At 35.4% G+C, this 143,881-nt stretch overlaps 10 protein-coding genes, 1 non-coding gene and 1 pseudogene across 21 annotated transcripts; 5 read left to right on the forward strand and 7 right to left on the reverse strand.

Annotated features, from left to right (window-relative positions):
- Window positions 1-5,886: 5,886 nt before the first annotated feature.
- On the reverse strand, window positions 5,887-14,543 carry LOC145640349 (cyclin-dependent kinase G-2-like). Of its 7 annotated transcripts, none has more exons than XR_014114953.1 (9): window positions 12,096-14,536; window positions 11,494-11,629; window positions 11,242-11,330; window positions 10,941-11,052; window positions 10,745-10,851; window positions 10,465-10,643; window positions 10,271-10,390; window positions 10,007-10,078; window positions 5,887-9,093 (listed from the first exon to the last, which is right to left on the reverse strand). XR_014114953.1 is itself a non-coding variant. In XM_081691644.1 (7 exons), exons 2-7 carry the CDS (start codon window positions 13,856-13,858, stop codon window positions 10,544-10,546), a joined length of 2,307 nt encoding a protein of 768 aa, XP_081547770.1. In that variant the 5' UTR covers window positions 13,859-13,936; window positions 14,162-14,536; the 3' UTR covers window positions 10,080-10,543. The 7 variants fall into 7 exon arrangements, 2 of the variants coding, with proteins under 2 accessions (XP_081547770.1, XP_081547788.1); XR_014114951.1 differs by having other exon boundaries at window positions 5,917-6,242; window positions 9,010-9,093; window positions 10,271-10,643; XR_014114950.1 differs by having other exon boundaries at window positions 5,890-9,135; window positions 10,271-10,643.
- A 2,153-nt stretch (window positions 14,544-16,696) lies between these two features.
- Window positions 16,697-19,798, reverse strand: LOC145634181 (uncharacterized). Its single transcript, XM_081685633.1, has 3 exons — window positions 18,246-19,798; window positions 18,064-18,145; window positions 16,697-17,326 (listed from the first exon to the last, which is right to left on the reverse strand). Exons 1-3 carry the CDS (start codon window positions 18,983-18,985, stop codon window positions 17,114-17,116), a joined length of 1,035 nt encoding a protein of 344 aa, XP_081541759.1. The 5' UTR covers window positions 18,986-19,798; the 3' UTR covers window positions 16,697-17,113.
- Window positions 19,799-25,028: 5,230 nt separating this feature from the next.
- Window positions 25,029-29,857, forward strand: LOC145634273 (uncharacterized). Its single transcript, XM_081685726.1, has 11 exons — window positions 25,029-25,547; window positions 26,575-26,657; window positions 26,760-26,895; window positions 27,164-27,636; window positions 27,719-27,766; window positions 27,968-28,139; window positions 28,256-28,368; window positions 28,469-28,565; window positions 28,668-28,887; window positions 29,000-29,153; window positions 29,363-29,857. The coding sequence occupies exons 1-11, from the start codon at window positions 25,322-25,324 to the stop codon at window positions 29,783-29,785; spliced, it is 2,145 nt and encodes a 714-aa protein (XP_081541852.1). The 5' UTR covers window positions 25,029-25,321; the 3' UTR covers window positions 29,786-29,857.
- A 1,229-nt stretch (window positions 29,858-31,086) lies between these two features.
- On the reverse strand, window positions 31,087-35,747 carry LOC145634370 (uncharacterized). Its single transcript, XM_081685820.1, has 5 exons — window positions 35,390-35,747; window positions 33,251-33,407; window positions 32,548-32,598; window positions 32,358-32,450; window positions 31,087-31,572 (listed from the first exon to the last, which is right to left on the reverse strand). Exons 1-5 carry the CDS (start codon window positions 35,584-35,586, stop codon window positions 31,489-31,491), a joined length of 582 nt encoding a protein of 193 aa, XP_081541946.1. The 5' UTR covers window positions 35,587-35,747; the 3' UTR covers window positions 31,087-31,488.
- An 8,417-nt stretch (window positions 35,748-44,164) lies between these two features.
- LOC145640376 (actin-11) lies at window positions 44,165-47,501 on the forward strand. The gene is made up of 5 exons (XM_081691669.1): window positions 44,165-44,332; window positions 45,285-45,354; window positions 45,679-46,072; window positions 46,492-47,105; window positions 47,199-47,501. The coding sequence occupies exons 2-5, from the start codon at window positions 45,295-45,297 to the stop codon at window positions 47,262-47,264; spliced, it is 1,134 nt and encodes a 377-aa protein (XP_081547795.1). The 5' UTR covers window positions 44,165-44,332; window positions 45,285-45,294; the 3' UTR covers window positions 47,265-47,501.
- A 268-nt stretch (window positions 47,502-47,769) lies between these two features.
- On the reverse strand, window positions 47,770-56,596 carry LOC145634463 (ATP-dependent DNA helicase Q-like 5). Its single transcript, XM_081685917.1, has 19 exons — window positions 55,375-56,596; window positions 55,232-55,285; window positions 54,930-55,042; window positions 54,626-54,841; window positions 54,456-54,534; window positions 54,114-54,167; window positions 53,940-54,014; window positions 53,794-53,847; window positions 53,425-53,469; window positions 53,242-53,336; window positions 53,021-53,150; window positions 52,731-52,829; window positions 52,452-52,507; window positions 52,265-52,367; window positions 51,182-51,310; window positions 50,343-50,512; window positions 49,412-49,436; window positions 49,204-49,316; window positions 47,770-48,562 (listed from the first exon to the last, which is right to left on the reverse strand). Exons 1-19 carry the CDS (start codon window positions 56,473-56,475, stop codon window positions 48,475-48,477), a joined length of 2,799 nt encoding a protein of 932 aa, XP_081542043.1. The 5' UTR covers window positions 56,476-56,596; the 3' UTR covers window positions 47,770-48,474.
- Window positions 56,597-57,855: 1,259 nt separating this feature from the next.
- On the reverse strand, window positions 57,856-64,921 carry LOC145640383 (uncharacterized). 2 transcript variants are annotated; one of them, XM_081691675.1, is made up of 7 exons: window positions 64,369-64,921; window positions 63,525-63,946; window positions 63,278-63,386; window positions 62,951-63,071; window positions 62,116-62,841; window positions 59,366-61,172; window positions 57,856-58,629 (listed from the first exon to the last, which is right to left on the reverse strand). In XM_081691675.1, the coding sequence occupies exons 2-7, from the start codon at window positions 63,718-63,720 to the stop codon at window positions 58,202-58,204; spliced, it is 3,387 nt and encodes a 1,128-aa protein (XP_081547801.1). In that variant the 5' UTR covers window positions 63,721-63,946; window positions 64,369-64,921; the 3' UTR covers window positions 57,856-58,201. The 2 variants fall into 2 exon arrangements, with proteins under 2 accessions (XP_081547801.1, XP_081547800.1); XM_081691674.1 differs by having other exon boundaries at window positions 63,278-63,389.
- A 14,174-nt stretch (window positions 64,922-79,095) lies between these two features.
- LOC145565261 (small nucleolar RNA R71) lies at window positions 79,096-79,202 on the reverse strand. The gene has a single exon (XR_014094999.1). It is a non-coding gene; the product is annotated as a small nucleolar RNA R71 (small nucleolar RNA).
- Window positions 79,203-89,752: 10,550 nt separating this feature from the next.
- On the forward strand, window positions 89,753-93,991 carry LOC145640391 (protein Iojap-related, mitochondrial-like). Of its 2 annotated transcripts, XM_081691681.1 has the most exons (4): window positions 89,755-90,091; window positions 91,354-91,441; window positions 93,156-93,253; window positions 93,780-93,991. In XM_081691681.1, exons 1-4 carry the CDS (start codon window positions 89,798-89,800, stop codon window positions 93,849-93,851), a joined length of 552 nt encoding a protein of 183 aa, XP_081547807.1. In that variant the 5' UTR covers window positions 89,755-89,797; the 3' UTR covers window positions 93,852-93,991. The 2 variants fall into 2 exon arrangements, with proteins under 2 accessions (XP_081547809.1, XP_081547807.1); XM_081691683.1 differs by lacking the exon at window positions 91,354-91,441 and having other exon boundaries at window positions 89,753-90,095.
- Window positions 93,992-102,020: 8,029 nt separating this feature from the next.
- LOC145634559 (3-oxoacyl-[acyl-carrier-protein] reductase 4-like) lies at window positions 102,021-106,952 on the forward strand. 3 transcript variants are annotated; one of them, XM_081686057.1, is made up of 12 exons: window positions 102,021-102,315; window positions 102,556-102,701; window positions 102,788-102,841; window positions 103,342-103,422; window positions 103,547-103,592; window positions 103,677-103,771; window positions 103,858-103,890; window positions 103,979-104,113; window positions 104,217-104,310; window positions 106,213-106,295; window positions 106,479-106,543; window positions 106,637-106,952. In XM_081686057.1, the coding sequence occupies exons 1-11, from the start codon at window positions 102,150-102,152 to the stop codon at window positions 106,509-106,511; spliced, it is 966 nt and encodes a 321-aa protein (XP_081542183.1). In that variant the 5' UTR covers window positions 102,021-102,149; the 3' UTR covers window positions 106,512-106,543; window positions 106,637-106,952. The 3 variants fall into 3 exon arrangements, with proteins under 3 accessions (XP_081542183.1, XP_081542133.1, XP_081542238.1); XM_081686007.1 differs by having other exon boundaries at window positions 102,022-102,315; window positions 106,479-106,952; XM_081686112.1 differs by having other exon boundaries at window positions 102,023-102,315; window positions 102,559-102,701; window positions 106,479-106,952.
- Window positions 106,953-107,136: 184 nt separating this feature from the next.
- LOC145634779 (TLC domain-containing protein At5g14285 pseudogene) lies at window positions 107,137-108,774 on the forward strand (annotated as a pseudogene).
- A 326-nt stretch (window positions 108,775-109,100) lies between these two features.
- LOC145634875 (uncharacterized) lies at window positions 109,101-115,795 on the reverse strand. The gene is made up of 17 exons (XM_081686242.1): window positions 115,618-115,795; window positions 115,438-115,513; window positions 114,298-114,429; window positions 113,345-113,705; window positions 113,163-113,258; window positions 112,978-113,057; window positions 112,714-112,789; window positions 112,459-112,635; window positions 111,609-111,713; window positions 111,402-111,497; window positions 111,206-111,298; window positions 111,084-111,119; window positions 110,953-110,994; window positions 110,528-110,649; window positions 110,288-110,414; window positions 109,974-110,055; window positions 109,101-109,427 (listed from the first exon to the last, which is right to left on the reverse strand). Exons 1-17 carry the CDS (start codon window positions 115,691-115,693, stop codon window positions 109,351-109,353), a joined length of 1,854 nt encoding a protein of 617 aa, XP_081542368.1. The 5' UTR covers window positions 115,694-115,795; the 3' UTR covers window positions 109,101-109,350.
- Between the last annotated feature and the right edge of the window lie 28,086 nt (window positions 115,796-143,881).

Here is a 143,881-nt window from a genome sequence, read left to right on the forward strand (position 1 = left end):
ATAAATCGATACATTTTTGTTACGCAAAACGAGACACTAAGTTATTTTTTTTCTAATTCCGAGCTCAATTCGGACCCCTAACAGTTAATTGGCCCCTAAAACCTTTACCGAAAATTTTTCGACATGTAAACTGATGAAAAAGTTGAATCGGGCTGCAATTTACAATTTATACGAACTTTTGGGCTGCAATTTCCATTTTTTTTTTTAAATGGCTGCAATTTGCAAAATACGAACTTTAAATGGCTGCAGTTTGCAAATTTTCCTTCAATTTAAAGTAAAATACATTCAGAATTCAGCGAAAAATCAAAATATTCGAAGATTATTAAAATTTTCAGAATTATATACCGTGAAATCGAAAGATTCATCGTCGATACGATGAATGCTAACGCCATTGTCGTGATCTCTGATCTCGCCAGCACTCAAAGGCCTAAATCGAGCGCAAACTATAACCTTGGACATCTTCAATCACACCTATAAATCAAAAATTAAAAAAATGAATCAAACCTAAAATCGAACAATAGCAATTCATCCTGAAATTTAAAACATCGACTAGTTGTAGTTTATATTACGAATTGATCAGACGAAGAAACAGGAAATTTAAGTAGAATGAGAAAATTATTTACACAGTAGAATTAGACTGGATGATGAACTTGCAAAATCTTTGAAGGTTTTGATTGAGACTTGAAAGATAGGGAGAAAGGAGAGTGTGGAAAAAGGAAGACAATTTGAATTGATATGTCTAATGAATGAAGATTGAAAGGTTGTGTAGTGTTGGCGGGAAATTTGAGATGGCAAAAAAATTGGAGAATTCAATAGTTATAGACTTTTGAGAGCGAGGAATAGATCAAGTGGTTAGAGCTCCCTCCCGGATTCAGGAGATCCTGGATCGATTCTCACCCCCGCACTTGTGGCTCTATAAACACCAAAAAAAAAAAAAAAAAGACTTATTGCCAACGGCCAACACCAATAGTTTATTGTTAATAGAGGATCGAATCATGTTGTTAATAGGGGGTTAGGGCCGCCGATGGTAGGGAGGAAGGGTTTTCATGAAAGGGAGGTGGTTTAAGGGTGGGCGGGCGGTTGTTTTAGAGTGGGGACCGAGAGATGGGTGAGCTCATGGTGGGGAAGCTAGAGGGGGTAGGTTCAGCGGCGGGTGGTGGGTGGCCGGAGGTGGTGCAATGATGGTGTAGAGGTGGTTCTAGGGTTTAATTAGTTAATTAAGGTTTAAAGCAACTAATTAAAATTTGGTCGGATAACGATATCGTTAATAAAAGCTTGGTAGGGGTAGTAATCACTAGAATTAATCAGTGTTAGGGGTAGCAATTAACAACCTTTGTCTGGGTAATAATTTGCAAAACACAATTTTTAGGATAGTAATTGACAAATTTTCCAAATAAACTATACAGTATGTTTTATATGCATTAGGCCTTGTTCTGTTCGTCTTATTTTCACTAATTCCAGGTATAATAAGTTCAGATAATTTCAAATAAGAGTTAAAAAGTTCAGATAAGTTCATATAATTTCAAATCAGAGTTAATAAGTTCAGATAAGGGTTAATCAAGACTAACCACAAGTTCAATTCATAACTAAAATAAGTTCTGATAAATTAAGATAAGATCAAATAAGTTCAATAAGATCAGATAAGTTAAAATCAGGTAAACGGAAGCCCTAAAACCTATTAGCTCAGTTGGTAGAGCATTGGCAAATGCACAAAATATGTGGGTTTAAATCCCACCTAAGAAAATTAATTTAGAAGATAGCAAAAATTTAGAACATAAGGAACCAAAAACGTTAGAACATAAGAAAAATAATTTAGAACATAAGTTGAAAAAATAATTTATACCATAAATAAAAATTTATAACTTAAGTTGAAAAAATAAGTAGAAATAAGTAGAAAAAATTTAGAATATAGGAAAAACTTTAGAACATAAGCTGAAAAAAAAATTTAGAACATAAAAAAAAAATTTAGAACATAAGCTGAAAAAAAAAATTAGAACATAGGAACAAATTTAGAACATAATCTAAAAAAAACAAATTAGAACATTGGAAAAAATTTAGAATATACGAAAAACTTTAGAACATAAGCAGAAAAAAGTTTAAAACATAAGGTGTTCTTACATAAGAAAGGGTTCTTACATACATACATACATATATATATATATATATATATATATATATATATATATAAACTTTTAGCCAGGCGACGAGGCAGTGACACTTGGCGTTCCAACTTTTCGCCAAGTGTCGTGCCACGTATAATAGAGTTATATAGAAATATTCAATTTGTAGGAGATAACTAATATATAAAGCTAAACTTTTAGCCAGACGACGAGGCAGCGACACTTGGCGTTCCAACTTTTCGCCAAGTGTCGTGCCACGTATAATAGAGTTATATAGAATATTCAATTTGTAGGATAATTGAGTTAGTTTAGAATTTTATTTTCAATCAAATTTGGATAAATTTTAGGATAAAATTGTTAATTTAGAATTTTATTTTTTATAAAGTATCAATATTTCATACGTACAAATTGAATTATAATTTTATATTCAAAAAATAATTAGACTCTCATAAATTATCATATAAATTTATTTTTTGTATCATAATATTTTTTTTTCGGGCGAAGGAATTAGTTCAAAATGTACCACATCCATTGTTTATAATATATTCTAATCAATTAAAATAGTATACTTCACAATCTAATATAATTTTATTACTGTGTGTAGACCTGTCAATCAGTCAGGTCACGAGTCATTTCAAACAGGGTCATTATTTCAGGTTACGGGTCAAGAAATGTTTTTCACCAATATTATTATTATTAGTCATTACATGTCTACAAGTTTAAATCGTCTCAAAAACACATCAATTCCTAACTAATTTTGTATCAATGATATGTTTTAAAATTTGACATATAGATTAAAAATATATCTTAAAATTCAATAAACAACTCGGGCATCGCACGGGGTACAAAACAAGTATATATATATATATATATATATATATATATATATATGTATAGTTTTTGTTTGTAATACTTAGCACTGGTTTGATTTGTTTTTTAGTTTTATTTTTATATACTTTGGAGTTACTATGATTTATTTTTGAGTTATACATCTTAATTTATTTTTTGCTTTATTTTTGTAGAGATAACCCTATAGTATGTGATACATTCTATACATTGGATTTTTTAAACGACATTGCGGAATGAGGTGTCATCAATCTCCAAGCATCAACTGGAGTGAAAGTTGGCATTATTGACAAGGGGCGTTCCATAAAACAACCATTGTCTGATGTATTCAACAATGCATTTTCAAAGTAAGCTAAACTTGGGTGGCCACTTTAGTTAATGAATTTACTAAATACCACTAAGAGATGCATGATATGACTATATCACTAAAACTTAAACCGGAAATTGACTATATTTATCTTATCTTTATGTAGAATGCTACGTTTGAAGATCATAAATAAATGTAGCGGCCATGTAACATGAACGAACACGGGTATTATTGTGCATCGATTCTAATTCTAGCGGGGAAAATAAGAAACGCTGACTTCTTTGGTCAAGGGGATGGAAAACAAATCAGGGGTGTAATACCTTCTGCAAATCTACACCTCTATGATTTTAGTTGTAGCATCTGTGCCAGCAACAACATATTAACTATTCAGACCTTGTTTGAAGTTTTGAATGAAGTTATCAAGAATAAAAATCTCATTCTTTCTGCATTTGATATGAAATCCCCGTATTTTGACAAGAAGATCCTTGGGCTATTCAAATCAACAACCTTGTTGCTAATAGCATGGGTAACAATGGCTTAAAAGAAGCAACAATGGCATATAAGATGCCTTAGTGTTTAACAGTTGGGGCACGCAATTCCGTGAATGACTCCAAAAACAGTAGTAGAAATTGATTAAACTACAACAGTTGAAAACTATGTCAGATGAGGTGAGAGAGATCAAGATCTTAAGTTAGTTTAAGGTAAAGTTATATATATTTTGATCTTTATAACTCTACCTCAAACTGACTTAAGATCTTGATCACTAAAACTGACTTAAGGATCATGTGGAGAGTTTATTAATGTTTCCAAAGTCATTAGAGTTCATACAAATTTTACGCAATTTGTTAATTCACAAATAAGTTTTACATAAATTTTTAATGATAACCAAATGACCAGGGTTCAATATCTATTGGAATCTTTTTTTGCTTTTTACTCTTTTACCTAAAAATTGAGGCCCAATTTATGAAACTTGAACATGGCCCCAAAATGGTAGTCATTTCTAGCACCACCCCTACATATGCAATGGAGTGTTGATTTCTAATTGAACGACTAAACTTAAAATGTAAATTTTCACAATCCTGATACTCCTTTCATAACATGCCAAAATTAATTTACTTCCTCCGTTTCAAATTATCTACTATACTTTCAATTTTTGGATGTTTCAAAATACCTATGACACTTTTATTTTTACGCGTTTCCATCAATAAAATGCATTGGGACCCACCCACACCTACCCTTACTCTCACTTAGACTTGGCAAAGTTGGTCCGAATCCGAAATACCCTGATCTGTGGTCCGATCTGGATCCGAAAAGGGATGGTCCGAATTTGAACAATCCGAAAATGGTCCAATCCAATATTAAACCGATCCGAAAAAATCCGATCCAACGACAACCAAATCCCGAAATCATGGGTTTCGATACGATCCGAACTATAACAGTGACCCGATTTTCCCTTGAAATAAAATTGTTAGCTTTACACTTTTAAAAAAAAAAAAAGGTGTTTCTACATAGTTTCCCTTAGGTTTTGCGTTTTCTATGTTGTACCCTCCTAGATCTAAAATTGTAATTTCCCTTAGGTTTTGCGTTTTCTATGTTGTACCCTCCTAGATCTAAAATTGTAATCAATGCCTCGACATTTTCTAGAAGGTAAGCACTTCTCCACTTATACAAAATCCAACCTCCTAGTGTTTCCCATATCGATGCTCATTTTCTTTCCAATATTGCAAAATGTCAAGCTTTGCTGTGCGCTCTAGTTTAGCATCCTCTAAGTAACACCCAACTTTGACTTCAAAGTGAAAGAAGTTGTAACTACTTGATCATCAAAATTCTAGGAAAATAATTGATGAAAGTATAAGTACAAAATGCAGCTAAATTTTTCTATACAAGGTCGAATCAAGTCAATCAACTAAGCTAAACATGTTAATAATAGCATGTGTATGCAATTACCTCAGTGGAAGACTAACAGAAAGAATCAAAAAAATAAATAACAGAAGCAGAACTCACAGCAAAGTAATTTCGAAATGATGTGCTTGTAGTGTTGCTGGCTGTTGGTATCGATGTATCATAATCTTTGTAAAATCTCTCAAACTTGAATAGGATATCAGAAATTCTCTAAGAACAGGTAACTTGCAGCGCGGATCAGGGATTACAGCAAATGCAAATAACATGCCATAGTTATCGACTCATCGTCTTCTGAATTGAACTAATACTTTTCAATTTGTACATTTCTAGTTATTTGGCTTATATTAATTAAACCTATTGGCCCAATGGATTCTTGATAGATTTATCCTTCATTTCATGGATCTTACGCGGAGTATGAAAAATAATACCAAAAACTAATGAATATCATTTTATGTAAAAATTAAATTAGTGATAACAATGTGTGAAATTGTAAACTAATGAATATTATTTTATGTAAAAATTAAATTAGTGATAACATGTACTAGCATGGACAATCATTGTTTAACTATTTTGAAGTATTATACTCGTACTTCGTAGTATTTTTTTTTTTACCCAAGTACTAATAAATCAATGATAAAATTGTTGATAACTAATTACATATGCATTATATATATATACTACGTATATATAGAATTGGTGAATAATAGGAACTGAGAACTTATCTTGGCTCTCTTCTACAGTTTCTCTATTTTCCTTTCAAATGCTCTCTCATGCGATTTCATCTTTTCAATTTCGCACATTTAAATAATAATTGCATGATCAGTAATACAATAATTACGCATGTAACACCTCAGCTAAAATGTTGAGAAAACTTAAACGCTTAAACTTCACTTAAATGTACAATCGATCACATTCATGCAATTTCCATTCAATCTATGACACTTCATGATTCTGACACACCAATTAACATCCTTCTCTAAATGCTTCTAGTACATCCAACAAGGGTAATTTTCCTAGTCTTCCAGGTAGTTTCGCAAGATCATCAAGTCTGCATTGACATTAGAATTCTGATATATTGGGTTAACGAGAAAACTAGACATGTAAAGCATACTTTCACTCTCCGATGAGAGCGTGCGAATGATGAAAATCGACTCAACTGTAAAATACACTTCCTGTTGACACAAATTGAAATCCTTGCCAAATAATTTGTTCCCCACTTCACTGATGTAGGCCTTAATCTATGACGCACAATTTGAAATCCTTGCCATTTGATCGTCACCTGCCCGTCTTCCATCATTTATTTATACAGAAAATATCTAATGAACCTGGGCTCTTAAACCAATTGTGCAAGGAGTGTGGCAACCAAATTACACAAACAAGCCACCATAAAATACGACGATTAAAAAAAAAATCAATACCATAACAAATTAACAGCACACGAAAGCTTCACATGAAAACAAAATCAAGGCACCAAGAACCCATCCCTTGGCTCACTTCAACTAAAACCTCTTCAAACCGACTAAAAAAATTACATTCTGGAATGAAAACAATAACTAGACATAGTTGATATTGCTTAACAAAAAACAATTCAGCTGATGATGCATGGTGGTTTATTACCCTTTCTATATGTTCCACCATGGTCTGTAGCATATAACTGCTAAGTACCCAGATCATAAAGCACTACTATTTTCAACGAATAATATTTAATCTAGCAAAAAAAAACACAATGAATATCAATAGACACCAGGGAATTTACCCTTGTGTATATGTTAAGCTTAACAACACAGCCAAGCATTGAGGAGCAAACAACAAACAAAAACACCCGTTCCGTATAGTTCATAAAAAATATTGAAAAAATTGTACAACCATAGCAACAAACAAAATGGTATAAAGATTCCATCAGATAAAGAATGACGATCCATACCAGTAAAAACTCACAGATAAGATACCTATTGAGAAGAAACAAACCGCACAATAACGAAAGCCAGCCAGTAGAAAATCATCACATATGAGGAGGGAAATAACCCACCGACCAATTTAAGCATTGTGAATAGATGTAAGGATGATTTATAAATAAACAAGCAGGTGAAAGTGTGAAACGATAACAAAATCACAAACATAACTTTGCTAGATATTTTATTTGCTGAACTCATGAAGCAAGACAGCATAGCCCATGCAATTATGCAGCAACCAAAGAACAGAGGAATCACAGGTCACATTTTCACCTTCTCACTATCAGAGATGGATAGAAGACTTACATTGACCAACTAAGCCAAAGGATACCATAGCACAATCCACTAATTAATGCTGGGCGAAGAGAAACAGTGGCAGGGTTCTTATATATTTTTATTAAATTTTATTTTTTTTTTTGAGAGAGAGGACGGGCAGTCGGGCAATTATTATAGCATACTAATCTCCGCTAAGTCTAAGATACTATACCGAAACGTACCAATATAATCGAGTTCTGAACTACTACCGGTATCCCATCTAATATTACACGCCCTTCTAACATGCAAAATTATAAAGAAAACGAAACATAGCCATCATATCTAATAAAAGAACCCTGTTGTCCATCACAGGGTTCCTATATACAGCAAGAAAGATGGGCTAATTTCAAGGAGACCATACTGCTTCACAGTTAATGACACTATAACTGAAGAACAATCCTGGATGAAACAGAATATAAATGGACAATGACAAATGCAGACCAAATAAAATACACCCAACTCCATTGAGTTGAAATAAAAGCAAGTAGACAAGTCTAGGGTTTATACATCTTAGCAAACACAGAAAACTCATTGTGAGCTAGGCAATTTCAGATAAGTAATTTGGATCAGGGGGTCTTTGACTTGTATTGGTTTTTATTTCTCTGTAGAATAGTATCTCCCTTTAGATTTCTCAAGGCTTTCCATGCTACATACACCGAAAGGGCAAAGTAGCATGGAGATGGGGGACAAAAATACCACTAACCAACTGAAATAATGTAAATAACCTGTAACAATCTTCCAAATCCTAGTCCAAAAATAGCTCCACCAATGGTTTAATAAATACCAGTACATACTTGCACCATCAATATATAGTTGTATACAGAAGACTCCTCATATCAACTCACCAGAGCTGTCTTACTACATTTAAACAAAGAAGACTTACAAGGACAGCAGCCCAGATTCCAATATCAAGTCGGTATTAACAAGACACAAAAATTTCACACAGAGGTGAGGTGCCATATCACATAAATCAACCACATACAGCTAACAGTGGAGGGCTACATCTCACACAGGAATTTAGCTTTAATGCTTAAGGCGACAACTGACTCACAGTAGTTTTTCAATAGTCCTCGAAAGTACTAGCAACTAATTAGGCTTTGTATCTACAACTGAAATAAGGTGTACATTTCTGAATCATTCTGACTTGATCTGGTCTAGTCTAATCTCCTAATCTGACTGACCTTTGAATGTACTTTGCCACCGGATTAAAGGAAAAATATCTCAAGTGAGGTCTTGTTAGAAACTCCTCAAAGTGCATTTTCTGAATATCTAATTTTCATAATTTTTACAAATATGCAATAAAAGACCTTTTGTAAGAAAAAAGTAAAAATATTTGGTCAGGCCTAGTCTTGATTTTTCTGGTAAGGTGTGATCTAGCTTGATATTAACAAGATTAGGTAATAACCTCTTGTAATAAGGTTGGAGGGCAGAACATTAATTAGCATTTTCTCAAGAAATCTCATAACCTTAGCAGAATTAATACTTCTTAAATATTATCTCCAAAGATGTTAAACAAAAGTTACCCAAGAGAGAAATTATAAATGGAAACATGAGAGTTGTAAGGTACCTCTAAATGGTCTCGAGCTATACATTTTGTGATGAACCAAAATACAATTGGGATTTCTACCTCCTCAACCTGCTGGCTTTAGTACTGCAGTGACATTCGCAGAGAAAAGTCATCAAAGTTCAGGAGCTGTCATGAATTTATTATGCAACAAGTTAATGGAAAAGCATATCAAGACTTCCACTAGAATTGACAGCAAAAGACAAACAAAGAAGAAAATTAGCAGCACAGGTAAAAAGAAACTTTGGCAATTTGAGGCATACAGGCACTTGGACAAATAAGAAACTTGCAAGGCAATCTCTTCTGATCACATATAGTACTTATGCAAAACAAATCCCAAACTTTGGAACACCAACTGACTTCTGCTGCAAAGGACCGCATGAACCAACTTCTTGCATTTTCAAGGAACAAAATGCCAACAAACATTGGCATTGGAGGAAAGAGCCTGATCAATATATATATTTATCCTACAGCTAGAATTTCATTCATGACATGAACTAGGTCAGCTTCGGTTGACAAGTTACAGCAGATTTGATATGCTCTTTATCCTCAAAATTTATAACAATTTAGTCAATAATTCCAACAAAACAATAACACTATGAATTTCTAAATCAACCACTACAGAGCTGAAAAAGAAGTGTCAAGTTCTCATTCATCTGTGAAGGGGGCCGGCTAAGCTTTGTACAGGGCCAGAAAATGGCTTATCCAGACTAAAGAATTTACATAAGAACATACTACAGAGTTACAAAAGGCCCATGGCACCCTCAAAATACATATGATTGCTCCCCTGAAATATTCACTGCCATACAGCACAAACATAATTGCATAATAAATATGTCCACACAACACAAGAGAACAGGACCAGACCCCCAGAAATACAGATGAATTAATCCCCAAATAAGGTACACCAGTATGCACGTTTACAAACAAATGTGCTTTAGCAAGAAGTATCCACACAAGCACCTTTTCTCTATTTTAGATATACTAGATAGCACATTACCTTTTTTCTAATTTGTAAAACGCTCGTCAATGAAAAGCAAAGAACGTTCCCTCCGCTTTACACCAACCACCTCTTGCAAACACAATTCCAATATTAAATTATGCAGAAAAAGAAATTTGTGACAAATCCATAGTAGTTTGGTCATTAAAACCAAAATCTAAAAGAAATGTTTACAATGTTCCAAATCAAAAATTCAAATTACTTTACATATACATGATTCAGCTGAATTTCATCTTTCTAAAAAGTAAAGCCATTATGCCACACCTTATGATGCAAGCACTGCTGTGATGCATCCTATCACCAAAGCTGGAAGATAACATGACTGCTACAGATCTTGTGGCATAGGCAAAAAATATATCCCTCCAGTCGTTTCATCAAACATGCCTGCTAAAAAACAGCATGAATGACAATCTGACAAGCCTTTCTTTAGCAAGTTGTGTTGAATCCATCTCCCTCACCTCATGCATGTCCCATTTGTTGGCATTGGCAAAAATCATGGAGCATAAAAATCTCAGGTCTACAGTAGGGCCTATGTTACTACCCAAACAAACCGCCAGTTCCCAATTCTGCTTGCTGCAATTCCTTCCTGCGCTGCTCTTCCAAGGGATCAGGACTCTTCAGAACCCTGCGCACTCGCCTGCCAGTCCCATAACATAGATATTAAAAATAGAAAAACACCAAAATAACAGCCAATAAATGAGCAAAAGGGAAGAAATGCAATTCCAAAAATCATGATACCTGTCTTGCGCATGTTGAGCAGGAAACGTAGGCATAAATTCCTTTGACTTGGGAAGAGGAACTTCATGAAACCATTCATGGTTTAGAGCAGCATCCGCTGTGATACGCTGCAGCCAATAGAGAAGTGCAGTCAGATATTGTTACGACACACCAAGCAAGAGAGTAATGTTTTATTACTTCCTATAATGACAAATACCTTTTCAGGATCATAAGTTAAAAGTCTGTTCAACAAATCAAATCCAGCATCAGAGAGGACAGGAGATCCGGTAAATGACGTGGCTGGAAATTTCTTGCGCAACTGGTTATACCTGAAAAGGACAGTTGAATAGTTATTCATTACAAAAGTATGTGCCCTTGTCACTACAAGTGTACCAATGAGGCCAGATAGCCAGACCAGAATCACCCAAAGCTGGAAGCCTGGGAAAAGAGCGCAAAGAATAAGAAAACCTTGAAGCAAAGGTAAACACGTCTTAAGTGATAGTTTACGAAGAACTTACTGGTGCTTCACGAAATTGACCTTCACTCCAGGCAACTTGGAAAAACCACGCCAGATTGTCTCATTTGGTGTGCCAAGGATCCTGAATATCTGCCAATAGAAAAGAGGAATATCAATAACTAGATAAGTGTCAAAAAGAAAAATAAAGCAGTAATTCCTATTTCCTAGGCATCCTAGCTATACAAATTCTACACTCATCTGAATCAAAAGCAGACCAAATTCTGAAGTACATACATTCAACAAATGGATGTACCTTGTCAAGTTGATCGAATTCCGATTTTCCATTAAAAAGAGGCTCCTTTGACAAGAGCTCAGCCATAATGCAACCGAGTGACCACATATCAATGGCTGTTGAATACTCCTTTGCACCCAACAGAAGCTCCGGTGACCTACCAACGAAAAGAGAGGAACAAATGAGATTTTAACCCCCACCATAAGCACATTATCAATGGCCATGGAAGATCTAAACCTTACAAACTTTACAAAACTACTAACTGAGAATGATCAAACAGCACATAAGTTAATTAGACAGAAACTCAGAGTAACAACTAAAAGCAACGATGCTCTGAACAGCAGCTACCAGATAACAAAAAATGAGATACTCGTATGTAAGTCATACACAAGAATCCAGAAGCAGAACAACCGAGAAGCATTACTGCATAAGCCATAATATATGTTCTTGAAATATAATAGTTTACTAAATTTGAAATCGTAGAAGAGAGAGGGATATAGAGGATAAGTCCACCAAAACAATATAGAAAGAACAAGCATAGAAAAGAGATTCTCCACTATAATTAAATAAAAAGGAAAAGAATCAACAGTCTTACATACAAGAATTAGAATTTTGCTGCTCACCTGTACCAAAGTGTGACAACCAAATGAGTATATGGCTTCAATGGACTCCCATATTGACGAGCCAATCCAAAGTCACATATCTTCAACTCACCCTGGTTGTTCATAAGCAAATTTGATGTCTTTAAATCACGATGAAGGACCCAATTATCATGAAGATACTTTATACCATCTAATAACTGAAGCATGAGGCATTTAACTTCACTCTGACTAAATGGCTGTTTCATGGTCTCCATAAGCGCTTTAAGATCATGCTCCATGTATTCCATAACCATAAAGATACTATCAAGGTTGCTTCCAACAACTACTTCCTTGACATCAACAATGGACGGGTGGTGCAGTGACAAAAGAATGTTAATTTCCCTCAGAGAAGTCAATGGAAAGCCCTCCCTTTCCTTCTCCATCTTTACCTTTTTCAAAGCTACAATTTCTCCAGTCTTCTTATCTTTAGCTCTGTAAACTACACCATAAGTTCCTTCGTCTATCTTATTCAGTCTTTCAAACTCATCCACACTCCTACAACCCTGAAGCATATTCACTGTTCTTTTAGGAGCAACTGGAGGTTCAGGTGTTTCACGAGAATAATCTTCATCATCGGAGTCAGCTCTTATGGGGCTTAGGCTAGAGTCAGTGTCATTGTATCTATCATCTACCTCAATATTATCCTCCCTATCTTTATTATTTTGAAGATCACGATCTCCAGTGGAAGGTCTACTTTGCATGCTTCCATCAGAATCTGATAATCTTCCCTTAGCTACGTCAGAAACCTCTCTTGCACCATCTCCAGCATCTGGACTAGATGACTTCCTGCTCTTCCTAGTATCTAGATACTCAGAGGAAGGCATCTTCTTCCTCTTTTTCCGCATTATATCATCATCTGAAATCTCACCTTCATCGGCCGGAGAATTAGCATTACCTGCCCACCTAGAGGCTGATATGTGCCTGGTGGGAATGTAATCCTCATCATCTACCTGCTCAGCCCCTTTGCCATTCCCCCACTGTGTCTCCTGATATGGTGAAGAACGATGATTTGCAGGAGACTCAGATACATTATCATCATACAAACGATCCTGTTCCACAGAGGGATCAACAAGAGAAACTTCAACGTCTTCATGTGGTTCATCACTTTTAACAGGAGATACCTCCTTACTCTCTACACGCATCGTGGCAGGAGACTGCTGGTATGATTTCCGAACAGGCTGAGGAGGAAGGGAAGCAGTAGTGGATACAGATCTACTTCTTGATGCATCTGTAGCACCCTTGTCATCTCTATCCCATACAATAGGAGAAAACTTTCTTTTCTTAGTAGCCAGAGGAGAGGAATGAGCCCCATTATCCATCTTCGACACTTCATTATCCTTTCCAAACCGTGATTCTGAATCGACAGCACTCTCAGACCCATCCTCACTAGACAATTCACCAGGCTCACGATCCGTAATCCTCGCTGAATTCCCACATCTCCTAGGCCCTCCTCCCCCTCCCCCTCCACCACCACCACCAACCCCACTTCCCCCTGAATCACTTTTACTCGAAGACGAGCGATAATCACCGCCGTTAGCAAAGTCCCTTTCCCTAATATCTCTCTGTCTAACCCTAGCTCTACTGTCTCTACCCCTTATTATCTCCCGATCCCTAACCTGATTACCATTCCTAATTTTATCATATTCACTTTTTGAATAAGCTATATCTCGCCTCGCGGTATCATAATCCGAGCTGCGTTCCTTATATTCAGTTTCGTGGTACCCCCCATTCCTTCCAGCAGCCATAAATTCAAGCAAAGAAACCCCTTTACTCGGAAAACAATTTCAATTACACCCTAATCCTCAATAACCCTAATTATATACCTTCAGCCGACCAGCAATTCAAAGGCGAATACACAAAGAAACAATTTTTTAATTTTTTTTGTGTTTTAGATGAACATAACCAAATTGAACTTCCTAAAACAAAAACCCTAGAAATCAAAATTTACACCAACTTGCACTCACACAGATCTGAGAAAATAAATCGAAACTCAACACAGAAAACAAAGAAACACAAAAAAAAAGGAGCAATTAATAGCAAAGGCGGACCTTTATCAGCAAAATCGCCAGCTCCGAAGCTTGAAAACTCGTTCGTCGAGCAATGAATTCAAATGAATACCAAAAAGTGCGAAATTTCTGTTTAACAAAAACAAAACCCTAGAAATCGAAATTGAGGAAATAGAAACCCTAGGAAAAATTCATCAAAATACGGAAATCGAAGAAGAGAGAGAGAGTGGAAGAGTGACGAAGAAATTAAGGGTTTGCCGGAGGAGGAGAGAGAAAAAGGGGGAAGATAGAATGATGTAGAGAGAGAAGGAGATAATTGGGGGAGAAGAAAAGCGAAGGAAGTCACCGTAAAGTGTGAGACGACGCTTCTTCGGTGAAAGTGTGATTGGCTTTGCCAATTGCCACCCAACCTTACCTTATTCAAAAGGAATATGGATCGATGGATGAATCCTCCAATTATTGCTACCGTTCTATTTTCTTAAGTTTTATTTTGCGGGTTTTCTATAATAATCCCAACTATTGTACTCGTACTCATATTAAACTATTGATATTATTAACTATTTTTCGGGTTTTGACACTATTACAAGTGAGGACGTTGATATTTGGAGGTGGGGATTGCTTACCTAGCACGATTAGCCGTATTTTGAGCACCTGACATACTAAATTGAAAAAAAAAAAAAAAAAAAAAAAAAAAAAAGGTTAAAGTTAAGGTCTGGTCAAGACAAAACTCCCTACCTAAGATTATAATACCTTTGTTTCTTATTTTGTGCAATTATTGTCAAAAATGAATGTTACAAATTATGTACAACAAACAAAAAAGTTTCCTATTCCTCAAACAAAAAAAAAAGTTTCCTTTTATAGTAACTTTTCTTGAGTAAATTTATTAATAAACTCTTATTCCAATTCTATTAACACATTAAATCACACGTTATTAACTTATTGACCTAACTAAATCACCCTCAATAAAACCTTGATTGTTTCCTCATCAAATCGGGTCAATGCTACTTCCTTCTCCCCTATAAAGTCGTCATCGCACACCCCTCCTCATTAAGGAGTCACCCCGTAACAATTGGAGGCTCACATGTCATCGCCAGCTAGCGCTCTCTCTCTCTCTCTTAACACTATTAAAACTTAAGGTTGATGTTTTTATGATCAAATTGGACCAAAAAAATCTTTTCTTTTTCATATTCTTAGGCATGTAGTGGTGGTTCAAGGAAAGGGAGGGCAGGTGGTGGTGGTTGACTATGTGGACATTAGTGGGGGTGGGGTGGGTGTTGTTTGTGGTTGCATGGGATGGATGTTCATAGTGACAACTAGGTGTTGGTGGTTGTTGACTGAATGGGGTGGGTCTTTGTGGTGGTAGGAGACGAAAAAAAATGGAAAAAAAAAAATCATGTGACATGATAAAGACTAAGAGAATTTATTAGTTAAAAAGAAATGTGATGCATTTAAAATAAAATTATATTAAAAAAAAAAAAAGTAAAGTACATATAGACATAAAGTTTGTTTAAATATTGTTAGCAAGATCAAGATTTATAAACAAGCCTTATAACCTTTACATGTTTTGAAATTCAACAAAAGTCTTTTAGAACCCTAATCATGCTCAAGTATGAGTAGCATGCTTCTAGTTCACATAGCGACAAACACTCCCTTTTCTCCCCTTGTCTTTACACGTTCCCTAGCCAGCTTCCTATATTCACACATCCACACACTATCTCTTTCCTCTGACTATCTAACAAGTAACAACATATAAGTCATACCAATGTTCAAGTTCCACTATTGGACTCAAATACAAACCAATATTATGCATTTATATTAACCAACTAAACCAGCTAATGCAACCTTCCATCAACTAGTACAAAAAGTCTACAAACAAAGCATACAACCAACTAGTCATACCATTTAATGCTTTATGTATTATTAGAATATACTCTGTAGTACAATTGCAAGAAAGGGAGCTAATTTTAGTAGCTTTTGGACAAAGGCCCAATTCCAAGTTTTTAGAAACTAGAGGATTAAGCATATAGCAACAAGCTTAATGAATACTAGTAACTCTTTATCAAACAGCCAAATTAGCATTTTTAAGGAGCCAAATGTCATGTGCTAACAGTTTCCCCAAGGTCGTGGCACAACAAGTCCTATACGAGGCAATCTCCCATGCTTCTGTACCTTACTAATGCATGTGTTTGTGATACATGGTTAGTGTCATTGCGTGTTGTTTCCTCTAGTAATTACTCCGTAGCTTATTGTGACTTGGATCAAGCCTCGGGAATTCAGGCACCAACGCGTGATTAGCATTTGTCCAATGACACAACCGATGGATAGTCTAAAAGACTAAGAACAACTAATCCACTTATTAGGATTTCACTTGATAAATATGGTACTCTGGAACAAACTTTGTTTGAGTTGTCCATCTTTAAAAAGTCCAAGTGAAGCGAAATCTTAATCTAACTTCCCCCAATTTGCACTAACATGTCAAAATCAATGCATATATGATACACCCCAAGAGTACTCAAAACAGTGCAATATGGCACACATGCATAAAAAACCTCCAGTCCAAATGTATGTAATGCTGTCTATTATTTGGTCAAAACCTGAAACTAGTTTTAATAATAGAGGAACTCATTTTACTCATACAGGCCAAGCTTAAACTATATGTGGGTTCGGAACAAATTGGCGCATATTGCTGCAACAACCAAAGGGGGTGGGGAATAATCCTAGACTCCTAGTTACATTCAAGCACCAGTTCATAGTTCTACATTTCGTCACCATGGCATCTGCAAATCTGCAATGTTAAAATCTGATATTCTGATCCATGGATAAGGTTGTTGCCTTGCATGCAAAACTCATCTTCCTTTACTTTCAGGATTGATCAACATTTCAAGGGTGTCACTGTCACATGAAAAAACTGAAACGAAAAAGGTGCAAAAGCTTAATAATAATGCAACAAACGTTAAGACCGGTATCTAGATACAATTATGTTGAGGAAGTTTACTACTGCCAGCACAAAGAAGGCAACTTAAAGGAGAATGTAGACGGCAAATGACCCATTCTTCTGATATAATCTGCTTTCTCTGATGTCTTGACGGCTTTCTCATTCAATTTAGCCTCTGCATTAGCACGCTTCTCTTCAGCGATTCTTCGAGCTGCAGCAAGTTTATTGGCATACTTCTCCTGTGCTCTAGCTTTCAATCTCTCTGCTTTCACCTATGACAGCAATATAAAATTCAGTGATCCTCTTAGTGCCAAAGTAATTCATATGCACAAACATGTGGAAGAAAATTGCTTCTTAAGCTGTCTACTTATTTCATAAGCCATAAGCCTTATCTTTTATAGATATAGGAGCATATTCCAATTTCAGTTGATCAATCAATCTGATACTATTCATCACAAATGATGCAGAAAATTGAATTAGGATATATAACATTGAAGCAGCTATATGCCTTTATGTATCACAGTATCAGGTAATAAACCAGTAGAACAACAATACATAACGTGAGGGGCTTCTCAGTTTTGGCCTGTAAGCTACTATAAGCTGTGATGCCAGAGTTTTGCGTGTGAGGACAAATGAAGTAAAGGCACACAGTGCATATAATTTAGGCTAGCAACTCCACTAGATGCCACTATTACAAGCTCGTTGAATCAATTTTAGTCTTATTCACCGTGAAGACTAATCAGCTGTGAAGAGTTGAAGATCAACAACAGCAGAAGCACTAAGATGTATTCCCGGTGTCAGCAGTTCACAATTTCACATTATTCTGACCTCTCCCAGTCAATGATGTAACATGATGTATCTGATTACCCTCTATGGTAGTTGCTCTATATCCATTATCACCCTCGTCATCACTCTTGTAACTTGCAAGTACACAACTTTGGACAGATGGACTATACAAGTACTACTATTTGATATAAGAAGTTCAAAGCATCTTAGATGAGTAGATTACCTCTAATTTCTTCATCTCCATTTCGGCTTTTCTCTTCTCGTGATTTTCCCAAGCTTGTATCTTCACTTCTTCACGTTTATACCTATAAACCAATCAATATGATAACAGTTAAACCCTTCTGTTTTTATCAGTGAATCAAATATCATAATGTAGTTCAAGGAAGATGTATTTAGAATGTTCACCTGGCCATATATTTGGCACGCTCTGCTTCATCCCAAGCCAATGCTCGAGTTTCTAAAGGACTAATCTTCTTAACAAGTTCCAAACCATTACTCTCCCCCATCTTATGACCATTATCTTCTTCCTCGCCATTAGACATTCTATAAGCACCATTATGTCTCCCAAGAGGAGATTGATAACTCTCGGTACCTAGAGCACCATGCTGGCACCTCATTGGGGTTGAACCCCCCGAAGAAATTGGACTGCGCGCAGCTGGTGTGGTAGCTCGTATAGGGGTGGCTGTCCTAGAAGGTTCTTGACTAGCTATTGGAGTCATCTCAGTCCCCATATCCCTCACACAAACTGATCTAACACCTAAACTAGCATTTCCCACCCCCTCATTAACTCTCCAAAAACCCTCTTCACAATCAACATTCTTGGTATGAACATTCTTCTCATTCTCTGCCTTCTCCACCTCTTCATCACCATCAACCGAATAACGGTGCTCTTGATGGGGAATGGGGGCAATCAACCTCGTATCATCGGCATTCGAGTTTCGAGGCCTATTAGCCTTGGAGGAATTCCTTTCTCCTCCCCTTGACAACCCAACTAACCATTTTTGTGCATCATCCCACTTTGAAGGTGTTGGTTTTCCTAAGGCGGTTCGAGACGGGTGGGAGGCTCTAGTAACCCCATTCCCTTTATGAAACTCAAATGTAATGCTTCCATTAGAGATCTCCTTATCCTCCATAGATCTCACCATCTCAATTTTTACCCTCAATCTAATGAAAAATCTTCACTCAAAAATAGCTAGTAGCCTAGTACTATAGTACTAGTACTCATACAACTGTACTATACTTTAATCAAACACCTTCCTTGCATATACTGTCAATTTATTACTAAGATCCACAGATTTCCAGTGCTGTTACTGAGTTTATTTGTCAGAAATTACACTTAATTTGTCACTCAGTACTCATTTAAAACTACTACAAAAATACCTAAACACCCTAAATAATGCAATAAAATCTGGGGAAAAAAAAAAAACATAAATCAACCCATGAACACCATAAAATTTTTCACAAAAACAAACAACCCCAAATCATCTGAATGACTAAAACATCATGTTTTCAACTCTTTTTTTTGTTTTAACCAAATATTTTTAAAAATGAACTTACCTCAAAAATTCATCTGGGTAGTTTACTTTCACTCTGAAAAAATCACAAAACCAACATTATAAACAATGAAGAAAATAAATTAATTAAAGAATGTAAAAATCATGAGAGGGGAAAATAAAAATATCAAGAAAAGATGAAATCTTGACAGAACAAATGAGTAAATGAAACAGTAGTATGACAGCAACCCATAAGTACAATCATAAAATTCCAACTGGGTTTTGAAAAGGAGAGCATAAATTTTTGGGAAATGCTATTTAGTTTTTTTTTTTTTTTTTCTTACAATTTTTCACAAAATAAAAAAATGGAAGTTGAGGTCATTCAGATCCAAAGAAATAAATTTAAAAAAAAAAATAAACTTGACAAAAATTTACAGGTACTTGCACGTTTGAGGGAAGGATTAAGCAACAGAGATAGTGTAAGTGTAAGTGTGTAACGGTTAAAAAACCATAGTATAAAAATATAAATGTAATTAATTATACTATAATATGGTTTTGTAGTACATAGAATATGGGCAGAAAATGACATGGGAAAGTGTGTAAATTTGTGATTATCGAGTAAACTGAGGAAGGGAGAGGGGGGCAAGTTAGCTTCCCTCACTTCGGAATCTAGGGAAGAGTTATTTGTTGTTACATCCACGTTAATTAACTTTTGATTTTACTATTGTTAGTATGTTTAGTGTGAATTGCTGTTATATGTGGGAGTCATGCATCTGAGTCAAATCTCAAGTTTGAAGGATGGTTGGTGACGATGGTTGTGGGTCGTGTTAGATCGGGTCTTGTGCTTTGGGGATAGCTAGACCTAATTTTTAGTCTGGCGATAAGCAATGTTTCATATAAGAGTTTTCAAAAAGGTCAGCTAGTTTACGACTTAAACCCACGTATCAGTACAATGAGCCATGTCATGTCTGCATGTCTAAATTAATTTTCATTGATTTAAAGCTTTAAAAGTGATTTAGCGTGTCGAATCATGTTGTACCTGCTTTTCCCAAATAAATGAGATAAACTACTCTTGACAGATAATGTTTATGTTGTGTATTTTTTCATGCCCACACGACATGGTTCAGTACCATCGTTAAAGTGTTTATGACTCAATGTCATCGTTAAAGTGTTTACTCGTAGTCTCGTAGGTAACACGTTGGTTGATGGTTATCTAATTTCATTGGAAAATTTGCAAATTGCAGTCATTTAAAGTTAGGAGCGCTGATATGATTGACTGAATTAAACTGAATGAAGTGAACTTATTGGAGCTGAACTAAACTGACCTGAACTGAATATTTTATGAGAGAATGAAATTAAGATAAGAACTGGACTGAACTGAGCTTATTGGAGCTGATTGAACTGAACTAAACTGGACTGAAAATAAGCCGAAGATAATTAATATTTTGCAAATTGCAGCCAAAAGTTGTTATAAATTGTAAGTTGCAACCTAATTTAATTTTTTATCGTTTTGCGTGTCGAAAATGGTTCGATTAAGGTTTTAACAACCATTTTATCACTTAAGGATCTAAATTGAGTTGGAAATTGGCAAAAAATTAACGTAAGTGCCTCATTTTTACAGCAAAAATAGTTGTCCACAAATCAATACATTTTTGTTACGCAAAACGAGGCACTTACGTTTTTTTTTTTTTTTTTTGTTGATTCCGAGCTCAATTCGGATCCTTAAGAACTAAAATGGCCCCAACAGCTTTAACCGAATAATTTTCTACACGCAACCGATGAAAAAGTTAATTGGGTTGCAATATTTATAAGAATTTTTGGGTTGCAATTTACATTTTTTATTAAAAATAACTGCAATTTACAAAATACAAGAGGCTGCACTTGACCAATTTCCCAATGTTGTTTGAATTCATATAAGTACAAGTATTATATAATTTATCAAAACATACAATTACAATGTTTTGAATAGTATAAATGTCAATTCATTATGAGTAATAAGAAAGAAATGTTTATAAAGTGATGTATTTCTTCCAGTTTTTTTTTAGTTGCAACCAATTAATTGGAGTGCATCTCAGCGCATATTTGCTATGCGTTTATAATGCATATAGGATGACAAAAATGTAAATTTGGCAAATTTTAGAATTAAAAATGAAAAAAAATGACTTTACAGTGGTACATTATAATGTGCCATTATGCCTGTATAATGTATCATTAAAGGATAAGTTGTCTTAAATCTTAATATTACTTTATATATACTATTATGTATGTAGTGGTATTTTTTACCATTCAATAGGTTAAATATTTTCCCTCAAAATACTTGTCACCTGTTACCTATTAAGCATGTAATAATACATTTTTTCATCCTATTTATTTGTTAACAAATAGCAGCTATGCGCTAAGGGTTAACCCATTAATTAAAGCATAACTTTAAAAATAATAAATTTAGGAGAGAATCGAAAAAAAAAAAAAAAAAAAAAAAAAACTCCATTTTAGCCACCAATGACTATCATGATATATATACTCTATAACATTGTAAATGTAATTACGAGTAAATTAAACCATGTAAATGTAAAAGTTACAGAAAAATGTTAGGTAGAAATTTTTTAATTTGTCATTACTCATTCAAAATAGGGAAGAAAAAAGGACAAAAATGGAGATGGGGCATATATAAATAAGGACAGAAAAGGATAATGATGGTAATAAGTCTGAGCCTTTTCACGTGAGTTATTAACACTTGGAATGGGCACTGAATGGATCATGGATGATTACTAGTCTAGCTGGTAGCTACTTAGCTACCCTACCAGAGTAGCAATACTAGTATTTGATGGTGATAGTTGGGTATAGATGGCTAGATGCTCATACTTTGACTTAATGCTTCCTTCAAACATATGGTCATATAGTCATACTCATATGGAGTAGACACTAAGGGCCGTTGAAATTCAGTTCAGTTCAGTTCAGCTCAGTTCAGTTCAGTTCAGCTCTTAATTTACGTCTAATGATATTGCTAATGATATAAAGCCAAATTTCATTCTTTTAAGCTCTTATTACAACGACGACGACAACAACAACAACAACAACAACAACAACAACAACAACAACAATAATAATAATAATAATAATAATCAATAAATAATAATAATAATAATAATAATAATAATAATAATAATAACAATAACAATAATAATTGAAATAATAATACTAATAATAATAATCAATAAATAATAATAATAATCACCAATAAATAATAATAATAATAATAATAATAATAATAATCAATAAATAATAATAATAATAATCATCAATAATTATTAATAATAATAATAGTAATAATAATATTATTATTATTAATAATAATATGTACATTTGTATATACACATATGTATAGTAATAAATAATCAAAGATCACTAATCCGTAGTTAAAAATCACTAATTAATAAGTTCAGTTCAGTTCAGCTGAGTTCAGTCAATCGGAACAGGCCCTAATTTAATAGTAGAAACTAGTTTGAAGGATATTATGAAATATGAAGTGAGCTGAACTGAATAGAGCTGAAATGATTTACTTGTATTAATGAGAGAAGGAATTAAACTAAAATGAAATTAAGCTGAAGAGAATGCCATAAGTGCCTAACTCAATACTACGTATATATTTGGGAACAAATTAATCAGTGAGATATTTTTAAATGATAAAGCAATTTTTCTATTTTTTTTTTTTTGAAAAAAAAAAAAATTACAAGTATTTCGTAAACTAAAGTATTCTCAGGTGACACAAAGGGATTGTTTGGCAATCGGCGGTTGGCTGTTGACTCGTTTGACTAGCTGGAAGTATTAAATGTATGAATTGATTTTTTTAACTTAGTAGTTTAAGCCACTTGTTTACAAAAGTGTTTGGTAAAATTATCAATGGTTGCTAGCTGTTTACTAGTATAAAGTGGGCCAACAAGCCAAAAGTCAATAGGGAAAAAGTCAATAGAAAAAGTTACCCCTATTAACTTTTGGCGGAAAAACCAGCTTAAAAGCCAACTACCAAACATATTTTTTGACCGTTTGACCAAACAAAAAAGCCAAAATCTAGGTAAAAAGCCAATTGCCAAACACCCACAAATTTATACTGTAAACCGTTTCATGTTCTCAATGTACATGTCATTATTAAATAACGGAGTAACGTTATTTATTCTAAACTATCCATAGATCACATCCATGATTTAGCATGTACTTTTATGATTTTTATTTTTATTTTTTCGGTTTTATCTCGAATAATTTGCACAAGATTGTTCATTTGACTAGGTAATCAAACCAGTTAATATAACCAGCTATATCAATTAGCTACCATCTAATCACCAAACAAGACCTAAATAAACTATAAGGAGTCTTTTCATTAGCTCATCTAACATCTTAAGGTAAAAATACCAATAGGTTGATAGTGGATTGAGATTGCACTCAATAGGGAGGACTGTGTGTTTGATCCCGCACAACAATAGGGGAGGTGGAACTAGGGATGGAAATTTAATCCGAGTTCGATTCGAATCCGATCCGATTCGAATCCGTTTAAAATTAGTCCGAATCCGATAAAATAGATCCGAATTCGAATAGGAGGTGGATCGAACTAAGACCTCACGCAAAGTCCGACGGAGTCCGATCTGAGTCCGAATCCGAAAGTATAAGCATATGCTCTATAACTTGGGACAATTATTTGCTTGTTTTGTAGCAAAATTTTGTTATGTAACTTAGTTTATAATTTAAATATATTATGTTTATACTTAATTGGTATGACAATACAAGCAATTATAGGTATATGACATTACACAAAAAAAAAAAAAAATCGGATCATTTCGGAGGTCCGTTCGAATTTAGCCACATCCGACCCGAATCCGATCCGTTGCCATTCCTAAGTGGAACCTAACCACCAAGAACTGATCCTTAAATCCAAATTAGCCAAAAAGGTGAATCGGGTAGAAAACACACACACACACACACACACACACAAAAAACCCTCTTAAGGTGAAAATTGTATTTATAACCTAGCTTAATCTAAAACTCTAATTCAACTATCGACTCTCAAAGCTTATTTTTCATTTCGCAAACTCAAACAACTTTTAACAAGTAGCTAATTTGATTTACCAAATACTTTTATACAATCACTTAGTAAAATTTTCGTCTAAAAAATCATTTAGTAAATTAGTTAATACAATCATTTGGTCAAATTTAGCTAACACATTTAGTTTGCGTGTTCGGTAAATTATAGCTGTGAAAGCTAGGTAGCTGTAACTGTGGAGGTAGTTGTTAGCTGTGTAGGTGGCTGTTAGCTGTCAACAAGCTGTTAGATGTGAAGATAAATAATTTAGATATAAGTGTTCGGTAAAGTAGCGGTTGACTAACTGTTACATATAAAAATCAATATTTTATTTTTAAAACTATAGATTAAATTTCCAACAGCTACCTCAAAAGTTACCTCTAATTTCAAAAGCTAATCTTTCTAGCTTTTTATAAAAGCTACCTTCACCACTAAAAACTACCCTAACCACTACTTTGCCAAACACTCACATTTTTTGTTAAGTAGTGATTTGACCAAGTCAAACCACTAAAAACTACTCAAAAGCTAGCGCCGAACACTTTAACTTTTCACCCAAAGCCAAAAACTAATCGCTACTCCAATTAGTTAAAAGATAAATACATGGAGTATTTATTTACCATTTACCATTTACCATTTACCATTTGAGAGAGTTTCTCGGGTAGAGAAACTTGAATTTTTTCAAAGATTAGCAATACAAATGATTCATTAATGGTTAAAAAAAAAATAAAAAATGATGATTGATTAATGTGAAAATCATACAGCAAACGTGGTGGCCGGAGCACCATAGCACCAATGCACCATAGTTAGAATACTACGTAGTCTAACAATCTTTTCTCCTGCCAAAACCCAACTCCAATCAAATCCCATTTTCTCTAGCTTTGTTGCTAATCTGGGTTTTATCTACCAAATTATCAAAAATGAGGATTCTTCAATTTATGAAGAGAAATCTCAACCCTGTTTTTCACATTACAAGAAACAATTTTGAACCAAAAATTGAAGAATTTGGTCTAAGATTTCTTCACAAAAGAGGGGTTTCCGCATTATCATCAAGTAAATTTAAGGAAGATGACTCCATTTTGCCAGTTTTGATTGTGGGTGCTGGTCCTGTTGGTTTATCTCTATCTATACTCCTCACCAAATTAGGTAAAACCCCTCTTAAACCCTTTTCTTTCTTTCTTCTATTAATTATTTGGGTGATTTGAATTAAATTGTGGTTTTTTAGTGAAAAATGATTGTATTGTATGCTTATTTTGTGTTTGGATTGGAAGTGATGAAATGGGTAATGCTAATTTGAGTGCCCATTTGGTAGTTTGGCTGTTAAATTTTTTTTTTTTTTGTTGTGTGATTGAAGTTGTTTGATGATTTGGATTGTGGATTGAATGTTAATTTGATCACTGTTTATGCTGATGAGTTTGAATGATGATTTTGAAATGATGATTTTGAAATGCCCCTTTGTTAGTTTTTTAGGAAAGGTGAGAGTGAGATATTGTGGAAAATATTGAATTTGTGGCTCGGAGTTAGCTGTATTTCAAACTTCTGTCGCTATAATGGGATCGTTTGTGCTGTTTGGGTGGGGTTTAGATTGAAATTTTATTATTGTCAGCTGTGTTTGAGAAAACCATTGGCTGCAGCAATTATGTTCAGAAATGTGGAGGGTTTAATTGATGACAGCCTCTAAATTCACCATCAAGAAGATGTATCAGAAGATTCCACTGTAATGTAATTCCATATTCCCCTGCAAACCGAATAGGGCAAATCAATACGTTAAAGTGGTACATTTTGGCCTAATTTAACAATATTAAGAGTAAAATGTGTACTCGTACCAAATCTCGTGCTGGTCTAATTAGAGAACATTGTTTATCCGTTCCTTAGAAAAGGATCATCTGGAACATTCGCTCCAAAATCTTATTTGTGACCAGATGAGCTATTCTAGAATTCAGCCAGTGCACAGGCTCCATGGAATGCAATTTGCTATTTGGATTAAGCCTAGTTTCCTATTCTTCTGCACCTTAGATATTTTAAACTTAATTGTACTTCTAAGATTTTATAATTGCCAGTTGCATTGACCTTCTCTCTCAAAGCTAGTTATACTATAACGGTTGACAATTATGCTAAAATTGTGCTTTTTTTGTCAAATTATTGGGATTGTGATGCATTCTTCTTCCTACAGGTGTCAGATGTGCAGTCTTAGAGAAGAACACAGCTTTTTCTAGACATCCTCAAGCTCATTTTATCAACAACAGATCCATGGAGGTAGGTTCATGGTTCATAGCATTTGGCAATATGCTTGATGTAACTCCAGATTTATAGCATCCTGAAATGGTAGTGCTGTTTTCATTTAGATTTCCTTGCCAGGTCTTCCGCAAACTGGATTGTCTAGCTGAGGAGATCCAGCAGTTTCAACCACCTGTAGATTTGTGGAGAAAATTCATTTATTGTACATCACTATCTGGTTCTGTCCTTGGTTCAGTTGATCATATGCAACCTCAAGGTATGCTTATTTTGATGTCATAATGTAACCAAAAAATCTTATGAATGATACAAATAAAGATTGAACCAAAGACCCCATGTCTTTTCTTTTTCTAAAGAAGATGTTTCCACTATGTCTACATTATCAGCATTAGTCTATATTTTTGGCCTAGATATGCTACTTTACTAATCTTTCTGCTTTTAGTATTGTAGGCAACATGATTTACTTGCATGGCTGTTCTAATATGCATAAAGCATCAAGCAGCTTATCATCGTGCCCTCTTTTACAGATTTGGAGCGAGTTGCTAGCCCAGTTTCCGTTGCTCATTTTTCTCAATACAAGCTAATCAGGTTACTGCTGAAGAAACTAGAAAATCTTGACTTTAAAATTCATGAAGGCGATAGAGATATTAAAGAGAGGGAGATTTTGATGGGCCACGAGTGCTTGTCCTTTGCTGTGACTGATAATTGTGTTAATGTTACTTCTTCTTTTCACAAGGATGGACGGACATTAAAGAAAGATATCCAGTGTGGTTTTCTTATTGGCACAGATGGTGCGGGAAGTACAGTGAGGAAGCTTGCTGGAATAGAGATGGAAGGTGAAAGAGACTTGCAAAAGTTGGTGAGTGTGCATTTTACAAGCCAAACCCTGGGAAGATATCTACTCAAGGAAAGACCAGGCATGCTTTTCTTTATATTCAACACTGAAGCAATTGGAGTTCTTGTTGCTCATGATCTTCAGCAAGGGGAATTTGTATTGCAGGTATTCTTGACATCATTTTCTAATTTATAGTGATTGGATGTGTGCCATCTCTTTGTTAACAACTTCTTGTATAAGCTGGCAGGTACCATATTATCCTCCACAGCAGAATCTTGAAGATTTTAGTCCCAAGGTATATTATATATACATACTTGACAAATCCTATAGATAATAGTTATAAATGGTTAAGTTGGCAATATGTGGTGTAATCATACATCCGAAGTCTAGGAACCATGACTAGATACAACCTACAAAGAGTCGTGGAGATATTATATGCTGTAGGAGACTTCTGAATCCACTATTTTAATAGATGTTTTGGTTTTTGTGTTCCTAGATGTGTGAGGATTTAATTTTTAAATTGGTCGGTCATGAGCTTGAAGATATAGCTGTTCTCGATATTAAGCCTTGGGTAATGCATGCTGAAGTTGCTGAGAAGTTCGACTTTAATAACCAAGTCTTTCTAGCTGGTGATGCTGCTCATCGTTTTCCTCCAGCTGGTGGTTTCGGTATGAGCTTATCTTCCCATTTATGCGTTTCTTGAATATCCAGTTGAAGATTCAAGGCACACTTCTGGGCCCAACTTTGCCTTGTAGTTATTTATCACTTTTCATGCTTTCTGTAGGCATGAATACTGGGATTCAGGATGCTCAAAATCTTGCTTGGAAGCTGGCAGCAGTTGTCAATGGTATTTCCCCAACCACACTTCTCAGCACATATGAAACAGAACGGAGGCCGGTATTGGCATATTTGCTTTGGTCTGCTATCTTATTTTATTACTTCTTGAGTTTCTATAGTCTTCATTTCTCATTTTTTAACCATTTTTGTCACTTGGTAGATTGCCAAATTCAACACTGCACTCAGTGTTCAGAACTTTAGAGCAGCCATGGAAGTCCCTGCTGCCCTTGGACTTGACCCTACTGTTGCAAACTCAGGTTCTCAGACTTCACAACCTTGGCAATTTTAACTTCTTTATTCATTATGTTTCTCTTAATAATGAGTCACTCTTCATGAGTTGTTTATTCTTACTTTGGTAGTTCATCGTGTAATTAATGATGGTCTCGGCTCAATTCTACCATCTGGAGCTCAGAGAGTGATTTTGGATGGGCTATTCAGTATAGGCCGAGCACAACTTTCACAAGCCATTTTGAATGATAAAAACCCAGTTGGCCTGTCAAGGCTGGCCAGATTAAAGCGTATTTTCGAAGAAGGAAAGAGCCTTCAACTCCAGTTCCCTGCTGAGGATCTTGGTTACAGGTGTTACTTCTGTTTTCAATTAGATTCTATCTTTTGTTCTGCATTCCTTGCCTCCTTCCGCATACTACAGAGGAGTTTCCAATGATTATATGTTTGAATCTGTTATCTCCAGATACAAGGAGGGTGCTCTTGTATTGGATAAAAATGTCATACATGATGCTGAAAATGTCCCCACTGGTCGTCGAAGGGATTATGTTCCATCATCAGAGCCAGGCTCACGGCTTCCCCATATGGAAGTGAAATCATTATCAAGTGTTTCTGATGAGGTATACTGGATCATTGCAGCTGATCCATTGCTTATATTTGAATTTCTTTGGTTGGTAAATAATAGTTATTCTTTATATAACCAATAGAAGTTAACTCGTTTTCACATGAAATGTGTGTTTATTTTCAACATATTGTTTGAACCTTCTTTGTATTTATACATACTGCATGTTTTGTTGCTCGTTCTCACACTTCTGCTATCCTTTTGAAGGATAACTTCTCTACATTGGACCTTGTATCGGGAGATAAAGTCGAATTTGTTCTCATAATAGCACCAGTGGAGTCTTCCTACAATCTTGCTCATGCAACACTGAAGGTAGCTGAGAAACTCAAAGTTCTTGTCAAGGTATGCGTGATATGGCCATACAACCGTGCCAATAATGCCGCACCATGCTCAGTGGGGAATTACATTAACATTGTAGAAGTGAAAAAGTCCCCAAACTTGCCATCCTGGTGGGATTTGTGTGGGATGAATGATAGAGGAGCCATTCTTGTCAGGCCAGATGAGCATATTGCTTGGCGCGCAATGTCAGAGATCCGTTACCCCAGTTATGAAATGGACAAGGTTTTTTCTGTTGTTTTGGGACATGCTTATAAGAAGCCTGAAAATATTTTTGATGCACAGGTAGATTAAAGTCATTTAACAATGTTAGGGACATTATTATAAAAGATTTGATAATAAGATTACGAAAGTTGGTATTGTCAACATATCGTACATTCCCATACCCCAAAACCCCGGTGCCAGTGTGCTAAACTTGATCTGTACTAGCATTTCTGAAAATGTTGTTGCTGCACTGGCTGTTTAAACAATGTATTATCATAGAAAATACGAAGTATTGTTTATGAACCAGGTTGTTCCAAGGGTGATTCTAATTTGGACTAGTATTTGCTAATAAAATTCGATGCTAACCTATGATCACATGATCCATATCTTGGATGGGTAGTTATTGAGGCCTAAAGTATATGTTTGTTTCATGAAGTGCTCAAAAGTCATCCCAATGATATTTGGTATGCTAGCATGAAGCTCTGTGACAATCATGGTAAAAATTTATTACGCATGCTATACTCCCATAACTCATTATACATAGTAATGTACTTGTATACTAATAACCCCCATAACATGACTATGAAACTTCAGGTGAATGCGACAAGAAATAACTTTTTTTTTGGTATGTCACCGGTAACAATATAACAAGAACATTGATCATGTGATAAGAAAAGAGGCGAGCATTGATTTTGGGACTCTTTAACATTCCATCATAATATCAAGTGTCATCCAACATCGAGCTTAGCTCACCGGTAATATTTTTGATGATAGAACCCTAGATAGGTAATAGAGCTAAAAAGGATGCAGAACAAGTTTTTTTTTTTTTTTTTTTGACAATAGCAGATGCAGAACAAGTTGAGATTATGTTTATCTTATGCTTTGACTGAGCATAATTTTAATCTGCAAAGTTGAATGGAACCTGATTATCTAAACCAAATTGTAAGACCCAACTTATTCCTAAAAATCTAAATGATTCAATACCCAAAATATTGACGGGGACTAATATTAATTGATTGACATTCAAAACATCAAATAATCAACAAATCTACATAAGCCTAACCAAAAAAATTTTCACCCAAGTGAAACTAAAAAAAAATATAAAAAATGGTAATGCAAAGTATGAGATATTGAACACAAGATGACACTCAGTATGAGGGAAAAAAAAGGAATAATAATACAATAATACCATAACATCCAACACCACAGTTTAACGCTGTCAAAAAAAAAAAAACAATTTAAGATTCATCTTTCTGCAACAAATGCTAGATTTACAACCAATGAGAAAAGTCAAATGTATATGTTTTAGATTTTTCCAAAAAAAAAAAAAGAAAGAAAAAAGAAAATAATGATAAAGCAGAATTGCAGAGTATGAGATATTGAACAGAAGATGACACAAAATATGAGAATTTTTTTTTAAAAGAGAACTACAGCTTTGTCAAAGACAGTGTCCTTGATGCAGTACATCTATTTTCCATCTAGGTAGTACAATAATACCCTTACATCCAACTTCACAGCTTAGATGCATCTTTCTGCAACAAATGCTAGTTTTACTACAAATGACAAAGGTTATATGTATATCTTTTAGTTGTCTGGAAAGCTACCTTGTAGAGACTTGCAGTAGCAGACCTCGAATCTCTGACAAAACTAGTCCTCTAATGAATATGAATAAGTTAAATGTTTCTAACGAGAACAATATCAGAAATCCTTGTTTGATGCTATCAATTTTACGGACATATATGCAGGTTACAACTGGTGATGGCTTGAATTGTGATGAATGGCAATGATATCTTCTACAGTGTAATCCGAGTAGCAATGCTGATGATCATATAAATCATACTAGCTGTTATGATACCCAACAATCCACCAGCAATGACCTGTGATCATTTAGAGAATGAAACAAAAAATATTCAGCATCCTTCCATCAAGAAAATAAATGATGAGGAAATTTGATGTGATTTATATGATGTGCATCAGAACCTATGCCAATCAACTCTTCATATCACCTCTACAATTTGAACACATCCTTGACACTTTTGACACAAGTATGGACACTTGATGAAACACTTGGTAGAAAATCCTATGTTTGGAGTAATTATTTGTATGTGAATAACACAGACTAGAATTACACCTCAGAATTATGTTTGAAGTAAAAAGGAGACTTTTTCTTGCTTGTTCGAACATAAAAACCAGAGGCATTTTTGAACAGGTGAACCCTCTTTTATTTGCGAGGGGGTGGTGTTGGGTTGGGGGGGAGAAGGGTGATTCAAAAAGTGAAGCCAATCCCCAGAAATTAGCATATTCAATTTCCCTTTTGCAGCTTAGTCTACTTTCTGCAAATCTTAGTCTGATATAAAATCTCAAGTCAGAAAATTGATGTGAGATTTATCTGGCATACAAATTAGATCCTATTATACTCAAATCTTCATACCATCTCTAGTATTTATATTGCATCCTTGACACTTTGACTTGAGTCCACTTGAAACTTCATTTGGACAAGAAAACCCTTTGTTTGGACACAATTATTCGAATCTGAGTAACGAAGATTAAATTATAGCTCAGAAGTATCTTTCATATTAAAAGGAGATTATTTTTTCTTGCTCGTTCAAACATACAAATCATTAATCTTTAGTCTGCAATTATATAAATGCTTTTGACCAACCTGAGGAGGAGTATGGCCAAGAAGCTCCCGCAATGGTCTACTTTCTGCAAGAGGATGTTCAGCAGGTAGTCCATACACTATCTGGTTTAGCACCTGCAGAATAAGAGTGATCAGAATGTGGTGAGAGATAAATGCTATACAAGCAAATAAATTTGTCACAATGAGAACTAGCAGGACGTGTAAAAGCAACCTCTGCTTGCCGCCCAGCATGTAATCTCACACCAGTTGCATCATACATGACCTGCGAAGAGACTAGCTTGAGTATATACGAGAATAAAAAATCTTTTTTCAACAATAATTCAGTTTCATGATTACATAGTATAGCAACTAATTTAAAATCACCAAATATGTATAATGTACAAAATGTTGATAGATTTTACACACAGGGATAACCCAAGGTATCTAAGAAAGCAAAGACAAAATATTCAGTGTATATTAGCCTCTCAGATAACTAAAAAAGGCAAATTATTCTAATCATAAAAATTAGTTAATTGAGCCAACAGCTCACGATTATCAACACCAAAAGGTTATTCCAACAGGAGTGTTTTGGAGAAGGTAAAGATAGTTTTTCTATGGTTACTGCACCATTATAGATGAGAGGCCAGCAAAGGTAAAAAAGACAGCAGCAAAAGAAATTTATAAGAAACAAGAGGTGCAAATCGTGCAATACATAGTTCTCAGAACAGGACACAATAACATTTAAACCTTGAAGCCAGCCATAAATTCATACAACATGCACATAGACCCTTATAAAGCTCCCCCAGCCCCCCTTTTCCCTGAATCCACCAAAAAAATATATAAAAGAAAAACAGGGGGAAAATCACCCGACTTTTCATAAGTGCCTGTTTACGCAATCATCCATTCAGAAGAAGAGAGGACAGGGCAGAGCATACCACACAGGCTAAGATCAATGCAGCGGCAAAAACTGAACCTCCAAAACCATCTTGAAGCCCAATGGCAGCAGCTAGAGCTGTGACTGTGGCAGAATGGGATGACGGCATACCACCAGAACCAATGAGCTGTTTAAGATCCCATCTTCTTTCCTTGTACCTGAAAATCTATCAAACCTTAAGCCTCTTAGGATAAAATAATATACAGGTATTCTTATCAGCAAATGAAAGATAGAGTTACTGAATTAGAATAGTTCTAATCATGGAATACCTAACTATCTAACCAAAAATTGATGAAGAAAACCATGATATAAAAAAACCCCACAAAATCAATTACAAAGTATAAATAGCAATATAACATTTTGGTTGCCAGGATTGAAACCAAAATACAATATTGTAACTTCATATCTCTATCTTATGGATTGATGATGCAACTCATCAAGAGTATTTTTCTTCAAACCCTATCTATTATGCTCGTTTTATTGCTTCCTAACGAATGTGATGAAGTAACTAGTCAAAACTGGCTTCTATGTGTCTATGGAGAAGACTCGTGACTCGACACACCACTTGTTCTTTAGCTGTGGTTTGTTAAGAAAGTCTATGGCAACCATAGATATTTGAGGTCTGATGGAAAATGCTAAGGACAGGGACATTCTGCTAAAACTGAGGTGGACGGTCACTACTCTGAAAGTCTGAAGCAGAGATATAGTAGAAGAGGACTGAAAGGGTCTTTTAGTAAGAGGTAGAGATCACATGTAGCATTACAATAAGATGTTAGGCTATATATAAAAGAACAATTTAAGCCTATACAGTCAAACGAAGAGATACATTAAGCAATTGGAAATCTATTCCGTCAGGATCCTGACAGATTTCTGCTAAATTTTAGTGCCTTATTTCCAGGGCTGCGAGAAAATTGCACCAATGTGGCATGTGCTTTGGCAACATTGAACTAAACAATGGTTGGGCAAGGAATTTGATGCATATTTCACTTGGCTTATAGCCTTCATAGATTCCAGTTCTTTGACAGGGAGCGGAGGCCTTCTGTCCAGGAATGTGGATATACAATGAATCTATTTGGGAAGTGTGAAGTAATTTTAATGGAAACCTTCAATTCTTCAAATAAGATGAATTAGACATGATTGAAATGAAGGTTTGCAAAAAAAGTTTGTGTTCTTTAAACACAGATGAAGGCTCAGGTTCTAATTTTTCTCATTGTGATTTCCATGAAGTGGATTCATCTGAAATTATCGAAAGCTATACAAACATCTTTAGACCATGGAAAGCAAGCGCTCAGGTTGATATTCAAAGAGGTTAGTGAGCTATACATTGTAATTGAAATCATTCTATCCTCAACTCATAATCTTGATAACATTTAAATTTCATCCAAACTCCTACCATTTCAATACATGTGTATTTTGAACTCCTACCATTATGTTACATGTACATTTCGATGACCAATCGAAACCACAATCACATATTCGCCTCCAGTGTCAACATTTAATCCAAAATCCCAGTAACAACCCCATATATCAGCCACAGTATCTTGAGTGATCTACGAGTGATATACTATATGACCATATCACTAAAAAATGGCAAAGAATCTGAAATCATCCTTTTTCTCAACGTATATTATATGATCATTACCAACCTCGTAACTAAATTGATTCTTGATTGTAACCAACAAGCCCTCTCACGTAATTACACAGATTTCGAGCGAATGCCACGAATTGGCCCCAAATGATAAAGTCTTCTAAATCTCAGCACGATTATTAGACCCGACTAATCCAATATTAGACCACTCAACAACTATCTAGGCCTATCATTCGCAACTATCATGCCAATTTCACACAAAAACACATTCTTTTCACCCATTTTAATTCAAGCATCAAGATAATCAAGAATGCATCAAACATCAGCTACAAATCATCAAGATAAACTCAAATTCAAATTCAAGCAGAAAAATAATCAAGAACACCAACAATTTCCATAAAAAAACCTTAAAAAATCCAATTTTGCGCATCGATAAAATAATTAAAAATCAAGGTCAACCCTAAATCACAAAAAACAATAACAACAAATTACAGATCCAAAATTAGCAAAAACCAAACAAAATTCAGCTAAAAAAAAGGTTAGAAAATGTACCAGGTAGTCAAGACTTTGATCGATTGAGCTAGAATAAAAGCAATAAACGCAGAAATCAGAGGAACATTGGTGAAGATTGAAGATGAATTCGAAGACGCATCAAATGAAGAAGACGAAGAAGTAGAAGGTGAAACTGGAATGTTCGACATCGTAGCCGCCATTAATGATCGAGAAAACCTCGACCCGCCATTTTCCATTGAAGGTTATGGTGATTCAATCGAAACGTTTCTGAAAATTAAGGGTTTTATTTTTTGGCTTTCTTTTTTCTTTTTACTTAGTTTGTTTGTTTTTTTTTTTTTTTTTTTTTTTGGTTTAATCGTTAGTTAGGATTTATTATGGGAAGAGAAAGAGGGAGAGTAACAAACCAGAAGTCTCCTCAATCCTCAATTCCTCATAGCATAATATTGGTGGAATATTCTTTACATGCCTTGGTAGTGTAAATCAACAAATCTATTGGTATCGGACTATTGACAAATAAGGAACCTTGCCACGATTATTATGAGGTTTTTTTATTCGTCAAAAAAGAATTTGAGTTGTGGATAGAGTTATGTTTAAAATTAGACAAAATTTAAGTAGTTTTAAGCTAAATATTTGAATACTCTTTTATATTTGGAAGCATTGGTTCAATAATAAGATATTCAAAAACTTAAATATAAGTAAAATTATAACAAATTTTAGGTATTGCATAATTGCATGTGGTTTATAGTTCTATTAATAAGAAAATTTTGCAAGTCGTCCGAGATTGATAATATCCTAAAAGGCCCCTAATATGAGCGCGCTTGTGTCAAATCTCTTTCAATTTATAGTACTTGATGATCTGAACTCTAAATTTGATGGAAAACTTCTTGTAGAATATAAGCTTTTGATATATTGAAAAGTGCAAAAACAACTCAATCCAAGATACATCATCGCACAACATTTTGTTATTGAACTTTCTTTCGATACAAGTAGAAGCTAATTAAACATTTGACTAAACATTTGAACTACTTATATATTTTTAGAACAAGCAATATGCCATCATTTTCTCTATGGAGTATTATACTCTCTCTCTCCATACGAAGGTCTCAAATTGGCAAAGAAACAATAATTGATTTTTTGAATATTAAAGAAGATTATCAATAACAAGCTAAACAACACTTAGAGTAAAAAAAAAATAATAATAAAAAATAAAAAATAAAAATCTATTTGTAAGATTTCAAAACAAATTTCAACTTCTATACAATTAATGTCTTTGCTTTTGCTCCACTACTATTTGGCAAAATCTTTATTATGTTTTTTTTACGGATTTTTCACCAAATGTCCATGAGTTATTTTTTTATTCACCACATATCCATGAAATTTTTCAAATTCACCATACACACTTGAGTTTTACAAAAAATCATGACATGTCCTTAATGATTAACGACAGCTAATTCCGTTTGTCATTAGGGTGAATTATGTCATGTGGCAACATGTTATTGGTTATTATTTAAATTGATTAATTATTATAAAAAAAAACTTAAAAAAAACCCACTTGCCACCAACGAGCCACCTTAGCCCAACCACCTCCCCACAACCGCCACCCAACCAGGTTCCTCACTCCCGGTGCCTAGACCCCTTCCTCACCGCACTGGTGCTGCCCATCCCCTAAGCCATGCTCCAGAACCACTATACCCCCTCCCTCCTCTTCAACTCTAAAACCCCTCTCCGATTTCCCACCTTAGCCAAACATTATAAACCACCCAAAACCCGTTCGCCAGCAGCCCAAGTCCCCTCCCCGACATCGACGCCGCCTACTTGAGCCAAAACTAGCATCCTAAAACCGTTAAACCCCAAAATCAAAACCTTATAAATCAAAAACTAGGGTTTCGATTTAGGGTTTTTATTTTTTATTTTGGGGTTCCGTTGAGGTGGTTCAGGGGAAGCGACAGTTTAGGTTCGCCAGCGCAGGGCCGGTGGTGGGGAGGGGGTTTCAAAGGAGAGAGAAGGGGGCGGTTTTAGGTTTGAGGAAAGGGTGGTTCAAGGGTTCCAGCAAGTGGGGTGTCAGATTGGCGGTGGCGCCGGCGCGGGGGTTTAGGCGAAATCCTCACCAGTAGGGACAAGTTGGCGGGCGGGAGTGGCGGGACTGGGCTGGTGGTTGGTGGGTTTTTATTTTTTATTTGTTTTATTTTTTTAATAATTAATTAAATATTTATTTTAAAATTAATTAAAATAATATAAATGACAACCTATCATAAGCTGCCACGTGGCAAATTAAGGCCCCGTTTTTTAGAGTTGTTCTGCTCTACTTTGCTCTCTACTCTATTTTCAAATAATAATTTATAATAACAATAATAATAATTACTAATATTAAAAATAATTATAATAATTATTAATTTAATAATAATAATTATTATTATTTTCAATAATAATAATTAATAATTCAAAATATTAAGAATTGATATTTAATAATATTATTAAGTAATAATTTCTAATAATTATAAAAAAAAATTCAAAAAAAAAATATAATAATAATAATAAATAATAATAATTTTTTTTGAAATAAAAATAATAACAATTTCTACTATTTACCTAGAATAATAATAACAACAGTTAATATTTTTTTTAGGGAATTGTAATAATAAATATTTTTTTTTTTTTTTTGTGGAAAAGCAATACTTAATATTTTATAATAATACTAAATAAATAATTTTATTTAATAATAATAACCAATATGATATAAAAAGAATAAAAAAAACTGCAAAAAAGTTGTGTGCTTTAAAATATGTGATAACAACGAAGATCAAAGCAACAATGAAGATGATAACAACGAAGATTAAAGCGACAATGAAGATGATAACAACGAAGATCAAAGCGACAATGAAGATGATGAAAATGACGATCATATGGAAGTAGATGGTTAATTCACCACGATGTTAAACTCTTATCTAATTATGTTTCTATTTTGATATGCGGTTGTAATAATTTGAAGATGTTAAACTATTATCTTTTATCTTTCTACTATTAACATATGTTAAATATGGTACACATTTATTTATGTTTTCACTAACCTAAATCAATTGTATATGCACTTAATAATAGTAATAATAATCATAATAAAATTAATAATGATAATAAATATAATAATAACAATAACAATAATATAATAATAATTTCTTGTAAATTGATTGACTTTGTAGGTTTTTTGATATTTATATAATAATAATAATAATAATAATAATAATAATAATAATAATAATAATAATAATAATAATAATAATAATAATAATAATAATAATAATAAATTAATAATAATAACAACAACAACAATAATAATGATGTCGAAATCTGCTATGCTCGGCTCGGCTTTGCTCTTTATCCTGAAATCTGCTCTGCTGAAATCTAATATGCTCTGCTGACCCCTGCTTTGCTCTGCCCAGGCCAGAAGCTCAAAAGAACAGGGCCTAAGCCTATTTTTTTTTGTAAAATTAGGGGCATATGGTGAATATGAAAATTTTCATGGGTATATGGTCAATAAAAAATAACTCAGGGCCATTTGGTGAAAAATCCATTTTCTTTTAATCATGGGTGTAAAAAACACATGTTTCAATGAAAATCTACAATACAATCAATATATAAAAGATAAAAACAAGGGAATATATATTTCCAAATTGTCAATTTTGTAAACCGATAAACAAGGATCTAAAGGGAGTACGTAGCTAAATCCATATCAATGACAGGAGAACAAACTATCAAATTTCGTTGGCATCATTAGCCAGTGTAGCTCCTTTTATATATAATAAAATAATACAGTAATTAAAAAAAGTGGTACTTATTACCATATTAAACTATGAAAGCCCTAATAAACCCATTGATGGACGACGCTAGGGTTTTGAAACATAGATATATAGTAACATTGAAAGTTCACTAATTCAATTAAAAAAAAAAAAATCATTACGTAGGATTCAAAATTATGTTAATAATATGTAATGAGTATCTTTATTTTTTTGTGAAATAATGCTATACTTATACTTGTATGTATATAGTGAAAAAACTTAAATGAACAAAGTAGACTTTGTTCACTTCATCTTATTTTTGTTAAACTAATTTACTTATTTTTAAATTAAATGAACTGTTATGATAATATCTAAATATGGATGACTATTATCCCATGTACATTATATATATCCAGTACTAGATGGAATATGAAATACAACGTAACAATCTTCCCTCATCTCTCTTTATTTTCTCTTCCATATTTAACACGTTATCAGCACCAATGCTAGTCAACTGAGTAGGATTACCAAACATTTTTCTAGAATCCCATATTATTATTATTATCATGTAAGTATGATCGTAGCCCATAACAATTATAATTTAACATTTATCTAATTTTGCATGCTTATTTATTGGAATATCAACATATATAATGAATACAGAGCATGATAAATAATTTAAGGTTCCATTCTTATTTTTCTCCATGCTAACGTTCTCATCTTCTATTTCGTTCTTATTTATGCATGACTTGTATCAGGATTATTTATGCATGATTATAACGTTTAGTACATATTTTGGATACTATTTATATATACTTATCTTTTAATATTATTTTGTATAGTGAAAAATGTCGAACCTTGCCAAGCTCGAATTTGTGGCCCTTGATATTACCGGAAAGAATTATTTATCATGGGTGTTAGATGCTGAAATACACCTAGATGCTAAAGGGCTTGGTGAAACAATAAAAGAGGCTAATAAGGCAACACCTCAAGATAAGGCTAAAGCCATGATTTTTCTTCGCCATCACCTCCATGAAGGGCTCAAAAATGAATATTTAACTGTGAAAGACCCACAAATCCTTTGGAGTAATCTAAAAGAAAGGTATGACCACCAAAAAACAGTGATACTCCCTAGAGCTCGTTATGAATGGGTGAATTTGAGATTGCAAGATTTTAAATCTGTTAGTGAATATAACTCAGATATGTTTAAAATAACTTTTCAATTGAAATTATGTGGAGAAAATATTACTGATGCAGAAATGCTTGAAAAGACATACTCCACTTTGCATGCTAATAATATTGTCCTGCAGACACAATATAGAGAAAAAGGTTTTAAAAAATATTCTGTATTAATATCTTGTCTTCTTGTGGCTGAGCAAAATAACGAGCTGTTAATAAAAAATCATGGATCACGTCCTACTGGCTCTACTCCATTCCCTGAAGCGAATGTGACAACCCATAACGGGAAAGAAACTAAAAACAGAGACCATTCCAGCAGTAGTGGCCGAGGTAGAGGTCGTGGTCGTGGCCAATGGCGCGGCCGGGGTCGTGGACGTGGATATGGTAGAGGTCGTGGAGGTCATTTCACAAACTCACATTCCCACCAGAAGTGGGAACGTAGGGATGAAGGTCATTGGTCTCGGGTTTGTAGAACTCCAAAGCATCTTATTGAACTTTACCAAGAATCATTGAAGAAAGGAAAGAAAGTTGAGGCAAACCTTGTTCTTGAAGATGGTGAAGGTGATTTTGATTTTGGCAATGCCAATCAATTTGATGTTGGTGATTTCCTTACTTCCCCGAAAGGGAATAATTTTGATTTTGGCAGTACAACTCATTTAGAAGTTGCCGATTTCTTCACTGCCCCAGAAGGGAATAATTAAAATTATATTGTTTTATGTTAGTTTTAAGTATTAGACTTATTTTTGCTTATTCTAGTGATTTATTTAAGTTTATTTCTTTCGTTGTAATAAGGATTTTTGCTTTATAAATTTATGAACTATTTAAGTGTTTTTATTGATTTATTTGTTTTATCATCTTTATTTTTATGCTTAATATTTTGACATGTATTTTATTTCATGAAGAACATGGATATTACTCAAGTTCAATTTGCTATGAATGGTGAAGAATTATGTCTTGCTGACAGTGCAACTACACATACAATACTTAAAAATAAAAATATTTCTCTCATTTGATGATGAAAAGGATTAATGTAAGTACCATATCGGGTAGTACAAATATCATTGAGGGCTCCGGAAGAGCCACTATAAAGTTGCCTTGGGGAACTGAAATTAAAATAATTGATGCTTTATACTCCCCATTGTCTCAGAGAAATTTATTAAGTTTTAAGGATATTCGCAACAATGGTTATCATATTGAGACAATCAATGAAGAAAATAACGAATTCCTTCAAATCACAAATATAAATCAAGGCTCAAAACATGTTTTGGAGAAACTACCAACATTCTCTAGTGGTTTGTACTACACAAAAATCAATGCTATTGAAGCTCATGCTATAGTAAACCAGAAGTTTACCGATGATTTTGTTGTTTGGCATGACCGGTTAGGCCATCCCGGTTCAATAATGATGCGAAAAATAATTACGAATTCATGTGGACATTCTTTGAAGAGCCAGCAGATTCTTCATAATAATTTTTCATGTGTTGCACCATCACCAGCAGATTCTTCGGAAGGCAAGTTGATTATTCGCCCATCACCAGCTAAAATTAATTTTGAATCAATTAGTTTTCTGGAACGTATACAAGGAGATATTTGTAGGCCCATACATCCCCCATGTGGACCATTTAGATATTTTATGGTTTTAATTGATGCATCAACTAGATGGTCACATGTGTCTTTGTTATCAACTCGTAACCTGGCGTTTGCGAGATTACTTGCCCAATTGATTAAGTTACGGGCACATTTTCCAGATACTCCCATTAAGACTATTCGGCTTGACAATGCTGGTGAATTTACATCTCAAGCTTTTAATGATTATTGCATGTCCATTGGGATAAATGTTGAACATCCTGTAGCACATGTTCATACACAAAACGGTCTGGCAGAGACATTAATAAAACGTATTCAGTTAATTGCTAGACCATTGCTTATGAAATCCAATCTCCCAATTTCTGCTTGGGGACATGCTATATTACATGCAACAACACTAATTCGCATTAGGCCAACAAGTTATCACAAGTTCTCCTCATTACAATTGGTTTATGGTCAGGAACCAAATATTTCCCATCTAAGAATTTTTGGATGTGCGGTTTATGTTCCAATAGCTCCACCACAACGCACTAAGATGGGTCCTCAAAGGAGGTTGGGGATATATGTTGGGATATATGTTGGGTTTGAATCCCCGTCAATAATTAAATATCTTGAGCCTACAACAGGGGGTTTATTTACGGCTCGTTTTGCAGATTGTCATTTTAACGAGTCACATTTCCCAACATTAGGGGGAGAAAAGAGAGAGCTGGAAAATGAAATTAAATGGAATGAATTATCATTATCCTATCTTGATCCTCGAACTAAACAATGTGAACTGGAAGTTCAAAAGATAATTCATTTACAAAGTTTAGCGAATCAATTGCCAGACTCGTTTGCTGACCCAAAAAGAGTGACCAAGTCACATATTTCAGCTGTTAATGCTCCATTTAAAATAGATGTCCCGGAAGTAATGAAGTAAAGAAGGCTAATAATAACAATAATGATAATAATAATAATAGTTTTTCTTGAAAACAATAATTTTTTTTTTTTTTTTTTTTGAGGCCACAATAATTTGAAAATTACAATAATTGTACTATGTTTCAAAATAAAATCTTGATAATGATTACTATGTAATTAGTAGTAAAATAAGTTATCTAATCTTGTCCAGTTTACTCGAAATGTGATATAAGTTGATGTGATTTGATCATATATTATATACTTGTATAAGACTTTATATGAAATTATGTTTTCCAATGAAATGTACTCCTAATAATTTTCATACTCATGTATTCTAATTTTTATGATTTGAATCGATGATCCAAATACTTTATAATAAAAAAAGGGAGGTGTTAAATACCGCCATTCAAAATGATCAAAACCGCCAACATTTAGTGTGAATTGACAACCATACCCTTAGTATTTCACCACCATCTTCCCTCTTGCCACCAATCACGAACACCTTGACACCACCTCCCCAATTGACGACTAACACCACCACCACACTGACCGGCGATGACGACCACCACCACACCACCTTGCCGGCGACCCACCACATCCCCCTCAAAGATGACCCACCACTTTCCCTCTTTGGCGGAGAGGTGGTGGTTTTTTTTTCTAGCAACCGTACCAACCGGAGCTCAAAACCGGTTACCGGGCACGATAACCGATTTTGGGACTCCGGTTACCATGGAATCGGTTAAGGTGCACGATACCAAAGCCCAAAACCAGTTACCGTGCGCGGTAACCGGAGCCCAAAATCGGTTACCGTGGACGATAACCGGAGCCCAAAACCGGTTAGCGTGCACGATAATCGGTTTTGGGCTCCGGTTATCGCTCACGGTAACCGATTTTGGGCTCCGGTTACCGCGGTTGCCTGAAATAAAAAAAATATATTAAACCACCACCTTCCCGCTGGCGAGGGAAGGTGGTGGGTCATCATAGAGGAGGGTATGGTGGGTAGCCGATCAGGGTGGTGGTGGTCATCGCCGATCAGAAGGGGTTGTGGGTCGCCGGGAGGATAAGGGGTGGTGAAGTAATAAGGGTACGATTGTCCATTCACACCGAATGTTGGCGGTGGTGATCATTTTTATTGGCGGTGTTTAGCAATTCACTAAAAGAATTTATATAATAAGGTGAAGTAATGATTTTTTTTTTAAAAAATTTTTATAAAAAATTATTGGGTCTTTAGTAGTTATTACCATATCCATAAACACATTTTTTTTCAAATGGCCTAAATTGCATATTATTATTAGAAAGATATTGTCGAAATTTTATTAATATCAAAAATTTTTAAAAAATGTTTATTTATTTAAATTTGTATTATTAGTATAGTTGGGTCGACGTGCTTGGCCACTCGTGAAATTTGCAAATTCAAAGGTTCTCCGGTTCTCTCTCTCTCCCTCACACTCCCACATTCCATCATTCTTCTCTCTCCAATTTTTAGGGTTTTTTCTTCATCAATCTTCTCATTCTTTTTCACATTTTCTCTTGTTCTTTATCTCTGGTAATCCCCTTTTCCTTTTAAGCTTCATTTCTCTAATTTCTGCACCATTTTCCGGTTTGAATTCTGGGTTTTTATAGATTGTTTATTAGAGTTTTAATCATTATGGGATTGCATTTTGTGTTTAGTTTCATAAATGTGGTATCTTTTTGCTTGATTACGTCACATTGAATATATAATTTGTTTATAATTTGTGTGGTGTGGTTGAATTTGGTGCAAAATTGCTTTAACTGGGTTGAATGTTTGATCTAATTTGGATTTCAGTTTGTATGTAAATGAATTTTGATGTAGGATTTAATCTATGATTGTGATATTAAAACCCAACTAACCCAAATGCTGGTCTGAAAGTCCTTAAGATCTTTAAAATTTCTCTATGATATGCATTTTAAGCATGTTGTGGTGTTAATTTTCAATTTAATTCTCCCATAATATGATCCACATTTGGGTGGTTTGTTTTATTGCGACAGTATTTCACTATTTTGATATCAATTTTATTAATGAACCCGGATCCTGGATCGTTTAACGCAATGACTTGTGAATTATTGTTTTGGTCACTACTCTTCCTTTCCTCTTTAAAAGGGCACATTTGGTTTGAGCTTGTTAGAGGTTATTTTTAAAGGAATATCAATTACCCTTGATAGTTTTTACAAATGTTGAGGAGAAGCATCTTTTCATGATACTAGTTGTCTGATTCTAAAATTGAAGGAGTAATATGGTAAAATTTATAATTAAACATATGAGATATGAAGAGTGATCTATAAAACTTAGATGTAGGTAGTATTCTTATTAGTATATTGTGGACAATTCTTGTTGTTGAGAACTTAAATACATTTGGATTGTTAACATTATTGTTTGTAAAACAGAATTGGATATGTTTTAAAATTCTGATTTTTTGTTAGAAAACTTAAATTTGCCATCGAGGATATTTATTAGACCTTTATATGTCTTTGATCAGATAATTGAAGATGGCAGATGGTGAGGATATTCAGCCCCTTGTTTGTGACAATGGAACTGGAATGGTTAAGGTAAATTCTTTTCTATGAATGAGCTACACCTGTGCTTTCATGAACGGAGGCTCTTAGTGTGCTATTTATTTATTTATGACGACAACTATTTCATGGCATGGTTAAGTATGAGGGGTGGACTGTGGACTTTGCCATGTTAAAAGATTTTATTGGCTTGATTGGATATGTTAGTTTTAGGATAGGAAATTAAGCAGTACACCCTGTCATCCGTGTACTTTGGTCAGGGACTTGCAGCGGTGGTTCTTTGGTATAAATGTCTTTAACTGTGCCGTCCATTTGTATTTCTATTCATTTGCAATTCATTCATCTAAATACTCAATGTAGGCTGGATTTGCTGGGGATGATGCTCCAAGAGCTGTGTTCCCTAGCATTGTTGGCCGCCCCCGTCACACTGGTGTGATGGTTGGCATGGGCCAAAAAGATGCATATGTGGGGGACGAAGCTCAATCAAAGCGTGGAATTTTGACCCTGAAATATCCAATTGAGCATGGTATAGTCAGCAACTGGGATGACATGGAAAAGATATGGCATCATACCTTCTATAACGAGCTCCGTGTTGCTCCAGAAGAGCACCCTGTTCTCCTCACTGAAGCCCCTCTCAATCCTAAGGCTAATCGTGAAAAGATGACTCAAATCATGTTCGAGACTTTCAATGCTCCTGCTATGTATGTTGCAATTCAGGCTGTTCTTTCACTGTATGCTAGTGGTCGTACAACTGGTAAGAACCCTGTATGATCTAAGCTTTACTTTTAAATTAGCTTCAGTCTTTTGAAAGGTTACCTTTTATTTGTGTTGCTTCTAATAGATGATGCTTTTTTGGGGTATCAGGCCATTTATCTGGATAAGTTGATAGTTGGATTAGGAAGCCACTATGGATAGATTCTGATTGATATTGTAGTTTGTATGTAGAAAGGTCCTCTAAAAAAAGTATGTTCTGTTGGACCATTTTTTCCAATTTTGGCCCTTTGCTGCCAGCCGCCGATATAGGCCTAGGAGTATCATGTATTTTCCTCCCCTTCCCATCAAAATGAAAAACTTTGTTCTTAATGACTTGGTCATTGATTAAGTTTACTCTTTATGCTCTTTTCTATAGATATTGATTTGATGCCAAATTATTTACTGTGTATGTTATTGCAGGTATTGTGCTGGATTCTGGAGATGGTGTCAGCCACACAGTGCCCATCTATGAAGGGTATGCTCTCCCGCATGCCATTCTTCGTCTTGACCTTGCTGGCCGAGATCTGACAGACTACATGATGAAGATTCTGACTGAACGTGGTTACTCTTTCACCACCTCAGCTGAGCGAGAAATTGTGAGGGACATGAAAGAAAAGCTTGCTTATATTGCCCTTGACTATGAGCAGGAGATGGAGACTGCAAAAACTAGCTCTGCTGTTGAGAAGAGTTATGAGCTTCCTGATGGGCAGGTGATTACTATTGGTGGTGAGAGATTCAGATGTCCTGAGGTCCTTTTCCAACCATCTTTCATTGGAATGGAAGCAGCTGGTATCCATGAAACCACCTATAATTCGATCATGAAATGTGATGTGGATATCAGGAAAGACTTGTATGGAAACATTGTACTCAGTGGTGGTACCACCATGTTCCCTGGTATTGCCGATAGAATGAGCAAGGAAATCACTGCACTAGCTCCAAGCAGCATGAAAATCAAGGTTGTGGCACCACCTGAGAGAAAATACAGTGTTTGGATCGGTGGGTCTATCTTGGCATCTCTGAGCACCTTCCAGCAGGTTTTTTTCTTTGTTTTGATCTTTTCAATCATTGTGAAATCTGAATCTTGCTTTTGGAATTTTGACATTTGCCTGTTTTTCCTGCAACTACAGATGTGGATTGCAAAGGCCGAGTATGATGAATCTGGTCCATCAATCGTGCATAGGAAGTGCTTCTAACTTCACCGTCAAAGATAAAGGTTGAAGTGAGAAACCATTGCCGTTTGTTTGGAAGAGGGGGTGTGCCTTGCACCTGATTTTGATTGGCGAGCCAAATTAGTTTGATTATTTAGTTGTTATTCTATTGTTTAGTTATCTTTTGGGACAAGTATCTTGAACGTGCAAGAAAAGTAATTTATATAAATTCATTTTCTAAACCTCTTGCTTTTCTGGTTTAATTTTACACCATCAGATAGTGTATTATGAGTATTCCTTGAAGCCGATTTTGCTATTCCACATTGACTTAGGCTTTGAAACAGACTCTTTTGCTGCCCTAATGAACTTATAACAAATCGCACGAACGGTAATCATGCTGATCTTAAAATTTGAAATAAATTTGTTTGAAAAGTTAAAGTACTCGGCGAAATTTTAAAACTCAAATCATATACTGCTGCAAATCAAGTTCCCTAAACTACTTGAAATTGGACAAGGTAACAACACCAAACAATTTAATCAAACAAAAACGAGAATAAAAGTATTTAATGTAGATAAAATCTCCTGGTTAAGGTGCGAAAAACATAACTGTTTCAATATCAACAAGTGTGTTACATAAGCCTAGTTAAACACCAATAACTCATACTCCGTATAATACTTTTAATCTATTACTATTGAGCATCACCATGGTAATAGACACAAGCTAAAAACATTTTACTTGTGGATTGCATTATCCATCATAGGAGGATACACTACAAGATGAACTCCCATCTTCCCTGGCTTGAGGTGCACCCCAATTATTCTTCGTCATAGAGGTTTTGGAAGTTCAAATCCTACTTCTGCTAGGTGACTACGAAAGTTTAACTTACCAAAAACTGACACTATTTTACTAATACAAACTATGGGGTGTAAAACAAGGCTCTCTGCTGCTGTATTTGTCAGAAGCTTTGAATCCTGCTGCCTTCTGTAATGCTAATGTACAGGGGGACTGACGTCGTACCTCTATTAAAGTATTGATCGATCATACTGCTGCACACTTATCATGGAACTGATCACTGACATGGTTCCTGCCCCTACACTTCATTTGTAGTCTTGATCTCAATGGATGGACAGTATAAAACTGTACATGACAATTTCGGAATAAGATTATGTGCAATCATGCCACAAGAGTCCAGATGTTTGATCTTGTACCAGCAGAATCATCCAGATCTATTTTGTCAAACCTATGTGACAACATCTATGTTCCGTCCTTCCCTACAAAATTAATGAGCTCCAGTTTTGCTGCTTCCATTACTGCATTAAAGTCTACATTTGTATATCTTCCCCTGCAACCCAAAAATGATAAGCAGCTTAAGATTTATAATAAATTATTATGCGGCTCTTTAAGGCACCATTGCTAGCATAGCCAACCAACTCTTCCCCCCCCCCCCCCCCCCCCCCCCAAGTTGCTTCGTATTTTTAAATCAAAAGTAATGGTCTATATTATTCTATTCAGTCTAGATGGGAGCACAATATGAAACTTATGAAAAAAACGAACAAAGTAAAAATTATCGTAAATTGACCTATTAGGTGTATAAAAGAGGGCAGTGTTCTCCAAGTTTACAGAATATAAAGAGTTGCTAGAGTCAGAGTGTGAGGCTTCAGGGTAAAAGTTCACAGGAATCAGACAGAGAGAAAAGGAACAAAAAAATAGTAACAAATTAGCTAATAACCTAATGCTCAGCCACCTTATGAACATTTTAAGGCCACATTGTTGGTTTACTGACTCAGGGTAATAGCTACATTGTCGTCAGAGGGTTCTTACTTGGAGTAACATATCTTTTCTAATAAAACCATGATTCCACTTAATGATAATTGAACCCATGCAATTACATTCTTAGCTCCGCCACTGGAAAATGGAGACCAGTAAGACTGAGGGAAATTCCTAGATTTTTTGAGGCATGGATTTGCAAACAGTAATGCTTACCAGAAATGAGTCTTTGACCAGTTTGAAGAAGGATAAGCTGGGCTAGCAATGCCATGCATTATTCTAGCAACTGCACGTGGGGTGAATTTGGTTCCTGAGCCTTGTAGAAAGACCTATTTTGCCAATTTACCAAAGGTAGAATAAAGTTCAAAAGACAGATAGTTGCCTTAAACACCAAAAAAATTTAAAGTACCAAACTGATTGTTACCTTAATATCTGCTCGAAGAAATGGGCTGCACAAATTTACATTGCTGATCAGTATATATATCAAAAAGTACTAAAATAACAAGACTTTCTGTGCTTTCGGGGAAGTTTCTAGTTTTAGGCAAAGCAACTAGGCATTTAAACATCTTACTTGAAGATTTGTATTACAAAATCTGATTTGCAAGGATCAATTATACTAATTTAAGTCTGACAATTCAGCTAAAATTAAATCTGCCGACAATAGTTACAAGTTTCAAATCACATTTAATTTGATTAGACAAAATCTTGAACCAGCACAGGTGAATAAATGCAAGTTTAAAAAAGCAGAATATTTAGCTGTTAGGCAGATTATCTCCATACAGAATAACCTGGATTAAAATACATTTAGGTTAAAAATAAGTTGGAAGCAATCCAGCTGTATATTCATGTACGTATAATATGCTCACAACATACATAAAATTTCGAGTCTTCAGCAATTTAATTAAGAAAAAATAGCACTGGAAGACTGAGTAAGATATAAATCTGATAGGGACTCAAGATAACTAGATGATGAAAGGAGGGAATATCTTATACATAGTGGATGCCAAATATCAAGTGATGCTGCATTGCTGCAACCAGCTATTTGGCTCTTATTCCAAGTTATTGAAACATCAATTATCCTGACTACTAGTCCATCAACATATACCAAAGGCATATTCAGCTATACCAAGATTCGGCAAAAAGTTATTAAGTGGTCTTCTAGCAGAGTAAAGTGAATCAGAGGAGGATTAAGACTTAACAAAGATGATAATCATTATATACAGCTCTTATAAAAGCTAATTCTGTGGCTTCTACATACAAAAAAGATGACACAATCATTAATCATACACTATGTTATTTTCCATCTTTGGCTTAACTATTAATGGTAGGATATACTACAATAAAATCGTATATACCTGTTTTGCTTGATCTTTGTGGGATATACACTGAGATTTTCTTCAGTAAAGTATTCTAAAATCATCCTCTGCAAACATGTTGTGTGCTGGACGACATCACAGCCATGTGCCCTTTCACATGAATTTACAGCAAAGGTTGCAGAATTGAACATCACATCTAATTTGCGGACCTATTTATCAGAAAAATGCAAATTATATGTAAAACATATATTAATAACTGGAAATTTTAATATTTTTCAATGGATTGATCACTGATGCAGGAACAATTATTTTTACCAAGGAGTTAAGCTGCACGGGGAATAGTATTAAACCTCCACATTCCCCACCCCCACCCCCCATCCTTCTAAAGAGAAGGAAACTATTAATCAAGTAAACACTTTCCTGTACGGTTTCATTTTACAACTCTGTTGGTGTATGCCATCATGTAGCACTTTTAAGAGCAGTTTTTTGTCCTAAAAAGTAAAAACTAGTGGAATTTAAAATATACAAGTCACAAAAATGTAAAATATAACCAGAGCAAGTCTGTCTTTACCGTGTAGGCAGGGATGTAAAAAAGCTGCAGCTTTAAAGATTGATAACTAGGTAAGTAGGTATATAGTATATACTTGCAAGAAAGAAGAAATCAAACAGCAAGTTTAATGATGCAAGTTTCCAAGCTCAAAACAAACCATTAGCATCTTGAGTTATCCCTGTAGGTTAAAGAGATGGGACTACTCTCTCTCTCTCCCTCTCTTTTTTTGGAAGGAGGGGGGGGGGGGGGGGGGGGGGGGAATGAAAAACCTTAGATATAATAAAAAATAACATAAAAAGAAGAGTACAACAGATAGTATTGCAAATACCTTACAACATTCAATTTCTGACAGCCATTTGGTCATCTGGGTTGCCAGAGAGCACAAGTCCTCAGGAACATGCATAATGATGTAGCAGTACCCAGGATCCTTCAATTCATATGTTATTTCTCCCATAGACTGAAATGCAACAAAGACTAACTTATTACCTCAGACAATAATTTGTGTTTTGGAATTTGAATACAACTTTAGTCACATAGTTTTTGATAAAAACTGTAATAACCCATTGCAATCCACCGTGGATGGTTTTAATAGTTAGCTAAACCCCACCCAATCAATCGGAAATGATTGTAATAGTCAACTGACAGCTAGTGTGACTTAGTAAAATCTCTACACATGCCTGTTTTGCTGCTTTGGGATGACTTTAAATCTTTGTTTCCAATCCAAGTAATGACTGAAGGCTTGGTGATTCTTGCATACATATTTGTGTCATGGTCTCCGTAAATTGAAAGTTTAAAAAAGCTAAAAGCTTATTTAACTCTGCAGCTTTATAATTTCTGAACTATACTTTTCTTAATTAATTGGCTTTTCACTTGATTTATGACATTCAGATTCGATAACCAAGTATCAGATATGGACATGTATCCAAGAACTAATATCTACACTTAATAAAGTTTTTGAATCCTTTCCACTCAAAATAAAATGTTTACATTGATATTGCAAAATAAAGAGACTAAGTAACACAGCTTTCACTGTAAGTTGTTCTAAAGGTTCTATGTTCATAACTTCACATACACTTCAATTAATGAGCCAAAAAATATATGACTATCACCCAAATAAAACCATTAGCCTGGCACAAAACACAAAGCTTCTCCCAGTAACAAGACTAATAACAAATTCAAGCAGCTACCCTTGCTATTGCAGAAAGTTATTTGTGTTGGCCCCCAGATAGAAATCTATTAGTTGTTGCTGCTTCTTAATAAAAAGGAATGAAGTAGAGATAAGTTAAAAACTATGCAGTTCAGTACAAACCAAAGATAAAATATTCCCAGTTGACTATCTACATTTGCTTAAAATAGACTGTCAACAGCATATTTACCATTAAAAATAAAAATAGGGAAATTGCATCCAGACCTTGAGATTTTGCAGCTGATTCAGAAATTCCACTGCTGTATGACCAATAGCATTTGCCACAGTGGGAATGTCAAACACATGTAGCCCATGCTTAGTGTCAGACCTGAAAATATTACAGCATTGAGTACAAATTCACGAGCAAAAAAATGAAATAAGCCATTTTTTTTTTCTAGTAAATAGAGCATACTTGTTCAAAATTCCTCCAATTAGAGGGTATTTGGCAGCTAATTCCATAGGAGGAGTCTGCATTGACACAAGCACACAATATACAGATGTCAATTGTCAAGAAAATATATAATATACAGATGCTAATTCCATAGGAAGAGTCTGTATGAACTATGACAAGATTGATCACCAGTATGGTGCTCTTGTTACTCAAACTAACATGTCATGATTTCTTTTCACTGGACACAAATCCGGGTAAGCGAACTAAGGCAACACTACAAGCTAAGAGACTAGAATCAACCTTATGAAAATTCAAGCTGCAAGTAACATTCATTTGTGGTAGAAGAAGCAAGTACTGAACTTCACCTAATTCCAATTGCGTTAAAATTGTTAGAATCACCTGAAATATTCAGCAGCAAACCACTCAAATCATCTGTCAAATAGTACTAAACAAAGGACAATGGTTTTTACATTTATAGCCCTCATAAGCAAACCCACAACTCTAGCAAGATGGTCAAATTGAACAGTCAGATGGGTTTCCTTTTGTGTATTATAAAATAAATTAAAATGAGGTAGAAGGAAGGAACATACATCTTCTTTGATGTCAAATCTACGAGATGCAGATTCTTTGACCAGTGAATGAATTTTTCCGTTCGGTCTTGTATCATGGTTAAAAATTTCACAAAGAAGTTTATTTACAGCATATTCATCCACACCATCACTGCCATATGAAGAATATTATCAAATAAATAACACTTCCTCTTATAATTTGGAAGAATTAATAATGATCACCTATAGCATAATGACAACACCTGTACATAAGACTGCGCAGCCTAAAATAACTGGAGTCATCAAAGAGGAGATGACAATATGATAACCTCCCATCACGTCCAGCACGTCCGATCTCCTAAATAAGCAATATGAGTATCATCAGTATTTGCAAGTTGCATTGACACTTTTGACAGTAGCACTACTGGTAGAGCAAAAGAAAACACCTGAACATACTCTTCCAAGCTTTCTGGCAGACTGTAATGAATGACCTGAAACAGAAACGAACCTCTAAAAGTCATCCTGATGAACACAAAGGGGTTCCCAAAATAAGACTTTCTTTGTTTCAGGATTGTTTTTCCAATGCTCTGTTTCTCTCCAGAAAACACTTCATGTCATCGTGTTATGTTAACTAGAATACACAGGACTCTCTTATAAAATTATAATCACAATACTAATAGGTCAGCCTAATGAACACAATACACTTGCATGACCATAACACTATCATTTGAATTACTCCCTTGTATTTTGTTCTGGATACAGTACTGAAACATTAGGTAAATAAATAGAGTAGTTCATAAGTGAGACTTTCTTACAGCTCCAACATCACTTTTGTCAAGCCCCATCCCAAATGCCACAGTTGCAACAACCTAGCATTAAAATAAAACAGATAATATAAGCCTAGATGAACTAAATGACAAGACTACAACCATTGAAATAATGTCGGCAAATGATATGTTACCACTCTGAGCTTGTTGGAACAAAATAATGCTTGGACACGACTACGATCTTTTGCCAGCATGCCACTGTGATAACTCTAAAAAGTTATCAAATATGTACTAGTCACTTATTAGTTTTTACAAAAAAGAATCCAGTATAAGTTGAAGTGAATGGACTAACCGATTTTTCTACTCACCATTGCACGAATATTGTAATCACTTAAGTATTTACTGATCATGTCCGTCTCCAACTGCACCAGGAGAGAGAGAGAGAGAGAGGGGGGGGGGGGGGGGGCGGGAGACAGAATGTCAAGATACATGTTTTCTAAAGAACAAGGAACACATGCTTGTCTATTTAATGAATACCCATTATAAATGCAGGCATGCAGCAGAATTTGCTATGATAAGACAGATACATTTCATGAAGTAAGCTAAAACTTCAAGCCATTTTAACACACTAGGAGATGCTCTTTAGTAGTCAGTAGTATCTGGTATAAGCTTTATCATCATCAAAAATATGAGATAGCGTTACCAAGTACCTGAAATTTGCAGTAAATTATGATGCTCTTGAGTTCAGAATATGGCGATGACTTGATTATTGCAATCAAATCTTTAATCCTGCCCAGCCAGCACAATGACACATGTTACACATTATACAACTGTTGATCAGGTAAAGTACGCAATATTAGAGGCATTGCGATATACATACTTGCTATTTCCACATAGAGACACAGACAACTGCAAATTGTTCCTAAGCTGATGAGTCTTCACCAGATTACATGAGGAAATGTCCAAAGCATGCATTACTGCATCCAGTGTTTTCTTCGTTGCTGTTGCGGTCATTGCCAGTATGCATCCAGCTTTCAGTTGATCACAGAGTACAGACGCCCTTAGCCTCATGTATGAAGGCCGAAAATTGTGGGACCTGAGGTAGCACATGTCAGAGAAATGAGCTGCAAATTTATTAAGTAAATATCAAACAACAAAGAATAAGGAATCCTTAAGCCACTGACCATTCAGATACACAATGAGCTTCATCAATCACTATAAGTGATATCAATGAGCAAGAGGAAATGATTGACATGAACTCTTCATTCAGAAACCTCTCTGGTGAAACAAAAAGCACCTGAATTATACCAAAGAACAGCTTTAGCTGCTACTCATATCATAATAGAGTGAACATACTAAGCTGACTTATTAACTCTAGCCATCTTTACACACTCCATCAGTTCGAAATAAGATGAATCCAAAGTTTTAGACAACAGTCTCAAAACACATCAAATGAAAGTCTTTTACTGCAATTTGAAATATTTACCTTTATGCTTCCTTCTTTTAACAGGTTTAGAGTCTCGGAAGCCTCCTCCCACGACTAAAACATACAAGTATAATACATCAACCAATTAGCAAAACATCGAACAATATACAAACAAATTACCAAAATAAGGGAGAGATAACTACCTGACTACTACTTAAGAAAGCACCATTCACAACATTAGGAAGCTGTCTTAATTGATCAATCATCAAAGCCACTAAGGGGCTTATCACAAGTGTAATCCCGGGAAAAACAATTGCTGGCAGCTGATAACACAGTGATTTACCAGCACCAGTAGGCAAAACCAACATAGTGGATTGCCCTGAAAGCACCATCTTAATAGCTTCCAACTGCCCATCTCGAAACGAATCATAACCATGTGTAAGCTTCAATAAGCTCACCAAATTCTCATCGGTCGCCTCGTTTCTAACATCTAAAACAGCTTTCTTAATCAATTCAGCTTCAGTACTTGACATTTCACTCTCCCCCTTTACCTGCTTCCCATTTTCCAACCCCAAACCTTCTTCATCATTATTTTCAACACCATTTTTCGCCCCGAATCCTCTCTTACTCCTTTTATAATAATTACTTCTTCTTGTTGAGCTAAAATTCCTATTTCTCCCCTTAAATTTGAACTTCTTATTACCATACCCATTAATATTTAACCTCACAAAATTCCCTTCACCACCACTTTTAGGCTTTTTTGCAGGCAATATACTAGAACTAGACTCACTCCTAGACCCACATCCAATCAAATTCGACGGTTTCCTAACTACCCTTTTCTTCAAACTACCTAAACTAATACCATCATCTTCACAATTAACCTCAAAATCGGGTTTCGGACCCACCCCAGATGGCAAAATTGGATCCTTTTCACTACTATCATCAAAATTAAGAGAATTCTTCTGAAATTTTGTGAAAGAATTAGACTTAGAAAAGGAACAAAAACCAGCCCTAATTGAATTGGGCCCAGAAATTTCGGGATTATTGAAAGTGGGTTTTTTAATTGGGAGAGAGAAAGATGGGAGGAGGGTGGAATCGGAAGATTGGCGAACTGAGTGTTGGATTTGAGTAGGTTTTTGCGGGAATTTTGAGGAATTTGAAGAGGGTTTTTGCTGGGTTTTTGGGGGCTTTTGCTTGACATTTGAGATGGGTTTATTGGGAAATTTCTGAGGAGGAGAAGGTGTTAAATTTCTGGGTGGAGTTGCAGAAATGTGAGAGCCATCAGAATCGCTATCTGAATCCATGAAAGTTGAAGATTTGAGTGAGGAAGAAGATGAATAAACTGTTTATTTTGCAGATAGTTGGGATTTTTCTATGGAGTTAGCAACGCCATTCTTCTATATTGCATTTTCCCGCCAAAAATGTTTACATCTTTTTTTTTGAGTCGGTAAGGAGAAGTGTTACACTTGTTTTGGGTCCAAATTTTTCACAAGTCAATTTATCTAAGTTAAACCCCGTGAAAGCAGAGAAAAAGGGCAAAATCAATGTGGATTATATTGCTAAACACCGCCAACAAAAACGATACCATTGCCAACAATTGGTGTGAAATTGTGAATGGATAATCGTACCCTTACCACTTCACCACCCCTTATCCTCCCGGCGACCCACAACCCCTTCCAATCGGTGATGACCACCACCACCCTTACCGGCGACCCACCACACCCTCCTCTATGACTATCCACCACCTCCCCTTGCCGGCGGGAAGATAGTGGTTTAACATTTTTTTTTTTTATTTCAGACAACCCCGATAACCGGAGCCCAAAATCGGTAACTGGTTACTGTGCACCTTAACCGATTTTATGGTAACCGGAGCCCAAAACTGCTCATCGTGCCCGGTAACTGGTTTTGGGCTCCGGTTGGTACGATTGCCAAAAAAAAAAAAAAAAAAAAAAAACCTCGTCTTTGAGGGGGAGGTGGTGGGTCGCCGGTCAGGGTGGTGGTGGTGGTGGTGATAGTCGTCAATTGGGGTGGTGGTGTCAAGGTGTTAGTGATTGGTGGCAAGAGGGAATATAGTGGTGAAATACTAAGGGTATGGTTGTCCATTCACACTAAATCTTGGTTTTTTATCATTTTGGATGGCGATATTTAACACCCCCCATACTAAGGAACATTTTGTTTCAAGGTGTCATTATCGCGGTGTTGTTACTTGTAATTACACGATGATAATTTTTGTTACACAATACAGTGAAAAGTTAGAAATCAACTTTTTTTTTTTTTTTTTTTTTTTTTTTTTGTGAAGCATTAAAATGCATTTATATGATGACTAAGCAACACAATGAGTAACTTATTCATAATTGAGCCCGGTGCATTAATATTATTCTTTGCACCAAGTGCACATGAGATTTGGTGGTCAGTAATTATTATTTGTACTTCTATAATAAATCTAGGATGTACAATAATGAGGTGTTGCAAGTTAGTTAATGAGTAAAAAGTAAGTTTAAAACTAAATCAACTAAAAGATCATGTCTGTTATGTGTGGAGAAAGCCACAAAAGGCAAATTATGTTATCAAGAATTGATCACACGTCATAATTCCACCCCCAAAACTTTAATTAGGTAATTATCATCAATAGAAAATTCTATATTAGAAAAATATACATATAATGATTAATGACACTAAGTGACAATTGACAAGCCAAGAAAAACCTAAAATATTTATTCCAGCTCTTTGCTGATGAATCAAATGAAACAAATATGTCAAACATCTTCTAATCAAACCTGAAAAGTAATTGAATCTGACTAAAGCAATCATGTGGTAAATGGAGCAAGAACATACATTAATTACCTCTCTAATAACATCAGCCTAATTTGACAAGAAACTTTACAAGATTATGCACCCCCCACACAAGCGTGGTACTCTGTTACAAATAATTTGGAAGCGAAAATTTTGCAATTATCTAACAAGCCCCCCCAACAAAAAACAAAACGTAACTAAAAGTTTCCGAAAAATCCTATACGATGAACATCAATCTCACATTATCGTGCAGTTGCACTTGGATTCCAATTTAGGAGGTTTCATGCTATCGGCATTGTTAGGAAGCCCAACATTCCGAACCACAGGTTCATTTGACCTCTCTTCATTTTCGGTGAGAGGAGGTTTTACCTCCGCTTCTGATGCCCGCCCCTTTTTGGCTTTCTGAGTTTTAGGTGTTCTACCACTGGTAAATCCGCGATGATCCTTTTTGTCAGAGCTACGTCTTTCTGGGATAGTGACCATTGGTCTAGAACCTTCCAATGGCTCTAGATTCTCTTTTTCTTTCTCAATCGCAATACTTGCAGCTTTATAAGCCAGATCGTGAATGATGGAGCTGCAAAAGAGAATTGTATCTGTCGCTTCTTCTAGTGTCAGACTTCTTGTCCTCCTCCCTCCCTGTTCTTCCACCGTCACAGTTGATTCCTCTGAAAGCACCAGCAAATTATCAGCCCAACTAGTTAGTCATAATATATAACATTTAATATTTTAGGATCCTTTTAAATAAGATAGCTAGCATGGGAAACTTCATGCTACAAACAAAAGAAGGTGGACTATGTAGAACATCCTAAACAAACTATATGCAAGCATAAGCAAGAATTTCTTATAAAAACCATCCAAAAGATATCACAAGTGTCAGATACAATAAACTAACTGTAAATCCGTGATGGCTGGATGTATTATGCAGCTTCTCCATAATCAGGAAGTCCATTTGGGAAGGGAGGCAGTAAAAAGTGGAGAAATCCACCAATTGTAACCACCCCTGCAAGAAACATAATTTCTTGGGTGCTTGGCTGCTCGCCAAGTTACCATATATCACTCCACACCAACACGTAAGCAGAAAACAGTTTTTTCAAATTGTGTGTGTGTTGTAGAGCCAAGGTCATAAACGAAGATAAGACTGCTCTAATTAAAGTCCAATCCGTACTTCTACTCGGTCAAGAGGATCACTAATGGATCAATCATTTTAGGTTGATTTAGCACTTATATTGCTGTTCATTTAGGCATCAAGATTTCTTTATAGAGCCTTTGATAAAAGAGAAAGTGTAATTTCACAAGGAAAAGGTTACTCAACACAACAATAATAAATTACTGTAAAGCACAATTCAGAAACAATTACATTAGACAGAAGCTCTGAATTGTCAAGATAAAAAGATATCATACCTGCAATCCCCTCAGCATGATTTGATTCCTTGGACTTTAGAGACGAAACCTTAGCATCTTCATTGTGATGTGCTGTAGATGAATGATCTTCCAACTCTTCCTTGGAGACCATATCAATTTGCGACTTTGGGGAACTAGGATGAGAATCATTGATTTCTATTTCTGACATTGTAGATGTAACACATTGAACACGATCTTCTGCGGCTTCCACGTTATCTACCCTGTTGTCTTGCACTGTATTTTCATTTTCTATAGAAGATTCAACAAATGTTGTCTCCCCGAAATTTCGGCCACTTCCTATACTTTTCAATGGGTCTTCTTCAAATTCATGGACAATATTCCCTTCATCAATACCTGCAGAAACTCGAGATTTGCCCTCGAACTCAGAGTTTACCGTTTGGTCAGCCTCAAGATCAGTTTCTCCAGAAATTGTACAGATGCCACTGTTGTCTTCACCAGATACCGCTGCCCTACAAACAGATGGAACTGCATCATGCATTTCCATAATATCTAAAGCTAGTACTTGATCAGGAGGTGATCCAGGTGTATCTCCTGCAGCAATATGCCTCATGTTGCTGACAGATCCTTCACAACTTCCATCACGAGAGCTTGTTGAATGTCCTAAACTTTGATAAACTGGAAAGGAAGTCCCTGAAAGTGAAGACCCTGTGCTCTGATGTTTTGAGCTTGCATCAGATCTCTTGCCACTGAACTGCCTCTGGACAATATCTCCATGTCTAACTGCGGTCAGATCAATGGAAGATGTAGCAGATATACTACCATGACCAATAGAGCTCCTCATTGAACTAGTCAAGTCTCTAGCATAAGATAGATCATCATAAGATATAGCACTGCTGTTGAAGTTCCTGCCATGAATCAGAGGCCCTTTATAGCTACTGGATCTATTCATTAGAAGAACTGAAATCCCAGCACCTTCAGCCACATTGATATTCCGGTTAGATTTCTCACAACAATTTTGCACCTCCTGAAAGCTGTTAGCCGTCTGAGATGAATCATTAACAGTTGTATGCTCTCCCTTTATTTGCTGCTCAGGATGCATCTGCGCACTTTCCTCCCCGGCTGACATTGAAAGAGAACTGTCCAGACAGTTTCCTCTAGGTTGATTGAACTGATCTTGTGAAATATCCCTTGAATCAGCATTACCTAGAGCAAGGGTAGAATGTGTTACATGAGATTTCTCAAAGACATCCATCAAAGGAGCTGTGGCATTCTCTGTGGTCTCTAATCTGAAAACCAAGGAAGGGTTGTTCAACAATTCTTCTTTCTGTCTGCAATCAGGACACATATTATCTTCCTTTTCTGTAAGCTCAACAGGATGATACTGGGTGCCACATCGACAACAGAGCAACACATTTTCAAGGTTATAAATTTTCATGGAATTATATATCTCATCTACTGCAACAGCTTCCACAGCACTACCATGAAGACCCGATTGATTGGAATCTCCAGCATTAGGTGCAAATGAGCTTTTTCCCGGTTCTCCAGGTTCAGCTAATGTGCCATTTCCTTCATGCCCAGTGTCCTCATTTCCAGCATCCATCTTTTCTAAGGCAAATACTTCATCTTGAATATCAGAGAAAGGGGCCCTAGCATATTCACTTGCTCCGTCATCTTCAGTATCATGTGCGCCACTTATTGCTAGGTCAGAACTAGCATTACTACTGGTGGTAACTGAAGAGTTGGACATCATAGTGCGATGGGCAGCATTGGCTTTTTCAGCATAGAAGGTAGTGCTGGGGACGCTGGATAGAAGTGGCCTGAACATATTCTGAGGACTTTTTCGGTCCTAGAAACAATAGACATTACACTATCATGAGATGTTCTATATAGCTATAATATAGAAACTAATAATATTTTATACTAATTAGGTATCTGTATAAGTCATCTGAAAAAATTGGATTCAGAAGACTTCAATGAACCAAACAACGCTTGTTCATAAAATAAAATAAAAATACTCCGCCTGTCTCATAATATATTGCATTCATTCCCTTTGGATTGTCTCAAAATATATATTACACCTCACACTCTATATTTGGTATGGGACCACTATCTCCTATCACATTTAAATTTTATTTTTTTCATCTATATACAAATCTACCCACTATCTCAAATCACATATACTTCTCTCTCCTCAATACAACTCTATTTACTACCTCCAAGGCTCCAAACACACCTACTTCTCTTTCCTTCACCTCGGGATAATATTACCCACTATCTCTAATCACATCGTTCACTCCCTCAATATAAAATTACCAACAAACTCCAATCACTGATTCTTTTTTTAACTCAATATAAAACCACTCGCTATCATTTATCACTTCTACATGTTCACTTAAATGGCCCACGATAATAAAAACATTATGGATGTAGTAGTAAAACATATGGGCAATAGGGAGAAGGGGCCAACAAACATTTTTCTTTCCCAAATTCAATTAACTTTTGTGTATGGACATCGAGAATAAGGACGTTGGTTGGGTGACTATCTAAAACCTCGAGAATCTTTAGATGATGCAGTAGATATAAGCCTAGTATTCCAGCTTTTTTGAATAACTAATAGAATCAAAAACTTTAATTCTAGGCCACTTCAATAAAAACCAATGCCATCATTACTAAACGTACAATAGCAAAAGCAGCATAAAATAATGTATAAGGGCTCAAGTGATTCACCAAAGCGACAAGACCTTATCAGTGTAATAAGTAAAACAAAAGGATTTAATATAGTATAGTACCATTTGCCGCATTGCTGAATCAAATGATCTCTTTGGAGCAGAACTTGGGGACATTGTCTTTGTGGGTTTCTTAGAGTAAGCCAATGGTCTGCCACTAGAAATGCCACTGATTCCCTTTCTTGACATAGGGCGCTCAGGTACACTCAGAGGAGCTGACTGCAAAGAATCTGTGTCATCATCACCAGAGGATGCCATAGAACCTTTACTGTGTGAGCTCAGTCTGTCTCGTTCTTGACTATGGGAAGAGCCAATGCTTCTGGAAGCAGTTGGAGACCTTGATTGCCTACCTCTGCTTGACTTAGATGCTGGCGAAGATCCCCTAACATATGATGCAGGTCGATCAGCCAAAGAAGTTCGGAGATTAGGAGGAGCCTCCAAGGAAAAACCAGGAATGTTCGACTGCCATGCCCTAATTTTTGGTGATGCAGAATTCCCACGGCTTTTACTTACAGGGGATGAACCCCTTGCCCCTGATGCAGCCACAGATCCAGAAGGTCCAGCAGTTGGCCTCCGTGACGTTGGTGTTAAAGATCTTGGAGGAGGTGTTGAAGGCTTGACTGGAGGAGGTGAGGGTCTTCTTGATGGAGTGTTGGCCCGTACAGGAACAGGACTTGTATGAGGAGCTGAAGACGGCCTTCCCCTAATTGTACTGGTGCTAGACCTAGGAGAAAGGCTCAAACGCTGCGGACTAGGACTACCTCTACTGCTTCTCTGACTTCTATCCATCTGAAAAATATAGTAATATGAGTATAGAGTAACGAATATCAAGTTATAATATAGAAGCTGCTTTTAAAAATAATCAAACGTCAAAAATTCATTGAATTTTTTTACTCACAGTAGATGATCTTGAAATGGAGATGGGCCTACTTCGAGCTCTACCACAATGTACAAGGTTATCAGGGGCAGGATCCTCATCCAATGATGGAAATAGAGGAGTGTCTGGAGGAGTTAATAACCTTCCAAATTAAGACATAGGAGATGATTTTAGAACTCTTAATTGCAATCTAATAACAGGTGCAAAATAAAAGAACAAGAAATCGTGAGGCAAATAATCTGCTTTTCATTCAAGAAATTCCAATGATACCAACCAAATAAATGACCAACCATCATAGCATATAAGCACGCCAATATTATCAAGGAGACAGCTAAAAAATAAACTAACCATTCATAATCATTCTTATCACCATCCGCATTGAGGAGATCACTGCTCTCTCCTCGAACAGGTATATTGATTCCGAGCTTTAAATCTGGGAAAGACTTCACTTTTGAAGCTGCTAATTTACAACAAATAGACAACAAAATGAAAAACAATGGTAAGGGCGTAAGGCATTAAATAACAAAGAAACCAGGGTAATCAACTAATATCAATTAAGTAATTCAAGGTAAGAGACTAGAGTCATTGGAATTACATAATAAATCTTCAAAATCATCCGTTGATTGAAGAAGAAAACTCTCGTTTTCTCTGTTCTGCAATTCACTGAATAGAGCAAGATCATCATCTCTTTCTTTAAATGATAGCCCACTCCCAAGACTGCGTCCCCTCTTATGGCTATCACCACGAGGATCCCCAACAGGCGAACGCCTTAATGATGGAGAAGGAGGCATCCCAAGTGCCTTAATCGCCCTTTTAGCTGTATGTCACACAATCCAATCCATACAACCCTAGAGCAACCGCCAACAAAGCAAACTTCAAACTCCACTCCACAGCAACAACTTGCCCCGTATAACAATTAGTCAGTTAGAACTGAGCCAGTCTAGCGTGAGCAATGATACAATTCCATTTCAGTTCGGGCCATGCCGGCTACTCAATATGCCAATTTAGATATTCTTCCTAAAATCATCGTAAACATAATCATATTAATACGAGCTTCAAATCCTTGTCCGGTCAAGCAAGATTAATGTCCAATTAATTCAATGTAGGTACACTAAAATCAATCCATAATCATATATCCTCAAATATTCCAAAAAAGTGAAACCCCTTCAAATTGCAAAACCCACAAAAACCCATATCACAAAATCTCAATAAATAACCACCCAAATAACAATTATATATATAGATTTAAGATCGTTGCTCAACACAAACCCTAGTTCATCACAAAAATCAGCATCACTTACTTAACAAAAACAACACAAAATGGCACTAAAATTAAACTATATTTCAACTTAATCATCATCAATTACCCCCCAAAACCCCAATTGACAACAAATTAAACCAACCCAATTCCTAATTCATAATTTGGGTGCTGAACTTACCAGAAATACTTCAAGTCAAAAACTATTCAGCCCCTTCAGAATTTTGATAAAGTTGCAAACTTAATCAAATCAAGAACACTTGGATCTGCTTCAAACCCAGAAAACACAAAATGTAACTTTAGATCAGACGAAGCTTCAAACACCCCAAAATTCTCACTTTCTCTCTCTACAACCTTGAAGAATTGTGCTCGAATTTTTTAGAGAGAGAAAATTGGGGACAAAATTAACAAAAACCCAATTCTTATTATTTGATTTTTTTTTGGAATTTCTGTTGGTTTCCTCCTTAACACGCCTTCATTCTCTTTCAGGTTTTGTTCTGCTCTACTACTACACAACACAACACTTCTTCTGTAAATTTTGTGCCTTTTTTTAGGGGGGATTTTTTTTTTTTTTTTTTTTTTTTTTTTTTTTTGGGTTTATCGTTTGTTGTTGTTGTTGTGTGATTATTACAGTTTTGTGCTACTGTGAATCCAGTTCAGCTGTGCCTTTCTATCTTTTTCTTTCTTTTTTCCACACTTTTTTTGTCTGCTTTATTTTTATTTCATTTTTTTTTTGGTGGGATTCTCTTCTTTGTGTGTATTTCCTCATATACGTAGTATTAAACAAGAAATTGAGATGGGTATTTTTACACAATTTATTGAATATTTGGATGTATTTGTCTATTTGAATGTGATGCTAAACAAAGACAATGCAAAGACAAATGAGTTGTTTGGTTTTAATCTCAAAGAAGAACAAAGAGAATTTTGTTTCTGATTTTCTTGTCATATATCAGTGAGTATGAAGATTGTATAATAGAGGATTGGTGTAGACGGATAGACAGAAACATTAAAGGTAATTTGCCGCTCTTTTACTTGATTAACTAATAAATAATTAATGTTTTGTTACACATGTATATATTTCATTATTTTGTGCCTGTATAAAGAGTTTTAAAAGAAACTTGATGTCTTGAGTTGTGATTATTAGCTCAATCCCGGCTTAGTATGGGGTAATAAAAATCGATTTTTCAAATATTAGATAATTTATATTATGGCGACACAAGCAAATAAAGTATCGACGTTTCGTATCATATGCAATACGTGTCATGGAAAGTTGCAATGCTTTAATGAAATCTCACTCTTATAGTTTAGCTTGTTAAGTTGATCAAATATGCTAGACATGGATAATATAACCATAAGAGAATAAAAATTTGAACCCTTAAGGACCTATTCTCTTTAGCTTGAGTTAAGTTCCTAATTTCCTTCTCTCATAAACAATTCAGTTCAATTTAGTAAACCAGAACGGCCCCTAAGATGTCATAAATGTGTACGTATATTAGTGATAGTATGGAGTTAAATATGAAACACTAGTATGGCTGCTAATCAATATTGATCATAAGAGACTAAAATTGCTCAAAATGAATATATTGTAGTTTATTTAGTAACTCCATTTGATGTACGTGAGAGTGATGGATATATCAAGTGTACGCCAAAATTAATGATTATCACTAAATCATATTTGAAAATATGAGTTAATGGTAAAGATATTATCTTGAAGATCGCATAAAATGCAGAATTAAGAAATTTCATAAAATAGAGAGAATATTAATCTGCATATCAATGGCGGATCTAGGTGATGGGTGTCGTCTGGCCTGGGTAGCACGGGCCCCTTTAAATATTTCAATTTTCTTGTTTTGGTAAATTCAGTTATATTGATGATAAAAAAGACTATATTTGTATAATGATTGACTAAGTGCCCCTCAAGACTTGCATTCTAGATTCGCCTCTATTGCGTATATATAATAAAGGGCACTTTAGCAACCACATATGCTAAAGAGTTTCACAAGATGATACCCTTTATGATATAATACTCATATTATTTACCCATCTATTTTATCTTGCTGAGAATCCTATACAATTCATTTTAATTATTTTCTAAATAAAAATTGAAGTTTTAACTTTAAAGCATCAACAAAGCGTAGTACTAAAGAATAAACAGCCACTTGGAACAGTTAGCAAAGCCTAAAAAATAAAAATGCCTTAAGAATCTGGCACAAGAATAGTGTGAGTTGAGCAATTTGTAATGTACTTAAGGGACCACTTTTCTAAAGTGAAAATAAGATTAATACTTAATTACTCAAAGATGATCCATTTGATAATGACACATGCAGGTAGTTGGAACTATTAGTTGACGGCTAATTCATCATAATTCAATAATAATATTATTGTTAATCATTAATTAACCTATAGTTAGCTACATATAATTGCCTTCGCTGACCATATTACTGATAATGCATGCTAATCAGTAGCATATACTAATGTTTGTCAAATTATGCAATAATTAATTGTAGCCACACATCATTTTCATTTGTTAATTGTTAGTCTGATGTTTTCTCCCTAACTAACTTAATTATTCTCTTTTCCTCGACTTGGAAAGAATTATTGTACTTCCCTTGTCTGCCTTTGAACATAATATTGACTACGTATACTATTTTAAGATGTTCGAAAAAGTTAATATTGATATGTGTGATTGTGTACTGTTGAATTATTTTAAATTATGTATCATCATTATTAATTAGATTTCGTGATGTGGTGAATCTGGCCATTATGTATAAGAATGGATCAAAGATTAAAGGATTTTTAAGATGTGTTCTCTTCTTCTTAGAAAAACATAAGTTTTGCGTCAAATAAATTTGAATAAGTTTCAATTTCGCAATTTGGTCTAATAAATTAGCAATTACTTTGTATATACTACTTTGTACTTATTTTGTCCATAATAGTCATTGTATTAATTCCGTTTCATAATGTTAGTCCCATATACTATTTTGAGCGTTTCAAAAAGATCTACCCATATTGAATATATTTCATTTATAACTTGATTTTTTTTGGAATTAATTGACTGTGGAATTATGACATGACTTTAAGTAAGGAAGTTTTTATCTTAAATTATGCAATTATGACTAGTGCTTTCCTAATAAAAAAATCAAAAAAGTTAAATAAGGTAAACTAATTATGAATTATGTTGTACTTTAATGTTAGATTCCAAATATATTTGTTTTCTTATTTTATGTAATTGATTCTATATGGGACTAACATTGTGAAACGGGGGGAGTATTATTTTTCTATTATGTATATTGTGTATCATTTTATTAGTATTAAGTTATTAATTATTAAAAAATGTACAACTAATAATTAACAATAAAATTAGTGATTAGTTGGTATTTGTTGTAAATTATATCAATATGGATTAAGAGATTAGTAAAAAGAAACATTATAGTATTGTTTTTTAATGGTGTTAAGGGAGTCACAAGGACGAGTGATGAGAATCGATCCTAGCTAGGATCACTTGGAATTGGGAGAGAAACTCTAACCACTTGAGCTATCCCTCACTCTTAAAAAAAAGTATTATAATAAACAATAATACGTACAAAGATATTAATCGACATAAATGTTATAGATATTAATGGAGTAGTTTTTGCAATTATTGTAATAATGATAAAATTTTTAATGGCTAAAAGATTTTTAATAAGTTTTAAACAAGTTCAATAAGTTTAGATAAATTTAATTGAATTGTTTAAAAGTATATTATATGTCATATTTCTTATATACAAACACATATATATCCCTATTCCTGTAAAAAAAAATCCTTATTAAATTATGATCTAATTTGAATATTTTGCTGACTTTTTTTTCAATGTAAAGAGAAGGACATACACTAACCGTACATGCCTCAACCCTTACAGTTTTTTTGCTTCGGTATTTACAGGTCAGACATTTTGAAAGTGAGGGGGGAAAGAGTAAGAGACCCCTCACTTTCATAGTGTCATTAGTGGGGATTGAACCCCAGTCTTTACCACTAGACCAAGCTTAACTTGGTATACTTTGCAGACAACAATATAATAAATATGAAGTATATAATTTATGTACCTGATTGATACTCCATATACTATACTTCGTATTTCTATGTGATCAACACTAATGTATAGGAAAAGTGTAGTACCACACTAATGTAGACTTTCATTAATCTATTGTAAGAAGTCGAGAAGGGTTAAAGATACCCTAAAGGCTTAAAGTTATCCTTCGCTTATGTATCATAAAAGCTTCATTTTTTTCACATTAACTTTACCTCATATACTAATAATATATTAGATGATTTATATTAGCCTATATAACATGTACTCCGTATCAGTTAGATTATATACATTAAAATAAAATCACTCTTACAAATTAAAAGTTATCATTAATTAGGTTAAAGTGGCCATAAAAATTGTAGAAATTATCCTCAAATTTACTGTCTTTTAATAAAATAAATGAAAGATCGCTATAATTTAATTTATTGGTTTAACATTGATTAAGGGCTTAATCTGATTTATTGAAATGAGTTGAACTGAACTGAACTGAATTGAATTGAATTGAATATATTATGAGATAAAGAAATTAAGAATTAAGTTTAACTAAGGCCCTGTTCTTTTGAGCTTCTGTGTAGAGCAGAGCAGGGGTCAGCAAAGCAGATTAAATTTCAGCAGAGCAGAGTAGATTTCAGGATAGCAGAGCAGAGTCGAGCCGAGCCGAGCAAATTTCAACATTATTATTAATACTATTATTATTATTATTATTATTATTATTATTATTATTATTATTATTATTATTATTATTATTATTATTATTATTATTATTATTATTATTATTATTATCATTATTATTATTATTATTATCATTATTATTATTATTATTATCATTATTATTATTATTATTATTATTATTATTATTATTATTATTATTATTATTATTATTATTATTATTATTATTATATGTGTACCATATTTAACATAAGTTAATAGTAGAAAGAAAAAAGACAATGGTTTACTTATATTTATTTCACAAAAATTTTAAAATAAAATGATTTTACTTATAAATTTGTCTTAATCATATATTTTTAACACTAAAAATAATAATGATATACAAAGTACTACTTGAAAACAACCTCTTTTTTTTTTTAATTCCTAAATTGTATGGAAAGATTTGAAAAATAATTCAACTCAATTAACTAACCATCAATACCCACATAAAATGTTTCTACGTACACATTGTGATTCTAATATCAAATATTTATAAAAGAAATTGTTATTATTATTTATTTATTTTGAAAGAATTGTTATAATTATTAGAAATTATTAATTAATAATATTATTAAATATTAATTCTTAATAGTTTGAATTATTAAATATTATTATTGATAATTATTATTATGATTATTAAATATTAATTATTATTAATATTAGTAATTATTAAAATTATTTTTAATATTAATAATTATTATAATTATTCAGAATAATAAATTATTATCATCAATACAATATTAATTATTATTATTGAATATTAATTATTAATATTGTTATTATTAATTATTATTTGAAAATAGAGCAGAGCATATTTCTTTTGAGCAGAGCAGAGCAGAGCAGATTTAATTTGAGCAAAGCAAGGCTCAGCAGAGCAGAGCAGAGCAGCTCTAAAGAATGGGGCCTAAACTTATTGGAGCTGAACTGAACAGAACTGAAAATAAGTTGAAGAGAACAAACCCTAATTATTTGCCACCATAATTATCCAATTTAATAATATTCCAAAATCGCCATATATATATATTGTTTGTTGGAAGAATATCATCTAATCAATCCAAATATTGCAGAAGCATCCATGATTGTATAAAGAGGAAAAAATATATATATCTAAATATACTCAATTCCTACAAGTAGCTATAATTAATTGAGTAATTCGTACGATTTCTATATTCAACTAAATACAATAAGTCAATAATTCTATAATTTGAATAAGATTATAAAAGATAATATCCAGAGTTGAATAATATCAAGCAATAATTGTACGGTCTGATTATCATTATTATTGTAAAGCAAATTATATACTTGTAATTTACGTACATTGTGTAAAGAGAGCACAAAAGTAAATTGAGAATGATGTAAATGATAATTGATCTTATACTTTGAATATCATTTCTCAAGGTTTTATTTAAATCCACACCTAGTGTACGTTTTCAATAGTGATTATAATCGTGCATGTAAGTATGCTTCATCTTATTTCAGACAAGAAACGAAATTGACAAATGTATTTTAGCGATCACATAATTAATTTTTTAATTTTTTAATTTTTAATTTTTTTTTAACATGAGCTTAATTATCTGAATAAAGGATTACAAACTATAGAATAAGTCTATCAAGCTACTCAAAGAAGCTTTATGAGCTCCTATGTTGCAAACAACTCAATTAAAACTAAAGTACATCATCCTTGAAATAAAATATCGTCTTGAAAACTCAAGTGTCTTAATTAGATTGTAATTTATTTATTTATTTATTTATTGACAACAACAGAAAACAACAAGGAAAAAGTATTAAAAAACATCAAAAGGAATGGAGGTAGCAAAACATGAACCCGTTTGTCGACATTGGTTTGCAAGCTTGTAAGGTCGATGAACATGTTCTCTCCCGACTTTTAGGAATACACAATGTTGAAAAGATTTACCTATCCTTCGGATTTCCTTAACTATCCAGAAGAGGTCCATTGATAAAGCCCCTTCTTTGCATAGTGATCGCGAGTTGATCATCATAGTAGAATCTGTAAATAGCTGTACGGATATATATCTATTTTCTCGGGCCCAGACCAAAGCTGAAAGGCAATCAAGACCCTCGGCATGAAGGGCCGAGGAAGCAATACCAGATTTACCCCCCGCATCTCTCTCCCTTTGGTCAGATAGAGTGATCGTCCAGCCTGTTCCATACATTTTTGACGATTTGTGCCAAGATCCATCAACTCGAATAGTAAAGGGCTTAGGAGCGCCTTCGAAATAGAGGAGGCGGGAAACCATGCCTAGATTAATCTGAAGAAAACCTGGGGGATGGTGAGAATCTTGAAATTTTGTTATTGAACTCCCCACGGTCCTAATATCGATTTTATTAAAATCTTAGACAAGCGTAAGAGCTAGATTTAAATTAATGAAGAAAGATCTTAGATAGCCATTGTCTCCCTCAAAAATTTGCTTGTTCCTTGTAGTCCACAACGACCAGAGATTTGCCACAAAATGTTGTATCCGCCAACTTTCAGTTCCATCCTGACTATAAAACAGCAGGATATTGCTTTGGATCCAATCCACACAGGAATTTGATCCAGTAAGATTTTGATAGCCTGGTATTTGGCAGTTAGTCCAAACATACCTTCCTATAGAACAATTATGAAAAAGGTGTAAAGTATCTTCCTCTTCCGTTGCACAGTACTCACAACAACCATGAGGGGATAAACCACGAATTGCAAGATTCTTCCTGACTGATATCCCATTATTGACTAATTTCCACAAAAAAAGGATCCATTTTGGTGGGATTTTCAGCCTCCAGATAATTTTATAAAAATTAAATGCCTCTTTCCTATGAGCCGGTTATGTGCTCCCAGTGAGGCCAGCAAGGAAAGCATAACCAGTTTTGACAGTGTAAGAGCCCAAAGCATGCCATGGCCAATATAAGAAGTCCTCTTCTTCTTCATGCGGTAGCTCAACTGACAAAATATTCCTAGCACTTTCCCATTCAAACTGCTGTCTGATCAAATCAACTTTCCATGAACGAGACTGCTGGTTGATAAATTCATGAACTCTGTATCTTGAGCTGTCCCTCAAGTTTTGGTTGGAGTTAACAATCGGGATAGAGCTATGAACCCAATTAGAGTTGGTAGCTAGAATATCCTTCCCAGAGCCAACTTTCCATGCAAAACCTTTTTTCATTTTTAGAGAAAGGTGATGCATAGCTTTCCTAGCCCAGGAAAAGGAGACTAGGGTAGGATCGGAGGTAGCCTTCGGGCAGAGAACACATTTATAACTAGCATTATAGACTTTTGCTGCCAGAAGAGAGTGGTTGGAGTGCATTCTTTGGACTTGCTTGAAGAGGAGAGCATCATTATAGGTGGAAATGGCTCGAATACCCAGGCCTCCCATTCCTTTTGGTAATTGAATGATCTTCTTTTTAACCCAATGGATGCCTTTGTCCTCAGTTTTAGCCCACCAGAACCTAGTGATCAGAAAGTCTATTCTATTTGCGGTTGCCAGAGGAATTTTGAAGGACTTCATAACATGAGCTGTGATCCCCAATAATACCGAATTAATAAGAATTAATTTGGCATTTTCAGAAAGCCTGCAGTACGCCCAAGACATGATTTTCTCCTTCACCAATTCAATCAAGTTAGCAAAAAAAGGCCCCTTTTTCCCCTGTAAGTCCACAGGGGCCCCAAGGTGCTTCCCAAAGTTGGAGACCATCAGGATTCGTAAAATGTTCTTAAAAGTATCAGCCAAAACAGGAGTGACGGAAGGACTGAACTTAACAAAAGACTTACTAAAGTTAATTTGTTGGCCAGAAGCTTGGCCAAAAGTTGCTATGATTTCTGCAAAAGTGGAGCAAAAATCCTCATTTGCTTTGAAAAAGAAGAGAGCATCATCTGCAAAAAAAAGATGAGATATTGACGGAGCACGTCTTGAAATTTTCACCCCTTTGAGGAGCTTAATATCCTATGCCAAAGTTAGCATCCTGGAGAGAACGTCCATACAAAAGAGAAAGAGGTAAGGGGATAACGGGTCTCCCTGCCGTAAACCACAAGTTGGCTTAAAGGGTTCTGAAGTTCTTCCATTTATAAGAACTTTGAAAGAAACTGTCGAAATACATTGAGAAATCCATTGTATCCACTTCGGAGGAAAACCATAGGCTTGAAGAGTCTTTAATAAAAAGGGCCAATTAACCCTATCATAAGCTTTTGACATATCCACTTTAACCGCGGCTAGAAGCGTAGAATTACGCCGGGAGTTTATAAAATGCATAATTTCTTGAGACATGAAAATATTATCCTCCATATGTCGTCCAGGAATAAAAGCATGTTGGTAATCAGAGATTAGAGACGGGAGAACACTCTTCAGACGAGAAACCAGACATTTCGCAATACATTTATAAATTGTATTGCATAAACTGATCAGACGGAATTGAGAGGCTAGTTCCGGGGTGTCAAGCTTTGGAATCATGACTAAAAGAGTTGAATTCAGCTCATGAAGAAGGTAGCCTGTATCAAAAAAGTGTTGGACACTTTTAGATGCCAGATCTCCAACCACTTCCCAATTTGAGTGAAAAAATTCGGCAATACAACCATCCGGCCCCGGAGATTTCGAACCTTTCATATCAAAAAAAGCCACTTTGATTTCATCTAAGCCAAAAGGCTTACAAAGATCCTCACAATCATTTGGAGAAATAGACGGAAAAGAAAGTTGTCTCAAAAGGATATCAATATGTTGCTCCTGTAGACTATCCACTTCAGGGATAAAGATATCTTTTAAGGAGTCAACAATTAGGTTGGAAACACTAGTCTGACCCTCCACCCACGTACCATCATCAATCCGTAGAGTAAGTATTTCATTCTTTTCTTTCCTAATTTTAACTTTGTTGAAAAGCCTTTTAGTAGGAGCATCTCCATCTTTGATCCACTCGCACTTAAGCCTTTGTCGCCAAAATTGAAATTCAATCTTACATTTTGGAATAATATAGTCTAGTCGATGGATGTAAGCATGAGCCCTTTCCATAGATGAGCATTGATTACCAAGAGTTGATAAATCCTTTGTAAGACATCTCCAATTTATACCCCAAAGTTTCTTGTTATCCAAACACCATTTCTGTAATTTATCACGAATATGACGAAGCTTCCTCATCAAACAGAAAGGAAAGGAACCATAACAAGAGAAAGACCATTCCGAACGTATAATATTTTGCACCTCTGGAAAACCAAGGCACCATAGTTCAAGTTGATACGGCCTGTTAGAACGTTGAGCAAGATGTTCCGAATCATAGGTGATCGCCGCATGATCCGAGACTGTAATAGGTTCATGGAGTATACGTCCATTAGGATAGGCTTCAAACCATAGAGGAGTAACATAACCCCTATCCAACCTTTCCAAGATCAAATCCGTGGCATGCCTTTTATTTGTCCAAGTAAATCTAGGACCCGAAAAAGGAACTTCAATAACTTCATTTAGTAATCTCCAATCAATAAAATCATCAACACCCCGTATTCTAACATTCCCACCCATCTTATCTTCAAAAAATTCTATTTGATTAAAATCCCCCAAAAAAAGGCATTTAGGGTAATTTTGGATAATAAAGGAGTACTCTTGCCAAACTAAAAGTCTATCCTCAAAAGAAGGCGCACCATAAACAAAAGCAATATAATAAAAAACGTCATTAGATTCCACTATCTTACATAAAATGACATTAGGAGAAGAGAAAATACAAGTTACTAAAGAACTTGTCCAAGCAAAAAGCATAAGCATCCACCTTAGAACCTACTGCATCTACTCCAAAAGAGGTTGAAGGGGTAAAAACATCTAATAAAGGCTTAGCAACATCAACGACAACTTTAGTTTCCGATAAAAATAAAAACATAGGATTTTTAGTACTAACTAGCCACATTAAATAGGAACGAGTAGGGGCTGTTGGGTCGTTTAAACCCCTACAATTCCAAGCAACACATTTCATATAACACTCGGGTGCTGAATCGATGCAGCGACCTCATCATACATATCCTCCTCCGGATAAACAAGTTGTTGATTGCTTTCCCAATCCATTCCAGTCATAGTAGCATTCATTCTGAGTGAAGTTGCAGAAATAATTTTTTTCTTCTTAAAATTACTCGAGCCAGAAGAATCAAGAGAAGATGAGCGAGATTTCCTTTTGCGAGCAAGGAGCAGAAGGTCTTTATCCACTGTGACGCCCCAAAGCCGAGCCATATTATCATCAGAAATGGCTTTTGAAGAGAGGCGTCGCTGACCAGCAGCGTTGGATTTCCAGAGAGCAAAACCACCCTTGTCAGCCCACCTATTTAGAGTAGTTTTCCGATTTTCCTCAACCCACCCAATGTCTGTGGAGCAATTACGAACAGAGAAACCCCCTTCTGAAAAAGTAGAACGAGCAACTCGCCCCTTCCCTTTTTGAACTGGAGACAAGGAGCGAGAGCGAGAATTAAAAAGATCATCCACATTAATTGCAGCAACAGGGGTCGCCGGAGAATTTGGAGGATCAAATTCCGTTAATGGCAGATTCGGAAGTCCTCCACCAAAGATAGAAGGTGAGTATGGAAGAAAAGAAGGGTATGATGGCCTTGGTTCGGGGTGAACCTTTAAACCAGAGAGTCTGAGAGAATGCGCAAGTTTCCTTGCCGCTTGAATTAAACAGTTAGCAGTGTTTGTAATTTCAGTCTCAGTTGGGGAGAGGAGCACCACTGTAGGTTCAGATCTTGCCATAGAGTTTTCTGGCAGTAGATTGAGAAGTCGAACAGAAGGTTGAGGTACTTCCAGAGGAGAGGGAGCTGTAAAAGGCCAAGAAGCATTATTAGTAGGATTAGTAGCACGCCTTCGATAGAATAGAGTAGGAGCAGCAGAGGATTCTCCAACTTCAAAAGTTGGATGATGAGAGATAACAATCGCTTTCCCTCTGTCAATAGTAGAAGAATGAATAGGAGAAGAGACCCTTGCGCCTTGCAAACCTGCATCTTGGTTAAATATTGGAGCAGAAGTGAAAAGAGAAGAGATGTCATGAGTACGGCCCACTGAAGGGATATTCACCCCTGTTGATTGAAAACCAGCAGTAGAAATATTGTTAGTCCCATGAGAAATATAAGAACTAGGGATAGGGTTTACCACATGAACTCGTTCAATAGAGGCTTCTGGAGAAAAAAAGCCTTAAGCTTCTTCTAGCAGAAGGCATGAATTCAGCATAAGGATCAGGCCCAAGGCCTAATCGTGTTCCTGGTGGGCTATGAACATGAAGAGTATGAGCACGAGAAGGACCAGGGTTGTCATTTGAAGAATCAGAGTTATGTTCTGAACCAGTAAAGAAAGCATCAGAACCTCTACTCCCTCCACTGCCGCCATCATTATGAGAGAGGTCGGAGTCGGAGTCACCATCACCTGCTCTGTTCCGATCTTCCAGAGGGATATCCTCAGGTTCCTCGAGCCTGACTAGATTGAGTTCCGGGTCTCTGTACCTGGTGATGTTAGGTAAACCTTTGACAAGATTAGAGTAATAAGAGTATTCACGAGGGCCATAAAGGACCCTCATACCATGAGTTTCCAGAGCAGCAACGCGACACTTAAGCCTGCGTTTAGCTACTTCCTTGTCCACTTTGCATCGTGTCTCAGAGTGACCTACAAAACCACAATTCTTACAAAAAAGAAAGACACCTTCATAACGAAAGTGCACCCAGACAATACGATCCCCTTCTAAAGGGACAAAACAGCCAGGAATCAAAGGTTGGCTTAAATTGATGTATCCATTTTATATAGTATTTTACCCCCGTCCCTTGGTCATAATTAGTAGTGTTTTTGGCTCTTTAGAGCCACTTTTATTACTAATTGGTGTTTTCTAGTGTTTTCGTAGATTTGGTTGACTTTTGCAGGGATTTATGCTTTTGGAGTATTTTCCCGAGATATTTAGGAGCAATCACAAGCACTGGAGAAGCACGACCAGATTTTATAGCCCAGGGCCGGTTGGAGCCATCGAACCGGTGATTAAGGGCTCGGTAGAGGTGATACCGGGGCGTTTGGACCGAGTATTCAAGACCCAAAGAGGAAACCCAGATTGGCCCGAAGAATTGGAGCCCAATCGAAGTCCAAATATTGGCCCAAATGATCCGCCCGGCCAAAAAGGCTGGCGCCCGGAGGCGCGCCCGGCCGGGCGGGAGGAGCGCCCGGTGACGCGCCCGGCCGGGCGCGAGATTGCTATTAGAGATAAAAAAAAGGCGCGCCCGATCGGGCGGTGCCTCGCCCGATCGGGCGCGTGTTTTTTTAGGGGACGATTAGCGTCGTTTTAATTTGTTTTAGTTTAGGATTTTTGTACGGAGTATAAATACTCCTCCGTAATACGTTTTTAGGTCGTCTCTTCTTTTGGGGGAGATCTTCTTCTCTCTTCTTCACGACTTCTTCTTCTCTTAATCCTTTCTCCTAGACTTTCTCTCTCTACTTAGTTTTCTCTCTCTTAATCTCTCTCTAAACTTTTGTTATTATTTCTTTAATTAATTCCAGATTTATTTTGGTGACGATTTCTCTTCCCTTAATCTTAGTTATTTATTTTATTCCTTTGATCATGATTTATTTTATTGCTTTGCTTAGTCTATATTTAATTATGTGTGAGTAGTTTAATTTCTAAGGTTTATGGGGATCTAATAAATAATATGAAGGGGTAAATTATTGTTGTCGATTATCAATGCTAGATTAATTTCCTATTGATTGATTTAATGCTCTGTGACTAGATTAGGCCTGTCTTTTATGCATGAGTTTGACAATATTGATTCAAGAATCGAGAGATGAGAATTAATGTTTAGGTCTAGTTTCAATAGGCAAGTTAATTTATAAATGGTTAAGTCAAGATTCGAGAGATGAGATTTAATACCGGTAATTTAATTGTGTGATTGTAATAAGTAGCGAGCCCTTTACAATCTGGTTAATTGATGCATTGATGATTGACTATTATTGATTGTTGGTATTGCATGATGATTTCTTATTGGATTGTTTTAATGTTTTACAATTGCGGCTTGTAAAAGTATAACAATATTAAATTGATGAATCGAGCAGATGTTAATTTGATATTAAAGGCTATTTTCAATAAGAACTTAGATCTAGTGAATTGCGAAAGCCTGTTAGATCTATGTTGATTAATAAATTGCGAGAGCCTGTTAATCATGTTATTTATGCAATGTCAATGATTGATTACCCTATTTTACTCCGGAGTATTATTTATTGGTGAACCTATACCCTAGATCCTTTTATATATTATTTTCTCCCTTTTCCTACTCTTTTTAGTTTAGTTTCATATTCAACTTTTAATATTGGTTACTTAAATAATTTAGATTATAATATTTAATTAGGAGTAAAAAGACTTGTTTCCCTGTGGAGATCGACCCTACTTCCCTATCTACTTTAGTTAGTGAATTAGGTAATTATTTTTGATTAGGGGATACGACTTTACCCTGTCAAAATTTGGCGCCGTTGCCGGGGAGACGGTTTTATTTTTATTTCTGATTATTTTTGTAGTCTAGATTATTTCCCTTTTTGTCTCAGAGAGCGTTAGTTCTCTGAGACAAATCTCATATTTGCTTCTAGTTTTTGTTTATGCCCAGGTGTTCCAGATCAGGTTACATCCCATTCGATCCTGAGATCGAACGTTCCTTCCATAGACAGAAAAACTTCTACAAGCAAATCCTGGCGGATTCTGGTGATAATAACAATAATCACCGAGATTCTCCAACTGGTTCTAGCAATTCAGAGGCATCATCAGACACAGAATCAGAGATGGCGGTTCCAAAGAAACTTAGTGATTATTCACAACCAAAGCTTACGGATTTTCCACATCTCACTCCCACTCCGGCTCTTGATGGGGTTCAATTTGAAATTAAGCCTCAATTTATAACGATGATAGAGAGGAAGCAATTCAGTGGAGCCAAGGGTGAAGACCCGAATCTTCACATTGCCGACTATTGTCAATATTGCAACACCATAAGGCAAGCCGGGGTCACTCAAGACCAAATCAGGGAGATTCTCTTTCCCTTTTCTTTAACTGGAAAAGCTAAATTGTGGTTTAATGGTCTAAATAGAACTACGCTTGGTATAACTGACTGGGAGACTCTTGTTTTGAATTTTTATAACAAATATTATCCTGCAGAGAGAACAGCAGTACTATGGAGTGCGATTCAGAATTTCGCCCAAGAAGCCGATGAGTCTTTATATGAGGCTTGGGAGAGGTTCAAGGACTTACAAAGAGAATGCCCTCACCACAATTTAGCACAATGGCAGTTAATCCAAGCCTTTTATAACGGCATTGGAAATTCTTCTAGAATAATTTTAGACTCTGCAGCTAGTGGGAGATTTATGAATCTTAATGTTGATGACGCAGGTCAGGTTATTGAAGACATGGCGATACACAATTCCCAATATGGGAATCCAAGAGGATTTGCTAACAAGGGGAAACATAGCGTCGACTCTGTATCCTTTTTGCAAGCTCAACTGACCTCTATTTGTCAAAAATTAGATAATCTGAGCACTGCTAACGTAGCCAATGTTTCTGCGATTAATAATAATTCTAATGAGGCTTTCTGTGAAAATTGTGGTATTGTAGGTCATTGGGAGCAAGATTGCAGGAGTTCCGTGGAGCAAGTTAATGCCTTCCAAGCTTATAGGCAGAATAACCCATACTCCAACACTTACAATCCTGGGTATCGGAATCATCCATACCTTTCCTACCGGAGCACTAATGTTCAAAATCCACCACCACAAGAACCACAGGTGCCACAGCAACAGCAGCAGAAATACTATCATCCCAATGCTGGCCAAAAGAATCAACCACAACAACCCCCCTCATCTTCAGACCCTTCTTTAGGGGAAATTAGAGCAATGTTGGTTAATATGCAAAAGCACATGGAGAGCAGAGATGCGACAATTGATCAAATTCTAGCGCATAACAAAATTGTAGATAATCAAATTGCGCAACTTTCCGCTACTCTACAAGCACGCCAACAGGGAGCCCTGCCGGCACAGCCGACTAGGCCTACGGATCAAGCATTTGCGATTACTCTAAGGAGTGGTTCAAACTATGAAGGGCCCTCTATGCCCAGAGTTGATGAACCTATTTTATTAAATAATGCTAATCTTGATTCCATTAAACCAAACAATGTAGTTGCTAGCCCTGCATGGCTAGAAGATAATACTAACACATCTAATCCTACATTGCAGGGTAAAACTCCGGAGAAGGTGGCTACTCCAGACAAAGAGAAAAATGCTCAAAAGCCAATTATCAAACTTCCTTTCCCCAATCGTCAATTGAAGACAAACTTGGATAAGCAGTTTGGTAAGTTCCTGGAGGTGGTTAAGGATTTGAAGGTAACAGTTCCCTTTACTGAATTGATCACACAAATCCCCTCATATGCAAAATTTATGAAAGAAATTTTGACGAGAAAAAGGTCTATTAGTGAGGTAGAGACAGTAGCTTTCACTGCAGAGTGTAGTGCCGTACTTCAAAATAAGTCTCCACCTAAATTGAAAGATCCGGGTAGTTTTTCTATCCCTTGTCATATTGGTAATCTTCTGATTGATAATGCATTATGTGATTTGGGTGCTAGTGTTAGCGTTATGCCATTATCTGTGTGTTCTAAGTTAAATATGGGTACATTAAAAGCTACCAATATAACTCTGCAAATGGCCGACCGTTCTTTCAAATACCCCCTAGGCGTTTTAGAGGACGTCCCCGTTAGAGTAGGTAAATTTTATATACCTGTAGACTTTGTTGTTCTTGATATGGCTGAGGATATGCAAACCCCAATTATTTTGGGTAGACCATTCCTTAACACTGCAGGAGCAGTCATAGATGTTAGAAGTGGTAAGCTAACACTATCTGTAGGGGATGATAAAGTGGTTTTTAATCTGAATAACACCCTCAAAAGCTCCATGACTGAGGAGAAATGTTTCAGTGTTAATGTGGTTGTAAATTATTCTAATAAGCCCCAAGCTCTTGAAAAAGATCCCTTGGAGGCGGTATCTTGTGTTGCATCCTTTTCAGATGAGATAGACAAATGGCAGAAGGAAGTCGACGCAATAGAAAGAGCACTCTACAATGTTGGTTTTGGTTTCGAGGATGAACAAGTGGAACCGATAGAGCAAGTTGTGCGAATCGAGCCTACGGTAAGTGTTCCGCCAGATCGAGTTGCAAGTGTTGAACACAATGACAATTTGAAGCAACATTCGATCGAAGAAGGGTTTTTAGTGCGTAGCATTGAAGATCCCCCTGTCCAAGTCGTGGAGGATCCACCAGATAAGGCGACTTGGCGTCCCACAGGACATGTCAGGAAGCCACATCGCAGCTTAAACATCGCTAGACCGGGTGAGAAACCACCCGATCAAGCGTTGGGCCAAGGGTCTTAGGAATTGTACTTGGTAAGAAGGTCGTGCGGGACCTAGATAAACCAGCGCTTTGCGGGAGGCAACCCGTATTTTTAATGTTTTTTTTTTAGACCAGTTTTTATTTTCGTTTTCTTAGGTGAGGAGAGCTGAGGGAATTTAATTAGTTTTATGAGTATTTGTACAGGTTTGAAGGAAAAGAGTTAGACAACTTTTTGAGAACAGAGGGAAATTAGCTCTCCCCGAATTAGTCTCGGGCCCGACCGGGCGAACCTCGCTCGATCGGGCGCGAGAGCAGTGTTTTAAAAATAGGAAATGTCGCCCGACCGGGCGAGAGCCGCCCGACCGGGCGCGAATTTTGACGTTTACGGACTAATTTGTCCGCCCGATCGGGCAAGCCTCGCCCGATCGGGCGCGAGAGCAAGGTGGAAATCAGGGAGTTAGATCGCCCGATCGGGCGAATGGCGCCCGACCGGGCGCGAGCGACTACAGAATTTTGCATAGTCAGATCGCCCGACCGGGCGACTGGCGCCCGACCGGGCGCGAGAAACAGTTTGAGTTTAGATCAGATCGCCCGATCGGGCGAGCCACCGCCCGACCGGGCGCGAGCCAAGTTCCGCGGTTTTCTTCTTCTTTCCTTCTCCATTTCTTCTTTCCTCCATTACTTTCTCTCTCTAAAACTCAAATTTTCTCTGACTTCTCTCTAAGATTTCTCCTCCATTACCAATCCAAATTCAAAACTTTTTACATATTTGTAATCCTCTCTTCATCCTCTTCACTCTCATACAAAAATTTTTCAGTTTTAATTCCAAAAAAAATTTCGACCCATTTCTCTACATGGCTTCAAAGAGAGCAAGATCAATTTTTGGTAGGAGCTCCAGCTCGAGGGAGGAGTACGACCCAGACTTACAGCTCCCGTATTGGCCGACGATCCGGATCGTGAGCCGGGAACAGAAAGAACGGTTGGAGCATTTGGTCGGTCGTGAGGTAATCCCTTCTCGGTGGTTACACCGCCCTACCTTAGAGTCATATGGTTTGTTTGATTATGTTAAACGATTTTTGAATGATATTGGCATGAGAAAATTCGTTGACATGCATTATCCTACATACCGAGAACTTACATGTGAATTTTTGTCCACTTTTCATGTTGTTAGTAGTAGAAATGGACCTAATTTATTTTTCAGGTTAAATAATAGAAATATTAGTTTAACTTTTGTTGAATTTTGTAAAATTTTTGAATTAAATTCTGAATTATCTCATCAGTGGCATGAAGATTATAAAATGGGTGATTTATATTTTGCTTTGACTGGTTTACCTGCCCCCGACCCCCAACATGCTAGTACCAAACCCATTCACCACCCTGTCCCGAAAATCTGGCAAAGGTTTGCGGGATTGTGTTTCTTGGGTAGGGCCGAGCCTCATAACGCTCAAACCAACGAACTAGCTATAATTGGACATTATGTATACGGGTTCGGGAAATTGAACATAGGCAGGTTCATAGTTCATCACCTGAGTCGGCATGCCACAGCCAGCACCACTTCCAAGTCCCCTATCCGTTTAGGTGGCCTTATCACTCGAATAGCGGTGAAAAAGGCCGGTTTTGTAGTAGACGGACCCCACCAGCTGACTAACTGTGGACCAGATACCTACATGACTGCTAGGTATTTTGAGGATGTGGGGTGGGTTAGGCCGGATAGCGAGCAGACACCCTTTTGGTGTATTCGGACTGGGAACGAGCAACCTTTGCCTATTTTTCCCCTTCCCAGTCCAGACTTGACCGCCTTTCCCCCAGGGCAACTTTCCTATACCTATGATGCTTTAGTCGCCAACGCTAGGGGACAGGCACCACCACCACCAGTTCCACCACCTCAGCCCCAGCCCGAGGTGGCTTTCTCTCCACCTCGTATGTCTCATTCCGTCTCTCATGTTGACTCTGACCCAGTTTGGGATTTTCAGAGTATAGGTCAGGCCCTAGGACGTATTGAGCATGCACAGACTGACCTTAGGAGGATGGTGGGCTCTATTGACCACAGGTTAGGGTACCTAGAGAGGAACCAGGGTAGAGCTCTCTACCCTATGTACGATGATTATGCTCGTCGGGGCAACATTCCCGACGATGCTATCCACCCTGACTGGTTTCAGCCCCCTCCCCAGGGATATGGTAGGGATCCCACTGCCCGTGGTATTTACTCTGACTATTCTTCCTTTTTCGGGTACGGGCAGGACATTCCTTTCGGGGGACCGGCGGGGGGGAGTTTTCACGCTGACTATTTTGGTGGTAGCTCTTCTGGTGCAGGTGGTGCAGGTGGCAGTGGAGGTGCGGGCTTCGGCTCGATGGACGAGGATGATGAGGACTAGCTATGCTGGGCTAGTTTCCGAGCCAATGAGGACATTGTCTGATTCTGGCTTGGGGGAGATTTTGGTTTGGTATTTTTCTTTTTCTCTTTTCTTTTATTTTTGGTGTGTTTTCTTAGGTTAATTTTTTTTTTTTGTTTTCTAGGTTAGCTTTATTGCTTTATTTATATATAAAAATCCAAAAATACGTTCCAATGAATTATAAATTATGCTTCCCTGTGCCCCTTACTTTACAAAGTTGTTTTGATCCTTAGTAATTGATGATAGGCATTGTGGATTAGTTGATCATGATTTGATGTTTGATTGTCTTGAAACCTTAACATGCGTCAATTTTGCCCAACTACTTGTGAATATAGTGCTTGACTAGTTGATTTGGTTAGGATTGTGTGATAGTTCCATAGTTCCTGGTATGTCGATGAATTTGAGTATTGGTTTGCAACTACTAGTAATGTTTATATGATTCATTATTATGCACATTGTGGAGGACGAAGGCATTTGTTCTTTTAGGTAGCCTCCAGATATTGTAGATACATTTGTTCCCTTCTTGCTACCCATGTTGTTGCCTTGACTTTTTATTGTTTATTAGCCACATTACAAGCCTATTTTGCCCCATTGGTTACTAGTCCCAAGCTTGGCTTGGGGGAGCTATTAGTGAGTGAGGTGAGGGAGTTTGTAGTGTGCTATTTATTTGCACAATTTGGGTGGGATTTTGAGAAGTAGTTTTGTTGATTGTTCATGTTTATTTTTGATGAATTCGAGAGTTATATTTTCTTGAAAAAAATAAAGCATGATATTATGAAAAAAAAAAAAAGAGAAGTTCAAAGAAAAAAAATGTGAAAAAAAATATGCGAACTTCAAAAGAAAAAAATGTTCAAATGTTCTAATTGGAGGTTTGTAAAGAATAATTCTGAGCCTCAATGAAAAATTCAAGTTTGGAAAATAAGTTTGTTTATTCACTCTATTTCTTCATTATTATATCTTATGAGTGATTATTGTAAGTGTTGGGATTATTTATTATGATTGGAGTATATTTGATTGATGTTAGAGTTGGTTATGTAGGAGATGTATGATCACTATTTATTTTGATCATGGGCTTTATTAGGATTTGCTCCCTTAAGCATAGCTTTACTCTAACTTGTTCCCAAAAGATTCCTACCCTTTACCCTAGCCTTACATTACAAGCTTTAAAGACCTTCTGACCTTTGTGCATAGAATTGTATGAATGTGAAAGTGTTGTTTATCAATGCAAGTTATGATTTGGCATATTTCGAGTCGACTAGTAGGTTGAGCGTTCATTGTTTTATACACACGAGAGTGTGAGTTGGGAGGGCATTGTTCACATAAAGGGGTTGGATGGAGAGCGATCGAGTACATCTTTTACTCGCCACATAAATGAGAGTTGAGTGTGTGAGCACTAGTCTTGAATTCTATATGCTCTTGTGGTTTGCTCTGTTTGACAATTGTTAGGGAAGAAAGGTAATTGGATGGATTTGATTGGTTGACTCTGAAGCGTGTTTATTTGATTTACCCTGGATCGCTTGTGCTTGATTTTTACTTATTGGGGTGAAGCATATTTATTGATTCATTGATGAGATCTTTGCTTAGGGACAAGCAAAGGTTTGGCTTGGGGGAGTTTGATGTATCCATTTTATATAGTATTTTACCCCCGTCCCTTGGTCATAATTAGTAGTGTTTTTGGCTCTTTAGAGCCACTTTTATTACTAATTGGTGTTTTCTAGTGTTTTCGTAGATTTGGTTGACTTTTGCAGGGATTTATGCTTTTGGAGTATTTTCCCGAGATATTTAGGAGCAATCACAAGCACTGGAGAAGCACGACCAGATTTTATAGCCCAGGGCCGGTTGGAGCCATCGAACCGGTGATTAAGGGCTCGGTAGAGGTGATACCGGGGCGTTTGGACCGAGTATTCAAGACCCAAAGAGGAAACCCAGATTGGCCCGAAGAATTGGAGCCCAATCGAAGTCCAAATATTGGCCCAAATGATCCGCCCGGCCAAAAAGGCTGGCGCCCGGAGGCGCGCCCGGCCGGGCGGGAGGAGCGCCCGGTGACGCGCCCGGCCGGGCGCGAGATTGCTATTAGAGATAAAAAAAAGGCGCGCCCGATCGGGCGGTGCCTCGCCCGATCGGGCGCGTGTTTTTTTAGGGGACGATTAGCGTCGTTTTAATTTGTTTTAGTTTAGGATTTTTGTACGGAGTATAAATACTCCTCCGTAATACGTTTTTAGGTCGTCTCTTCTTTTGGGGGAGATCTTCTTCTCTCTTCTTCACGACTTCTTCTTCTCTTAATCCTTTCTCCTAGACTTTCTCTCTCTACTTAGTTTTCTCTCTCTTAATCTCTCTCTAAACTTTTGTTATTATTTCTTTAATTAATTCCAGATTTATTTTGGTGACGATTTCTCTTCCCTTAATCTTAGTTATTTATTTTATTCCTTTGATCATGATTTATTTTATTGCTTTGCTTAGTCTATATTTAATTATGTGTGAGTAGTTTAATTTCTAAGGTTTATGGGGATCTAATAAATAATATGAAGGGGTAAATTATTGTTGTCGATTATCAATGCTAGATTAATTTCCTATTGATTGATTTAATGCTCTGTGACTAGATTAGGCCTGTCTTTTATGCATGAGTTTGACAATATTGATTCAAGAATCGAGAGATGAGAATTAATGTTTAGGTCTAGTTTCAATAGGCAAGTTAATTTATAAATGGTTAAGTCAAGATTCGAGAGATGAGATTTAATACCGGTAATTTAATTGTGTGATTGTAATAAGTAGCGAGCCCTTTACAATCTGGTTAATTGATGCATTGATGATTGACTATTATTGATTGTTGGTATTGCATGATGATTTCTTATTGGATTGTTTTAATGTTTTACAATTGCGGCTTGTAAAAGTATAACAATATTAAATTGATGAATCGAGCAGATGTTAATTTGATATTAAAGGCTATTTTCAATAAGAACTTAGATCTAGTGAATTGCGAAAGCCTGTTAGATCTATGTTGATTAATAAATTGCGAGAGCCTGTTAATCATGTTATTTATGCAATGTCAATGATTGATTACCCTATTTTACTCCGGAGTATTATTTATTGGTGAACCTATACCCTAGATCCTTTTATATATTATTTTCTCCCTTTTCCTACTCTTTTTAGTTTAGTTTCATATTCAACTTTTAATATTGGTTACTTAAATAATTTAGATTATAATATTTAATTAGGAGTAAAAAGACTTGTTTCCCTGTGGAGATCGACCCTACTTCCCTATCTACTTTAGTTAGTGAATTAGGTAATTATTTTTGATTAGGGGATACGACTTTACCCTGTCATAAATCAACCACCATTTTGACACGCAAATCAGAAGAAGGTGGAAGACCATTGCCCATATATTCATATTCTTCAATATAGCCAACATGAGATAATATTTGACTAGCCCAATCACGAGTTAAATACAAGAAAGGAAGACCATGAATTCTTACCCATAGAGAGGTAGAATTAAAATTTAAGTGATGAGGAATAAAAGAGCGATGATACCTTTGCAAATTAATAATTCGCCCATCAAAGACTGTCGATCTGATACGCACAATAGCATCCAAGTCAGAAACAACATAGCATTAAAAAATATAATACCTTCCAGAGTTATGGACTCGAATTACGCCAAGCCTCCTCCAGCGAGAATTGACTATGTACTGAACATAGTGGACAGGAGGTGGATTAGGGCCAACAAAAACCCCAACAGCACTCTGATTAAAATTAATCGTACCAAGAAAATTAAAATTTTGAGAAGGTTCAACAAGTCCCCCCATTCGTAAATCATCATAATCATAAGCACCCTTGTGATTTGGGTGCCTATAAGGAGGGGAATTAGCCATCTAGAGAAGGATAAAGAAATTAAGAAGAGGAGGAAGGTTGAGGAAAATGAAAGCTTGCAAATCGAGGCTATTTATACAGGGGAGGGGATGAAGAGCTGAAAACAAAGGGGCTATGCCAAAATTACAAGTGGCAAACACAACAAATAAAATTGGATAACTTGTGCTTATACTTGCAATGATTTCACAGAGAAAGTAAGAAAGATTTTTGAAACAAAGATTTGCAGGAGGAGTATGGAGAAAGAATTAATTCCATTGGTGGAATAGGAAGGGAACAAATTCAGGGGATAGAAAGATCCAAAGGATGTCAGAATTTGAGAGAAGCAAATAAATTGATTGGGTGCATGTTCTTGTAAACATTGAATGTTTACTTTGAATATTGAAACAAGAAGAGGAGAAGTCACAAAGAGAAGGATTGAGATGAAAAAACTCACTTTAGTGAGAAGGGCTCTCGGCTAGAGAGAGAAAATTGTAATACAATGAAAAAAAGATGGTGAAAATTGATGTTAAATTACCAGTATTTTACTTAAGTGTCTTAGATTATATTTCCACCAATTATTAAAACCTTTGTTAAAAATTAACATTTTTTTATGGAAAGATTAGTGCGGCTAAGCTATATTAATTCATTCCCTCCAAAAAAAAAAAATACTTTATTAATTCGTGCATAAAGTATCCAATAGCATAGCAGAGGTGTCTGGTTGAGTTCGGTGAGGTCAGGTCAAGTCAATTGTAAAAAGTTGTGTGAGTCGTATTAAATTATTGTGCCCATACATGTCAAATTCTTAATTGGTTTTTTTCTGGTCGGTTTTTGACACCTCTATCCCAATGGTATACAAGAAGAAATCTCACAAAGACATTGATTTACCTAAACTTGCTCAAGACTAAAGGGCACAATCTAATACTAGTATATATGTTACTCACAAGTCACAATTTGAATTTAAACACTCCATTTCTACTTCACGTTCCCCCTTTTTGTGAAAAAACTCATTACAGTAGGAGAAAATACAATTTTCTCAATATATGTTTCTAAAGGTAGCATTATATTGTTGTCATTTTGAGTAGGTAAGTGAGAAAACTTTGTAATATCAACAATAACAGAAAAGTTTGTGAATAACGACTAAAATTTGAAAAGCTTTTTTGATGGAGATTTCATAAGCTCAAGGTCTGCTTCAATGGAGGAACATAACATCGAGATTGATCATACCCTTTACTTCTCCTTTTCGTAGGGTTTCTGTTTACTTCGCCACCGGAATTAAGGGTGGACATGCCGGTGGAAATAAAACTAAAGGTGTCGGTGGAAGATTTATGGGTGAAGATGTAGGTTGACAAAATATCGAGCTCCTTAAATGGAGCAAGTTTGCTATGGGAAGAGGAAGGAGAAGAACAATCTAGTTGTGAGATTAACATTGTAGTATACGACGTCAATATCGATTAATTAATAAAAATCACGAGTCATCAAATAAAGACAATTAAAAATTCATAAAGTTACTCAATATTACAAAATTGTCATTTGAGATGCATAATTTATTACCCAAATTGAGTATTTGAGGCAACCTCATTATAATAGTAGATAAAAGTGTCATTTCAGGTATTCAGGTTGAGTTCAATAGAGTCAGGTCAGGTATATTTCAAAGTTAAAATCATGCTAAATTACTATGAGTCAATGTGAGCTGAAATCTTAAACAAATCATGGCCCTGTTTGGTAGTAAGCTTATTGGGGGTATATTAGCTTATTTGACTAACTTTAGCTGATTGACTAGTCAAACAAGCTAATACAAGTGTTTGGTAGTAAGCTCATTGAAAGAGCTTATATTCCACTAAATAAGCTCTTTTTGAAAAAGCTCACTTTAGGAGCTTTTTCAATTAGTTTATTCATTAATTATTGTGAAATGACATTTATAACCTCATTTAATTTAAAATCCTATCTAAACTACCTACCCCACAATTAGCTTATTGGTCATTTCACATACTCAATCACCTTTAAGCTATCAGCTATTTACCAAACACTTTTATATAATCAGTTAATACAATAAGTTAGTCAAATCAGTTAATAAAATCAGCTAGTCAAAATCAGCTAACTCAATCAGCTTCAGCTTTCAGCTTTCTCCCAAACAGGGCCCATATTTTTTTTTTTACGGGTCAGATCGGATTAGATTAGTCGAGTCGGTTTTGACATAGAAAGGGTTTATATAGGGTTTTACCTCTAACCACCTCAAATCCCAGCAAAACTCTCATTCTTCTGAAAAATGCTGTCTGCTCTTCGCTCTCGAGCTCATTCTCTCTCCTCTCCTTCTCTTCGGCAGCCATGGCTATGGAAGCTCAATCAGAGTACCCCATTTTCCTCTCTTACGCGCGACAAAGACGGTAGAACAGAGATTCTGAAGCTTGATGAAATCGAGAAAGTTCTCTCCGAAGTTAGGGCAGATGATATCAAGGTTATTCGAGTTGGTGATCAATGCGATTTGACCGATTACATGGTTTTCGCTACTGGAAGATCTTCTTGGCATGTTCGTAATATTGCTCAAGCCCTAGTTTACAAGGCAGGTTGTCTGTTTCTCCCTAATTTCTTTCTTTGTTTCAGAAATTAGGGTTTTGTTTTGTTGAAGTATATCTGCAATGAATTGAATTTTGCTGCATTGTGGGGGTATTAATTTGATTAGAATAAACAAGGGTGTATGATTTTTTTGATTGATTTTGCAATGTTTTCATACTTGTTGTTGTGTATCAGTTAATATCTGATCTTGTTGTATTGATTATAATTGCGAAAAATTAAGCATGTTGAAATTGGGAGTTTTGAATTATAACCCTGACAAATAATTACCTTATCATTGCGAATGTTTGTGGAGGATTACACGTTAATAAAATTAATTGGAATCATATGGATTGTTTTCGTCATACGGATTGTTGTCACATGAGTAGCTTACTGTAAGTCTGTAATGAGATATACATTTAGCAGAAATATGGTGTAAATGTGGATATAACAAAGATGGATACTTTGCAAAGGATATATGTAAAGCTATGGTTTCCTGACTAATACCATGGGCACTACAGGAGTTACATAATGTTCCTTCATTATATTGTAAGTATTGTAAACTGAGGTTCTGCCTCATAGCTTATTAATGATTAGTAGTATAAGTTCCTCTCTTTGAGCAAACTGTAAGAGAGATACATGTTGGTTGTGGAGAATCTTTTTACGAGCCACCTCATAAGGACTCAAGATTTAGAACAATTTGTTGTAACTTGTAATAGTGAGACCTTAAGGAGACCTACATACTAAACATTTTTACGATCAGTATACGATAAAAGGAGGGAAGAAGGAAATGAAATAAAAGAAAACATTAAATTGTGGGTTGAGCTTGTTTCTCTTAAGTAGAAAACTGGAGATAGTTTGATTAGAAATCATGAGATTGTTAAGCTAAAAAGACATTTTCAAATCCAAGCTTGGATTTATGAGGATGTTGAATCCATGTTCGAGGTGCCCTTAATGCATCCTGCAGTCTGCAGACCTTTCAGATAACTCTATACACATAGGTAAGTATGGGCAGTAGTATAAAAGAACCATCTTTCAGCACGTTACTGCTTACTGTTTCTGATCTGAATGATAGACCTGATAATAGCGTGTCGTCAAATTGTCATCATGGTGGATTGTGTCTCAGCTCTTTCATTAGTTTTGTTATCTCTGTGCCTCTGTGGAGTTTCTAGCTGCTTCGTGCATAGACCATGTGATATGCAAATAAAATTATAAACATTCATACCTTTTACAGTATGATAAGTGATGTTTACACTGCAATAACTGTTATAGGCTAAGCAGAAGCAGAAAGAAGCAAAGAGGATGTTGTTGCCAAGTGTGGAAGGAGAAGAAAGCGGCAATTGGATTGTTGTCGATTCTGGTTTGTTTTCTTTCTCTGCAGAGGCTCTCATCCACTTTGTCTCACTGATATGCCTGCATTGCTATGAACTTTAATATGATTTTCAAGGGTATTAGGATATGAAAAAATTCTGAGAGTTTTGCTATTATTTTCATGTAACAATCAATCCTTCAAGCTTCAGTTATGGAAATAAATCTGTGCTTGGTGTACAAAGAATTGTTTTATGTCCGTTGTGATGTGATCTGTATCAATGTTTATTAGTTCCTGCTTGTCCATCATAGTAATTGCTTTGTTTGTCTGACCTATTATGATTGTCACTCGTTACTTGCATTATGGCTGTATGAAATAATTTTTGGCCATCTCATTAGTGACACCAAGTAGAGCTGGAAAAGAGGCATGTGGTGTTCGTGTTTGATCTTGTATTCATATTATGTTGCTCATAAAATCTATCAAAAAGTATGTAAAATGTAGGATCAATGCATAATTTGACCAATTTGTCAAAACGGGTCGTGTTTAGGTTGGTTCTGTGTCTTGTCAACTTCGTGTGTTCTCTCAGTAATTTCATGTTTGTGTCATGCCGGTTTCGGTTGTGTCTTGTTAGAGCTCATGTTAGAGATTGCCAGCTCTAACTCCAAGTCACAAACTTCAACTAAGTTCAGACCTTACAAGCCCTCTCAAAGCATCACTTTAAAGATCTCATTTCCATATGACTTACTAATAGAAAATTGGGTTGCTGAAGGCTAAAACTTCATAGAACTATTGATATAATTGAACTTTATGATCAATTCAAAAACCTTCAATTAATGGCTGGCCTTGGATCTACTTTATTCTTGGATCTAATTTAGTTGTCATGTCACGTCTCTCGACACTCAATCCTTATGCTAAGGGCAGGATTGAGATTGATCTTTCTGTAGTTCTTTTGAGGGCGTCATAGAACTTTAAACATCTAAATATAGGTAATAGGGACATGCATTTATGCCATTGCTTATTACTGTTGAAATGACACTCTGAACTATCTCCTAGCAGATGAATATCACAGAACCTTTTTTTTTGGTTGATTTGTTTTGTCTTCCTTTCATCTTTGTATTTTTGTTGTTTAGAATGTTTTCTTTTGCCATTGTATTTTATGATTATTGTTATAAAGCTTATTCCCCATTGATGTACATCTGTGATCTGACCATATCTGCTAACCAGTTTTCAGAACTCTTTATGTTTCCCTGTCCCTAGAACCAACAACTTCTAATACTTAAGTGGGAGGGAGAATTACATTTGAATAGTTGAATATTCTCTCAATTAGCTAGCTGTTAAGTTTTTTTTTCAGAGCTTTAGTGAATCCTGGAGATTATGATAGTTGTTTCTTTGGCAATAAAACTTTATGTTTGCCCCAGCCAACTATCTTGCACATGGAACCATATATAGCTAACTTCTTATTATCATTTTGTGGCTCAACATTTGAAGCTTTTCCATTAGAATGGAGACTTGTTAAATATGGAGTAGAAAGCCAGCTTTCCAAAGCCAAACCATAGATTTGAATTATGATTAGCCTAATAGAGATTAAGCAACTTTGTAGGGAATGGATTTTTCTTATTATTTCCTTTTTTTACGGAATATTATTAACTTTATTTAGCCCTTATATTTTTTTCGGTAGCTTAATTTTGAGTAGTGAGTATATATCAGAAAAAAAAATTTATTTTTATTATTTTTAATTTTTTTGGTATTGCTTTTACCATTACAGGTTCAGTGATTGTTCATGCATTAGATGAGAAAGCCAGAGCTTATTATGATTTAGAAAGTCGTTGGGCAAAGGAGAAGCCACCTGCTGAATCTAGCAAGGTTTACATTCTTTCTGTATAGAGATGACCGTGGTTGATAGTTTCAATTATTTTCAACTGGTTTAACTAATGGTAACTGCTGTGAAAAAAGGCTCATAGGGTAAAAGCCTTTTTTTTTTTAAAAAAAAAAAAAAACACGTATGTGTATGTGTTTTTTTTTTTTTTTTTTTTTTTTTTGGGGGGGGGGGGGGGGGGGGGGGGGGGGGCGGGGGGATTCCGTGTTTACAAATTTGCATTGTTATCAGTAGATAAATTAGAGAAGCTAGATGAATATCTAGTTGCCAAGTATTTGATGAAATATTTCAATTTTGATATTTTCTTGTTGGGCAAACTGCAACAAATTGAACCTCATATGCTAATCTTTTAGTATATTGAGCATTTGGGGATCTACAATCTTAGTAATGGTACTGGCTGAACAGTATCCATGCTGTACATGAGGTACTGTTGTTTGAGTGTACGGTCTTCCTTAGAAGTTGGGCGTTGTATCACAATATTGTATTGAATCCATCTTGTATCAATGTGTTCAGGAACTGGATACAGCTTTGGTGAAGGTTCGGCGCAAGAATAATTCAAAGAAACGAGTGCAAGCCAATGCTTAAGTTTAAGCTCTGTTCTGGTGCTGTAAATAAGGGTGGTTCGGATAGAAATACTCACCACCTTTTTAATTTTTTTTTTTTTGAAGTGCTATAACTTTTTGAAATACTAGTTCTAATTAATAATTGATTTTTTTGGACTATAATACAGTTGTAGAAATGATTTGTGTGGGCATATTTTATTTAAATCTTTTTTTTTTTTTGACAGAATCTAATGATCCTTAATATAGAGCCAATAGAGGGAATCGTTACTAGTGAGAGTATGAAACTCGATTGTACAATGAGAATTGAGCAAAATACATTGAGGGGGTACTACAATAGTTTACATGATTCTCACAACCCTCATTTTCTTCATGCCTCCCATACAAATTACAGCACCACTGCAAGCCATGATCCCATATTCCCAACACCCACAGTCCAACCCACCAAATACTGATAAACTTGTATTTTCTCAAATGTGTGTATAACCATAATAAGTTAGTTTGATTAACAATTTAGGTTAAATTATGTACACATCATTACTTCGTATATACTCCGTAGAAGATATCACACATTCAAACATAGATAAAAAAGATAAAAGAGTACTCCGTATTTCATAAACAATATAAATAATGTTACAGAGTAGCTAGGAAGCTATACAATGAACCTAGGGAACAATACATAATCTAGGGACCAATACAATCATAGTAAATGCATCATCATATTTAGAGCTGGGCATGGGCCGGGTCAGCACGCGGGCGGCCCGGGCACGGCACGAGGATGGCCCGGCACGGCACGGCCCGACGGCAGGCCCGGCCCGGCACGATGGCACGCCCCTCGTGCCTCGTGCGGGCTGCGGTGAAAAAAAACCCAAAAGTGGCCCGGCACGGCACGAGCCCGGCCAATAGCCCGTGGCACGGCCCGCAGGCACGGCCCGCAGGCACGGCCCGCAGGCACGGCCCGCAGGCACGGCCCGCAGGCACGGCCCGCAGGCACGGCCCGCGGGCTAACGGCTATAAACTGGCGCTGCTCTTGTTTTTTCCCTCCAACGGCCATAAACGGCTATAAACGGCTATAAACGGCTCTATTTTCACCTATAAATACCACCCTCAACTTCCAATTCTTTCCACAACTCAATACTCATCTTCTCATCTCATTCTCTTACTCTCTTACTCTCTTATTCTCATATATTATAATTTATAAATTATAATCTCTTAATATTTCTTAATCTCTTATTCTATTATAAATTTTACATTTTTAATATTATTAGTCTACTACCAAAAAAAAAAAAAAAATTGTTATATTTACATTCGGGAAATTATAATTTCGGGAAATTATAAATTCGAGAAATTATAAATTTGGGAAAGCATTGAAGCGTCATTGTAAGATCTAACTCAACTTTATTTTAATTTGTTATTGTTATTGTTATTGTTATTGTTATTATTATTGTTATTATTATTATTATTATTATTATTATTATTATTATTATTATTATTATTATTATTATTATTATTATTATTATTATTATTATTATTATTGTTGTATACTTGGAACTACTTAATTACATAAAAACTACTTTCTATTTTAATTGTGGGTTATTTGGATTGTTGAAATCTGTCTAAGGCGGGATTTGGGCTCTGGACAACGTCGATCCTAACCATAATTTGTTACTTTGTTAGTGTTATAAACTTATAATTGTTAATTTGTTATAATTGTTAATATTGTTGTTAATTATTATTTATTAGTTAATAATCTTAATTAATCATGGCATCAAACCCGAACCAATCCTCCTCTAAAAAAGCCAAATCTAAACGACCATTGGAAGGCTCTTCTATGCCCCCCCCTACAATGCAAATCCCTACTATGCAAATCCCTACAATGGCCAATCCCACCCACCCCGGGTTTTCTACCGGTTTTCCCACCGGATTAGATCAACAAGGGACATTCCAACCATGGCAAAGCACCCAATCTCCACCTTATTATGCCTCCGCACATGATATGCCTTTTGAATTTAACTATCAAACAACTCAAGCAAGCAACACACAACCTGCCGGCTCTAGTGACCCATCCGTCCAAAATACTATTCCCACATCTGATAACCCATTCATTGAATGGTACACCGAAGAAGAAATGACCCTTTTGAAAAACCGAAAGAGTAAATGTTGGCAATATTTCTTGTTAAGTAGAGATGGTGAAAAAGCCAAGTGTAAAACTTGTGGTAATATTTATTCGGCTCCAGCCAAAGGCGGTACGGGGCACCTAAACCGACACAGTGAAAAATGTGGTGCCCCTAGTACTGACCCAACTCAACCAAAAATTTCTCAATTCCATCCTTATGGCTTCACTTACAATTATGAGAGGGATAGGGATGAACTTGGGAGAATGATAGTCCAAGCCGAACAACCTTTTCTTTTTGCTGAAAGTGATCCGTTTAACAATTACATTAAACGAGCACTACAACCCCAACACAAAAAAATCTCCCGAAAAACCGTTAAAACAGCTGCCATGAAAACTTACTTAGAATACAAAATGAAATTAATTGAAGAACTTAAAACTCTTACTTCAAGAGTTTCTATAACTTCTGATGCATGGGATGGTGGTTATGGTTTACATTATTTGTGTGTTACTTGTCATTGGGTTGATAGTGAATGGTTATTGCAAAAACGTATTATTTATTTCAAATTGCTTGAATACCCCCATACGGCCTTTAATATTTCTAATTGTATTATGAGTGCTCTTGATGAATATTGTCTTAGGGACAAAATCATGTCCATGACGTTTGATAATGCAACATCCATGACAGCTAGTGCTAATCTAATTAAACCAAACTTGCATAATGTCATAATGGATGGAGATGCATTACATATTAGATGCATTTGTCATGTTTTAAACTTGTGTGTTAAGGATGGACAAGAAGCAATTGGTCCATACTATTCCAAAATTCGAAATGCTGTTTTGTCTATTATGTCTTCTAGCAGTAGGTATCAGGAATGGAGGCGATATCTTAAGCAAAATAAGATAAAGCCTATTAGAATTAAAACGGATTGTCCAACTAGGTGGAACTCCACCTATGACATGTTGAGTCAGGCACTTTCGTATAGAGTTCCATTTTCATTGTTTTACAATAATAAGTATCCACAATTCATGATAGCAGACTCCGATTGGGATAATTGTGAAAAATATATGCAATTTTTACAATTATTATATAGTATGACTCACTGTTTTTCTTCTGTTTATGTTCCTTGCATTCATTCTTTCCTTCAAAATGCATGTTTATTTGCTCAACTTCTTTATGAACATCGATCACAACAAGATTACAATGATTATGTTCCACAAATGGAGGCTAAATGGCGTAAATATTACACTAAGCTTCCTATGGTTTATATGTTTGCTTCTATTTTAGATCCTAGATCAAAGTATGATGGCACATTTATGCTAATTGATATTTACTATGAATGCATGCAACTCGGTGATGGTGTCGAACAATATAAAAATCATGTGAAAGATAAATTTTTTGAGTTATATAGAGTTTATGAATCTAAATATGGAACCGTCACTCATTTTGCCCCTTCTCAAACATCCAAAAGCGTAAGTAAAACGGGCAAAAGTTTGGCGGCCCAAGCTGCTAACATGTTATCTAAGTTTTCAGGTAGTGGATCATCATCAAGGCGAACACAAAGCGATGTTTCGGAGTTGCAAATGTACTTAAACTACGACTTCATGAAAGGCTTGGACGAAGATTCGAGGTTGGGGATGGACATCCTAGATTGGTGGAAATCCCAAAGCACAAAGCATCCAATTTTGGCGGCAATGGCACGTGATATTTTCAGCATCCAAGCCTCCTCCGTTGCCTCGGAACGAGCTTTTAGTGCTTCGGGAAGGGTTCTAGACGATAGAAGAACAAGTTTGAAGCCCGAAACACTAGAAATGTGTGTTTGCTTGAAGGATTGGATGGATGCCCAAGAACGCATCCAAGATCGTACTTTTACGGCCAACGACAACATCGATGGTTCCGATCGTTCTGGTTCAACTAGCTCCTCCGCATTAGCTAGTGAACATGAAGCCGAAGATGAAGACGAAGAAGATAATGAAGACCTTGATTGAAGATTACCAACAACTCGAGAATTAATATTAATTAGCGAAAATTCTAGTATTTCCTATGTACTCTATTAATTAGTGAAAATGTTAGTATTTCCTATGTTGGCTATGTACTCTATTAACATTAGCCGTATAATAAAATAACAAAATAAGTTATTCATCAATTATTGTTAGTTGTACCCTTGTACTTCATATTATCTTTTACTTAATAAATTTTTATGAATGAATTTTTTCAACTTTTAATTTTATGGAATATGTTATATTGTTATTTAATTTTTGTCTAATACTTATATAGTTATATGAATAATATGATATATAGTAAATTATGAATGAACAATAAATATTAATATAATTTAAACAATATTTAATATAACTTAACTCCATAAAAAATTTAATAATTATTAAATTCAAATATTAAATTGTATAATTATTCAATTCAATTTTTTCTTTCATAAAAAAAATTCAAGTTTTTTTAAAGTTTTTTTTAATTTTTTTTTTTTAAAAAAAAAAAGAAAAAAGGGTAAGCCGTGGCCCGTGGGCCGGCACGGTGGCCGGCACGGCCCGCCTCCACCGTGGGCCGGCACGACGGGCGGCCCGGCACGGCACGACCGGCACGGTGGGCCGTGCCGTGCCGTGGACAGGGAAACCTTGAAGGCCGGCACGGCACGGCACGGCCCGCCTCCACCGTGGGCCGGCACGGCCCGGCACGACACTGTTCATGGCCCGCCTAGGCACGGCCCACGGCAGGCCCGGCACGGCCCATGCCCACCACTAATCATATTACTTAGGCTAATATTGAACAAGGTTCGTAAACCAAGTGATGAAAGATATGATGGCCGCAATAACTCCTATCACTAGAGAGATGCCAACTATAGCAGCAACCAATATACAACCAAAGAAAAATGTTATTGCTAATATGAAACGTACTATTTTCCATGTGTTACGGAGGCAACTATGAAACGTACTATAGCAGCAACAACACCCTTCAATGTTACGGAGGCAACTACATCCTCAAATGTCGTTCCTTCTTGCATCGGCGTCGGCGTTGGCGCCATACCAGATTCTATCATTCTTCTACCTGCCTTTTTCAGCTTCACACTAGACCCTTTTTATCTTATTTTTAATTTTTTCAATTTCAACTATAAGCTTTGTTTGGGGTACGGTATATATAACGATATTTGATTAGAGTTATGATAGGATTAGGGTTTCGCACAGTGTTGAGGTGTTAAAAATCAATCTGAATAAAACTTGATTTAGATTTCAATTTGTATAAAAAAATTAATTAAGCATAACTCAAATCTAACATATCATATAATCACTTCACTACTAAATAACGCTAGACAGTCAGGCTACGAGAATTTGTATAAAAATGTTATAAATTTATTCGGTATATAAGAAAGTTCGAACACTTGACCTCTTAGAAGAATAAGAGTCAATTATACTTTTATCTTTGCATAGTAAATGATATTGTAGTTTATACTACAAAGTATTAAAGACATATAGTAGTAACCTGGGGCAATGTCGACTAGTTTATTTTTTATATATAGGGGCATTTTTAGTTAGTTTTTGAATAAATGAATAGCAAATATATATATATATATATATATATATATATATATATATATATATATATATATATATATATATATATATATATATATATATATATATATATATATATCATATCATATCATATCATATAACTAATATATAAAGCTAAACTTTTAGGCAGGTCACGAGGCAGCGACACTTGGCGTTCCATCTTTTCGCCAAGTGTCACGCCACGTTGGATAGATTTAAATCATATAACTAATATATAAAGCTAAACTTTTAGCCAGGTCACGAAATAGCGACACTTGGCATTAATGCCAAGTGTCGCGCCACCTTTGATAAATTTAAATAGACTTCATGTGATAAAAAAAAAAAAAAAAAATCGTCAAGTGTTGCGCCATCTTGAATAGATTTCATAAGATAAAAAAAAAAAAATAGGTAAGAATTCTTGGATAAATTAGGTAAGCCACAAGACAACATCATTTAGCATTTAATTTTTCGCTAAGTATCCACGTTGGATAAATATAGATTGACTTTGTAGCAAAAAGATTTAATTTAGAATTCTATTTTCAATCAAATTGAATTATAATACGTAGTATAATTTTATCTTAAAAGTCCAAAAACTATCCGGGCATCGCCGGGGCACAAAACTAGTATATCTAGCCCTAATCTATATTATTTATTTATATCTATAACCAGGTTAAATCTCGTGCCATGCACGGTCATAATTAAACTTTACTCGTACAACAAAATTTATAAAGAATGATATTAATTCAACAAATTTATCCAAAAAAAATATTTGTAACAAAATAATAGTCTCTAATTAAAGATATTGATGGTCAAAGTTGTGCCTCAACAAATGTGCAAATTCAACCATAACTTATAAAAAATGGAGGAGCATAATATAATAAAATGATTTTGTTCAGTTGTTCGTAGAAATGTTATGTATATTTGTAAGATTTATACAAAGTACCCTACCAAAATTATTATTCCTATTTTTAATTAAAATAAATTTTAAGTCGGAGGAAAAAAAATTATAATAATATTATTTTTTTTTTTTGAAAGAAATTATAATAATATTATGATAATCTTGGATGATGATATATGTCAATACCTTAATTTTAAACTATGTTAGTATATTTGTAATTAAAAGATTTATAGTATATAAAATATATGTTGAAAAATAATAAAAAATAAAATAAAATTGAGTGTGATTGGATTAAATGTGTTGTCAAAATGGAAATAAGTATTATGGTAGGTTATAAAATGGAAGTCATTAAAATTTGGCAAAAAAAAAAAAAAAAAAAGGGAAAGATAAAAAGGCGGGAAAATTTTTTATGACATCGTGACAAGTGTCACTTTAGGTTCGCTTTTAGTATAGGTTAATTGATTGATTTGATTAGTACCCCTCCGTCTCTTTAGTTTTGCCCAATTGCCATTTTTTGGATGAAACTTTGACCATAAATTACCGTTAATCTATAACGATAATATTTTTTGCCCTGATGCTCTCTCATACGTGCTAATAATACTAGCAATTTTAGAGCATTCCTGAAGCGTGGCCCTAGCAAACAAAATACTGTCATCCGCAAAAAACAAGTGTGAGATCCGAGGTCCACCCCTACAAATCAGAGCCCCATGAACTTGCTTCTCCCTAGCAGCTTTGCACAATAATCCTGAAAATCATGAGTGGTTTTGTTAGATTCGTCTCATTGTATATATTTATTTTTGACATGGTATATATCTATACAAAACAGATCCTAGCTTAATTATCGGCCAGATCACGAATCAAGCCAACTAGATGGAATATTTTGGCCAACTCTTCGGATACATACGTGATGATATGTTTAGGGTTTTATGCTAACTAGGAAACTAATGAGCTAGGTTCGTTGTTGTTGCTAGCTGCTCACAACGCGCACTATCGTGTACGCTGAGAGCAAGGCCTTTATTAGGTGGATCCCTCATCCCTCGAGCAGAAGGATGGTTGGCACTGAACTCGGATGGAGTTGCTAAAGGCAGCCCTGCTTGTCGTGGAGGCCGGAGTACGTAACCAGGGATTTACATATGCTAAACAATTAGCTTGCACACAACTAACTAAAGCTTTACCATCCTATTATTATTATTATTATAACAATCATGTATCTAAAAATAAATAATGCACAATAGAGTATTTGACGCAAAGAAAAGAAAAAAAAAACTCTATATATTTCATGGTTTATTTTGATACATTGGTTTATAGAATATTTAAAAACAATTTATAAATTAAAAACCTATATAGCGCAACAAATTTGATTAACCAAAAGAGGAAGTAAGACGCCGAAACCAAGTATTCCTACTAGAGTGAAGCTCAACATAATCGCAATCAATGAAAAACCAATGTAAAATATTTCAAGTATCATATCAAAAGGGATACACTTTATTAAAATATGGTCGCGTAAAATAAGTGTAACACTTATTAAAATACGGAGGGGAGAATCGAGGCCGCCCACCTACTCATCATAAAAGTCGATGACCAAACCCGGGAAAATTTACAATTACACATTTAAACATCGTATCCATCGTCACACTTTAACTACCTCTTCGGAGCTTCCAAAGCCCTGCTACTACTACATTTCTGAAACATCTACCCATTTTCTTTCAGCAATTTCGTCGAACACTTTGTGTGCATTGGAGATAGAAATGGCCACCATTTCTGGAGCTGTTTTCAATTCATTGAGCTCTTCCTGCGACCAAAAGATCTCTCTTTTCAGACAATGCAACCCCATTTCTCGTAAATTGGAATCTTCCCAGCTTAATAATTGTCTGGGTTATCAATGTAGATCACTCCGTTCTTTTACTTCTTCAGGTAATTGATTTCTTCAATTGTTGTTGCTTTTTTTAAGATTAATTCTTCTTTTTAGGATTTGGGTTTTTTCTGTTGAGGTTGATTCTTTCTTCTGTGTTGTTTATAATCTAACACATGATTTTAGTTTGATTTGAAATTGTTATACAGATCATAATCATATAACTAAACGAATGATTTGAAATTGTTATACATATAATTTGATGATTATAGTATAATCTAACATATGATCGATCCTTCTAGTAGGTGTAAGAGCTCAAGTTGCCACAGTAAAACAACCAAATATTGAAATGGTACAAAATGTAGAAGCTCCTGTTGCTATTGTGACTGGAGCATCTAGGGGTATTGGTAAAGCAACTGCACTAGCCTTGGGCAAAGCTGGTTGCAAGGTACTTGCATTTCATTCTTCTTAATGTATGTATGCCCTGTTGCTCTTTTTTTCTTTCAATGATCATCATACTTTTCTGTGTTACAGGTCCTGGTTAATTATGCAACGTCATCAAAGGAAGCTGAACTAGTCGCGAATGAGGTACATTTGTTTTATAGATTTTTCAGCATACTTTCATGGAAGAAGTTGTTTTTTTTGTGATTTATTTTCATAAGTGTCTTACACTATGGTTAATTTACTCTCTCTACTGCTAGATAAGGGTCTGTAATGTCTCCTCTTTCTTTCCTTCTCTATTTATATAGACTTTGTGATTCCCATTTCCCTCTAACTTATTTCTCCTGCTTGTTTCCTCAAGCTTCCTAACTGATATAATGTGCATTTCCGATACCCTTCTATGGTTGGTTCATTGCCATGTTATTTAATGCTCAAAACTTAGATAATTTATTTAATGGAAGATAGGTAATCAAAAGTGAAGAATCTAGTACTGTGCTATTGATAATTCCACAATAAAAACCTCGTTGTTGAAGGGCTTTCTTGTTAATTGTGTTATGGTTCTGTGCCTATTGATGTCAGATGATGTCAATGATATTGTGCCTTATAATGCCTTACAAACTTATAGTTGAATCCTAAACTATTCCTAGATTGAGGCCTGTGGTGGGCAAGCTATTACTTTTGGAGGTGACGTATCCCAAGAATCAGACGTGGAGTCCATGATAAAAGCTGTGAGTATATTTTGCTCTTGTCACTTCTCTGTCTTCCCCCTCTGTTGTTTCCTTCCCTTTTGAGTAATCATCTAGTCTTCTACTCTATATTACTTAATTACTGTTCTTTATGTTCTACATACAGGCGACTGATGCTTGGGGAACTGTTGACATCTTAGTAAACAATGCAGGTACTGATGTTCATTTGCATATGCCAGGTCAAATTTACACTAAAGTTATATTTGCTCCTCTTAACAAATTTTTGGTACTTTCAGGAATTACAAGGGATGGTCTTCTGATGAGAATGAAGAGATCTCAGTGGCAGGATGTCATTGATCTGAATCTTACTGGTGTTTTTCTCTGTACACAGGTAGCCTGTAAATCTAATGAGTTTTGACTTTTCTCATGTCTATCCTTGAAAACTTTCAATTTATTCATGTCTGCGTGTCTTTGCAGGCTGCAGCAAAAATTATGATGAAAAAGAAGAAGGTATCATAATGTACCTGACTTCTTTCACCTCTTTTCCTGATCAGGATTCTGCATGTTTCCTGATTAAAGTTTACTGCTTGTTTCACAGGGCAGGATAATCAATATAACCTCTGTCGTTGGCTTGATAGGAAATGCAGGACAGGCCAATTACAGTGCTGCGAAAGCCGGAGTAATTGGCCTCACTAAGTCAGTCGCAAAGGAATATGCAAGCAGGGGAATCAATGTATATTTTTCATAGTATTTTTTGAAACTGTTAGTTGATACTTTCTTTGGCAGTTAGTGGTTTAGACAAATCTCAAATTTTTGTTGTACTTCTGTTATTGCAGGTTAATGCTATAGCACCAGGGTTCATTGCATCAGACATGACTTCAAATCTCGGGGAAGATATTGAGAAAAAACTCATGGCTGCCATCCCGTTAGGTATTGCAAAACATATACTATGTGATATTTTGCAAAACATTTACTACATGATTTTCTTTACCCCCCCCCCCCCCCCCCCCCAATATTTCCCCTCTTGTTGCCTGACATCGTAATATGTTATCTTGTTTTTACTTTCCAAGAAACATTCTCTTATCTTTGCCTGATGATTATGTAGAAAACTGTCGTTAACTTGGGTATCCACTGTTCTAGATTTTTCTTGCCAACCATGTTGGATGACACTTTTTTTGTCTGATTTAATTTTCATTAAACAAGGCAAGGACCTTGTCTCCAAAAGATTCGAAGAGACCAATCTAAGATTCATGCTTTTTGCACAAGCCTTTGAATGTTTATATCTCCAGTCTCATCTTTATGCTATTCTTTGCTATGATATTATTTCAAGATAGGTAACAGGGAGTATTTTAAAGTTCTAAGAAGCATGTACAAAATGGAAACTTTATTCTTGGTATGAGAAGTTTGATGAGATCCTTACACTTGCTTCTTTTTGTTGGAAGTTGAGATCTTAAATCTCCGAAAAGTATCCTACATTTTGGTCTAGTACTTTTTATGATATGATCAATTCGATTTCTAATCATAAAAATATACTTTCATCTCTTACTTCAACAAGTTCAGCAGCAAGCATAACATCCTTGCTTTGACTATGGAGAAAACTTGCAATTAGCTTAAAATACTTTGGGTTGGGGAGATATATATTCTTTATTCTGGTAAGCTATATGGATATATTGGATCATTAATGATCTTATTGATTTTTGGGAAAGATCTTTGACAAGATGCTCATTAGGTTAGGTTATCCATCATTTTTCTTCCATGTATTGTCTTTCTTCAGTACTCAGTGAGACAATGTCAAACATTTGCGGTTAAACTGGTGAAATTGTCAATTGGAACTCTCATAGTTCCATCAGAAGGTATCTTTAAGGGTGGGAGTTGGCAGAGCTTGCTATTCTAGTAGCATGTTCTTCATTGAATTTTGAAACAAGCTTATTCATCTATTTTAGCGGTGTGCTTTGTACTTTTCTAGCTCTTTTTATACTCGAAAAAATTTCTTCAAGGAACTTCAAGTCAACATCCTTGTCTGGAAATATAGGGTCTTAATGTGAATCAAGATTTTATGAATAGCTGTGATAGAGAAACTTTAAGGTTTGGAAAGAGTTGATAAATGATTCCACAATTTGATGTTGAGTTTTAAGCTTTACTGGAAAATGTACCTAGTATCTCCTTGGGGACTTGCTCTCTAGACTATTGGCTTTCCAAAAGTTTTTTCTTCAGATGTACAATGACAAGACATGAACATGGGTGCTCTCTTTGTGTTTTCCTTGATTGTGGAGGGTTACTGTTTGTTTTCCCCTTGATCTGAAAAAAGAGAAACAACCAACTTAATAAATTTTTCTATAAGAATTTGAAATTTTCTTAAATAAAAAGGGGAAAGAAAGATTTTGGCTTTCCATGTAGTGGGAAACACTTTGTTAAATTCTTAGTTCATACAAAGTAATAGGTTAGGCTGGCTTTTTCTTTCAAAGTTTCTCAAAACTAGATAATCTTTTTCTTAAGTTTCTTTTGAAAGTCCTCTATGTGTCTTTTTGTTAAAAGATGTTACTTTTACTATTACTGTGCCAAGCATTATTCAAAATTTCTTGATCTGTATATATGCCTCTAAGCTGATCCATGTATTTGGATGCGAAATTGTATTATATTCTGGCCTGGCATGTCCCCTTTATCTCTAGTGTCTTGCAGTATATACTGTTAAAACATTCAAAGCTGTTATGAAGGCTTCCGTGAATTAATTGCAGTATTGCCATCAAATAATTATCAATTCACGATTGAAATTAAATTTAGTATTGTGAAGAAATCCTGTGTGATTTATATACATCTTGTTTGTGGGTTCAGGGAGGTATGGTCAACCAGAAGAAGTTGCTGGATTAGTGGAGTTTTTAGCCCTTGATCCGGCAGCCAGTTATATAACTGGACAGGTTTGTGGATCTTCTGTTTCCCTGTTTGTTTCTAAAGAGTTTCCCCTAATAACTTCCTGCTCTATAATATGTATGAAGTGCATTTCTTTGTATCAGTTGCATTTTATTTGCGCCTTGTCTTTAGCCTTTGATTAAACTTCCAAGTTTGCTCTTATATTTTTGGGGTTTATATCTGTCATACAGGTGGTAACAATAGATGGAGGAATGGTTATGTAAAGTGCTTAGTGATCCCAGCATCGAGGCAGAAGGCGTTTCAGAACTCTCGTTAGTACCCGTATACTTTATAATGCTCTAGCCTGAATTGAATTAATTTCGTCCATTGCAATCTGCGATGTTATCAGGATCATATTCGTCCTGATGATCAGATGAATAAAATGACCCAGGTGTTACGGACGATGATTGAAGTTCAGTTGATAGGTGAACAAGGCTAGTAATAAGGCAAAAACAGTGATTTTTTAATTTTTTTGGCTGCAGATGTTATCACTTACCCCCTAGTAATAGTATACATGTATTTGATATTGGTGTTGAAGAGCTAATTGACAGCTTTCCACTGTATTGTTTGATGATGATGAGTGATTAAACCTTTAGACAAGTATAATAAAGTCTTTATGTATGTTAAAAATACAAAGAATGAAAGAACTGTGTTGTTTGAATGTGAATGATATTTGTGAATGGTTAGGATTTGATGTACAATAAAACTTGCCATATATCTTTATGCATTTTTGTAACAAATGGAAATAGGGCATCCCAAATTCCCAATCCACAAGTTGAAGACTGTTAGTCTACCCAATGGCCGCTGTGTATATAATCCATCTGTAATAGACTGTAATAGAATTTGATAGATAGCGAAGTTCCGCTGGTACCCGATAGATAATCCCCCTTGATTAGCCTGATAGGTAAATGTAGCTATCTCTGTACTTTGGTGTTATGTAAAACATCTCATTCAATAATCGAACATCTCCGACTCGGATAATATTTTTCTTAATTATGTGGCTTAAGACAAACAAGAAGGGAATATCCCCTTAATAAAAAAAAAACCATCACAAAAATTTTAAAAATACAACATGAAAGTGATTGCAATTTGCAAATCTAAAGGTGTTTACTTGACGCAATCACAGTATGAAAACAACCAAGGACTCTTTGATTTTTTTTATTCTTTATTTTTTATTTATTTATTTATTTATTGAAGAAAGGAGGACTCTTTGATTTTATCATAAAATGATTCTCAGGAATCTGACTTTTTATGCGCACCCTTATAAAATTTTACAATTCATTGTCACATCTAATTTCATATTTATTCGACCTTTACCAATTATAATAAGCTAACTTAAACCCCCAAAAGTCAAAATATATCATAGCAGTTCCATTTATTCATTATCTAATCATTATATTATACCAATTTTTTATCATCTATAAAAAATTTTGTTCATTATTTCTCTTGTCAAATTATTCAAGCTTTAATTTTTAATTAGTTTGCATTATTATCATGGATATTACAGCTCAATTATCCTCTTGTTATGACCTTAAACTTCCTCAATTCTTGCTTTTTTTTACATCAATCTATGTTTTTGCACACAAAATCTTTCAAAATTGGGGTCCAAAGCACCGTTATGATGCATGTAGTTGCTTCTTATCATTATCTCATGGAACCCCATCAGTTATTTTAGCAGTTTTTGCATTGTTTTTGGTTAAAAATACAAATAACCAAGAAATCCCATCAACAATTTTTGTATCAAAAAACACCCCATTTCAAAATTTAGTGCTTGAATTTAGCTCAAGTTATTTTATAATGGATCTTATTCATTACTTTGTTTTTAACCCAAAAAATGTGCTTTTTATTGCTCATCATTTGGCTAGTCTATTTGGTCTTCTTACTTGCAGGTTTGTGGCTAATCATGGGGCTTTTGCTATATTAGTAATCCTGGTTCTTGCTGAGGTAACTAGTCCAGTGCAGAATGTATGGTCATTGGCAAGGTTACGAAAGGCCGATTTTCGTGTAGCGAAACAGGTGTATGATTACTTGTCACCAAGGTTTTACACATTCTATACTGCTGTTAGAGGTGTGTTTGCACCTCTGTTTGTGATCAAGATGGGTTTTGTGTATGCTAGTGGCGCGACGAATAGCGTGATTCCAAGATGGGTTTGGTGTTCTTGGATGTTGTTGACTGTGTCTGGTATCATGGGTAGCTTGTTGTGGATTTTGAATCATTGGATTGAGTTTTACAAAGAAAGTTTGTGCAAGAAAGAGAAGTTGAAATGATGAATGATATAATCTACTTGTATTATTTGTGGTGTATTTTGTTTTTTTTTTGACAAAATGTTATTTATAGTGTATTCTAGTTTATTAGCAAGTGTGTATAATTTACCAATAATTGGTTAGTGTTGACTAGTGTGATTGTACTTTCTGGGTTGTATTAATGAATCTGTAAATATTTTAAACAGATGATTAAATATCGTTAGTTTTTCTTTGGTTCGTTAATGTACAGTATGAATAACTCTGCAACTTATATAATCCAAAATATTTTCATTGTTTACATTTATACATTATTGAGAAAAGACTACCCTAACCTTCCCATGTAATTTTCTTTTTTAACAAATAAACCACACAAAAAAAGTTTTTATTATTAATTAATTAATTAATTTTTTTACATTACAGGTAGAAGAAGCCTATTCCCTCAAAAAAAAAAAGGTAGAAGAAGCCTAGGTTTTAAAAGAATTCATTAATGATATATAGGAAGACAATAATGAAGTCAGAAGGTTTTAAGGAACTGTATTTGTCTCATAATTTATAAAAGCATATTATGATTGAAACATACAATTAAAGGTTCTTGTTTCTAAATGATAGTACAGAAAGATACATTAGTACCATACAAAGTACACGTATAAGCTAATTCCTAACCCAAAATAATAAATAAAAATGGAGCAGTATATACATAGACTGAAATTTGAGAATTGGACTCGAATTTCAAGTCCAAATCCAGTACCAATTTTTTTTTCGTGTCCAGTCCAATCGACTGGGGTTATACCTCTGTTTTTAACTTCTACATTGGGAGATCTATATGCGGATGATTGAACCGTATGCTGTCTCTGGAATTCCATTGTAGTAAATTTCTACAAATGTACCACCTCCTATACCCTTGGCTAGGGATGGCAATATTAAGTGGATATCCACTAACCCGCTCCACCCGCAATAAATAAATGGACGAAAATCCGAATTAAATGGATGAGAAGCGGGTGATGGATGAAGCGGATGATGGATCGGATCGGATATGGATGATACTTTTTTCACCCGCTAACAATCCACCCACCCGTTTAACATATATTAATTTTTTAATCAAAGAATTTTAATAATAAAATATGAAATGTGCAAGAAAATTATATGTATTTTTTGTTGCAAATTAATTTTTCAAACAATATATTGTTATTGTTTCCTTTTTAATTAATAAAATTAATAAAACTATTGTACAAATAACCAAATATTAAAGTTTATGTGTTTTTTTTCAACTTTAATACTCATCCATTAGTCATCCGCTCCATCCGTTTCATCCGCGGATGATGGACGGATGGATATGGATGATGGGTGAAGCGGATGATGGATGGATGTGGATGGAGCGATTAGAGTAATGGATGGATGCGGGTGAAGCTCCACCCGATCCGAATCCGATCCATTGCCATCTCTACCCTTGGCCAGTCTACCAGGATTCACACATAGGCATTTGACATGCTCCTGTTCTTTAACTTCTTCATTGAGCGAAAGCACCTGTGTTTTTACAAAAAGGATTTTGAGTAGATTACATTTTCATTGAACTCAAACAAGAAATTTGGGGATATATACCCCCTGGAATATCCTATCGAAAGACCCTTCCAGAATCCAATCTTACTCCCAGTCAAGTAACGAAGGAACAAAAAAATGAGCAAGAAATGAAAAACCTGCACTTGCACATGAAACTTGGGCATGGAAGCAAGAAAAAAGCTGTTTCTTTAGTTATTACCTTTACAAAAGGAGCCAAATCAGACGGTAGAATGAGCATATGTGGGATTGAAGAAAGATCTAAAGCTTCAGGAGCAATAGAGAAGTCCAACGGAACACTCTCAGCTGGTGGATATAAAGGGTAGAAGCTGTTATACAAAGAAAAAAATAATAAGGAAACATGAAACATCCATTCTGACTATTTGAGAACACAAAATAAATTAAGTAAAAATTCTTCCAGCAAAGAGAGGCCATATCATGCCTGCGTTGGTTGATAATATGAGTGGCCAATCTGCTCAAACGGGACCCTGATGTCAGATTCTTGGATATCTCTTCTCCACCCAGATGCTTTATGACATCTACAGAGCAGCATCCTACCTTCACCTGCAAATCACACCATTAACTGATTAACCATCATCCAGAATTGTGTGTTACATAAATTAATATCAAGTCTTGGACCCTAGTTCAATATTATAGAAAGATAATCGACCAATAACACGAAAGATAAATGCAAGACAAGACATTTCTCATCATGGCTCCAGTTTGGTCAGCAATACAGAACCAGAAAGATTAATGCAAGACAAGACTTTTCTCATCATCACAATGAAGCTTAGGACACAAGGTATGAACTCTTTTCAAGAAACTTAATAAATGTGTAATATTAGACAGCAGACAGCTAAAACTGACCTCATTCGCATCAAATATTCCTGGATTGGCAAGACACATAATCTGGCATAAATAAAAAGGAACTCAGGTTCTATTTGATGTCAGAGTTAAAAGGGAAGTTCATGGCACACGTTCTGAGAATCTTTATTTACCTGGTCTTTCATCTCAGGGTTCAAGTCAAAAGGAGGCTGCAAGCCAATGTAGGAATTAATATTAATGTTAATACTCACCTAACCATGAATGTACGAAGTGATAAAGTACAATAGAAATTTACCTGAGGGAAAACATGATCATGGTTAGCGTCTCGTGTAGATGGCACCAAAAGCACACGAGTGGAAGAACCCATGTATTCAACATGATCTCGCAACTGAAAAGAAAAAAATGATCTCACATTGATTATTAGTGCTTATAATGATTGCTCAGCTCCTCTGGCTGCAGAAACAACAAATTCTGGCATCAGAGGAAAATACCCTTGTGATGATTTCATGTTGAAATACTTCATCAAAGCTCCGGTTAAAGGTTGGTTTCTGGATCTCAGGGTGTTCAGAATCAACAAAAGGTCCCAACTGATGAATAGGCCAAACAATGTCATACAAACATTTTTCAACTTCTAAAGAAACCACCAGAACATAAGTACTAATGCTCTTTATTTTTTTGATGGAAACTAATGCTCTTACCAATATAAGCAACTGTGGCTGCTTTCTAGTTGCATATGCAAGAAGCTCTTTTAAAGGCTCGAATAACAAGTTGTCTGTCGTGGTGAAAGGTCCTGCTGCCACAATCTGATAAAATTCCATATAGTAAGCAAAAGGCTGAATAAGAGTCCAACAAGCTTGATAATCGAACATGATACACCAGATGGAATAACATCTTATGTCCAAATTGACAAAATGGTGACCACATACAGCTATTAGTTCACATTTTTCTTCACGTTCCTTTAGCAACATTTGAAATTTACTCAATTCAGAGATGTGGTAATTTTCAGCTGGTCTCATTAAGATCATGCTCACACAACAATTACCAGAATTTGGTTTTAAGGAAAGCAAACTATTGAAGGTGCTTGCAGCACAACAGAGTGATTTGATGTATTTGGTTGTAGCAAACCCATGTAAATTCTAAGAACCAAGCAGGCAAGCATTAATGTATGGAAGTTGGGACATCAGGCCTTGCTTGATTTCATATCAATTATGATCTCAGTCCTTGCTTTAACTCAGTTAAATTTATAAAATATGGATTTTATGACATCTTGGGATGATGGCTGATTATCCTTGTAAACCATCACTTATAAGTTACTAACTTCATTTTCTCATGAACTTCACAACTGAGGCATAATAAATTTTCTATGTATTACGATATATTATAATCGTAAATGTATTCCATGCTCTTTTTTAACTAAGCAAGATGTTAGAAGCAAATAATACCAATACAAATTGCAGCACACATTTTTCATATGTAAGGTCTGATATTTTAAAGACAGCAATAGTATTCTGTTGCAAGCTTGGAATTGCCCAATCAACATTTTCTTACCACTGATAGTTCAGCCAGTGCAGGTGATTGAAAGTTGGAAAGACCCTCTTCATTCAGAGCTAATTTCTTTGCAGGATGAAGATTAATATCAGAGGAGGGTAACAGAGGAATAGCATCCACTAATTTCGAAGCAACTAAGCAGTGCCCACTGGGGTTGGTTCCAACAACGCCCACCACCTGAAAAACATTTTCATCAATTCAGAAAATCCAAAAATACATATTAAGAATACACGTCATAACATATTCCATCAATACCTGTCCTGGAAAAATGGAATATTGGTTCACTTTTTCTAATTCAAGGCGTACATGTTCTCCTCCTGAATGCTCAATGCTGACACAAAGATAAAACAGCCAAATTATAAGGAGAAAGTTAGAATTTAAAATTGTACTCAGGCTGAAAAATGTTACATGAACTCACAAGAAAATTGAATGCTTGAATTGTCGCATATGAAAATTCTCTTTACCACTTCATTAAAATTTTTAAGCACTAGTATGACAATAAAGAGAACATGAAAGTACCTGCTTTGTAATAAGACTGATTTTTCATTAAGACGGCCTTCTCCGTCACAACAGATCATTCCAACAGCAAACATGCTTTTCTGATAAATGATCCAATAAGATGAGTAGGTGTTCGGAAGACTGTGTGATAAAGAAGTAAAGGAGCTACCGTATTATACATGAAACTATCTAAAAATCTACAATACCTGAGAGGCTACTGTAGGATCTGTTGGTTCTTCATATTGTCCAGAAGCAAGAAATGATGATGTATGCCTTTTGATGCGGTTCACAAGATAAATAAACTGCATCACCAAATAAACATGAATTCAGCTTGATAAAGTATTTAGGTTTTATAATGATACATTTCACTACAAGAAGCATTAAGTACCCTGTCTTCAATTTTATCATACATAAATCTGCAACCAGGTTCTGGCTTGGATCCATGAATCACTAAAGAGCACCTATTCTTTGGTTGAGCCTTTCGAATAAATTCATCTCCCATATCTTCATCTTCAGTTTCTTTGTTTCCCTTTTCCGTGATAGGCTCAGTCTTGGTATGGTACTGAACCACAAATTTGTTGGTTCTCTGTCCAAAGGGTGTCAGAATGTTTGACTGCTTACTGGATGAAACAGGGCTTCCATTTGTTCCATGCCCTAAGTCGCCTAACTCTTCATATCGAGCCAAGGGTTTGTCAGTTGGAGTGTCTAAAATACCTTCTTTCGTATCTATTGGTTCATCGTTCAATATCCTGTACAAAAGACTTGACTTCAATATCACATACGTAAACAGATATATTATGCTTGTGAAATAAGATTACAAAGATTAAATGACAAATTACAATCCTGGAGACTTTACGATTACAAATGGAGTAGTTCACTTGAGCTAGTCAATCTTTTAAACAATAATATGAATTTGGAGGAAATATTCAAGTGACCATTGATGGCTGTAAAGTGTAAACTGTCATAAGGAGTAGAAAAGGCATCGATCTGTTCAACAAATTAAGTGACCCATGATTTGATCCATATCTTCAAAATTTCTGGTATTTAAAACATGTACTATCCTCTTTCAAATAACTAATGTGAACTTGGAAGATATGTTCATGTGAACATTGATGGCTGTAAATAAGTCATACCAATTAGAAAAGACATCAATATGTTCAATATTAGGCACATAGATGATCCATGATCTGATTTATATGTACATCAAAACAAATGGACAGCAGTCACAGCACCAGAAATCTAGGGATGCCAACATAGCTTGTGCAAGAGAAGGCATAGCAAAATAAACTTTACAAAAGTAGTAACAGAGTACAAATAGATCATTACAGTCCAGATACTCACATATCTACATCACGAAAGGAGTATGCATGCCAACCAGACTCCTCTTTTATAAATGCTTCTTTCTGCTCGTTTTGCAGGTGCAACAAAAATCCATCCATTTCAGCATTTTGTACAGTAGACTCATTCAATTGCCTGTAACACATCAATTTAGTTAGATGTGGCTACATGACATGCAAGCTTGCAAAAAAATTGGCATAAAGTACAGATAGCCACCATGTTCACTTTAATTTCCTAATTAATGAAGCAGTAAAAAATTCAATCCATCAAAAGAACAAACATATCAATCCAAGCTCAAGTTGTTACTGCTCCCTTTCCATTGATCTCAAGGTCGTGTAATTCATTAAGTCCACAACAGTGACAACACTAATACTATGTTAGTTCAATAAGTGTAAAAGGCAGTAGCTCTTCCTACTCTCCTCCCTCCAGCGCCCTTCCCTTGGAAATTATGGGAATACTCATCGTAACTTGATAGCTATCACAATTTCAAGTTATGTTTACTTTTCTTATCATTTGACTTATTGACTTCACACTCTTTATACTTAAGATATGCACAAAAAACATATCTCAAAGAAAAAGAGAAAGTTCCTGCTGGCAATACACCACGAGACTATCCAATTACTAGGCACAATTGCAGTCCTCCTTACTCTACATTCAATAGGGGAACCACACACTTGTTATACTTAAGTTTCACAAAAAATATAAAAAATCCACTCTGAAATGAATCCTAAGTTTCTTTAGGCAATACTCCTAGACCACACCCCATTTTCGAAAAAATACTCTCTCATCGTAGACAACTTAAAAAAATGATTGTTAATCCAAAGAATTTATTTGCTATCATTAATCATAGCTACCTAATATTATCATTAACCTACAATATGAAAATTTTAGAAAATTCAGCTCAACCCCCTAATATAAAATATTGAGCCATTTTATAAGTCTAGCATACAACGGGTGTATAGTATACAACATGACTTAAGCATCCAAATGCGGAACCATTAACTTGGAACTCAATCAGCAATAGAATTAATTTGACTGAATCCATAAAATTCCAAAAATTAAAAAATTTAAAAAAAAAAAAAAAAAACACAATACGAAGTATTAATTAAAATGTAAAACACTACAAGATTAAACTGGGGTGACCTGTTGAGATAGTAAAGTTCCCAACTTGACACTAGATCTGAAGGCGTAAGCTTGTATTCTGTACAAAAAGTAAGACCTGCAACCCAAATAGTAAAAATTAAGGAAAAATAACTTTAAAATCAGCAAAATTAGGGGAAAAAACCCCAGAAAAATTGGGGGGAATGAAGAGAAATTGATTACATTTGTTGAGGACAACATCTTCATCGGCGATATTGAAACCACTTTTATTGAATTCTGCTTTAATTTCTGCCTCCATTACTGGATTTCTTCGGAATTTAGGGTTTGCGAAATTGAGGGGTTTTGGAGTTGAATGAGTGAGTGACAAAAAGAAGAGAGAGATTTTGCAAATGGCGGGAAACTTCAGCGGGTAACCGGGTTTAGTAATCAATACGGAATAATCCACTTCTTAACCATACAATCGACTCATGGTGAGCCGTAAAAAAAATTGTTCTCTATTTCATAATGTTAATCCCATATGGAATCAATTACATAAAATATATTTGAAATCTAACATTAAAAGTACAGCATAATTTATAATTAGGTTACATTATTTAACTTTTTTTATTTTTTATCAGGAAAGCATAAGTTATAAACTTATAATTGCATAATTTAAGGTAAAAATTTCTTGCTTATTTAGAGTTATGTCATCAATCTACAATCAATTAATTCCAAAAAAAATCAAGGGTAGATTTTTTAAAACACCCAAAATAGTATATAGGACTAACATTATAAAACGGAGGAAGTACAAAAAAGGTAAAATCGTTATTTACCCCATGAATTTAGATTAATATCATTGGGTGATAAAATAATAACACTAGATATTAGTGGTATTAATTATTAAATACCTTTCCTAGTGGTAATTTTAAAACTTTAAGTTGTATGATTTTTTTTACATATGAAATATTTTTTATATTATTCAGATATACGATTAGAACGGTGGTCCTCTTTAGTCTTTTTTTCACCATTTTTTGCACGTGAATACAATAGGACAAAATACGTGAGTGTCACACCACCTTTTTCTTTGTTCCTTTCTCTCTTGCATGTGAACATGGGCGGATCTAGGGGGTTCATTGAACCCCCAGATTTTTTGATAAAAAATTATAAGTTTTGATTTTTTTTTTATTTTTTATTTTTAAAATAAGGTTAAAACAAATTTTTGTGAAGTAAATAAACAAATATGTAACTCTGGCACATTGGTAAGGGATTGACTAATAGAGTAGTGAGACTCCTCTTGATCATGGGTTCGAGACCAACCACCCTCATTTTTTTGTTTTTTTGTTTTTGTTTTTTGTTTTTTTTTTTTCCCTCTTTCGATTTCTTCCGTTGTTCTTCATGAGTTAGTCCATAGTTGGGTCATTAAATTTAGGAGTGGGTCATTAATTTTAGGAGTAGTATGTTGGTCATTTTGTTATTAAGTTAGAGAGTTAAATGAATTTAGAAGTTAATGAGTTTATTTAGTGGGTTAAACATGGCATTATACTTTCAGTTTTTAGGCTTATTATTTGTTGTTTGTTAGCCTACATATATGGCTCTTGTATTTGGTGAAGTAAGCATGAAGAAATATTATGAGTTCTTTATTTTACTTGCTTCATACTTATCTAATATTATTATTGTTTTTATCCTTTAGTACGTATTAGTTTCAACAGTCCTCTTATTCCTCTACTCCTCTTAATTCTTAAATCATTATTTGTTTGTAAATTAGTGATAATTAGATTAATTATTGATTTGTTTAATTAGTTTTGATATATTGTTGACGTACAAATTGAATTTAGAAACTTAGAATTTAAAATTTTTACTTGGCCTTTTAATTGATAATTAGAAAAAAAATTAATTATCAAATTTGTGTTTATTGGGGGCTTGGGATTTTTGTTTTTCGAATTTTCGTGTAATATTGATTTTTTGCAATATAATTATAGATTTATCATTTATAGAAGTAGTAATGTTTTAGCACGCTTTCAAAGTATAAAACTCGAAGAATGCTTTTGTAGGGTTTTTTTTTTATTTATTATTTTATAACTGTTTAATACTTTCATTTGTAATAAAAAAATTTGAACTTATATATTGAATATTTAATTAATATATGAGCATCGTTTGTTTTTTAAGATTCCGAACCCACAGTTCGGAATTCCTGGATACGTCACTGCATGTGAATGAATATTATTTTAATATTTATATAATTTCTCGAGTAGTAGGTTAGCTATTCAACCCATGAGGCCATGATACCCTAATGTACAACAATTTTTCTATATATGGGGCAGGGTTACTTATAGGGATTACTTATTCAAGTGTTACTTGTATAAGTTACTTGTTCAGGGGCTACCTGCAGACAGGGGCGAAGCCAGGAATTTAGGAACCGGGGGGCCGATTCTTATACAGATTTTTTTTAAAGAAAAAAAATATATTAAGAGCTATTAGGGGAAAAAAAATGCAATTATTAGAAATTTTAAATACCAATGTCAAAATATTTCAAAAAAAAAAAAATACCAATGTCAAAACTTGATCATCTTATATGTATATAGATTTTTTAAGAAAAAAAATACCAATAAAAAAATGATATTATAATAAAAAGTTAGTTGGAAAAATAGGAAAGAAATGGCTTTGAGAAGAAGTAGAAGAGATCACATTATTTTCACATGTATATAATTTTTTTTTTTTTTTTTTTAAAAAAAACCTTAAAATCAAAATATATACATTTAAAATGATATAAAGTAAAAAAAGCCATAGATGAAGGATTGATCCCTAGATCTCATGCCAACAAAACATTATCATACCCAATGTTACACGGTACGTGGGACGTTTTGGAACGTGGGACGGGAACGGGAACGGGGAACGTAGGCTTTAGAGTTCTCAGAACGTATGACTCTAGTTCTCGAATTTTTTTAATTAGAATTTTCTTTTTTATTAGACTTTAATTTATTTTTTTTTCAGGGAATATTAGACTTTAAATTTATTAGACTAAATCACTAAAACCGAAAAGTACTCGTAATCAACTTCTTCGTATTAACCAAAAAATAAATAAAAAGATATAACTGTACACTACTGCCAGTACATACCTAAAAACTAGGCACTAAAAATAAGATAATAATAAAAAGAAAAGATTACAGCCGTACATCATGGAGTAAAAACAAGGTGCTAGTAATAAAATAATACAGTAAAAAGAAAAGATAAAAAGGGAGGGGTCCACCATTTTGTTTAAAAATTAGGTTAGGGTTGTCAAGGACCCTTCTTCTTCCTTCTACTCACTTCTTTTTTCATTTTCCTCCATTAATAGAACTTGAAGCTTTAATTAAATTTAAAAACTCAAGAAAACAGAAGATTCCTTTGCCTATAAGTGGGTACCCTATCAAACACGAACCAGATCGCGAACCACCACGAACCGGAACGAGTAAGTTCCGCGTTTCGGGACACGCGTCCTGATTCGCGGAACGCGCCGTCGTCCCGCGTTCCGTGTATCTTTGATCATACCCTCCTCAAACAAATTGAGCAGCCCAACTTTACTTTTATTTTTAGCTAACATTTAAATTTATCTTAAAACTTATGGGTGCCAACAATTAAAAAAAACTAGGCTGCCATGATGGGCCGGGGAGGTCGGGCCTCCACCGGCCCCTCCCGTACCTCCGCCCCTACCTGTAGATGTTATTTATTCAGGGGTTACTTATAGGATTACTTATTCAAAGGTTACTTGTAAGGGCATGCTTGGATTAGGGGGTAATATATTAATGGGGTAATAAAAGTCAAACTTGAAAAAACATAAGTAATTAAAGATGTTGTTGTAGAAGGTATGTTTACAAATGACATAAGGTAGTTGTTTCATGAAATAAAGAGAGAGATGGAGGAGATATTGTAGGGGATAATAGGTATTACGCAGCGGAAATAATCATGAATCATATTCATATAGCACCTAACCAAGGATCTCATGCACAACACATAAAGAGCAAGAATAATACCTTTGAAGCGTGATTCCACAAGTGATCGAGCAAGAACAATAAGGAGAACAAGAACCCCACGTGTGATTCCTCTACTTAGTCCACGAGCACGGATTAAACCTCCACTAATGCTAGTTAGTTGTGACTGAACGCTTCAATCAACCTTCAACGGAGATCCGAGTCACGAACACACCACACCACCACCCACGCGCCACCACACGCGCCGCCCACAAGGGAGAGCCGTACGGACAGGGAGGAGAGAGAGTGAGGGCTGAATAGGGAGAGAGAGAATTGGGGTTTTTGGGATGCTTGGTTGCTTGTGTGACAATTTACTGTATGTCAATTGTTCTATTCTGCAACCCTAGGCATGGTTTATATTTATAGATCATATCTAGAAATAAAACCATGTCAGGTCCAAAACCCATTAGACTCTTCTAACTATCCAAGCCCAATTATCAATATGGTATGTCATGAACTCATGAGGCCCAATAATGGGCCTCTAACTTGTTTAACCCAATACTCTTATGTGTGACCTTGTAGGATCCATTCTATAAGGCTTTGGGCTATTAAGCTAGCCCAAAGATCAATTGTCATATCTAGCACCAAACATTGACGACCCTATAGAATGAACTTATTATCTCCATAATAGTGATCCTTGATATATCTAGTAATTGCACTTATCGAAGACATAACTCCTTCAATCTCCCACTTGTCTAAGACAAGTACGCAATATTCACATTCCTTAAGTCAATGTGTGTCGATTTGATAATATGATTGCATCTCATGTCGTGATCATATTAGTCTACAAATCTTTTCTTGAAAACTGAGTGAGAATTACAAAACAAATGATTACTATGTAATCCATTTGAGCACGTCCATGCATTTTTCTGAATTCTCCCTCTCCAAGAGGCCAAGACACATTCCTAATTAAATAGGTAGACTCAATTCAATCTTGTGGCTACCAAAGCTCCCACTCAATTTCTGAAATAACCGGGAAACACCCTTTATAATCTCCAATTACGGGCATACGTTTGAGTGCACCACAGCTATGACATCCATTGAATGAAATCAATGTTCCACTCATGTCAAAGGAATCCACTAAAATATCCGGAAGTTCTATACTTGAACTTCAAAGTAGGTCTATAGTTCGATCATGCATCATTCATGCATATCCATGTGATTGACCGAGCCTCACTATGCTCCTATAGCCCATGAAACTGCGCTATCCAATCAATCTTACATGCTAGTCCATTAAAAGAAATCATTTATGTCCAATTTAATGATTCTAAACTAGGAACTTTAAATAATATATGGATTTTGTTCACCTGTGGGGTTTCATTCACCAGGTCATCAACCTGATGAGCCCATCAATCCATAATTATTTTGGACATTTTATTTAATATTGAAAACCATCATTAAATAAGAGAAATAATAAAATTTCTGATTAAACATAATTCTGCAAATGAATGTATTACATATGTAAATTATTTTTCTCCAAAAATAAATACAACTTCTAATTACATCATTTGCCTCAATCCAGATTCACTAGCATGTTTCTCATGCTTTGGAAGTGGAAGGGGTTTAGTAAGTGGATCAGCAATGTTCTCATCCGTATGAATTTTGCACATCTTGACATCTCCTCTGTCAACGATCTCTCGAATGAGGTAATATTTCCTCTCTACATGTTTGGATTTGAAGTGTGACCTAGGCTCCTTTGACTGAGCAATGGCGCCATTATTATCACAATACAACTCGATTCCCTTTTGAGCACTTGGTATGATATCCAGCTCAGTTAGGAACTTCTTAATCCAAATTGCTTCCTTAGCTGCTTCAACAGCAGCTAAATATTCTGATTCTGTTGTAGAGTCTGTGATAGTGCTTTGCTTCGAACTCTTCCAGCTCACTGCTCCTCCATTCAGACAGAAAATGTATCCAGATTGTGATCTGAAATCATCTCTATCTGTTTGGAAACTCGCATCAGTATAACCTTTGACAACCAACTCATTTTCGCCACCATATACTAGAAACATTCCTTTAGTCCTTCTCAAGTACTTAAGGATGTTCTTGGCAGCTGTCCAGTGTGCTTCTCCTGGATTTGCCTGAAACCTGCTACACATACTCAGAGCATATGCAACATCCGGCCTTGTACATATCATGGCATACATGATTGACCCTATTGCCGAAGCATAAGGTTTATCAACAATACGTCTCATCTCTTCTGGCGTATTAGGGCATTGAGATTTACTGAGCGTAATGCCATGAGACATGGGGAGAAATCCTCTCTTAGAGTCTGTCATGGAATACCTATCAAGAACCTTATCAATATAAGTTTCTTGACTTAATCCAATCATCCTTCGAGATCTATCTCGATGTATCTTGATCCCCAATATGTATTCAGCCTCTCCTAAGTCCTTCATGGAAAAACAATTCTTCAACCATTCCTTGACTGACTCAAGCATTGGTATGTCATTTCCCATGAGTAGTATGTCATCTACATACAAGACCAGGAAAACAATGCTGCTCCCACTAGACTTCTTGTATACACAAGGTTCCTCTTCACTTTTGATAAAATCAAACTGTTTGATTGCTTTATCAAAACGAAGATTCCAACTCCTGGATGCTTGCTTCAATCCATAAATGGATTTCTGAAGTTTGCATACCTTTCTAGGATTTTCTGGATCTTCAAAACCCTCAGGTTGTATCATATACACTTCCTCCGTCAAGAACCCATTCAAGAAGGCAGTTTTGACATCCATCTGCCAAATTTCGTAATCGAAAAATGCAGCAATCGCTAGAAGTATCTGAATGGACTTAAGCATGGCTACTGGGGAAAAGGTCTCATCATAGTCAATACCATGAATCTGTCTGTATCCTTTCGCAACCAGTCTTGCTTTGTGGATGTAGGCATTTCCATCCTTGTCTGTTTTAATTTTGTAAACCCATTTGCAACCAATAGGTTTTACCCCATCAAGCAAGTCAACTAGGGTCCACACTTCATTTTCATACATTGATTCCATTTCGGATTTCATGGCATCAAGCCATTTATGTGAGTTGGGGCTCGCCAAAGCTTGCTTGTAGGTTGTGGGTTCTTCATTCTCCAATAAGAAGATTTCAGAATCCTCAGTTATCAGAACCTCAACAAACTGTTTGTTTCTGATTCTAGCAGACCTAAGTGGGGTAGGAGCAACAATAGAAATATTCTCTCCAACTCTTTGAAGATTTTCGCAAGAACTAGGTTCAAGTGGGACGATAGGAGTCTCGCTAGTCGAATTAGCTTGCTCCGACGCATGATCAATCGACTCATACGCCCTCGCCTCTGATGTGGTGTTATCCACATCCATTTGTTGCTCGTCTCGAATTTCTTCGAGAACCACTTTACTCCCACTTGGCTTTCTAGATAGAAATTCCTTTTCTAGAAAGACACCATCGCGAGCAACAAACACTTTGTTATCTTCGCGATTGTAGAAGTAATACCCTTTTGTTTCTTTTGGATAGCCCACAAAGAAACACTTGTCTGATTTAGGTTGTAGTTTATCACCTTGTAAACGTTTTACATAGGCTTCACAACCCCAAATCTTGAGATAAGACAACTTTGGAACTTTTCCAGTCCATATCTCATATGGTGTCTTCTCAACTGCTTTGGACGGGCTTCTGTTTAGTACTCTGGCAGCTGTTTCTAATGCATATCCCCAAAATGATATGTGAAGATCAGTAAAGCTCATCATGGACCTCACCATATCAAGTAAAGTCCTGTTCCTCCTTTCTGACACACCATTCAACTGTGGCGTTCCTGGAGGAGTTAATTGTGAAATTATTCCACAATTAATCAGATATTCATCAAATTCTTAGGTTAAATATTCACCACCACGATCTGATCGTAATGCTTTAATCGTCTTCCCAAGTTGGTTTTGTACCTCATTCTGGAATTCTTTGAACTTTTCAAAGGATTCCGATTTGTTCTTCATTAAGTAGACATAACCATATCTACTTAAATCATCAATAAAAGTAATGAAGTAGTTAAACCCACCCCTTGCTTTTGAACTTATTGGTCCACACACATCCATATGTATGAGTCCCAAAAGATCACTAGCTCTTTCACCTATACCCGTGAAGGGTGACTTAGTCATTTTCCCAAGCAAGCATGACTCACAATTTTCAAATGATTCATAATCAAATGAAGAAAGAATTCCATCCTTATGTAATTTCTGGATGCGCTTTTGGTTTATGTGACCAAGCCTACAATGCCATAGGTAAGTTGGGTTTGAACCATCTGTTTTCTGCCTTTTATGATCAATATTGTAGACATGGGTTGTATATTCTAATACATACAAACCATTAATTAATTTGGCGTTGGCATATAACATATTTTCTTTCGAAATAAAACAACACTTGTCTCTTATTTCAAATGAAAATCCTTCAGAATCTAAAACAGAAACTGAAATAATGTTTTTAGTTATTGTTGGTACATAATAACAATTATTAAGCACCAAAATAAGTCCAGAGGGAAGTCTTAAATGATAGCTTCCAATAGCAAGTGCAGCAACTTTTGCTCCATTTCCTACTCGAAGCGTTACTTCCCCTTTTGCCAACTTCTTACTTTCTTTCAAGCCCTGCACGTTATTAACGATGTGAGCACCACATCCGGTATCAAATACCCAAGTGGAAGATGAAGTAAGATTAATTTCTACAACGAAAACATCAAGTAACTCTTTACCTTCAGTTTTCACTGGTGTATAGTGGGGACACCCTGGTGTATGGCATGGCCAACTACCGCAAAAGAAGCATTCGCTTCCTCTCCTCTTCAGGAACTCCTCAGAATGGTTAAGCAACAGATTGATCAATGTCACCGAAGATCCCTCATCATTATGAGTGAGCTTGACAATGTCAAAACCATCATGGAGTGAGAACAAAATAATATTATGAGTAGAGTCATCATCGATCGGTTTCCCAAGGACATCCATTTGATTGAACATTTCAATCAATTCCCTTACATGGGCCCTTACTGACTGACCAGGCATGAGTCTTTTAGCCATTATTTTACAATGGACATTGTAAGCCTCATACCTTACACTGTCAGTCTAGGAATAGTAAATCTGAGGGATCGAGTTAACGACCTCTCTTACATTTTGATCATTTATGCCTCCACTGCCTAGTGCTCCTATGCCACCTCGAGAGATAGCACGAAGACATTTGTACAATATGGTTAGCTCATAGTGCCTGAATCTTCTTTTCCAACAAGTTGGAATAGATTCTAAAATGAGCTCTCTGATTTTCTCTGCAGTTGAAACAATTTCAGCATGCCTTTCAGCTCCATACTTTTCTGTGTATTTGCTCTCAACAGGAATGTATAAACGAGATTCAAGCCCATGGCTTGTGAGAACATTTCTCAACTCCTTTTCCCATTCCCTGAAGTTTATGAGATTCAGCCTTAAGTTAAGTTTCATTGGTAAAATTGTGTTGTCGTATAAGTTATTCATCTACAAACAAAAACAAAACGAGGCAAAATTCAATAATTATGTTTAATAAACTTTTAAAGTACCATAAGCGATTATAAAATTGGTAACTTTAAAACATTCATTCAATTTAATTGATCCCTATTGAATAGAATGATTCCAAGATCCTTTATTTGTGCAATAATTGACCGGACTTTGGCCCTACCATCAATTATTACATTTTCAAGGTGAGTAAACTCTTTACTGATTACAACTCTTTGTAATTCTTGGTTGAATAATTAACCATCACATTTTTAATTATTACCCTTAGCTTCAAGGTTCTAAACTCTTTAGGTAACCTTGTTGAGTGTAACCAATCAAAAGTGTAAAATTTGTTTTACCCCCACTCCCCTAAGATATAATATGACACCTTGCTTTGGCATGACCCATCATAAATATCAAAGGTTTTATCGGGTTTTTGATTGGAAAAGCTACCTCAATATTACTGGGACCTAGATTCATTATGTTGTGATTATTTAGTGAACTCTAGCGCATCATCAAACAACATAAATAAAATCTAACATGCATAATCTACTAATGCATAAATAAAACATGACATAGTATGGCCCCTTAATCCTAAGAAAACTAATAAAGCAAAAGCTCTCACTTGAACCTTCATGGGTCTCATCCATCTTGCTCCTTTGGGCCTCCACTCCATGGATTCTTGGATTAACTGCAACTTGTAATTCTATTCTATTCTATCTACTACTTAAATAAAATAAAATAAATTACAAAAATACTTAACGGTACGCAGACCGTATTTAGATTACAAAAATACGAAACGATGCGCAGATCGTATTTAGAATCTATGGGCCATACTAGTCTATATAGCAATATATAACATCATATATTATAAAATGCCATATAATAAATCACTCATCATGCTTTCCTAAACTACAACATCGAATGTTCACAGTAAAGGAAACATGACTCCTAAAATATCTCATATTTTAATTAATTAATTACTGTAATTAGATAATATCACATATTATTCATGACCAATTATAAAATATCATATATTTTAATTTAGGTATGAGATAGAATCAAATCTTATTTTAATTATGGAAGATAAATCATATTTATCTTCCATGATTATCCTAACTTTTAGGAGATTCTATCCTAATTACTTGCCAATCACATATTTTAAATCAATTAATATCCTAAAATAATTATGGGATAATCATATTATTTAATCAATTATTATCCAAATAGAATCTTTTGCTCCATAATTATCCTATCTTAACAAAATTAACAACTTTAATTTTGTTAATTATCTTTTCAAAATCAAAACTTATCTTTTAATTTTAATTTTGAAAACTGATTTTATCCAAAATAAAATAAAATAAAATAATATTTTTTTTTTTTTGAAAACCCGCGTCAGCCACCGTGGTGTGGCCAGCCGAAGCCGGCCACGGTGGCCGCACACCTTGCGGTGTGCGCTGCCCGGACAGCAGCAGCAGCACACACATCGGGGTGGTGCACTACTACGCTGCCCCTGACCCGTGCCCAGCCCACCCTCCCTCCTGGACCACCACCGGTGCAGCAGTCGTCGTGGCTGCGCCACCCAGCCGCGGCTGCCGCACCTCAATTTCCCTTTTTTTTTTGATTTTTAATTTAAAACAAAACAAATTTATTAAAATTAAAATTAGTGTGGTCCATCCAATTTTAAAATTAAATCATATTCAATTTTAAAATTAGGGTTCTTCATGAATTTAATCCCAATTCAATTTAACTTTTAAATTAAATAGGTTGATCATGAAAAATTCATAATTTATCATGAAATCAATTAGATTAAATTCATTTAAACATAAAAATTTCGAATTAAATCAAAATCAAAACACAAATTTCATAAATTAGGGTTCTTGATTTCGAAATTTTTCGAAATATTAAAGGGGGGGGGGGGTTCGAATTTTTTTTGAACTTGATAGGGCAATTTTCGGATCTTTTTAGGGCTAATATGGAGCAAATTAAACACCTTTAATGATTCTATATTGTTAAATCACATTTAATATAATAATTGACCCATAATTAAATTATTCTCCCTCCTAATTGAATTAAAATTGTGGATCAACAAAGGTTTAATACTCAATATATGTAATTGCAAGAGGCTAACTGATACCACTGTAGGGGATAATAGGTACTACGCAGCGGAAATAATCATGAATCATATTCATATAGCACCTAACCAAGGATCTCATGCACAACACATAAAGAGCAAGAATAATACCTTTGAAGCGTGATTCCACAAGTGATCGAGCAAGAACAATAAGGAGAACAAGAACCCCACGTGTGATTCCTCTACTTAGTCCACGAGCACGGATTAAACCTCCACTAATGCTAGTTAGTTGTGACTGAACGCTTCAATCAACCTTCAACGGAGATCCGAGTCACGAACACACCACACCACCACCCACGCGCCACCACACGCGCCGCCCACAAGGGAGAGCCGTACGGACAGGGAGGAGAGAGAGTGAGGGCCGAATAGGGAGAGAGAGAATTGGGGTTTTTGGGATGCTTGGTTGCTTGTGTGACAATTTACCGTATGTCAATTGTTCTATTCTGCAACCCTAGGCATGGTTTATATTTATAGATCATATCTAGAAATAAAACCATGTCAGGTCCAAAACCCATTAGACTCTTCTAACTATCCAAGCCCAATTATCAATATGGTATGTCATGAACTCATGAGGCCCAATAATGGGCCTCTAACTTGTTTAACCCAATACTCTTATGTGTGACCTTGTAGGATCCATTCTATAAGGCTTTGGGCTATTAAGCTAGCCCAAAGATCAATTGTCATATCTAGCACCAAACATTGACGACCCTATAGAATGAACTTATTATCTCCATAATAGTGATCCTTGATATATCTAGTAATTGCACTTATCAAAGACATAACTCCTTCAGATATTACCCTCATAATGAGGGTAATAATTACACACTCTCCCCCTAGTCTAATTATTACCCCCAAAATGAGCCTCTAACTTCACCTCATACCTCACCATTAATACATAATTTTTCTTACAAGCACACCATCATTATCTCCTCTTTCCCTATTTACTTTCAATTTTGCTTAGTTTGACTTTCATTACCTACTAGGTTAGAACCCGTCCGATTCACGGTTTATATAAAGCCTATTTTTAATTTGTATATTTTAAAAATAAATCACTATTACACATGAATATAAATAATAATTATGTATATTTTGTAATTTTAAAATTTTTTATTTTAATCAAAATTATGATATGGTATCCGTTCAACGTTGTCTAATTTATAGTTCAATATAGGAGGTCGTTTATTAGTGTGCTATTTAAAATTGTTACGATAATAAATTGATAGGTTTTAGTTGTAATGTAGAAGCTTCCATATTTAAATTTCAAAAATGTTAAATATGATAGCTCTACAAAAAAAATGACATCATCATTGCATTTAAGCGGGAATTTTTTTTATTGAGAAAGCGACACGTGGACAATGGTGACGTCAGCAAGTTCTGTTTTAATAATAGTTAATAGATTAATACATTTCTCTCAATCTATCCAAGCATGCCCTAAGGGTTACTTACTCAGTTGGTTAGTTCGTTTTGAGGTGTGGCAGTGTTACTTACAAGGATTACTTATTCAGGGGTTACTTGTATGAGTTACTTATTCAGGGGGGTTAATTATTCAAGGGTTACTTACTCAGATGGTTTGCTCGTTTTTAGTGTGAGAGTAACTCCTGACCGAACGAGTAACCCTTGAATAAGTAACCACTTAATAAGTAACCTCTATAATTTACCCCTGACCAAACAAGTAACCCCAAAATAAGTAACCCTTACCCTATTAAAAAAAAACAAGTAACCCAAAAAAAGTAATCCCTACCTTTTAAAAAATAAAAATAAAATTACAAGTAACCCCTGACTCAACGAGTAACCCATTACAAGAAACCTCAGCCGCACGGTGTAGCCAGCCATGTATAAAAATTTATACCGATTGTACGTATTGTTAAGAAGTGGATTTTCACCTATCACTTGCACAAGATTTCTAAAATTTGTTATATACACCCGTACACCCAACTAACTAACCCAAGATTAGTTAGTTAGTAGTAGAGTAGTTAGTTTTTTTCACTATTCACATACTCCCTTCGTGTTTTTTTAAGTATTACACTTTTCATTTCCGGCCGTGTTTTTTTAAAGTGTTACACTTCCTTTTTTGGCAAAAAATTACATTAAAATATTATATCTCTCTCCTCTCATGGTCCCCACCCAAATCCCTACTACTTTTTTATTATATCTTTCCTCTCACATTCGATCATTACTTTTCAATAAACTATTAACCCCATTATCTTTATTTTACAATTTTTTAATACTCCAACTACTCCACTTACCTCTTATTTTATTTAAGTCAATTAAATTGCCTAAAACTATGTGTCGGTCAAAGTGTAACACTTAAAAAAACACAGAGGGGGTAAAAACTTTGACTATAGCTTTTGATTGGTGTATGAATAAAACCAGTTAGTAAGAAGAAAACAATAAGTTAATTTATAAAAAACAATAGTCTCTCCTCTTTCTCCTCTCTCCTAAACTCTAGCCTTCATTGTTAATTTAATTTTGAAGGGGTTTCCATCGGATTTCACTTATTAATTAAATTAATAGGTGAAATCCGACGATGGAAAGCCCCAATCTTTGTTTGTTTTTTTTTTTTTTTTTACGTTTTTTTTTTGTTGTTTTTAGGTTATAATAATGTCTCCTTTGAAAGAAAGGGTTTATCTCTTCTGAAAGACAAGATTTTTTCGATCTCCTTTGAAAGACAAGGTTTTATTTACGCTTAATATGGTGTTTAGTTGTGCAGGACTACAATTGATTATTGTTCGGAGTCGGGGTACAAAATCAGTACAAGAATTTTTCTCTCTCACATCAAATTATGAAGCGGCGACGGATCCACTCAAAAAGTGTATGAGACAACAAATCGAGAATGTGCCAAATTGTTATATCTATGTATTTGGTTTCTTAGCAAGGCCTTTCTCGGTTATTTTTTGTTTGATTTTGTTAAATTTTTTTCCATTATCGTTAATTGTAGATGTCATGTGATTTCCTTTAATGAAATTTAATTTCCTTTCTTTCGAAAAAAAAAAATTAATTTCCTTTAGGACTTCTTTTAAAAAAAAAAAGAAATACAATTAGTAAGGAGTAACATGCAATAATTACCAACATTTTCTCTCTCTATCTCTTCAATAATTATTACCAACTGTTTTTTCTTTCTGTCTCTTTCTAACCCCACATGCAAATTTGTATTTCCCAATAATGGGTTTTAAGAAATCTCTAAGTTTCTTAATTCCCGTGAAAAATGAAAAATAGACATGTAGTCATGTAGATAAGGGACGGGGGGAGTACCATTTTAGAAAACGTTGTAAATTGATCTAATGTTCAGGACGGAAGCGCTCTTTGGCAAGAACCTTATTTACTAAATAAGGAAAATGCTATACATAGCCCTAAGGGTTATACTACCTCCGGTCCACTTTACTCGCAACTATTTCCTTTTTGGGATGGTCCAAATTACTCGCAACTTTCCCATTTATTTCCTTTTTTAGTAAACTTTTTAATGTGAAATTACCATTGTACCCTTATTTTTTTATAAATCAACTTAGTTATATTACTAACCTTATCTGATTAATAAGAAGACTGATTAATTAAATTAATCATTCCCACCAAAATTATACCCCAACCCTTCAAATTCATCAACTCCCCAACTGCCCCAATTGAATGCTCCTCATTCAATTCATCTGATGAATTGGTTGGAGTTCATTTATTTTGGAGAATTCTCCAGAATAAATCCCTCCCACCTAAACCCTAGTTCTTACTTTCTCTCTCTTCTCTCGCCGAATCGATTCCTCTCTCACTCTCTCTCTCTGTAATCCTTGGTTGGTTTTCTCTGAATTCCTCTTTCAATTGGTTCCTCTACTGACAAAAACCTAGATCTAACTTGCCATGAAACCCTTGAAACTAGTGCTACCAGCCGTCGATCTGGTAGCGTCACCTACAAACCCCGCCGTGGAATGGGTGTCCTGAAACCCATTCGCCGCGCTTCTGTCATTGCGAGGAGGCGGATTCGTGGTGCGAAACTCGCTGACTATGACAGCGATGAGGAGCCGCCTAAGCTGGTGTTCTCTGAGGCCGTGGCCCGTGATGAACCACCGTCTGTGGTGGTTCCTGCTGGTGAGGGTTCTGTGGTTGCTGCGGTGGTTTCTGCTGGGGGTTCTAGATCTCCAGTGACTGAGGTGGAGGTTTCAGCCACCGGATCTACTACAGGGGAGTCGAACCCAGTAGATCTGGAGGTTTCTGAGGTGGCTCAGCCACCGGAGTCCCATGAGCGTGATGACGACCCTTCCTCTAGCGCAAAACGCATCAAATCTGGTCCTCCAGATGGCATGTCGAGGGAGGAAGTGATTGACGCCTATTTGCAGATCTACTACCCTCAGTTCAACCCCCCTCGTAATTGAATGCGCAGCGTATACTCTATAAACCCTAATTTATTGTTTCTGATTCTCTGTGTTTGTGTTGTTGATGTGTAATTCTGGATAATCACTGTGATTTGATGATTGTTGTTGATGATTGTGTGAGTTGTTAATTACGGATAATCACTGTGATTTGATTGACATGATTATTTGATGCATGAATGTTGGCGTAATTGTCTAGTAATTGTGTTAGCAGCTCTGTTTTGGGATGATGGTGGTTGATAGATGGTTGTATGTGGTTGTTAAAAGACTGGTGTTTTGGGACCCATTTGATTTATGTTATGGGCTGTTGTTTGGTAGCACTACATTTGATGCGTTTTGCAGTTGTTATATTAGTTCATTAGTTGATGCATGAATTCACAGTTGTTTGGTTGGTTTTGGTTGTTGAGAATGAGTCCCCTGCTGTGACCCTTGTCTTGTGCCTTTCATGCATTGAGTCCCTTTTTTGATAATGCACACCCCTTTTGGTTTTCCATATGATGATGGGACTCATCTGATAGCTACTTGGGTGGTTTGGATGCTCCATAAACCTTGTCAAAAAGGTTTATGTTGAGGTACCAACACTCACTAAAGCTTTGACTGAAATCTTAACCCTTTTGATGGAAATAATAGGCTATAAAAATGAAACAAAAACAGAGTGAAACATGTAACTTTTTGTTAATCATAATATTTGTACTTGACTAATTACATGACTGCCTAAAAAATAAACAAGTTGTATCCACCAAAAGTACACATAACCTACACATAATCTAACACAAAAAGTTGTTTGAATAGGAAAAGGTTATATGTGGCAGTCAATTATGAGTCCCTTAATAGTTGGCTTCCTAAACTAAGGCACAGTCATCAGTCTGCATCTACTTCCATGTGGCCTTCATCATCTCCTGTAATTGTGACTGTGTCCAAAAAATGAACAACTTGACCTATTAGCTCCCTGTCTACTTGAAGTAGTTGAGGTAGTAGTCCTTGGCCTGTCCAAGCTTCTCTTCTTCATGTGTGGGGGAGAGAAGTTATTACCCCCTTACTTTTCCAGAATCTTAATAAGGCAGGATTGAAGTGTGATCCATGTGTACTTGTTTAGTGTAGGATCAAATTCTTGAAATTCTCTTGCCACTTCCTTGATTAAGTCATCTAGATTCCTTGGAAAAGATTGATATTGTAATGATTGAATGACACTAAACAACCCTAAATCTAAAACATTTGTTTCTGGTGACTGAGCTGGTTGGAATATGAATTGAATGTTGAATCCATGTACATGACAAGCTGCTTGAAATTCTTCATCCTTTGGTACCTGATGAGGCCTGACATTATCCCATTGGATGATTATGTCCTTTGGTAACTGCTCTGGCCATTTTGCATAGATTGTTGGGATAACATGTGTTAGCAGCATTTCCCTTATGCATTCTTTTGTGACACTTTGAATTGCCTTTGTCTCTAGAGTCCCTGCATCTCTGTTCTTGCTTCTGGATTGATGTATAACCATTTTTCATCTAAATGTATCCATTGCTGCATATCAGTAAAAGTTGGGTCCCCAATTGCTGGAACATGATTAATTAGACTTAAAACCCATTTAAGTCTAGCCACTTTGTGCTTTTCTGTCAATGCTGGATGATTTGTGCTTGTGTGTGTTCTCAGCCTGCCTTGCTGCCTTAGCCTATACAATGCTGTTTTGGGTATTTTCAGTGCTCCAGCATATCCCCTTTCAGTTGTTCTTTTGTACAATGGTACAGATGTCAGAAACTCATCTGTGTATTGTTTTGCTTTGCATCATGTCCTGCCTAATTTTTTGGTATTAACATCAACAACAATACCTTCAGCTAGAGATTATTTAATTACCTGAAACCATCTTGTTGTTGTAGATTTGTGCACTGAATGTTTTCTTGCCAAATTGGCTAAAAAGCCTCTTGGCAGTGAGTCCCCCTCCATGTGTAACATAATCTCCTCAACAATTGCTCTTTTCTGTTCCACTGTCATCTCTCTTGTTGGTCTGCAATTGTGTTGTAACTCTTCTTGGTTTGCATCATCATCTGCATCATACCCATCAGCATCATTACCTTCATCATATTGCTGTTGTTCATGCTCTGAATCAGATGACCCTTCATACTCTTCTTGGTTGAATTGTTGTTCGATTAACTCATCTTCCATGAGCTGGTCTTGTTGAATTAACTCATCCATAAGTTCGTGTACGAACTCTCCCATGAGTCCCTTCTCTTTTGAAAAAATTTTAGGATTGCTTTTTGGTGATGAAGTGGCGGTTGATGGTTTTTGGACAGTAGTCAACGGAGCCTATTATTGAAGCTGCATCTACTAACGTTGCTCTAGGATTTAGGATTAAACTAATCTAAGTTTAGATGGCTTGTAATTTTTTAGGGCTGCCTGTATTTTGTACTTAATTAACTAATTTCTGTGATGTTGGTACTTGAATTATTCATCCCTCCTCCCCCCTCCCCAATTCTCCTAAAACTTTGCTTTTGAAAATGGAGAATTGGAAGGGATGCCCTGCTTTTATATAGGGCCTTTTGTTTGAAATTAATGCTAAAATTTGAAACTTTGGGGAAATTTGCTGCCTATTTGAATTTTGGGGAAAATTTGGGAGGGAAAAAACCTTCCCAAAAAATTTCGCCCCTTAGTAAGCTGCCAGGAAAAAAAAAGGTGGGAATTTCCCACTCTTTTCACTAAAGTACAACCCCTTTATAAAGTCAATAAAAGGGGACCACAATAATTCCCTCCAATTTTAACTCCTAATTACATACCCTTACTTTTTCTAAATCCCCCCTTAAAAGTTTTGCCTCGACCTCTGCAAACCCCCTCAAAGTTGCGGGTAAAGTGGACCGGAGGTAGTATATAAGAATTAAAAATACTCTAGAAAATTGTTTTAATTTCGGAAATCATGACAAAAACACACTAATTACACTGATTTGCGCGTGTTTTTGTCATGAATTCCTAATTTATGCAATTTTCAAGGGTGTATTTAATTGTTATATGTAGCTCTAAGGGCTATATATAACATTACCCATTAATGAATACTCCGTAACATATATTAGTGGCCTGGTCAAACTCATGTATTGTATTTGTCATAATGTCATGTGTGTCAACTTTAATTGCGTCAATTATTATGAAACGAAAAGAGCACTGTACATTTAGATGCCCGACTGAAATTCCAAAATCACCACTAGCTTGAATGCTCGAAATGTTTACACTGAAAATGTTGCTCCCTGTCACTAGTAGAAAAATTGCATTTGGCACCCCCCATATGGCACCGGTTCAGCCCAAACCGGTGCCAAAAATCGGCCCAAAATTGGGCGGGTTTTTAAAAAAAGGGAAAAGGCACCGGTTTGGACTGAACCGGTGCCTAAAAGTAAAAAGGCACTGGTTTGAACCGGTGCCAATTGAACCGGACCCAATTCAAAAAAAAAAAACGCGGACTACATACCTCTTCTCCTTCCTCTCTTTCTCTTTCTCTTTCATTCCTTTTTCAATCCTTACTGTTTCATTGGGGCTGGGTTTCGACCTTCAATCCTTCCTCTCTCTCCCTCCACCACAGCCGTCACCTTCACCGGCGGCCACCGGGGGTTTCGAAAACCGGTCACGCGCCTTCAATCCTTCCTCTCTCTGTTTTCCCTTTCTTTCTCTTTCGAAAATAAACCACCTATTCGAAAAATCCTTCCACCGCCCTGAGGTTGCTCCACCACCTAGCCGCGTCACCCCCCTAAGGCTCCTCCACCACCGAGCCGCGCCACCAGCCTGAGTGTCCTCCTCCATTTGCCGTGAGTGCCAGCTAGCTGCTGCCCTAATTTTCTCCTCCACCACCTAGCTGCGCCACCCCCCTGAGGCTCCTCCACCACCGAGCCGCGCCACCGGCCTGAGGGTCACCACCGAGTCTCCTCCTTGCTGCTGCCCTAATTGTCTCAAGGTTTATTTTTAATTTTATGTAATTTTAACTTCTCAGGTTTCATAAAATCACTATATATGCCCTTTGATTTTAGGGTTTAAATTAGGTTATTATGAAATTTAGGATTTCTAATTTTTGATGCAGTGGCTGTTTTGTGATGAGTGACTTAGTTTGCAACTTTAAATCTTCCCAATTATTGTGAAATTGAACCAATTTACTTGGTAATTGAGAAATGTTAAGTGTTAATGTTGCTGTTGCCTCTTATTATGGGTGTGTAATTGTTGGGTTTGTATTTAGTTTTAGTTTCTGATTCAAGTATTTGAGCTAGTGAGAATCTCTTATGCTGTGTCAATGGCAATATTGTTGACAGCCCGATTTTATTGGCAATATTGCTCTGTTTAGTGATCTGTGTGAGTTTCTACAAAATAGAGCTTGATATTGTTTTATGAGAGTTTTTGAACTTGTTGTGCATCATGGGTACCTTGTCCGGAAGCCTTCAACGACCTCTATTCACAGCTGCTGCTGTTGCCGTGGCATCTATTTCAACTGATCTTCCGAACAAGTTAACGGATACCAAACAATCTGATCCTTTTGTTGCCTCAGAAACATTGGCTTCATCATCAGATTCATCACCCCATGACTCAGCTCACAGTTCAGGATTGTCATGGGTGTCTAACATTTCAGTTTCCAAGCTTGCAAGGTTGTCGTTTGTGACCAGAATCCGGGTGCCAGTGCCTAATATAAACTGTCATCCAATACCAAATTCAAGCTGCAGTTTTGCTGGAAATTCAGTGGGTTCATCTCCCATTTTGGTTAACCTTTACCAGAACATATTCTTATCCTAGTCCAAGCGTGCATAATGGTATACTTCAAAAGGCTTTCATGTAATCACCTTCACTTTTCCAATGTCTGAGGTTCTCAGCTACCAGGTTGGTGGGAAAGCTGAGCAGGATGTTGAGTTGCTTGTAAACCATCTTGCTGACTGGCTAGAAGAGGAGCATGGCAAGAACCTTGTTTTCCACACCTTCAGTAACACGGGTTGGTTAACGTAAGTCACCATCTCATTTTCTTGCTTACCTCGTTTATATTCTCAATTTGCTTGTTATTTTGCTAATTAGATGTTCTTATGTCACCTTAAATAGATACGGAGTTGCTCTGGAGAAGTTTCATAAGCAGGACCCTTCTTTAATAGGGAGAATTAAAGGTTGTATCGTGGATTCAGCTCCAGTTGCATCCCCAGATCCTCAGGTAATTATGCTGAAAATTTCTCTTTTTACATGTATGTATGGAAATCAAAATGTATATTTTTAGTTGCTTGGTGAGGGGAATTACTTATTTATATTCTACTTTGAATGTCAATGGCAATTTATCAGCCTTTAGAATTATCGTGAGCCATTTTGTCACTCTACTTGTATGAGGATGTTTCTTCATGCCTTGAGCTCTTGGTTATTGAGCTGATTTCTCACTAGATGCCAACTAACAATTCAAACGTGTATGCCAACAAGCGCCCATCTATGACTGGTTTTGTTTCGGGTGGTACCATTGGTGGGGACACCAACAGACCTCAGGCAACCCCTACAACAAATTTCACGCCAGCATCAGGAGGCAGCATCGGTGAGATACTCTCTCCACTCCTATGTGCATTACTTTCATGGTATGTTATTTCACGCCTTAGACACTTAATATTACCCAACAATGGCATGTTATGAGAAACAAAAAAGCTATTTCACAAGAAAGGTAGAAAATGGGCTGAATAGAAGTCATATGGGCCATGTTAGGGCCATAATATGCTCTTTTGATGTGATTTCTTTCCTTATACACCTATAACTAGATAATATTGACATGTTATGAGATAAATAAAGTTCATTTAATAAGAAATGTAGGAAATGGGCAAAGTAAGGTCATATAGGCCATATTCGGGCCATTTTGAGTAAAAAGCGTCATAAACCTTAATAAAATGCTCTCCTATACAATTTTAGGGCTTACACACATACAACTACCCAACATTGACATGTTATGAGAAAGAAATAGTTCATTTGATAAGTAATGTAGAAAATGGGCTACATAGAAGTCATATAAGCCCTATTTGGGCCATGTTGAGTAAAATGCGTTGTTAAACTTCTTGAAATGCTATATTGATGTGATTTCTAGCCTTAGACACCTAATATTATCCAACAATGACATGTTATGAGAAACAAAAAGGCTATTTCACAAGAAAGGTAGAAAATGGGCTGAATATAAGTCATATGGGCCATATTAGGGCCATTTTGTATTAATATGCTCTTTTGATGTGATTTCTTTCCTTATACACCTATAACTAGATAATATTGACATGTTATGAGATAAATAAAGTTCATTTAATAAGAAATGTAGGAAATGGGCAAAGTAAGGTCATATAGGCCATTTTGGGTAAAAACCGTCATAAACCTTAACAAAATGCTCTCCTATACAATTTTAGGGCTTACACACATACAACTATCCAATATTGACATGTTATGAGAAAGAAATAGTTCATTTGATAAGTAATGTAGTAAATGGGCTATATAAAAGTCGTATAGGTAATATTTGATAAAATACATATTTTTTGCCTAATTAATTATTTTTAAAATAATGTTTTTGTATTTCAAGTTTTGCAAGGTCCAAAAGGATGGTCCGTTGACAATCAAGGAGCTTAATGAAGTTCGTGATATGTTGGCATCTTTCATCACCTTCAACATGTAAATGGCATGCATTGTAATTGTAAATTATAATTTATGTTAACTTTTGAACTATATGTAACTTATTATTCATTATATATGTGTACTTACTATTATTTGTATATGTAAGCAACTGTTTTTTTTTTTTTTTTTTTTTTTGTATTGCGTTTGGGAATATTTATATCTATATATATATATATATATATATATATATATATATATATATATATATATATATATATATATATATATATATATATATATATATATATATAATTGAATTCTTGTATCTAATATTATTTTTGTATATAATAATTAATAATATTATTATTAGTTATTATAATAATAAAATTATTAATTATTATATTTAATATAATTGCTGGAATTACAGGTTATTATTATTGCAGGTTTTTTTTTTAAAATATTATTGCACGATTGAAAAAAAAAAAAAAAAAAAAAAAAAAATTATACAAAAGGCACCGGTTAGGAAGGAACCGGTGCCTAAACTATCCACCACCCAAAAAAAAAATGGCGGGAGAGCAGTTTTAGGCACCGGTTAACCGGTGCCTATTTCACCCTATGGCACCGGTTAACCAGTGCCTATTAAACCCAATGGCACCGGTTTTGAACCGGTGCCAAATAGCAGGTTTTTGGCACCCCTCAAATAGGCAGCGGTTCAAACCGGTGCCTTAGACCAGGTTTGAACCGCTGCCTAATGCCTTTTTTCTACTAGTGTGTAGACACCCATTTGTGTCTCTCCAAAACCAAACCCAGTGATGAGTACCTTTCACGTCGAATCATAATCGAATGAAACGAAAGTGTGGAAAGGTCTAGTGTTGCGGAAAGTTTTATTTCTTTTCTCTTCTTTCTGTTTTTGAAAACTTTATTTTAAGAAAACAGTCAATCCAGTTTGGTTGGTCCATGATATGGGTCCAATAGTAGTGTAGTTGGATGGGGCTTGCAAAGACCTTTCCAACGATATATTATAAGCCCAATTCCGATGAATATTGAGGAAATTATGGCCAATTTACTAAACTGGGCCCGGTTTGAGCTTTATGTACGGCCCAATGATCTAGGGGAGGGCCTAATATAATTTATCATTCCTAATGCAATTAGGAATGGTCTTGGTCTTCTAGAAGGTTCTTTTCATTCCTAATTCAATTAGTATTGATAAGTTGACTTTGTTGACTTTTCAGAGTTTTAATCAAAATCAAATAGCATTTTCGAAGGAATTATATTATTTTATCTTCCAGTACGGTAAATCTATCGGATTTTCGAAAACGCGTTAAAATCCAGTTTGGCGTCCAACCCCAGGTCTTGGCGCCTGGAACCAGGCTTGGCGCTAGGCGCTAACCGTTGGCGCCTGGCGCTAGCCATTGGTGCCTGGCGCCAGCTAGCCAGGGTTGGCGCCAACCTTGTTTTGCGTTTGTCAGACTCTGTTTTGTTAAATTATCTTTTTTGGCTGATTTTCTCTATTAATATCATATTCAAAACTCCGTTTTTGATTCATCTACAATAATCATTCACTAATTCTCCTCATTCGCAAGTTATTCATCAACAGTCATTAATTCTTTAGCATTCTTTCTTTCTTACTTTTTCATACAAAATTCCGCATTCGCAAGATCTAGAAACACCTAGCCATATTCGAAGTTGCCTTCGCCCTAGATGTGAAAGGTTTAATTTCTGAGGGTTTGGTCCCAAATCTCTCTTTCAATTATTTAATTTAATTGCTTTGTTTATTATTTTTCCTTGAAGTTACTAACGTGTGTATTTTGTTATTAGAAAGAGGTACGAGGCATCAAAGTAATTTCTTTAATGGTTTTAATTGATATTATGATGTAGAAATCATGTTTATATTGTTATTATGATATTCCTAGTATCATGTTTAGGGAAAAGGTTATAATATCAAATATGCTTAATATGATTTCTACGATGCTTCCTATGTTCTTCCTAATATTTATGATTGTTAGTGTCATGCTAGGGCTAAAGACTTGATTTTTATTGCTTAGTGACATGCTAGGGTTTGTTATTAATCTTGTTAGTATCATGCTTAGGATCTTGCTATTATTATGCTTTAACATGATTCATGATTATTTTTATAATTGTTTTGATTATGATTATATATATTCATGGTTATTATAATTCATGTTTATTCATGATATTATTTATTTATTATTATGTTGCTTGATTATTTTTTCTTTATTGCTTGATCACACCTTTATTGCATGTTAAAGGGAATTTAGTACTTGTAATCACGCTTAATAAGATAATTAATAATCTTGTTAGGTTAACTTTGATTATAATTCAAGTGATCGCCAATAATAGTTTATTTGTGCATTAAATTCAACCAACATAGATTAAACAGGTTTAGGGTTAATCCTATTGATTGTATGTTAGTCAGAAAGCGCACATGAATACGATCAGAATAAAGTAGAGGCCTATTATTAGGGCAGGTTCAATCTCTTTTAGGTTGGATTTGTACCTTCATCCCCGAACCCTTATTTGGTTCTAGACCTTATGGAGTTGACGATCTCTTGGATCGTTAAGGGGTGTAACCTTCACCTCGTGAATGGTTTACAAGTTCCTTAAAAACTTGTTGGCGACTCTTTTGCTATATCTTCTTCCCTTTTGGACGCCACCGTACTTTAGTGTATGATCACAGTGGGGTTCAAGCTAGTGGGATTAAAGGCTTGAAATTATTCCCTACACTCCCACGTCCCAAATTGAGTGCCTCATTAATACAATACTCGTATGTATTTCAGTATTTTATTTGTTTTTCATCATTCTTGGTTCAATTCAACACAAAGTGATTGAGGATAGCCTCTTAAAATATGTTTCACGGGGGGAGGAGGCGCTGGTTGTTTCTACACCTCAGTTCTCGCCTCATTTGCCTCGAAGGGTTTCTCCTCTTCCGGGAACAGGTTGGCTTCGAGGCTCAGGTTCGGATTCTCTCGACTGTTGTCTTATGTTTGATGGAGCTTGGAACGATAATGATAATACAGCTGGCATTGGTTGGATTTTACGAGATATTCGTTCAGACTTGGTTTTGGGTGGTGGTTTGAGGGCTACTAGAGCTGGATCGGCGTTGCAGGCTGAACTTCAAGCTTGCTCTTGGGCTTTCAGAATGGCTACTCGTCGAGGTTTTGATCGTCTGTTGGTCTATACGGACTGCATTCAGGTGGTTTCTTTGCTAAAGTCTACAGGTAGTAATGATATTTCCTGTGTTTGGCTTTTGGATGCTATTAGGAATACCACCAAGAACTTCTCTGCCTGTAAGATTCAGAAGGTTCCTAGGTCTTGGGTTTTACCGGCACACTGGCTTGCGGGTCAAGCTCGTCGTCGACTTTCAATTTCGTGGTCTTTTTAGTGTTTTTTTTGGTTCCCTTTGTCAAAAAAAAAAAAATGAGTATATACTATTATAGCGCAAACGTCTATGTTGTAAGTTAATGTGCAAGCAAGACTCGCATAACATAGATATATAGATAGATTATAGGAATAAAAACTTCAAACTTATTATTCACCATGATCGATAAGATATTAATAAATTAAATCTCAAAATATTTTATATTAATCACATCTAGCATGCATGCGTGCATATGTCAAATGATAAGATCTACGTCTACAGACCCCAATGTCCCCACAATAATTGACATATTAAATTTTATTTCGCTATTTATATACGAAGTATTAACTTTGATCATAGTTTATTAATTTACAAATAAAAAATGAATTTAATTATGAAGTATGCTTTTAAATAGATATTACGGAGTATAAGTTTTATAATATCTACCACCCACTTTTATTATTTTACTAGATGAAGCCCGTGCGATGCACGGTTTGTTTGATTTTTTTTTTATTTTTTTTTTGTATCTATGAGCCTTAAATTTTTTATATATTTAGATAAAATTCCTAATATTAAAAAATAATATATAATATTTAATTAATTTAAACTTAAAAATCTCATTCGTCAATTTTGCTTACATGGCATTTGAATTATTTAATTCTAAAAGAAATTAATAATCTCCTATTTAATTGGCTACTACTAAGATTTATAATCTTACATGACGCACTAAGAAAATTAGATCCTATGTGGCTCTCTAAAAACTCGGGAAAAAACTCCCCTTTATATATATATATTAGATTAGATGTAAGCCCGTGCGATGCACGGTTTTTAAATATTTCATTTTGTATATTTTTTTTTTTTGTAATTTCTTAATATTTTTTGTTTTTATTTTCTATTCTATTATTTTAACATTAATTTAAGGAAATTTTGTGAGGAAGGTCCTTTTAAGTAGACCTTTTTGTGACAAAGGTCCTTTTATAAAAAAGGTGGCACAAAAGGTCCTTATATCGTGTTTAGGTTGTGAGGAGGGCCCTTTGACCATATTCCGGCGTTGACATTTTTATTATTCGGCAAAAAAAAGTCACATCTAAGTTCCCTTTTTCCCCCCTCCTCTTTTCCATCGTTTTTCCCTTTTTTTTCCCTATTAAACCCTAATTTCCGAAACCAATTAGCACTAAAACTTCAATTGTAATCCCATAAATTAAAATTGAAGGCTATTCAAAGTAATGCAAGGCTAATCCTCCCCACAATGAGAGAAAACAGGGAAAAAAGGGAACTTAATAAGTCATGTGCTTTACACGTGGCTTTTTTTGGCTGGAAAACAAAAAATTCAACGCCGAAAAATGGTCAAAGGACCCTCCAACCCAAACATGATATAAGGACCTTTTGTGCCACCTTTTTTTTTATAAAAGGGCCTTTGTCACAAAAAGGTCTACATAAAAGGACTTTCTTCACAAATTTTCCTTAATTTAAGGTAAAATATTATGTTAAGTTTTAAATTATTCTTATTCAAATTTTACGTATATAGAACTTGAATATATAAATTGAAATAAATATTATCTCATTCATCGGATAGTTAGATAAAATCAGTAAATCAAAATATATTTTTTAATTTCTAATTATTTGTTAAAATAATATAAATCCTAATGTAAAAGATAATTTTTGTTTTTTTTTTTTCATAATTTAAATCTTAAATTACTATTTTTTGTTTTCAATTCTCAAATTTCATTTGTTAATTTTTTCTTAAATGGCGAAAGAAAATTAAAATTCTAAATTAATTATAAATATAATTTTTCATTGGTTGAAATATTACTTTTGCTTATGTGGCGTGCGATGCACGAATTTTTATATACATTTTGTATATAAATATTTTTTTGGTGATCTCTTACTTTTTTTCTTGCATTATAAGTTTTAAAATTTTGTTTGAAAGTATCATATCATCAGATATTTACATAAAACCATTAACATCAAATGATAGTTTATATTTTTTAAATATCAAAATATAATTTGATTTGTTGATTTTAATCTACGTGGCATTAAAATCGGAGATATATCAAATCTAATTCGTCACTTTTATCTAGTAACGAGTGAATTTTCTAAAATAAAATAGAAATCTAATTTCTTATTGGTTAAAATAATACCTTTATTTACATGCCCTCCAAATACTCTCCAAAAGTGCCTACTTTATTTATATATTAGATTTTAGATGCGGAGTAATATTTAATTATTTATATCAAAAAGTCAAATTAGTGCATTAATATATATGTCAAATTCGACCAAATCAATTATTATAAGACAGAAGAAATACATAATTTACTGTTATTAGTAATTTTATGGTAATGTACTATAAATAGAACGGGGTTTACATCAACCTTCAAGCATTAACAACTAATCAATCAATCAATCTACAACAGCCAAAGTAATTAAGTGAATTCAGCCTAGGTTGAAGAAAATGGAGAGAGTCTCACTCAAAGTCTATGATTTTGGTGTTATAGCAATAATGTTGTTCATGTTCATGAATACTACGACAGGTTATTCTATTTTTGTTGGGGATTTTGTGTTTAACAAGGGTCACAAAGAAAGCAAACAAAATAAACTGGTAAAATCTT

The sequence above is a fragment of the Chenopodium album genome, chromosome 1 (genome assembly GCF_948465745.1).
Source record: "Chenopodium album chromosome 1, dcCheAlbu1.1, whole genome shotgun sequence".
NCBI lineage: Eukaryota > Viridiplantae > Streptophyta > Magnoliopsida > Caryophyllales > Amaranthaceae > Chenopodium > Chenopodium album.

Excerpts from the sequence above, each read along its gene's own strand:
- LOC145640349 (XM_081691644.1), bottom strand. The coding sequence starts at position 13,858 with ATGGCTGCTGGAAGGAATGGGGGGTACCACGAAACTGAATATAAGGAA. Across the intron at positions 11,331-11,493 it reads AATTCGATCAACTTGACAAG|ATATTCAGGATCCTTGGCAC; the intron begins GTACATCCATTT and ends TTCTATTGGCAG. Across the intron at positions 11,053-11,241 it reads GTCAATTTCGTGAAGCACCA|GTATAACCAGTTGCGCAAGA; the intron begins GTAAGTTCTTCG and ends TGTCCTTTTCAG.
- LOC145634181 (XM_081685633.1), bottom strand. The coding sequence starts at position 18,985 with ATGGTGAGATCTATGGAGGATAAGGAGATCTCTAATGGAAGCATTACA. Across the intron at positions 18,146-18,245 it reads CGTGCCAAATATATGGCCAG|GTATAAACGTGAAGAAGTGA; the intron begins GTGAACATTCTA and ends ATTGGTTTATAG. Across the intron at positions 17,327-18,063 it reads TGGAGATGAAGAAATTAGAG|GTGAAAGCAGAGAGATTGAA; the intron begins GTAATCTACTCA and ends TTGCTGTCATAG.
- LOC145634273 (XM_081685726.1), top strand. The coding sequence starts at position 25,322 with ATGAGGATTCTTCAATTTATGAAGAGAAATCTCAACCCTGTTTTTCAC. Across the intron at positions 25,548-26,574 it reads TATACTCCTCACCAAATTAG|GTGTCAGATGTGCAGTCTTA; the intron begins GTAAAACCCCTC and ends TTCTTCCTACAG. Across the intron at positions 29,154-29,362 it reads TATCAAGTGTTTCTGATGAG|GATAACTTCTCTACATTGGA; the intron begins GTATACTGGATC and ends ATCCTTTTGAAG.
- LOC145634370 (XM_081685820.1), bottom strand. The coding sequence starts at position 35,586 with ATGGAAAATGGCGGGTCGAGGTTTTCTCGATCATTAATGGCGGCTACG. Across the intron at positions 32,599-33,250 it reads CATTGATCTTAGCCTGTGTG|GTCATGTATGATGCAACTGG; the intron begins GTATGCTCTGCC and ends GTCTCTTCGCAG. Across the intron at positions 31,573-32,357 it reads TTGGCCATACTCCTCCTCAG|GTCATTGCTGGTGGATTGTT; the intron begins GTTGGTCAAAAG and ends AAATGATCACAG.
- LOC145640376 (XM_081691669.1), top strand. The coding sequence starts at position 45,295 with ATGGCAGATGGTGAGGATATTCAGCCCCTTGTTTGTGACAATGGAACT. Across the intron at positions 45,355-45,678 it reads ATGGAACTGGAATGGTTAAG|GCTGGATTTGCTGGGGATGA; the intron begins GTAAATTCTTTT and ends TACTCAATGTAG. Across the intron at positions 46,073-46,491 it reads TGCTAGTGGTCGTACAACTG|GTATTGTGCTGGATTCTGGA; the intron begins GTAAGAACCCTG and ends ATGTTATTGCAG.
- LOC145634463 (XM_081685917.1), bottom strand. The coding sequence starts at position 56,475 with ATGGATTCAGATAGCGATTCTGATGGCTCTCACATTTCTGCAACTCCA. Across the intron at positions 55,286-55,374 it reads CTTTCTTAAGTAGTAGTCAG|TCGTGGGAGGAGGCTTCCGA; the intron begins GTAGTTATCTCT and ends TGTATGTTTTAG. Across the intron at positions 53,337-53,424 it reads GCTTGGAAGAGTATGTTCAG|GAGATCGGACGTGCTGGACG; the intron begins GTGTTTTCTTTT and ends TTGCTTATTTAG.
- LOC145640383 (XM_081691674.1), bottom strand. The coding sequence starts at position 63,720 with ATGCCTCCTTCTCCATCATTAAGGCGTTCGCCTGTTGGGGATCCTCGT. Across the intron at positions 63,072-63,277 it reads GATAAGAATGATTATGAATG|GTTATTAACTCCTCCAGACA; the intron begins GTTAGTTTATTT and ends TTAATTTGGAAG. Across the intron at positions 61,173-62,115 it reads ATTCAGCAATGCGGCAAATG|GACCGAAAAAGTCCTCAGAA; the intron begins GTACTATACTAT and ends TATTGTTTCTAG.
- LOC145640391 (XM_081691681.1), top strand. The coding sequence starts at position 89,798 with ATGCTGTCTGCTCTTCGCTCTCGAGCTCATTCTCTCTCCTCTCCTTCT. Across the intron at positions 90,092-91,353 it reads CTCAAGCCCTAGTTTACAAG|GCTAAGCAGAAGCAGAAAGA; the intron begins GCAGGTTGTCTG and ends TAACTGTTATAG. Across the intron at positions 93,254-93,779 it reads CACCTGCTGAATCTAGCAAG|GAACTGGATACAGCTTTGGT; the intron begins GTTTACATTCTT and ends CAATGTGTTCAG.
- LOC145634559 (XM_081686057.1), top strand. The coding sequence starts at position 102,150 with ATGGCCACCATTTCTGGAGCTGTTTTCAATTCATTGAGCTCTTCCTGC. Across the intron at positions 102,702-102,787 it reads TGGGCAAAGCTGGTTGCAAG|GTCCTGGTTAATTATGCAAC; the intron begins GTACTTGCATTT and ends TCTGTGTTACAG. Across the intron at positions 106,296-106,478 it reads CCAGTTATATAACTGGACAG|GTGGTAACAATAGATGGAGG; the intron begins GTTTGTGGATCT and ends TCTGTCATACAG.
- LOC145634875 (XM_081686242.1), bottom strand. The coding sequence starts at position 115,693 with ATGGAGGCAGAAATTAAAGCAGAATTCAATAAAAGTGGTTTCAATATC. Across the intron at positions 114,430-115,437 it reads GAACTTTACTATCTCAACAG|GCAATTGAATGAGTCTACTG; the intron begins GTCACCCCAGTT and ends GATGTGTTACAG. Across the intron at positions 113,058-113,162 it reads ATCCTACAGTAGCCTCTCAG|AAAAGCATGTTTGCTGTTGG; the intron begins GTATTGTAGATT and ends ATCATTTATCAG.